Here is a 133,551-nt window from a genome sequence, read left to right as displayed (position 1 = left end):
GGGATTATATAGTTTCAACTCAGGGTGGCAAAAAAATCCGTGCCCGCGGGTATCCGTGGATAAAAATTGTCATGGGCACGGGTTGGATAGCTAACCGGTACCCGCTGGTATAATAAATGGGTATTTAACTACCCGTTATTTTATGGACACAGACATGAATTTGATGATACATGTGCCCGCGGGTATCCATATCCGTTAAAAAATTAAGTAAATTACTAAAATATTCGTGTGTGTGTGTGTCTCTGTGTGTGTGTGTGTGTGTGTGTGTGTGTGTGTGTGTGTGTGTGTGTGTGTAAGAGTTTGAGAACATTGAATTTAACTCAATCTTGGAAGATATGGATGGTGACATTGACATAAGCAGTGAATGACATTATTAGTGAATGTTATGAGATTTTATTTCAAATATCATTGTTATGTCGATTTATTTGGATTTTTATTTGGAGGTTTCTATGATTTTATTTCAGGAAGTGGGAAGTGAAAGTGAAGTTATTGAAGCTTGGAATGAATATGAAATTTTGGATGTTTATTTTGGATGTTTATTCGGATTTTAGTCTTTTCTAGCTTTTATTTGGAGGTTTTTTTGCTTTTTGGATGTTTATTTGGATTTTGGATATTTGGATTTTATTTCAACTGTTACTTTTTGAATTATGGTATGAATTATGAAATTTGAATGGAATTTGTTATGTATTGATGTTTAAAAATCGAAGTTTGTAGATAATTTAAAAAGTCTTTTCGTTGTGCAAAAAAAATCAAAAATCCACAGGTACCCGCGAATATCCGTGGGTGTCTAGATACCCGTGAATTACCTGTATAGGAAGAAAAATATGCAAGAATTCTTGTGGAAAAAGATTAGATAGTTAGTAAACTCTTACCTATTAATTACACATCAGATGATGAGAATCTGCATGATACAAATGGTAGGATCTAGAGAAAAATAAATTACAAAATATTAAGAGAAAATTTCTTTGACCTCTCCTAAGGTCTCTTTAAATAACACAAACACCCCCTCTAGTTTTAAAATGAACACCAACATCCCTTAAGTTTTGATCAAATAAATAGAAACCTCCCCTATATCTTAACGGTATTTGTTTTGCCGTTAATTACAAACAAGAACACAGATTGGTTGGTTGAAGTTTACATTAGCAATTAGTTATAGTTTCATTATTTGTCATGGTCATCCCAACCAATAGCAAGCTGTACATGACAGCATCTTCTTATTAATTCACAATGCCTACCTGTACAATGACATTGATTCCTTCCCTAGTGATTCACGTTATCTCCATTTCTGATCCCTCCGTTACAAACATATCCACCCAATAAAATTGGAATGAAAAACATGACTTAAGTAAACTTGCGATTGGACAAATCATAAAGGATTTGAACATAACGAAATACAGATGTGCAAAGAACGAAAAAGGGTAGGATTCCAATCCAACATGGGAGAATGATGTTGGAGATATAACTAATTGCTCCAAGATAGTGTAAAGTTCAACCAATTTGTGGTTTTTATTGGATTTAACGGTTAAACAAACAGTGTTAAGTGATAAATGATGTTTTTATTTATTTTATGAGAACTTGAGGGAGGTTAGTGTCTATTTTTAAACTTGAGGGGATATTTGTGTTATTTAAAGAGACCATATAGGGGAGGTCAATGTAATTTCCCCAAATATTAAAGGTCTAGTTAGTAGGAATTATGAAACCATATCAAAGGAACCCACATATGGGTTTTTATGGTGGTGTTAGCTTATGAATTTGGAGTGTGGTCATTATTTAGGTTTTCAGTTCGATTCTCTCTGGTTTCAATTTGGATTGGATAGTTTAACTGCTTCAACCAAAAAAAAAAAACAGATCAACGGTTATCCACAAAACATTCAAATGAAGTGTCAATATTGAAATATAAGGGGAATTTCCAACTCCCCTTCATGATTGGCGGTAAAAAAGACATTTGAAGAGGGTGAGGCCTACGTTGCCCTCTCTTGTTTAGGGGGTAATTGGCCTCTCATGATGTCAACCAATCAAAATGTAATATATATATAGACAATATTAAATGTCAAATAAATGAGTCAATTTTTTCTAAAAGTAAAAGAGTTAATCTTAATCATAAGGTAACTTTTAATACTTTTAATTTTTATTTAATTATATTAAGGTGTTCAATCTTAATTAATTTACACTACAAGACTTATAACAAATTAAATTTTTCATCAAATTTTTTTCATCTAGATGTCCTTAAATTCATCACTTACATTCATAAAATTTCTTCCATTCCAGAACCCCGAACGTGAGAACAAAAACATCTCCTTCATTCAAATTTCTTCTTCTTTATTCTTCCCCATTGATCAATTCTTGTTTCTTTTTCATTCTTCTTCCCATTTTGATTGTTCAATTTTGTCGTTCCAAACTACCACAGTTTCCAATTATAGTGAGAATTGTCGTTGTTTCTAGAACCGCGTCAGGTATCAAGATTTGATTTTTTATTTATTTAAGCAGCAAACCTAATAAAATCTTCTAACACGCATAGATCTGCCTCACTATTAACCAAAGCCTTTAAGTTCAAACAAAAGAACAAAAGCCTCATGACATAACCATTTCAGCAGCAACCGAAAAAAATGCTAGCAAACTCCCACAACATCACATCGGCAACACCTGCTAGCAGTCTTCAAAGTACAACGAATGACTTCCTCAATTGTTATAATTAACTACCTCACAACCAAGAAAAATCAAATCAAAAAGAAAAATAAAGTCACCATACCTGACGTGGTTCTGGAAATAACGACAATTCTCACGATATTTGGAATCAAATGAATGACGATGATTCTCACGAAAATTGAAAATTGCGGCAGTTTGGAACGACAAAATTGAACAATCAAAATGGGAAGAAGAATTTTTTTGAATGTAATTGATAAATTTAAGGAAATTGAGATGAAAGAAATTTGATGTGAAATTTTAATTGTTCTAAGTCAGTCCTGTAGTGTAAATTAATTAAGATTGAACACCTAAATATAATTAAGGCAAGATTACATTAGGGGTCCTTTATCTTATTTATTTGTAACACTTTGGTCCTTTATCTTTATTTTTTCCCATTTACGTCCTTTATCTCTCTTTTTTTTTTGTGAAGAAAAGGGCCTTTATCTCTCTTAAAAGCACATATACATCTTTTTTCTCATTTTTTATTAAAAAATACATAATTTTATTTTTTAAAATATATTTTTATTAAAAATGAAAAAAATCCAGAAATACGATGAAAATATTCATCATCTTCATCATCTTCGTTTGGATCTTCATCATCTTCTTTAAATCAACAAAAATTCTACTAAAATATATCTCCAAATATCGTGAGTTAATGTTATATTCACGTCAAATCTTCTTTTAAACACAAAAATCAAAACCTTAATTTCAAAAATGTTGCAAGGCGGATGGTGGAGGCTTAGTCACTGGCGGAAGGGTTAGGCTTTACGAAAGTTAAGATTGTTCTGGAAACAAATGCTCTCAATTTTGGGGTTATTTTTATGCCGGGTTTGAATATTGAGTTAGAAAATAATAATATTAATAATAATATACGGTGTGACAATTTATATAACTAAATATATTTTTTTGTGACGAAACTAAATCTATTTCTCTATAGGGTTTTGATTTTTGTGTTTAAAAGAAGATTTGAGGTGAACATAACATTAATTCATGATATTTGGAGATATATTTGTGTAGAATTTTTTTTGATTCAATGAAGATGATGAAGATTCAAAGCATCTTCATCATATTTCTGAATTTTTTTCATTTTTAATAAAAATATATTTAAAAAAATAAAATTATGTATTTTTTTTTAAAAAAAATGAGAAAAAGGATGTATATGTGCTTTTATGAGAGATAAAAGACCTAAACAGAAAAATAAAATAAAGATAAAGGGCCAAAATGTTACAAATAAATAAGATAAATGACCTCTAATGTAATCTTGTCTTAATTAAATAAAAATTAAAAGTATTAAAAGTTACCTTATGATTAAAATTGATTTTTTAAAAAAAAAAAAAAATTTGACTCATTTATTTGACATTTAATGTTGTCAATGTACATTACATTTTGATTGGATGTTGTCAATGTACATTACATTTTGATTGGTTGATATCATGAAGGGGTAAATACCCCCTAAACAAGAGAGGATGATCTAGAAAAAACCATTTGAAGAGTCACAAACTTCATGTTGGTATGAAAGTTGAATCTTGGATGAATTAATAGGCTTTCCTATCAGGGAAATGATAAGTTATTTTCGGTGAATAATTGAGATAATCTCCTCCCCAACATATGGTGCACTTACTTGCCTTTTTTATGAGCGACAAGTTTATTTCTGTTATGAAATAATGACTTAGTGGATGTCCATCCTTCTTCACCTTCCTATAACCCCCATGTCCATCCTTCTTCACCTTCCTATAACCCCCATTAGTAAGTGAATAGTTAGTGGACCTTAATTGCCTTGATCACTCACTTACTCACCTTGTGTCCTATAAATAGGGCTCATATTGTATTGTAAAGACACACTTGTAAAGAGAATAATACAAAGTGCTTTTATCTTCTTCCTCCTCTTCTTTGATCTTATGTTTTAGTTTATTTCTTAACACGTTATCAGCACGAAGCTCTATCAATAGAGGCAGGAGCATCTGGTGCTTTGCAGGTAATTTACTTCGCTTTATGCATAAGAACTTCTTATGTGATGTCCATATAAAATGTTTCTCCACTCATAATTTTTCTTCAATGTTAAGCCGTGTAGATCTCTATAACTTGTGAATGTTTCAGATCATTTCTATAGATGTTGATATTTAATAAGGTCAATGTTGCATGATGTTATGATATGATTATAACAAGCACTTAAGCACACCAATAGCTAGTTATTGTCCTTGGGTTTGGGTTCAATTTCTTTGGTACCTGCTTGATGCCGCAACTGAATTTCAACCGGTATTCTTTACCATAACATGAGCCGGCAATTTATTTGGTAATACTGAGTTTTCGAATTCGTAATCTCTACAAAATTTTGCCAAACTCGATATATTGATTAATACTTATTGTGTGCATCTCTACAAAATTTAAGCATTGGCCAAGTTTGTTTTATTTTGATTATTGTGTGCATCTCTATCACAATTATATATTTTATCACAATTTCTTATTTAGTCTTGAATCATATGTGAAATTATTTTTCAAGTTTAACTTGATTGTATTTGTTTAACCAGTTTTTTTGTATAGTTAACTTGATTGATCTATATGAAGATCATGTGAAATATAATTCCTGAAGAACTAAATATATATGAAGAACAAATGATTTGTTTCTGAAGGATTGCAAGCAAACAAATTTTTATCATTGTTTATAAAAGTTTGAGATATATATAGTTCTTGAAGAACTAAATATTTAATATCAAGCATCCTCAAAGGATAGCAAAAAAAAAAAAAAAATATCATCTTCCTAGGTGTAGATAGATTTATCGTTCAAAATAAGATCTATTTATCTGTGTATAGTTCTTGAAGAATTAAGTTTTTTTTAAGGATCCCTGAAGGATCGTTCAAATAAAGAATTTTCTTGATTATTGTTTATGAAGACTTGAGATATAGTTCTTGAAGAACTAAAATTTAATATTAAAGCATCCCTAAAGGATTGCTCAAAGAATGATTTTTTTTCCCCATTGTTTATGAAGATTTAAGATTAGTTCTAGAAGAACTAATAACTTAATATCAAGCATTCGTGAAGGATTGCATAATAAAAGTATTGTGATCTCCTTTGTCATTGTTGATAGAGGTTTGTGTTTGAGTTCCTGAAGAAAAACACATTTAAAACTTGATATTTATAAGATCTATTTGATCTATAAAAATAAAAGAGAGAAAATATGAGACAATATGTATATTTCTATGTCATTTGAAATGCTCTTGAAGTAGCAAAATAAGTGAGTATCTTCAAGAATATTTTTGAAAGATTAGTCGCATTTGTATTTGAACAAAGAGTGGCTCTTGATCAAAATGGTGAAAGGTCACATTGAACGTCATTCCCAGAAGTGAAAGGTTCATACTATGAGTTTCATATAACCAATGTTGTGGTTATGGAAATTAGTGTTTGATCAATGATTTTCTTGATATGATCATATTTCTATTATATGGATTGAAACGTGCAATATTGTTTCCTTATTCTACGATCAAAATTTGGTTATGATTTTCTTCTTTCTTATTGCATAAGACTTCTAGAAGGCCTGCATTACAAGGTAAGCAAACACAAACTTTTTTCTACATAACTCTTGAAAACATCTTCTATGAATTGAAGTTCTCTTATTTACTTCTAAATCCTTCAAGATTATTATATGTTAGATATGTATATTTTCTTACGAAATAAATTTATTCTATCTTGATCTTACATATAATATAAAATTTGGTGATGTCAAACTTGGAAATATGTCTTACTGACAATATGTGATGTCTAAATTACTCGCTTGATAAATGCGTATAATTTACAAAGTTTTATTTGTTGGAAAGATTGTGTTTAGGTTCTTTTTATATTTTATATATCTATGATAATGCAAAAGATGATTCAAGGCTTTAGAATATTTATTATATACTTCCATTTGAACATAATTATTTTGTTGTTCGTTATTGTTGAAGGTGAGAAAAACACAAGAAGGGGGGGTTGAATTGTGTTTTGAAAAATTCTTCGTTTCTCTAAACAACTGAACACACTGATCAGAAGCTAGGTGAGACAGCTTCTGAAGTGATAATCAGAATCTAAATGCAGCGGAATAAAACAGAGAGAGAGAAGAAGAACGACACAAAGCAATTATACTGGTTCCTTCCACAATCCGGAAGTAGTCCAGTCCCCCTTGCACTTCCAAGGAGATTTCACTATGAGTAATATCTGATTACAAATGCTCAAGCACACAAGCAAGAGACTTCCTTTGCTCAAGCACACAAGCAAGAGACTTCCTTTGCTCAAGAACACAATCAAGAGACTTCCTGCTCAAGCACAATTGCAAGAGACTTCCTAACTAAACAAAATTACACAGAAAATTGTTTAAGGTTGAACACTTGATATACAATCAGAGGTGCTCACAATACAAATCAGATACAGACTCAATGAACTTAAGAATTTCTAAGATATGACTTTGAGACACAGAAATTCTAAGTGAATGCAGAACAATTTCAGCAGAGGTTTGGTACTAGTGAAAATCTTGTGAGTCTTTCGTTCAGCGTTCTTGCATTACCAAAACTCTAGGTCTTCACTCCTTTATATAGAGGTGTGAAAGAGACGTTGTGAAATTGCCAGCACACCAAAGAGTCGTTAGTTGAAGCTTGATCTTTTGCCTGATTTGGTTGTTGTCCTATGAAGAACCAATTTGAAATCCATTCCTTATCCAAAGGAACATATATGCAGGCGAGACCGTATTCTGGAGCTGTTTTCTTGTCTTGAAGCGTGGACACAAAACAGAGTAGTGGAGAACATGGTTGTACAATTCGTACAAAGTACAATGTCAACGCTTTCGTCCAAATTGCAAGCACAAACCTTCAAACACCTTTGAAATGACCGTTGCAAAACTCCACTAATCCTTTGTTTGTGTTTTCGAATCCAATAGACCGCTTTTGCATTGATAATTCTTCAATTCTTGAATCTTTTGCAAATCCAGTTGAGATTCAGCTTCTGGTGAAATAGCTTCTGATGAGGCGGCTTCTGATGATGCAGCTTCTGATGATATGACTTCTGCAGCTTCTGATGACGCAGCTTCTGATGATGTGGCTTCTGGACCTCTTGTCTTCAGAAGCACTATTCTTCAGGAGCAGCTTACTTCAGGAGCGCTATTTCTTCACGAGCAGCTTGACTTCAGGAGCGCTTTGCCTTCAGAATCATCTAAGCTTCATTTTCTTTTGCTCTTTATTTGCTCATTCAGAACCAATGATGATGTAACTTTATAATTATGGTCCTGTACACTTGAACAAATATTAGCTAGTCCAATTTACAATTTTTAATACCTTGTTATCATCAAAACTCTTTAAGGTTCATTGTTAAACACATTTTGTTCCAACAATCTCCCCCTTTTTGATGATGACAAACAAAAGTATTTAAAATTGATCAATTGTTGTTAATCTAATTAACAAGTTGACTTTGGGGTTCTGAGGTTTGTAAGCTCAGAATCTGAGGTTTGTAAGCTCAAACTCCCCCTGAGTCTGATAGTCTTTAAGGTGAGGTTTGTAAGCTCCCCCTAAGTTCTATCCAGGTTAATTAAATTTATTTTTCGCGTAATAATATTATCAGAGCTTAAAAACAAAATTGAATCATTGAAAGAATTAACTTATAGATAAGAAGAATGGTTCAATTAATTTTACTTGAATTTTGATACTCCTTCGTTCGTTCATAGCTTATACCAATAAGGTAAAAATGATAGAAGTTTTTCAAAAATTTCAAATGCCATTAATGGGGCTCAGAACCTTTAAATACGTGTCACATATACTCCCCCTTTTGTCATTATCAAAAAAAACATTGAAATATATATAAGCATAAAAGACAAAAAGATATGAGAAAAACTCAAACATGAGAGAGTATACTAAGCAATGAACTAAATAAATCAGAGCAAAAAAAAAATATATGAACATGTATATTCAATTGTCAGAAGCAGCTAAACAGTCAGAATCAGTAAGCATTCAGAAGCAAGAGAAATAAGACAAGATGGTTTCAGAAGCAAGGACTAAGAAAATAAAACAAACAACAAACAAAAAGTAAAACACAAGGGTGTGCAACTAAGGGTTGGTTTGTTGTTGTTTCTTCATCTCCTCCATTTCTTCAATCTTCTTCTGCAACAGTTCTTCAAGTTGTTGTTGCCTCTGGAGAAGAGCTTGTTCCCTTTCCTTAGCTTCTTGCTGCTGCTCTGCCATCTGTTTCTTCAGAAGCTTACACAACCTGGCTTCTCTGGTCAAGTAATCCGTTTCAAAGAAGAAAGGCTGGTTTGCCAGGAACAGTGTAGAACTTCTTACTCTAAGACTCTGATTCACATGCTCCATTATCCTTCTGACTGATGCTTGCTTGACTCTGATGCATTTAGCCTTGATTTCTTCGATAAGCTCAGTTGCCCGGTTCTGGAGAGATGCCCAGGAGTCTTCATATGCACTTGTGAGATCAATTGTCCTTCGTTGATCCACAAGATTATGCATCTGACTCGGGATTGTCAGAAGCTCAGAATTAATATATCCAGATTCCAGGATGTTTGTGGGTGGTTGTTCAAGGGTTTCAAGATCAGAATCACTGATTTCCAAGTCTTGAAATGGGTTAGGAACTGGAATGGTAAGGTGTGTCTGTGTGTTTGAAGATGAAGGCTGGTCAGAAACAATGTGTGTGGTAGAGGTTGAGGCTTGAACATTGACTAGAGAGATGTCAACATCCATGGGAGTTGGTTCTGGGGATTGTTCAGATAAAGGTTGAACTTCAGTTTCAGTTGGTGGTTGTTGTGGTGAATTTGTTGTTTGATTGTTGAGTTGGGGGTCAATGGTAGCTAATGGTGATTGTGGGGGTGTTGTGGGTTTATGTGGTTCAGGTGTTTGTTGATGGGGGTTTTCTGAAGCAACATTTTCAGAAGCAGTTGCTTCTGGAGTTGTTTCAGAGGCCTTTTCTGAGGTAGATTTGTCTAAGGGTAACTCACCTGAGTAGTGAAGAGCAAGATTGTCTAAGACAGAAGTGTCTTCTATTGGTTCAGGTACTGAGGGTGAAGAGGGTGAAATGGGGATAGAGGTGACTGGAATCTGAATTACCTGATCTGCAGGGCCAGCTTCAGAAGTGATCTTCTGTGGACTAGCAGCTTGAGGAACTACTTCTGAAGTTCCCTCTTCTGGAGCATTTTCAAAAATGAGCATCATATCGTCTTCCTCATTGTCTTCAGTAGGCTTACCAGCAATGGCTCTTACTTCAGCCAATTTATCTTTGTAGAACCTATCACAGTCTTCCAATCCCAAAGCCTTGAGCTTTTCATCTCTTTGATGAATGTATTGTGCTTTTTGTTCCTTTCTGTCTGATATAAGATCAGAAGCACGTTCATCTGCCATCCTTTTCATTCTTGGAGTCATTTCAACCATAGGACTCACAAGTTGAAGGGGAGCCTTCTTCTTCTTCAGCTTGGGATCAGCCTCTTCTTTCTCCATTTCTTCAAGAGCTTCCTCCAGCTGCTCTTGAGTGATTACCAAGTCTGCCTTACCTTTTCTTTTCTTCTGTGGAATAGAAGCAGCACCAATCTTCTGCATCTTTCCTTTATCCTTGATAGAAATAAGTTTAGATTCAGACTTAGCAACTTTAGCAATGGCAGCTTCTGACTCAGTACTGGTTCTGGCCTTCTTTCCTTTAGTAGGAGCAGCATCAGATTCAGAACTAGTTCTGGTCCTCTTCCCTTTAGGTGCATCAGAAACAGCAGCTTCTGACACAACAACTGCCTTGGTCTTCTTGCCTTTCCCTTTAGCACAAGCAGCTTCCTCCAAGATGTACTCAGCTACTAATCTAGCTAAGTGTTCAGGATCACTTTCCTTAATAATGGAAGGAAAGTCCCTGATAATCTCAAATTCTTCTGTGGTCATCTCCAACCACTTTTCATCTTTAGGAACTTCCTTGATGAACTTCATAGAGCATAAGCTCCTGCTACTGATAGTCCTTTCAGCAGTAGAGACTTCGAAACATTTATCAGAAGCACTCCTTGTCCTTTTTAAGAACTCCAGCACCCTTCCTTGATGAAAGATTTCAGACAGCAATCTTCCATAGGGTACTTGTTTTCTTCCTCTTGTAGTGCTTTCGTTTATGGCCCAGCAGAGATGATCCATTACATATCTGGGGAAGTTTATCTTTTCCAGATTGGTCATGAAATAAATTGCTAGCTTCTGTTGGTTGTTGGGTTGGTCAGACCCTCCTGCTCTTTGAAAGAAGCAATCATTACTGAATTTCACCAACATTCTGTTGTGAATCTCCATTTCTGAAGGCTTGGCATCTTTCTTCCCACCCAGAAGAGAGTTGTAGTAACCTTTTAGCAGGACATCTTCCTTCCTGACTATTTCTTGGAATCTTCCCTCTGCATGCCTTTTACAAGCTTTAGCTATAACTTCCTCAGTGATGGTTATAGGAATGCCCATCACTTCAGACCTTATTTCTAAGCTGTCAAATGATGTAGGATTCATATCCATGGCCATTTTCCCTTTCTTTGACCCAGCTTGTTTGCTTACAACTTTTGCAGGCTTTTCATTGTACACTTCAGCTTTTAACCAAAAGTCCTTGACCAAGTTCACATATGTTGGCCCATTTAGCATCCTGAAATACTCAGACAGCTCCTGTGTCTCTATCAATCCTTCCATGTTTACTTCGTACTTCTTGAGTGAAGTAAAATCCACCGGTGACTCTATTTGAACTATTAAGGATTCCCATGGAATATCCATAGTCTTTTCTTTGTAGACGGACCCGGATTCTGGTACGCTTTGCATGTTTGATGTAGATTCTGAAACTTTTGAGCTTGATGATGCCATTTGATGATTGAGAAGATTTGAAGAAGATGAAGATTTTAGGGTTCTAAGGTTGAGAGAATGCGCTTACTTCGCAAGAGGTTTGAGAGCAAATGTGTTTGTTGTGAGTGAGTAGTGTGTGAATTGTCAAAGTGTTAAAAGTAAAACGATTGCAATTCAAAAGAGACAAACAAACATAACATTAATGACAAAATTGGGGGCGCGTGAAAAGTACTTTCAAAGCTTATTAAATCATCATTGCCCTTTTTGTTATACACCAACACATACAGGCCACGTAAGAAGTTCACAGAGTAACTACCAAGTTAGTGGGCCAGAAGTTACTTTTTAAAAGGTAACTTCCAACGTTTCCACTAATTCAACTATTCAGAAGCAACAAATCCAGCTTCTGGACTTCAGATGCTGACGTCATCATCAGAAGCGAGTTTTCCTCAGAACCTCAATAAAGAGCTTCTGATGGACTACCGCTTCTGAACTAACTTCAGAACCTAAAATCCTATTCAGGAGCAAGCAAGCATTTAATCAGATACAAAGTGCATGTTCAAATTTTTCTTTATAAAATCAAATCTTTCAACAGTTAAAGGCTTAGTAAATATATCAGCCCATTGATTTTCAGTATCAATGAATTGTATATCTAAAATTCCTTTTTGAACATAATCTCTGATAAAATGGTGTTTGATTTCAATGTGCTTAGCTCTTGAATGCAAAATTGGATTTTTAGACAAACAAATAGCAGCAGTATTATCACAATATATGGGAATACTGTTAGCAGTTATCTGATAATCTTCCAACTGATGTTTCATCCAAAGTAGTTGTGTACAACAACTTGCAGCTGAAATGTATTCTGCTTCTGCTGTAGACATAGCAATAGTTGTTTGTCTTTTGCTAGCCCAGGATATAAGATTATCACCCAGAAATTGACAATTGCCACTGGTTGACTTTCTTTCAATCCTATCACCAGCATAATCAGCATCACAGAATCCAATTAGCTTATAATCTAAGGATTTCCTATAAAGGAGTCCAAGATTAGTTGTTCCTTTCAAATACCTGAAGATTCTCTTGACAGCAGTCATATGAGATTCTCTAGGATCTGATTGGAATCTTGCACACAAGCATACACTGAATAAAATATCTGGCCTAGATGCAGTGAGGTATAACAAAGAACCAATCATACCTCTATACAGCTTCTGATCTACTTTAGCTCCTTCATCTTCTTTGCTCAGGTTGCACGTAGGATGCATTGGAGTGTTCATCACTTTACAATCTTCAAGTTTGAACTTCTTCAGAAGCTCCTTTGTGTACTTTGATTGATGAACATAGACTCCATCTTTGCATTGATTGATTTGAATGCCAAGGAAGAACTTCAGCTCTCCCATCATGCTCATTTCAAATTCATCCTGCATTAACTTAGAAAATTCCTTGCAAAGAGATGCATTAGTAGAACCAAATATTATATCATCAACATATATTTGCACAACAAGAATATCTTTCTCAAGGGTCCTTCTGAAGAGTGTAGTATCAACCTGTCCTCTTTTAAAATCATTTTTGATTAAGAAATTACTTAGTCTATCATACCAAGCTCTGGGAGCTTGTTTCAAGCCATATAGTGATTTCTTCAGTTTAAAAACATGGTCAGGATATTTAATATCCTCAAATCCAGGAGGTTGCTTAACATACACTTCTTCTTCTATGACACCATTGAGAAATGCACTCTTGACATCCATCTGATATAATATTATGCCATGATTAACTGCATAGGAAAGAAGTAACCTGATTGCTTCCAATCTTGCAACTGGAGCAAACGTTTCAGTGTAATCAATGCCTTCTTGTTGACTATACCCTTGTGCAACAAGCCTGGCTTTGTTTCTTGTTACTTCACCTTGCTCATTCAGCTTGTTTCTGAATACCCATTTTGTTCCAATAATGTTCTTGTGCAGAGGTTTGGGTACCAGATCCCACACATCATTTCTTTGAAATTGATTCAACTCTTCTTGCATAGCTAGGATCCATCCATCATCTGAAAGTGCTTCATCAACTGTTGTAGGTTCAATCATTGAGATTAGTCCAATCATTGACTCTTCTTGTCTGAAATGTGATCTTGTTCTTCTTGGACTATCTTTGTTTCCAATGATTAGCTCCTCAGGATGTGAAGACTTGTGTTTGAATGTGTTTCTGGGAGGATCTGCTTGATGTGAGCCATCTTGTGCTTCATCAGAAGCAGTTTCATCTTGCGCTTCTGATGTGGGTTCAGCTTCTGGACTATCTTCAGACTCAGCTATCTGATCAGGTTCTGGAGTAGCTTCAGGAACCTGTATCTCTGCAAAACTTTCCCCTTGCTTTGAAGTTTTATCTTCAAGCTCCTTGTCATCAAATTTAACGTGCATAGATTCTTCAACACAGAGTGTTTCTGAATTATACACTCTGTATGCCTTTGACCTTTCAGAGTAACCTAAAAAGATTCCTCTTTGGGCCTTGGCATCAAATTTCTTTAGGTAGAGCTTGTTGTTCAGAATGTAACAAGTACATCTAAATTGATGAAAGTAAGAGATATTGGGTTTTCTTCCTTTAAAGAGTTCATATGCTGTTTTCTCCAAAATAGGTCTAATATAGATCCTGTTTTGAACATAGCATGCTGTATTCACTGCTTCTGCCCAAAAATGTTTTGGTAAATTGTTTTCATGAATCATGGTTCTGGCCATTTCTTGTAAAGTTCTATTCTTTCTCTCTACAACCCCATTTTGTTGTGGTGTTCTAGGAGAAGAGAATTCATGGAAAATTCCATGTTTTTCACAAAAAACTTCAAATGGCTCATTTTCAAATTCTCCACCATGATCACTTCTGACTTTCAAAATTTTTGATTCTTTTTCAGATTGAATTTGAGTGCAGAAGCTACTGAATACATCACACGCAACATCTTTACTCTTTATGAATTTCACCCAAGTCCATCTACTGTAATCATCAACAATAACTAATCCATATCTACTTCCATATAAGGATGCAGTACTCACTGGTCCAAATAAATCAATATGGAGTAATTCTAAAGGTCTTGAGGTTGAAACAATGTCTTTGGTTTTAAAAGATGATTTCACAATTTTCCCTCTCTGACATGCACCACAGAGTGCATCTGAATGATAGTCAATGTCTGGTAGCCCTTTTACAAGTTGTAACTTACTAAGCTTAGAGATTAACCTCCAGTTAGCATGTCCCAACCTTCTGTGCCACATCCATTTCTTATCATTCACTGATAGTAGGCAAATCACCTTCTGATCAGCCAGTTCAGAAAAATTGATTTTATAGACATTGTCAACTCTCTTTCCCTTGAACACAATGGATTTGTCTTCCTTGTTGATTACTGTACAGTTGGGTTTTTCAAAAAGCACATCATAACCATTATCACAAAATTGACTAATGCTCAAAAGGTTATGTTCAAGACCATCTACCAACCATACATTATTAATTGAGGTAGAGGAATTACCAATAGTTCCTGTACCTATGATCTTGCCTGACTGGTTGCCTCCAAATTTCACATTTCCTCCCTCTTTCATTGTTAGGCTGAGGAACATGGACTTGTCTCCTGTCATGTGTCTTGAGCAACCGCTGTCTAGGTACCATGATCTTTGCTTTGGCACTGCTCTTAGACATACCTGCATCATTGACATTTTTAGATTTAGGTACCCATTGTTCTATGGGTCCTAGAAGGTTAGTACTTAAGGCTTTACTCTTCACTTCTTGTACCTTGTGCTGTGAGTTGGGTTGCTTCTGATTAACCATCACCTTAGGTTTTGGTACTTCAGAAGCAGTAACTGTCTTCTTCTGAAACTTAGACTTCAGAACCCCAGATTTTGGTTTCACCAGACTCTGAGGAATAGGTTCTGATCTTTTCAGGATCCTAACCTTTGAAGTCTTGGAATTAGATTTGATCATAGCCTTTGACTTAGAATTCTTTGGCTTTGAAGTAATCTTAGCTTTAGAACTAGAAGCTTCAGGTTCTGATTGAACAACAGTTTCCAACTCAGCCCCTTCTGGTACAAAGAATGTTTTCAGACCTTCCTTGATGCATTCACAACAAGACTTTAGATTGGTTTTATCAAGTTTCACTTCTGGAAAACCAATTCCTCTGCCATTGTTCTTGTAAATGCTATAAATCATAGAAGCTACTCTGCTTCTGTCAATGCCAGATATAATGAAATTTTCAAGAGCAATTTCATGATTACTTAAAGGTTTTTCATTACACTTTTCTTGTAGCTTCTGACATAAGAACCTGAGCTGATCTTCATATGTTTTACACATGAAGTCAAAGCCCCTAAGTCCTTGTTCAGAAGCTTTCAGATCCAATAGAGTTGATTTTTGCTGTTGTACCAAATCAGCATATTTTTCTTTTAAATCCTTCAACTCATTGGTTCTTACTTCAAAATGTGTAAGAAGTTCTTTAAGTGACTCAACAAGTTCATCTCTGGGAATTTTGGAATATACCTCGTTTTCATCTTCTGAGTCTGAATCTGATCCAGCTTCTGAAGTTGCTGTTGCTACCAACCCAACAGCTACCTTTGCATCTTCATCAGCTTCCTCTTTATCAGATCCAGATTCACTACCCAAGTCATCCCAGGTTGCCATTAAACTCTGCTTAATCTGCTTCTTGAATTTGCTTGGTTTGAATGTAGACCTCTTTGATTTGTCCTTTGACTTTTCTCTTTGAAGATCAGGGCATTCAGCAATGAAGTGTCCAGGCTTCTTACAGTTGAAGCATCCCTTCTGATCTTCTTTCCTTGAGCTTCTGGAGTTACCCCTTTTTGCGAGAAACTTTCTGTTCTTCTTGGCCAGATATTGAAGTCTGTTTGAGAGCATGGCCATTTCAGCAGCATCTGGTTCAGAATCTGAACTTGACTGTTCTTCCTCTTCAGATTCAACCACTTTGAGAGCTTTTGATGACTTGCCTTTGGATGGAAGAGCTATTGATTTACTCTTCTTAGTAGACTCATGTTCATTAAGACTTAACTCATGAACTTTGAGAGAACTAACAAGATCTTCGACACTTAAAGTGTTTAAATCTTTAGCTTCCTCAATGGCAGTCACCTTGGGTCTCCATCTGGCAGGTAAGCTTCTGAGAATCTTGCTTACATGATCAGAAGCAACATAGCTCTTCTTTAGAATCTGTAGCCCAGAAACTAAGGTTTGAAACCTTGAGTACATCTCCTCAATAGTTTCATCATCCTTCATCTTGAATAGCTCATACTGATGTACAAGCAGAAGAGCCTTTGCTTCTTTGACCTTCTTGCTCCCTTCATAATTTGAACAGAGAGAAGCAAACATAGCTTTAGCAGTGGATTTGTCACTCATCTTCATGTACTCTGCTTTGGGTATGGCAGTGACAAGAGCTCCTCTGATAATATGATGCTTCTTGTAGAGTTTCCTCAGTTCTGGAGTATGTTTCTTTCTATCCACAGCAGCTCCTTCTTCATCAAGGACAAGATCACCAACACTATCTTCCAGAATATCCCATAATTCTTCATCTAGGCTCATGATGTAACTGTAAAAATTGGTCTTCCACCAAGAGAACTCTTCAGCATCTCCATTGAACTTTGGAACTTTTCCAACACTGGTTTTCTTACTATCACTATAATCATGTGAGACATTTTTATAGCTAGTATCACTAGAACCAGAACCATTAGGAGGAGGAGTAGTCATGTTTTTCTCAGATCTTTGACTGTTGCACGGTTAAGTGTTACACAACAAACCAGGCTCTGATACCAATTGAAGGTGAGAAAAACACAAGAAGGGGGGGTTGAATTGTGTTTTGAAAAATTCTTCGTTTCTCTAAACAACTGAACACACTGATCAGAAGCTAGGTGAGACAGCTTCTGAAGTGATAATCAGAATCTAAATGCAGCGGAATAAAACAGAGAGAGAGAAGAAGAACGACACAAAGCAATTATACTGGTTCCTTCCACAATCCGGAAGTAGTCCAGTCCCCCTTGCACTTCCAAGGAGATTTCACTATGAGTAATATCTGATTACAAATGCTCAAGCACACAAGCAAGAGACTTCCTTTGCTCAAGCACACAAGCAAGAGACTTCCTTTGCTCAAGAACACAATCAAGAGACTTCCTGCTCAAGCACAATTGCAAGAGACTTCCTAACTAAACAAAATTACACAGAAAATTGTTTAAGGTTGAACACTTGATATACAATCAGAGGTGCTCACAATACAAATCAGATACAGACTCAATGAACTTAAGAATTTCTAAGATATGACTTTAAGACACAGAAATTCTAAGTGAATGCAGAACAATTTCAGCAGAGGTTTGGTACTAGTGAAAATCTTGTGAGTCTTTCGTTCAGCGTTCTTGCATTACCAAAACTCTAGGTCTTCACTCCTTTATATAGAGGTGTGAAAGAGACGTTGTGAAATTGCCAGCACACCAAAGAGTCGTTAGTTGAAGCTTGATCTTTCACCAATGATCTTTTGCCTGATTTGGTTGTTGTCCTATGAAGAACCAATTTGAAATCCATTCCTTATCCAAAGGAACATATATGCAGGCGAGACCGTATTCTGGAGCTGTTTTCTTGTCTTGAAGCGTGGACACAAAACAGAGTAGTGGAGAACGTGGTTGTACAATTCGTACAAAGTACAATGTCAACGCTTTCGTCCAAATTGCAAGCACAAGCCTTCAAACACCTTTGAAATGACCGTTGCAAAACTCCACTAATCCTTTGTTTGTGTTTTCGAATCCAATAGACCGCTTTTGCATTGATAATTCTTCAATTCTTGAATCTTTTGCAAATCCAGTTGAGATTCAGCTTCTGGTGAAATAGCTTCTGATGAGGCGGCTTCTGATGATGCAGCTTCTGATGATATGACTTCTGCAGCTTCTGATGACGCAGCTTCTGATGATGTGGCTTCTGGACCTCTTGTCTTCAGAAGCACTATTCTTCAGGAGCAGCTTACTTCAGGAGCGCTATTTCTTCAGGAGCAGCTTGACTTCAGGAGCGCTTTGCCTTCAGAATCATCTAAGCTTCATTTTCTTTTGCTCTTTATTTGCTCATTCAGAACCAATGATGATGTAACTTTATAATTATGGTCCTGTACACTTGAACAAATATTAGCTAGTCCAATTTACAATTTTTAATACCTTGTTATCATCAAAACTCTTTAAGGTTCATTGTTAAACACATTTTGTTCCAACAATTGTTTCAAATGGATTAAAATAAGTGAATCATGTTTCAAAATGTCCACTCTAAGTGTATTAAACAATCCCTGAAGGATTGCTTAACTAATGATTCATTTTGATCATTTGTGATATATTTCTCGAAGAACTACAAGATCAATGAAGGCTCCAGAAGAGCAAATATATTGTTATATGGAATAATAGAATTACGTACTGAGATGCATTATATGATATCCAGTAGAGCATTATATAAAACTAATTTCATATAAATTTATTACGTTTCAAGGATATCATATTGAAGAAAGAAAAAAAAAAGTTAAATATCTCTATATTACGAGATTACTCTGGAGAAAATAAGAGTAGTGAAAGAAAAAAAAAGGTTGATTTATACTGCACTTATATTAGTGCAATGGAAGCAAATATTATTGTAAACCAGAAATTTACATATTATATTTTTAGTGCAATGGAAGCACGTATTATTTTAAACCAGAAGTTTACAAATTGTATTAAATTTATCATTGGCAAGACCGGTTGGGTTATCCCGGATCTATTATGATGCATAAATTAGTTGAAAAAAAAATTGAATATATGTTGAAGAGCCAGAAGATTCTTCAATATAGTAACTATTGTGTTACTAGTTCCCATAGAAAGTTGACAATAAGAATGAGTCTCTCACTTATATAAGGTGATATTTAAATTAATACAATGATCATGTGAATCACTTAGATATTATAACTAAATGATCACATGTATATCCACAACCAGAAGTTTGTGAGATTCTTATGTCAACAAATTTGACTAAGAGTTTATTTTAAGAACTTTTTAGAAATCATTTGATAAGTATCATTTGTCAATTGATATTGAATAACCTGTAGCATATGCTCATAAAAATGGACTTGAAGATCCATTCTTTAGACGTCTAAAGTTAATTGTATAATTGATACATATCAGACCATGCCTTATAAACTCTATTTTGGTTATGAGACCATAAACTAAATATTGGGAATCAACAAGTTGTTGAGATATTGATTCGCATCAAGCCAACACAATACTATATATAAGTTCTCCCCTTAATTTATCATTGGTTTTAGGTTAACAACCTAATATTTCTCATCTAAGTGGATGTTTGGATGGGTTGTGTATATCACAATTGCTCCAATATAATACACTACGATAAATCTCGAAACAATATTGGGAAAAAAATATTTGACATGAATCTCCATCTATCATTAATTATGCTGAGCCTACTTATTTGCAGCCCAGTAGGCTGATTATCAATTGATGGATTAATTTTCCCAATATTAGGGGGAGATAATAAGCAGCTGAAAAATGTGAACCTGAATTTCAAATAAATTATTAGAAAGGAAATATTATTATCTCATCTTGATCCTCAAGATATAGCTCATTTGCAAAGTTAAACAAATCAAATATCAGCTGCTAATGCTCCAAATGAAATAGATTTCCTTGTCGGATAATCTAATATGCAAATGAGTCTCAATCGTGCCTGAAGCATGATAGATCAATCGGTTCCAAATATAAAAATCCTTGAATAAGAAAAGGAGCTTAAAGGAAAGATAACCCAAACAAGGATACAGAAACTCTAAAAGAGTTTTATGACATAATTGATTTTTTTCAGTTCCAGAAGAACTGATCAGGTACCTGAAACTTATGAAATATTAATAAATTATGTCATGAATGAAAGATCTCAATGGAATGAGATAGAACCGAAATGAAGTCAATGTCGACGTGTTTTTGAGTATAATATAGCGCTATATTTGATAAGTAATAATGAGGATCGTGAATTCAAGTCTATTAAAGATTATAGAAAAGGAAAATATCTGTAGATGTAAAAGAGACAATTCCAGTGAAATCAAACTCTTTGGACCTGTAGTCCGCACACTCGAAGATGTGAAGTTAAATGGATGTATATGATTTTTCCCGTGAAAAGGGAATTAGAATGGTAAAATACATATATATAGAGTTTGATATGTTCACCTAAAGTGAATAGGTAAATGTCTACTATTTATTTTTAAGAGACATATATTCTTTAAAGACATATTCACCTGAAGTGAATTCAAGAACTTTTTTGATTAAGTTCAGTAGCACATGAAATGCTCAAATTATATGAAACATGTGTTACCATTTATTTATATGACTCACTTGGTAGTGATATATGAAACTCCCTGAAGTATTTCATTTGTGTAATACATACTATCAAAATTATTGAAAAGATGATATCATTTTTCGATTTTAAGAATATGGAAATGAATTTCTTATAATTGATTTTATGACAATCATATAAAAATTATTAGAACTCCTGAAGAGATTCTAAATTTTGTTATATAAAGGTCAATATAAACAAATCTAGTTGATTATGTAATATAATGATTGTGATGTCACTTGATGTGAGTAAAGATCACGTCCTCAAGAAAATTATGAACAATTTGAATTGGTCAGAAACAACAATATCATCCGATCATTTGAAAATGTTAGCACTACATCAAGGAAGTAGAGAATGCTCTTTATTAAGGATTATGATTTCACATATACGAGAAACTTGTGGTTTTCTAGTTTTATAATTAGAATCTTTCTACAACTCAATATGAAGACAATATCTCAAGTACTGCTAATTTGGAGAAGAACATGGAGATATACCATATCTTTCTACATAGTCACCGTCAAGTAAAGATTTTGGATAACCAAGATAAAAGATTATTTGACTTTCATCATCTCATATATAATTATCTTTATGAGGGGGAGACACAAATGTGTTCTGCACTCTTTTTCCCTTAACCATTGTTTTATCGCATTGGGTTTTCCTGGTAAGGTTTTTAACGAGGCAGATTATGACACAAAAGAATGTTGTACTCTTTTTCCTTCACTAAATTTTTTTCCCTTTGGGTTTTTTTTTAGTAAGGTTTTAATGAGGCATATCCTGATGGACATCCAAGGGGGAGTGTTATGAAATAATGACTTAGTGGATGTCCATCCTTCTTCACCTTCCTATAACCCCCATGTCCATCCTTCTTCACCTTCCTATAACCCCCATTAGTAAGTGAATAGTTAGTGGACCTTAATTGCCTTGATCACTCACTTACTCACCTTGTGTCCTATAAATAGGGCTCATATTGTATTGTAAAGACACACTTGTAAAGAGAATAATACAAAGTGCTTTTATCTTCTTCCTCCTCTTCTTTGATCTTATGTTTTAGTTTATTTCTTAACAATTTCACATTTATAGATAATGGTTATTAGACCAAAATTGGTTAAATATCAATAATCATTAAGTTTTATTGATAAAAAGCATGTGAGAACAATTAGGATACACTACTGTGCGCTTAGGATACACTACTGTGCGCTTAATTGTGCAGGAAATTGTAAGTAAATGAGGATCTGTTTGGACATGATCAACACTCTAGACTAACTTCAACGCTCTGGACCTTAAAGAGAAGCTATATGTAATAGACAAAGACAAGCTATGTATCAATTTCAAGGCCAAGCTCTGTGGAATGCAAGTCAACGCTATGTGTCAAAGCCTCTACATCTTGAGATCTTTTGTACTAGTCGTTAGCTCTGAGATACGAGATACGTCACTGATGCAACAACACTTGTTGATGGAAATAAATGATTGATTCGTTGAGTGGATTTAGTTGAGAAGATTACATCAATCAACCAAGAATTCAATGACAAAGATTTCTTCAGCAACGGTCTACTCAACATAACTTCATATAAAAGACCCGCTTTGGCTGAAGAACGTTACACAACATGCATGTACAATACTGTATTTTGGTTATATTCATTTCATTCAAGTACAAAACATCTCATCCATAAGATCAAATCATTTATAACAAAGGTGATCGATCCTCTGATCAGATCATCATTCAAAAACAAATTTATGCTACTTGAGAAATTATAGTATTGCATTTTTATATATAAAAAATACATAACTTGTTGAGATATTTGTACTAAATGAAAATACAATACTTGCATAATAAACAAAATAAAAAGTTAAATAATTTTTTAAAAAGTATATTTGACTTATTGAAGAAAAAATGTTAAAATTAATGTATGCATTAATTAGTACTACGTGAAATAATTAGAATTTAATTAAATTAAACAAAATATTTTTCATCTAGTCATATGTTTTTAATTTTTTTATAAAACAATTTTTCAAGTCAAAATATCAATGGGACTAATATGTGCAAAAGTGGATAAAATTGTGGGCTAACAAGTTATAGTTACCTCAAAGATGAACTTGAGTTTACTAGCGCCCCTTTCTCTATAAATGTAAGGTTAACACACACAAAAAAATCAAACAATTGACACTTGAGAGGCAAAATTCAACAATTGAAATTTGGGGACCAAAATTGAGCAATTGAAATTAGGCGTCCAAAATCAAACACTAACTGTGATACTTGAAACATCATAATTTATCCTAGTATCGTATATTTTATTAACCCTTAAAAAATCATATATTTTGTTAAAGGTTCGTGTTAATCGGGGCACTGGTTAAGTATTAAAAAAAAAGGAAGTTATTACTAAAAAAGTAAAGTTTTTTGTTTTTATAGATTAATTACACAATTATCAATGCAATAACTAATACTCCATTCGTTTCACAATGAATGTCGTTTAAGGTTTTGTCACACAGATTAAGAAATGGAACGAAATAATCATTAGATGTAACACTTTTACTAAACTACCTTTACTTTATAAGAAAAAGACAAACTTAGAGTTGTATAGAAAATTGTGTGAGAAAAGTTGGAGTATTTATTGAGGGTAAAGTTGGAAGAAAAAAATTAAAGTTGTATTGAAAATGTAAAGTGACATTCATTTTAAAACAATTTTTTTTTGTTAAACTGATACTCATTTTAAAACGGAAGGAGTATATAATTTCCTTCATTAGTATCATTAACCAGGAGAATATATTTTTTTCACCTTTCTATCTTTCGATTATGGAACAAATATTCTCAACTGAAGTTGCAAGTAAAAAATAGAATCGAAGCCCAAAAAAAAAAAGCATATCACATACACTGTTTTCAACACGTCTGTTTATTACCGCGATTTGAATCCATTTGTCCCTCTTTAGTGAACATCGAAGATTTAATCAAAGGCAAAGTTGATTAACGAATAGTTTTATAAACTACTCCCTCCGGTCACATTTATAAGCAAAAAACACATTTTTAGGTTCATTGAATAATTAATGTATCTGGTCACATTTATATGTTAGATACATTAGTTATTCAATGTACCTAAAAAGTTGTTTTTTGCTTATAAATGTGACCGGAGGAAGTATATTTTATGGTAGCTTCCCAATTATTAAAGGTTGATGATAGCTTATAAACAAACACCCATAATGTACTAGTACTAGCCACTCTTTTAATTAGGGTACGCAGAGACTCAAAGCAGACAATACTTCATAAAAGCGTGCAATAAACTTGAGATTGAACATTGAGAATGTCTATGGGAATTGAGGGTGTACGACACGCATGAGGGTTGGCAAACATTTTAGCTCATTAACTAACCTAAACAAAGGGTTTCTATTTGATTTTTGCTCTCCACCCAGCATATTTTGCTCGCACCCTGCACTGCTTCCAAATATACCCTTGCGTTAGTTAAGTCACGCAGCGTGACTTAACTATCACACGTTGTAAGCCATGCGTGACTTAACTAACGCAAGTTGTAAGCCATGCGTGACTTAAGTCACGCACCACCGGCCTATGCGCGAGTTAACTCACGCACGTTGGCCGGTGGTCTGTGCTCAAGAACACACGTTTTTGTGGACGGTGGTCACATTTTCAACCTTCAATCTACACGTTTTTTACAACCTTTACACGTTTTTTTTTACCACATTTATGGTAGTTACAACCTAGGCTCCCATCTCTCCATACTTCCCTAATTCCTCACACCATCTCACTTTCTTCCCCTCCTCACTCTCTCCCTCTATTTCTCTTATTTCCTTTTTTTTCAATATTCTCTTTGGGGTAAAAAGTGATCAATTTTCGTGGGGTAAAATAGTGAGTAGCCGACTTGGGGAAGTGATCGACCCTTGGGATAATTTTAAACCTGTTTTTTTAACCGCAGAAACTTTTTACCGTGGGTAAAAAGAACTTCTTGTGGTAAAAAAAACAGATTTAAATTTAGCCTAATGGTTGATGATGTATTTTCCCCAAGAAGGCTGCTCACTATTTTACCCCACGAAGATTGTTCACTTTTTACCCCAAGGAGAAAATAAGTAGATTTAGTGAATAAGTTCAAACTTATTGTATGAATTATTGTAATGTAATGTATGAATTATTAATAAAATGGGATATTATTTATGCCTCAATTTTGTTCCTTTGTTTTATATTTGCTTTTAGTTTCTAATGTTGTATTTACCTTTATTTATATTTGTATTAATTTAAAGAATAATATCGAATCAATAATTTAGAATAAAATTAAGAAAATAATTTAGATTAATGTAAACAAAATAATTTCAAAATAAAGTTAATAAAATAAATTAGAATAAAGTTAATAAAGTTAAGAAAATAACATAATTTGAATAAAGTTAATATAAACAAAATAATTTTGAATAATGTAAATAACATAATTTGAAAATAGTAAATAAATTTAAAAAAAAGTAGCTTTGCGCCACTTAACTTGCGCAGCGTTACTTAACATGTGCATTAATTTACACTTGCGCAAGTTAACTAGTGCAGGGGCATTTTGAGCATGGATGCAGGGTGCGAGCAAAATGTGCTGGGTGGAGAGCAAAATTCTTTCTATTTCTGTATATCGAAAAATCTAATATTGTTTCGAAATCAAAGTTAAAGCATATGGTAGTTTATAAACACACACCCTCTTCATTGAGGTGCTTTTTAACCAAAGACAGCCATGAGGGCCCACTTAAAACCCCAGACAAACAATACCTCATAAAAGTAGTACAACATGCTTGAAGTCGGAACAATTTTAAATTGAACCTTAGTATTGCAGAGAGTTGAAAAAAATGTGGTTGATGCAATCACAAATAATCAAAAACTTTGATAACACCACCGTGGATAGGGGTGTGCAAAATTAAAACTAAATCAAAACCAAAACCAATATTTGGTTTTGGTTTGGTTCCTGAAACCACTTCTCTAAAAACCGGTTTTTAAATACAACCAGTTTGGATATGGTTTATAACCGGTTCGAAACCAGTTTGAACCCAGTTTGAAGTAAAAACAATTTTCTCTTTCGCTTCTTTTCTCGCACTTCCCGGAACCTTCTCTTCTATTCTATTCACTCCTCACATCACCATGAGATGAGGCCGATTCAGCTTTCCACCACCAACCGCCACCGGTTCAGCCACCGCTTCCGGTTCACCAAACAACAACAACAACAACAGCCACCCTCAACGCCACCGCTTCCGCTAAAAAGATTGAACCGGATCGGAAGTGGAAGTGGAGGAACGGTGATATACGGACATCACGAGGAACCAGTTCGTCGTCAGATCCATCGTGAAATCCAGATCTTGCGTGATGTTGATGATGTTAACGTGGTCAAGTGTCATGAGATGTACGATCACAACGCTGAGATTCAGGTTTTGCTTGAATACATGGACGGTGGATCTCTCGAACGGAAACATATTCCTCCGGCGGAGTCAATCTCTCGGAGTTTCTGGAGAAGGCCATCGGAACCACCTGGATGCGGTGGTCGGAGTTCAGATTTAAAAACAGCTTGGTTATCGGTTATGTAGGAATCGACGGAAAACACAGTGGTTGAAGAATCAATGGACAGATAAGAAAATATGGTTAAAATCCGGATCCGAATTTTAATTGGTTTGGATATCCAACCCGTTTAAAATGGGTTGGTTGGTAACCATTTAAAAAAAATCCAGATATTTTAAAATGGATCTGGATATAGTTATGGTTTGGGCCTCAAACTGGTTATTATGCACACCCCTAACCGTGGATGCGTTTGCGGAAAGTTTTATAAAAGAAAAAAGACAGGTGCATTTTATTAGATCTTTTTCATATTGTTTTTAGGGTTAAATAAGCAAAATGATCCCCAAAATATGATAATATTTTATTTTAGTCCTCCTAAAATATTTCTTAGGTCTTTGGTCCCTTCAAAAAATTTCATCCATGAAATTAGTCCCGACTTTTTATTCGACTCATGTCTAAGCTTCATTTTTTTTAATGAAATTTTCCAGAAATGGATAGAAAATTCTTACAATATTTTTCCAAGAAAAAATAATAGAATTTTTTAACAAAACATGAATTTAATATGAATTTTTTAGCACCAAAAACAGAAAAATTCATATTTAATCACTGTTTCGTTAAAAACTTCTATTTTTTTGGAGAGGCTGTCATTATATTCTACCTATTTCTGGAAAATTTCATTAAAAAAAAATTGAAGGTTAGACATGAATGGACTAAAAAGTAGGGACTAATTTTATGAATGGAAAATTTTGAAGAGACCAAAAGCCTAGCCTAAGGAATATTTTAGGGAGACTAAAATCAAATGTTGATATATTTAAGGAGACCGTTTACTTATTTAACCTTTGTTTTTAACTAAATTATCCATGATTTCTTGAAATTCATAATTTTCTCAAAGTTTGTTATAATAAAAAAAAAAATAGTATTTTTAGTTAAAAAGCATTCAAAGCATATGTATTTTTAGTTAAAGAACCATTCAAAAAGCACCCAAGGAAATCCTTAAGTTTTGTCTTTTTATAAAACCATCGAAGTAGATGCTAAAGGATTTGTTTGATAATCTATTAATCATCGAAGTAGCTTTATCTTGTTTTGTCACAACAAGAGTTTATCTGATTTGGCACATACTAAAGTGAAGAAGTAGGAAGTAGGGAAAGAGAGAATATAAGCTAAGAATAATCTTTCACTTAATATTCCAAAAACTTAATTATGGTGAAAGAAAGGAAGTTGATTCATCTGGACTTTATTCCTTTCTACTTATTATAATTAGGACTGTCACACTCCATTTGAAAATAGAACTTCACCAATCACCATCTCTTCTCTGATTCAATACTAGAGTTCTTCATTTACACTTTTGTTTCTTCTTTTGTTTTTTGTTGGTTACAATGACTAGCATTGGCAAGTTAGGTGCTATGCAACAACTGATGAAAGGTGGAAAAGTGATGCCTGCGAATGTAATATCTGATGATACCATTTTGGTGAAGAAAATAGTTGCAGATCATAATCCTGAGGGACTTGATTATGATGTCAAACCACTTCTACATATCGTTGAAGATATTCTTCGACGTTCTACCCTCAGCAGTTCTGAACATGATTCAACGGTATGATTCTAACGGCGAAAATATATTGTTACTTCAATTTCCAAGTAAATATTGTTCGTTATATATCGAGTAAATGAGCATTTCGATTCTCAAAATTGTAACGGTAGAACCGTCTAGTCCTCGAATTTCTGATATACTCTTATTTAATACATATGCTGATTTGGCTGAGATTTTCATATATCATGTTATAATGTATTGTTTCTTTCAGGGTGAACTATCCAGTGTTGATCAACTTGAAGACAGAAATCACCTTCCTGCCTACACAAGCATGTTGGAGGCCTTGTCTGTTAAGATTGATCGGATTTCTTGTGAGGTGATAAAAAAATTACCTAAACAATATTCTCGGTTTGATGTTTTCTCATCAATATAACAAATAAACTGTAAATTTCAGATTTCCTACAAGATTCTTTCTGGTATAGATGCACACTCCACAACAGTCGCAATATTTGAGATGCTTACAATCTACAAGTGGGATGTTAAGTTGGTCCTAGCCTTAGCAGCATTTGCTTTAAACTATGGCGAATTCTGGCTTCTTGCTCATATTCACGATACAAACCAACTGGCAAAATCGATGGCGATTCTTAAGCAGTTACCTGGTATCATGGAGCATTCCAGCTCACTAAAGCCACGGTTTGATACGCTTAATGATCTAGTAAATGTCATATTGGAAGTGACCAAATGTGTCATTGAGTTCAACGATCTTCCAACTCAATACATTTCACGAGAGGTATCAGCCTACAACACTGTCTCAAATCATATCCCAGTTGCTGCATACTGGTCTATTAGAAGTATTGTGGCTTGTGCAGCTCAGATTACAAGCCTCACTACTCTTGGTTATGAGTACGTTTTTCCTGTCATTTATCGAGAAGTTTGTTAACTCATCTTTAGACTAAAGCACTGTTTGGCAAGGCTGAACTGCTAGCTCATAGCAGATATCTTATAGCGTATAAGCTCGTATAATCAAAGTAGAACTATTTGATAACAATTTTCTCTTAAGAGCTTATAGCGTTTTTACACAAACTTATACCGTTTTTGAGCTACTACTTCAAGTAGCATTGGAGATTATATGTTAAATAAAAATAATCTTTTGTCATTTAATATTTACGAGTTAGTTCAACACTGAATTTAGTAAACACTTCAAATTCAATATGTTTGCTTATCTGCTGTCAGTTATAAGTTCGTCGGCTATCTGCTACAGTCTACCAAACAGAGACTAAAAGAAGGGAATTTAAATATTCATTACACCTAGCTGCTAAATAGCATAGTTTAGTATGACAGACATATTATATATATTATCAAATTGTTTCAGAATCTTCACCTCTAATGATGCTTGGGAGCTTTCAACATTGGCTTTCAAGCTTAGAAGTATAGTGGATCATCTCAGAAAGCAACTGGATATCTGCAAAATACACATTGGTAGACCACTTAAATATTATATTTAGATGGAATCATACATACATCTTCACACAAAAATATTTTTTGTAGGCATAAGATGTGAAAAAATTATAAATAAGTGTTGTTATATTAACTATAGCAGCGCTGTTTAGTACAAAATACTCTCAAACAACGACAATGTCAGGTCTATCGATCTGATGCATAGCAGAATATGAACAAACCGCTATACATCGATGGTCAACATAATATTAGCTAATAGTCAATCTTGGTTATTGTCTATCCATATCCATCCATGCATATATCAATCTATCTGGTTTGATTCTTTTGGATATGATGTGCATCTAAGCATTGGCCTAATTTAAGATGGTCATTGAATGCAGAGAAAGAAATGGATACCGAAGCTTATGGATTGCTACGGGAATTATTTTTGACACCACACACTGACAACATGAAGATCATCAAGGCTTTGATTTATTCACATGAGGACATTTTACCTCTATACGATGGTGTTTCAAAGAAAAGGGTTTGATTTTCTAACTCCAATAACATTTCTAAATACTTAGACGAGAAGCCGATTATACTAATTATTATTGTTATGATTAATGCAAACAAACAGGTGAGCCTTGAGGCACTGAGAAGGAAGAATGTGTTACTTCTATTTTCAGGCCTAGAGTTCTCAACCGACGAGCTTCTAATACTCGAACAGATCTATAACGAATCAAAGGCACATGCACCGAGACAAGACAATAGATATGAACTAGTTTGGATCCCAATTGTAGACCAAACCTCTGAATGGACAGACCAAAAGCAAATGCAATTTGAGAATCTGAGAGAGAGTATGCCATGGTTTTCGGTGTATCATCCTTCATTGATAAGCAAGGCAGTTGTTTGGTTCATACAGAGTGAATGGAAATACAAGAATAAGCCGATTCTTGTTGTTTTGGATCCTCAAGGGAGGGTTGCTTGCCCTAATGCTATTCACATGATGTGGATTTGGGGAAGTGCTGCTTTTCCTTTTACAAGTTTTAAAGAAGAAACTCTTTGGAAGGATGAGACTTGGAGACTTGAATTGCTTGTCGATGGCATTGACTCGGAAATATTGAACTGGGTAAGTTTATATTCTAGCTATAGAAAAATCTCTTTTTATCCCTTTTTTGTACATTCATGCTACTAATAATATAACTTTAACCCAAAACCACATTGCTGCATTCATTGGAGGAATGAATGCTATGGAATAGTTCGCTAAATAGTACACAACGAGTCAATCTATATTCTGACTTTGCAAAACAGTACTAAACACAAATTCGGAACATGGATGATTAGATCTGCAACTGTGTGATTGTCAGTCAATCTATTTCCCTATTACGTATTTATTTTTCTGATTCGACAGATTAAGGAAGGAAAGTACATTTTCTTGTACGGAGGAGACGACCCTGAATGGATAAAGAGATTTGTGAAAGAAGCCCGAAAAGTAGCACAGGCGACACGTACACCGCTAGAGATGGTATACGTAGGAAAAAGCAACAAGCGAGATCAAGTGCAAAAAGTATGCGACACTATTCTCCGCGAAAATCTGTTTACTCACAGCTGGTCAGAACAAAGCATGATATGGTTCTTCTGGACACGTCTCCAAAGCATGCTCTTCTCCAAAATCCAACTGAAACAAGTCGATGACAACGACCTTGTGATGCAAGAAATCAAAAAACTTCTTAGCTACGACAAACAAGGCGGTTGGATTGTTCTAGCAAAAGGGTCACAAATTGTGGTCAATGGACATGCTTCAACTGGTTTACAATCATTGGTTGAGTATGATCTCATGTGGAAAGATCATGCTGAACGAGTTGGTTTCGAAACAGCTTTCAAGGAACATTATGGGAAGCTTCATGCAGTTGATAACCCTTGTTGTAGATTTGAGTTCTCACATTCAATGGGAAGGATACCTGATCGACTCACGTGCCCCGAGTGTCGTCGGAATATGCATGTTCTTACCACTTTTCAGTGCTGCCATGATGATAATGTTGAAGAGGATTTTTTCGTTAGTAGTGTTGCTCCTCCTAACACTAATTAATTGATCTTTTGTTGTTTTTTTTTTGAAGGAAGATCTTTTGTTGTTTGTTTTCATTATTTTGGTTTTGTTGATTATGGCTCCATGCAGTTTATTGCATAGCCCTAAATGTTTGTTTGTTTGTTTTTTTTAATCATGAATCAATGTAATAAACTGTCCAAGGGTCTTGTTGTATAAACTGGAGTACATTGGATGATCAATAAAATTATATATGTCTCTCTTTCTAAATGTGCACACTTCTTAAAAAATAAAAATAAGATTTGCTTAAAATGAACTTTTAGTTCCTCAATTTCTAAAATCGATTTTTTGGTCCCCATTAAGCAACTCATGGGATTTTTTAGGTCCTCCACCATTTTTGATAACGTGCCTCTTAGGTGGCATTAGTGACTTGGATAAAATGTCTTCCATTTCAGCAATTTATTTAATGCATTTATGCTTAAATAGTTAAATAATATTATTTATTATGTTTAATATTTAAGAAAAAACTAATAATCTTTTATAAAAGGTTAAAATGCACTTTTGTCCCACCAACGTTCACAATCAAACGATTTTTGTCACTTTATTTTAAAATCTCACTTTTGGTCCTCCAACTTTCAACCCATTTGTAAAATTATGGCACAATTATTTTGACTTTATCAAATCTGATGTAACTCGTTTTACTCAAAAAATAATTGCCATATGGGTCACTGACGTGGAATTTGTTTAATAAAAAAAGGGAATCATGTGATGGTTGTATAACGAGAGGATTCCAATAATGTTGAGAGATATTATGCATCTTCTTCCATCGTCAATCCAAATATCGTCTTTTTCTTCTTCAGTATTTATCATTTATCATACTTTCGTCATTATTTTCCTTCATTCCTCTTTCTTCTCCATTAGCTGCATCCACTATCTAAATACCAATTTCTACTCAATTCATCGTTGGAATCTTAGGTATCACAAAAAAGATGTTGCTCATAGTCATGTTGGTCCTTCTTACAGTCATGCTCTTCAATGAACTTTGCTTGATGCTTATTTTTGTTGCAGTAGCTCTTCTCCACATGTCCAAATTTCTTATAGTGTCAACATTGTGGTTTTTCATGCCATCTACAATCTTTCTCGGCGTGATTTGTCTTCTTGTATATGCCACATGGAGGATGCTCGTCTTGATTTTTCTATGAGAAATTTCTAGAAATTTATTTGCTTCAAGAATTTTCTCCGCTTTTTTTGTTTCCTCCAAATCCTTTATTTTGATGTCGTAATTTGAGCTTTGATTGGAAGGCATTTTCAACTATGTATTCATCATGCCTACTTAGTCGACAAATCTTTGGTTTGCACAATCGTAGTAACAGTTGCATCATGCTTACGAGGAATAGAAATTAGATTTTTCTTCTTTTGTCGAGAATATTATCCAACAGTAAGCTCTCATTTGACTTACTAATTCTTTTATCTTGGTATAATAGTCTTTTATGGTCCTAGACTCTTTCATTTTTATTAACTCGAACTCACGTCCTAGAAGTTGAAGATTAATGGCATGTACCTTAGCTTGTCACTTCCTTAAAACTCCTGCTTTAATGTACCTCACACATCTTTGGCGTTTAGCTCCATTATTCTCACAAAGATAATGTATGATACCACTTGTTGCAAAAAGAACAATGTCTTTGAATCTTTCTCTTTATTTTCATTCAACTGCTTTTTTTTTAGCTGCAATGAGAGTTGAAGTGTGCAAAAAAAAAAAATAGTAAATCCTTCATTTGCAATCTCCCATAAATCTTGATAGCAAAAAAAAAGTCTTTATTTTAATGCTCCAAAATGCATAGGTTTCACCATTGAAAATAGAAATAGTCATAGATGATGGTTGAATGATATTAGTCATGTCTTGGTAAAAATTTAGAAATTATATATGATATAAGGAGGATTTGGTTGGAAATAGATGGATAAATTTTCTACGCCCAATGTATGATCGAACTTAGCTCTGATACCCAAGGTTCTAAAAAACGGTCGCGGTCGCGATCGCGGTCGCGTTAAGGTTGTCGCGATTTCGGCTGTAACGGACGCTGCGATACAAATAACGGTCTTCGCGGTGTGAATTAGTCAAAATGTTTCACAAAACGTATTAAAACTATTTATGTTATTATATAATGTATAATAACTTAGATTAATACTTTTTTTCCATAATTATAACATGTTTAAAGTGAATATAATAATAAAAATAGACTACATTTAGTAAAGATAGAATGTTTGACAGATTGAAAAGAAATTAACTAATAAATTACTACTCATAGCATATCTTTAAACATAGTTCATGATCAATTAACTACATTTAGTTCACATCATAAATTTTTATGAATAAAAAAGAGGCATTAAAGTGCCAAAAATGATGTAAAAAATAATAAAAATGGTGAAGAAATAAATAAAAACAAAATTGGCTCAGCTGGAATAAATCTGGACCACTTGATGCATCAAGGGGTCCAAATTTAATTCCTACATATAGTTAAAAAACCAAGGGTGCAGATATGAAAAAGGGGGTGCATAAGCAACAGCATATAGGACAAAACTGCAGGTGGGGCCCGCGGTCAACAAGGAAGGAAGGAGGTCAACTCCTTCTTCTTCCTTTCTTCACGTGAAGAACAACAACAAGAACATCACCACTGTTGAATTTTCTAAAACCTCAAATGTTCACCAAATCTCACAAACTAAAATACCATTTTGATTGGATTTTCACGCTGATCATGAATCTAAGCTTATATTTCACAGTGAATGTTTGTATAGAGAGAAAAGTGAGAAAAAAGTTTTGACTGAATTTTCAAGTTGGAGTCCGTAACGGCGTTTCGCGGCCGTAACGGCGTTTCACGGTCGTAACGGCGTTCCGTAACGCTGTAACGGCGATATTGCTGTGAATTTCTTTCTCAGCGTTAAAAGGGGCAAAAACGGTAACGGCCGCTGCCGATACCGATTTGTAACGGCCGTTTTTGCGGTAACGTCCCGTTTTTTAAAACCTTGCTGATACCATTGTTAGAAAATATAGCATGTGAGAGCTAGTGGTGGAGTATTTAGTAATATAGGACAAGAGGCAACACATTGGTAATTGTCATATTTCCAGAAAATGATGAATGTTCTTGATATTGTTATACAGAATATGAATATAATCGTCGAATCCAACGAAGGTTGAACCCGTCGAAGTTATTTGCAGAGGAGTAAAGTAAATTTCTTGAAAGAACAAGTAAATTGCAATGAAATCTAAAGAAACAAACGTAAATTGCATTGATTAAATGTAAATTCGTAGACATATTCATACATTCTGACTTGTTACTCGTTTCTCTCTTAATGCGGATAATTTGAGTGTAAGTTTTCTGTATGATTGAATTGTGACCCGTTTTTCCTATGAAAAACTACTATTTATACTAGGTATACATACGCATAAATGCTCGAACATAACTACTAACAACAGTTACAGACACTTCTTTGATTTGAATTTCAAATAACATCCTTCGACAGTAACCGTTGCATGGCTCCTTTATCAGGCACCAACTTCTCTTCGATTCTTGCTTACTTGTCGAACCACTTCTCTTCGACTCCTGCTTGTTTGTCGAACCATCACCATAAAAACAACAAATCTCTTTAAGTTCCTAAATCCGGTCAAACTTGTGAATCGAACTCATTTAATTCTCTTCAAAACCTAAGCCAAACTTGATTGACTGCATTTATTATAGCCTGTCGAAAATACAGGCTAACACCAAGACATAGCCTAACCAATTGTATACGGCTAACCAAATTTGACAGAAAACGTTGCAATGAAGAAATAGATGAAAGGTGTTCTCTAAGTTACCACATCCCCCCACACATCGTTGGCACCCCTCTCATTACCAAATTCTAGAATCCCATCCTCATAAATTAATTTATAAGTTATAGACAAATTTTATCCCATAATGTTGCAGCTACTTTAGCTCTGGGTTAAGAAGGTTGAAAAGGAACATTTTTTTTTTTTGAAACAATGATGAAGAGAAACGTCAAATATATTTTTGGTCTATCTTATGTTTCAAAATGTTCCCAAATTTGTAAAATTTATACTAAAAGGAACATTTTGAAACAAATGATGAAAGTAGGACCATTAAAATAAAAACGAAACTGGAGAAATTAAAATAAGAGATCCAATTAATTTCTTTTTAGAATTAAAGAATTGAACTAAAACTAAAAACTAAGAAATGAAAAGAAAAGAACATTTTAGGAAGATAAAATTAACTTTTTTTTGACAAAGAGAAAACTGAAATTACTAGTATAGCTTCCCTTGGCAAAAACCAAAGTGATGCTAGCTAAAGAATATATGATATCTTACCATACGCTAATAGACTAAACATCGGAGAGGAGGACCATCAATATACTGATTTAATTAAAATCAAAGTGATACCAAAATGATGTTAGCTAAGGATATGATATCTTACTGAAATGTTACTGAAATTAATACATTGATTTGATTAAAATAATTTGAGGCCTAAAAAATGTGGATCAAAGGAGGATGCCTAACTTACCTCCCCCTTGAGCTGGTCCTAAGGGTCAGAGGGTGCGTGGTTGCGAAGGTCAAAGATGGGATCGAAAGTAATCAAAGTGGTGGTCGACTATGTTTGATAATGGTCCATGATTATCGTAGTGACTGTTAGCAACCATTGGTGGTGACATGTTAAAACTAAAACAAAAATTATAAAACACATTTTTATGGTTTTAAGATTAAAGAATACTGTTTTGAAATTAAGTAAAAGAATAAACTCAATGATATTTTATACTACCACATTTTATTTTCAAATTTAATTTTTAAAACAAAAATTTAGAAACTCATAACCCCTAAAATTTAATAAATGATGTAAAAATTATTATGATGGGATTGAGATTAGTTTTAATGTTAAATACAAAATTATAAATATTGAGAAATAGTATCATTTGCCCCTATAGCTCAGTGGTAGAGCGCCAGTCTTGTAAACTGGAGGTCTGTAGTTCCGATCCCTCTGCATGGGGGCAGATTTCTATATTATTTTTATTGTTCGATTCTGCATGGGGGCAGATTTCAATTGAATTATATTTTATTTCTTTTTCGATCCTGATCCGGCATGAGGGCAGATTTCTATTGAATTATTTTTATTTCTTTTTCGATCCTGCATGGGGGCAGATTGCTATTGAATTTTTTTTTTTTTTTTAAAGCTCTGGTGAATAGTTCGTGGTAAAGACAACTTTCGCACTTCAAATTAGATAGCGAAGGTCTGTAGTTCGATCCTGCATGGGGCGATCCTGCATGGGGTAAGATTTCTATTGAATTATTTTCTATTGAATTATTTTTATTTTTATGGGGTAGATTTCTATTGAATTATTTTTATTTTTATTTTTATTTCTTTTTAAAGCTCTGGTGAGTAATTCGTGGTGAAGACAACTTTCGCACTTCAAATTAGATAGCGAACATAAAAGCTAGTTCCTCTTCCAATATATCGTAACACATCCGGTTTAGAATTTTTTTTTTTTTAACAATGCTCTTTTGGCCCTTATTTGCTCGGATCAGGATTGTCTCTTGTGAGTATGTCCAGCACCAACTTCATCCGTTAGATTTAGATTGTGTTTCCCTCTCTTCTAGATTACATCTTTCTTTATGGTTTGTCAACCATTGGATTTGAGGCAGGACAAACAGCAGAAGGTGTGCGCCGGAGATGATCCATCTCCTATTTGCTCTTCATTCTTAAAACAATCTTTGAGGAGTTTCTCTCAAAGCATTCAAAACCCAAAAAATATCGTTTGGAAGATACTTCTGAATGGTTTGCATATTTGTGGGCGGCCAAACCATATCAATTTAGACATTTGTGGAGGGTCTAAAGAACAACCATCTTTTTTTTTTTTAGTAATTGGATCCAATTAGTCTATCACTGTTTTTTTTTTTTTTCGTTTTTGCAAAATTGTTTTTTTGTTGTATTAACATTGTTTATGTAAAATTGTTGTGGTGAATCCACGGTCATAGAGTAAGAGTTAGGGTCACTTGACAAATTCAATTACTTGAAATCAAGTTGTTTAGAAATGCAGGATGGCTCTAAGCTAGTACTTTAATTTGTTTTAGAACCAAAAAGAAGATTTTATTATATTAAATTAGTGTGTAGATCTGTGCATATCGCTCGGGGGATTTTGATAAATAATGGTATTAATTAAACATATACGACGTAAATCAAAAATTACTATCTTGAAATAATTGCTACTTTAATTTTCAATGCAATTTTACTTGCTTATTTTTCAATTGTATCCTTACGTGCATCATTTTTAAGTTATTATTCTCCACTTAATATTGATGATGATGAAAATATACCAACCGGTAATAGAAATTAATTATTGGATAAAATAATAATTTATTTATTTCATTTAGCTAGAGAAATATATAATTTCAACTTGCTTACTATTTACAAAACTTTAGCCACAAATTCAAACTCAATTTTGATACTTTGCAATTTCATAGTGAAAATATTTCAGTTTTCTTGACATTATAAGTCAATCAATTTGTCCATTCATATTATTGAGACAACTTGTATCTTGTAAATCGCTAGCATAATGTTAAACGCTAGCATAATGTTAAAGAGTCTCACATTTGATAAACTATGGTCTGATCGAACAAGTGTATATAAGATGATACCAGAGCTCCCTAGAGCTCCCTATAAGATATATAGGTCATATGCTATTAGTTCTGTATGAAAGTCAATTATGAAGTTTGTTTTATGATATGTACACTAATGCAGTTAAAGGAAGGTAGATGTAAAGAGGACAACATAAGAAACTAAAATTTATTTTTCTTCTTGGTGACTACTAGTACTAACTTTGCTGTTGAGTCTCAAACTGTTTTTTTGCATTTAATGTAAAGAGGAGTGTTATTTGAACAACCAATTTGGTGACAACTTATTTGACAACCATAACTTACAAAGAAAAAAGTAGTATTGACACGGAAACCTAGCAATAGAGAGATAAAGTTAAAAATAATGTGAGTATGAGAGAGAAAGTTGTCACAAAAGTTGTACCAAATGGATGTTCAAATATCATTTCTCTAATGTAAAATAAATTTTATCTTTCTTTCTCCAACAAAGGTAACATATTTGTCTTCTAGTTTAAGCCAAGGCAAAAGCATGTGACTTTGCTATAACTTGCCTTCAAGTTCTTGAACTTTCCTCAACAACACAAGTACGAGGTCTTTTATATCAGAACTGCCGACTCTATAATATGGAAGATTTAATTTAACAAGACTTTGAAATATGTATTATGTATGTAAATTCTATTGGTTATAAATAAATATAAATTATTAAAGTGTTAAATTAACTTGTGCTCAAACATAACAGAATAAAGTGCTAAAATTTTAAGACTATTTATTATGTATGTTTCTTTCTATATGTTTAATTCTAGGTAAAAATAAAAAAAGAACCATTAAGATGTTATTACCTATTACTGGACAAACAAACTTAATCATTTGTGTTAATTATTTAGTGCATTCTTACTTTCTCTCTCAATCGTTTTCAAGTGTCTCCATAAGATGCTTCTGGAGTATTATTTATTTCATTTTTATTAGATCCATAAGATCTATCTTATTTTTTACATGTCATTAATTAATTTCAAGAGGTGATAATCTGAATGATGTATTTAATAATTTGATCCAATTCATGATTTGTCTGATTATAACAGCTGGGGCATCCTAGTTCTTGATAAAGGGGACACCATCTCTTATGATTGACAAACAAGTCAATAGAATTTTCTTGGACCTTATCTTCATCATTCTAAAATTTTGGTTAAGGCATTGAAGTCTTTCCCTAATGTTATGGCAATTGAATATTTGTTTATCGAGATACCCTGTATTTGGGGATAGAATGATGTCATATAATATAATGAGGGGTCTTAGTTGTTAGATGGTGATTGGACGACTCATGATTAACTTCACGAAATTAACTTTAAAATATAATTTGAAATATGAGTTATTCAATCTTCGTCCAATGTTTGAGATCTGTGACCGCTCATATAATTTGTAACCACAAACTTAAACTTCATTGCTTAACTTATTACATTTGTTTACGGTTCCACCTACATTTTTCCATATTGATGTTCTCGTTGAAGGCATGTATGCATGTCCATCACTAACATGACACTGACACATCAACCACTTTTATTTTCTTAAGTTATTATCGATGTATACTTGTCACCGTCAATGTCGTGTCTGATGTTCATATACATGTGTGTAAGAAATTCATAGTTTTACTTGCTACTAACAAGGACTTTGATAAATGTTGTTACTGAAAGAAAACCTACTGCAGGTCTTATATAATATTCATATCCTTTCTTGTTATTAAATCTCAAAGTTTGGTTCATTTCTTTCTGTGGTGATTAATGCTTTAAAAGGCCTAACTTTGCCAAATTGATTTAATAGTGATAGAAAGTATTGTAGAACAGAAAGTGGTGAAGACATGAGACATGTCTCATAATTCCATCAAGCCAACTATAAGGTAAGGCTGGCTAAATTGAGTGCATCCCAACCCATCAATTCATTTGTGGGACCCACAACAAACCAAACATCCCTTAACCCTGTCCCAGACTTCAATCTTAGTTATTCTCTACTTAAAGTTGGTTGTTGTATGGTCCTTTTCTATTAGCAAGATTAGTGTTTGTCTTCTAAACTTGATTCCAAGCTTTGTTCATGCATTTAGGTCCACTATGTTATTGACATGATCATTTACCAAATTCATACAGTTTTGAGGTGGGGAGGGTCCATATTAAATGACATTTGATAACTGATATGAGTCATTTTGACTAAACTAAAAAAATCTGGAAAACTATTTTCTCAACCTCTAATATCATTCAATATATTCATTCAAAAAGACTAAAATGGTGCAGTTTAAATGCTTATCTTTTGTTAATTTGTGCAGTCTAAATGCACACTTCCATAAACATGGATGAATTTTAATAAAGATGGAAAATTGTGCAGCCAAAAATATCTTGTGATGGGTCTGATCCGAAGGGTAATGGATCCTCTACAATGGAGATCCTTCCAGTTTTCTACCACTTTTAATAACACTCTCTCTCCCTTTTTGATATTACAAACACATTATCTCACCTATTTAACGAGGGCCTGAATTATACATGAGAGAACAAATAAACTGGAGACAATCTCCTTCCAATCTGAAGCCCCTATTCAGGATTTGAATTGTGTGCGGTGTGACTATGTGTCCACAGTCCTTTTGAATCGTCAAACCATAATTGGACAATCAAAATTACAATGCAGATTTTGATATTTCTTTTAAATCTAAATTCCGAGTTTGGAATATGGATTGTCTGATCTTTAATGATCGATCTAGATGTGTCTGATTATGTGCAGTCGTTGAACTGTGATTACATGTCACTCAAGCCTTATTTTGTGGCTGTATGGGGATCCCAAATATGTATCATTGGGACTTTCCTTTTCTTTTTCTTGCTTTATTGGTTTGCAAATTTTGCTTTTTGAATTTTGATGTTCACATGTTCATGTTGCTTGCTAGTACGATTTAGACTAAAATATTTTTTTCCAGGGTTGATGAGAATGGCAACTCCACGTGAAATTAAGCTTAGGATGTGGATATTGCCGAGGATATTCACAAAACTGATTTGTTATATTTCTTTTCTAAATCATGATTATGATTCTTGTACTCCTTTAACCAAACAAGCCTTGGAATTGCATTTGCTTAGTTGATATTTTTTTATTTTTTTTACAAACATTATTTTAGAGAAAATATTAACTAAAAGTGATAAAAAATAATTTTGCTTTAGATTTTTTTTTTGACGTTAAAGACAATTTCATTAATGAAAGTCTGGAAATAAATCAAATGTCGAGACTGCAGAAATACAAGGCGGAGTTTCTTCGACCCAAATGCAATCTAAATTCTTAAGAGCATATTTAATTTTGCTTTAGATTAAGTAAGTGGATACATTGTCAGCTTAAAGTTATTTTACACAGACATATAATCATGTTTAATTCGTCACATTATGTTTGATATTTTTAGATAAAAGCAAATATATAATTTTTTTGTCAAACAAAAGAAGCAAGTATGTAATTTTTTATTTTTGCTAGCGAGTTGTGATTGGTGATCATTATAAAAAAAAAAAAGCAAATATGCAAACTTTGCCTTATGATGCTGGATTTTATTTATCAGGTTTTTCTGGATATATTCCTGACTCATCTGACATCTTATATGCTAAGCTTTATGCTATCTACCAAGGTCTAATTTTGGCAAGAAACCTTAATATTGAGGATCTCGTCTTCTACAACGATTCTTTGATTTGTATCAACCTCCTTAAGGGTCCTAATTTGAGTTTTCATGTCTATACGGTTTTAATTCAAGATGTGAAAGATTTGATGGAGCAAAATAATGTCATTGTTTACCACACTCTGAGCTAGGGAAGGTAACCAATGTGCAGATTTCATGGTCAAGCTTAGAGCTTCTTCGAATAATGAGCTGCTCTACTATTCCTCCCCTCAGGATGACCTCTTGAATCTCCTTAGGATGGATGCGGTTGAGACTTTCTTTTCTAGTGAATAGTCCTTTTTGGGTTTGCTTTCTGTTTTTCCTTTTTTTTTTCTTCCCTTTTGCATTGTAAATAAAAAAATAGTAATCCTATTCAATACGGGTTGAAAAGTCCATAATGCCAAATAAGATGAACTAATTTACCTTTTTCTGACGAAAAAAAATATACGGATTAAAAAGTGACGAAAATCTACTACACAAAGAAACTAGCAGTGGCAATTTTTCATTTTTAAAATTAATATATATATAATTTTGGCTTTTAATGGAAATCATGGATGGTGGTAGTGAATTTACATGTTTGAATCTCACTCTCAAACATGTTAATTTGTTTGTTAATTCAAGTTTGTTCGTGATATAATCATGTTTAGTTGGTTAATCACATTAGATTTTAGTTTATTATTGATTAGTTACAAGTTTACTAGAATTTAGCTTATGGTTGTTAGAGTTTGTTACTTTGATTGTACTTCAAGAAACTTAACAAAAACATGTATATGAGCATATTCACTTGTACATTCATATTAGAATCAATAACAATTTCCCTTTCTCAATTCTATTATATTTTCTCTCTTCTCATTCTCTCTAAATCACAAAATTACATAAAACTATAAAACCCTAGAAACCCTAAAACTGCTTCTGTTTTTGTTGCTTGTGTGACAAGCATTCATAGCTGCGCTAACAAATTGGCATCAAGAGCCTGTGGTTTCGTTCTAAGGGGTACTCAAGATCTTCAATCATGCAAATTCAAGAAGAAATGCTGAAGGAAGAACCATGAATGATAGCAACAGTTTCAACACTCATCTTCCCATTCTTGAAGCACACAATTGGGAAAGATGGAGTGCAGTGATGAAGAATTTGTTTGGAGCACAAGATTTGCTTGAAATTGTGCAGAATGGAGTTGGTGATTTAGCTGCAAATGCTACAGAAGTGAAAAGGAACACAAACAAGGATCTGAAGAAGAAAGATTGCAAAGTTTTGTTCTTGATTCAACAAAGTCTTGATGAAACAAATTTTGAAAGAATCTCAAAAACAGTTAGTTCAAAGGAAGCATGGGATATTCTTTCAAAGCACCATGAAGGTGATGATAAAGTGAAGTTGATTATGCTTCAATCACTGAGAAGGAATTTTGAGCTTATGCATATGGAGGATGATCAGAAGATTAGTGAATGCATCTCCAAACTCATCAATCTTGTGAATCAGATGAAAGCTTGTGGTGAAGCTATGACTGATCAACAAATTGTTGAGAAGATAATGAGGACATTATCATCAAGGTTTGATTTCATTGTGGTGGTAATTCAGAAATCAAAAGATTTAAAAACCTTAAAGATTGAGGAGCTGCAAAGTTCATTAGAAGCTCATGAATTGATGGTTTCAAAAAGAAGCAGTGAAAGATCAATTCAACAAGCCTTGCTAGTTCAAAATATCAAGAAGGATGATTATCATAGGAAGAACTTCAAGAAAGGGAAGAATAACACTAAGGGAGGAAACTGGTCTAAAGGCAAGAACAACGGATCTGATAAAGGTGAATCTTCAAAGGAAGAAAACTCTAATCAAAAGAAGAAAAATTTTGATAAGAAGAAGATTCGGTGTTTCAAATGTGAGAAATTTGGACACTTTGCCTCTGAATGTTGGTCTGGTACAAGGAAGCAAGCAAAGAATGATGAAGAGGAAGCCAAGATTGCACAAGATGGTTTAGACTCTGAGTCATTATTCATGATGGCTACAACAACTAGTAATGAGAACTGCAATTCAAAAAGTTGGTTCTTATATATTGGTTGTTCTAATCACATGACTGGAAATAAGGTTTGGTTAAGAGAAGTGGATCCTGGAAGAAATACAAAGGTGAAACATGCAGATCATAGAACTTTAACTGCAGAAGGAATGGGAACCCACTTGGGTTGGCCTGATGGTATTGGCTTGGGACCTGGGAGTTTGCTCCTCCTCGAGGTCTCAGGTTCGATTCTCTCCAGTGCCAATTTAGGTGGGCTAATTTAATTTAGATTTTTAAAAAAAAGGCTTAATAGCAGTTTTTGCCCCCTAACTTTCACGAAGTTGCGATTTTGGCCCCCTAATAAAAAAACTACAAAACCGTCCCCTAAGTTTTGCAACTGTAGCAGTTTTGGCCCCCCAAGACCAAAAAAAATAACACGTGGCACCTCACTTAGGGTGCTACGTCAGCGTAGACTGAGTCAAAATTGACCTTGGGGCCCAAAACTACCACAGGTGCAAAACTTAGGGGGCAGTTTTGTACTTTTTTTTAGGGGGCCAAAATCACAACTTTTGGAAAGTTAGGGGCAAAAACTTCTATTAAGTAAAAAAAACGGCAGAAGGAATGGGGAAGATTGCTATTGAAGGAAAGAATGGAAAAATGGCAATAATTGAAGAAGTTCTATATGTCCCTGGAATGCAGTGCAATTTACTTAGTGTTGTTCAATTCATTCAAAAAGGATATTCAGTGATTATGAAGGATAACACTTTAAAGTTGTTTGGTAAACATCAAAGGTTAGTATTGGAAACTCCTCTTGCAAAGAATAGAACTTTTTAGACCAATATGAAAGCTGCATAATTGAAATGTTTGTCTGCTATGGTAAAAGATGAAGATAGTTGGTTATGGCACTATAGATTTGGTAATCTCAGTTTTAATGGTCTTAATCAATTAGATGATAAAGAAATGATTCTGGGAGTAGCTAAAATTGAGATAACTAGCACAGTTTGTGACACTTGCTTGTTGGGCAAGCAACCTAGACATGCATTCAATTCAAGCACTGCTGGTAGATCAAAGGAGCTACTCAATGTTGTGTATTCAGATGTATGTGGCCCTTTAGAGGTTCCTTCATTAAGAGGCAACAAATACTTCATCAGTTTTGTTGATGAGCTTAGTAGAAAACTCTGGTTATATCCGATTAAGGCCAAAACTGAAGCATTTGATATGTTTCATAAGTTTAAAATCTTAGTAGAAAAGCAAAGTGGAAAATCTATTAAGGTTTTAAAGACTGATGGTGGTGGTGAGCACACCTCAAAGGTGTTTAAGAAGTTTTGTGAAGACAATGGCATTGTACATGAAGTCACTGCTCCTTATACTCCACAACATAATGGTTTGGCTGAAAGAAGAAACAGAAGCCTGCTTGACATGACCAGAAGTATGATCAAATTAAAGAAGATGCCTAATACATTTTAGGGAGAAGCAGTAAGAACTGCAGCTTACATCTTGAACAGATGCCCCACTAAGAAACTTGATCAAATCCCTGAAGAAATCTGGACAGGATGCAAGCAGTCAGCTAAACACTTAAGAGTTTTTGGTTCATTATGCTATATGCATATCCCTGATGCAAAGAGAAGAAAGCTAGGGGACAAGAGTGAACCTATGATACTGATTGGTTATCATGAAACTGGTGCATACAGATTATATCATCCTCTAACTCATTCAATGGTAGTTAGTAGAGATGTTAAAATCTGTGAGAATGAAGCATGGGATTGGAATAAGAAAGAGAAGAGTTCCAGTCACACAGTTTCCACAATAATTGAAGAAGATGATCAAGTTGAACAAGTTCAACTTGATACTGAAGTTCAAGCTGAAGTACCTGTTGATGAGATTCAAGCCACTAGAACTTCAGTCAGACAAAGATTTGTCTCCACAAGACTGGGTGGACATGAAATTACTCCTGATAATCAAGTTAATGAAGTAGGGGAATTTTTCCTGATGAGCTGCATCAAAGGAACACTGCAGTATGTCATCCTATTTCCTAAGTGTTTGAATGAAAGTTCTATGGAGCTAATAGCTTATTATGACGCTGATTGGTGTGGAGATAAGCAGGATAGAAAAAGCAATCCAGGGTACCTATTCAAGTTTCTGAATGCTCCAATTTTATGGTGTGGTAAGAAGCAACTGGTTGTGGCATTGTCAACCTATGAATCTGAGTATATTGCAGGATGTATGGCAGCATGTCAGGCAGTATGGCTTGAAAATATACACAAGGAGATGGAGATAGAAGTTAGCAGACTCATTGCATTGTTTATAGATAACAAATATGTTATAAGCTTAGCAAGAAATCCACTTCTTCATGGAAGAAGCAAGCATAGAGAAGCTAAGTTCCATTTTCTGAGGGAGCAAGTAAACAAGGGAGCACTGCAGATTGTCCATTGCTCCACTGAGCTGCAACTTGCAAACGTATTCACTAAGGCATTGAAGGTTGACAGGTTCATCAAACTAAGGAGTTTGATTGGCATGAAAGAAGTGGAAACTTGAATTAAGGGAGGATGTTAGTTTGTTTGTTAATTCAAGTTTGTTAGTGATATAATCATATTTAGTTGGTTAATCACATTAGATTTTAGTTTGTTATTGATTAGTTACAAGTTTACTAGAATTTAGTTTATGGTTGTTAGAGTTTGTTACTTAGCTTGTACGTCAAGCAACTTATCATAGACTTGTATATAAGCCTATTCACTTGTACATTGATATTAGAATCAATAACAATTTTACTTTCTCAATTCTATTATCTTTTCTCTCTTCTCATTCTCTCTAAATCACAAAATTACACAAAATTGTAAAACCCCAGAAACCCTAAAACTACTTCTGTTTCTGTTGCTTGTGTGACAAGCATTCATAGCTGCGCTAACAAAACAAACACATACACACATACATACACACTCATACATACACACACACACACACACACACACACACATATATAATCATGTACAATTGACATTGTGTCACACCAATACAACTTCAATAATTTACACGTAAAATTGTTTATGCGGGAAAATTTTCAGCAAATCTATTTTTCAAACTCAACCATAAACTAAGCAATATAATAATTTAGTTCAACAGGTTAATAGTTAATGAGCTCCACTAAGAACGAATTGGTTAAGAGAAAATAAGTCCGATTTCTGAGTTGAACAATTTTTTATCATATTTTACTTACCTCCTAGACGAATTCTAGATTACCAGACATTTGGATAACCTCTTTTTAATTGTGTGTAATAAAACGAGATATTTCCTAAATAATAATTTTCAAGGTTTAACTTGCAATTTTGAACTACCACCATTTGGGTATATAGCATATTCAGCTCATCTATGTTCTTTTTAAGAAAAGTTAGTGGACAATGGATAAACTAATTAATAAGTGTCTAACTTGGGTTCAGAGTTCAATTTCTAGTTTGTGGTCCTTAATTCGATTCTAATACTATGCTAAATGAACTTAGTTTTATTTTAAAAGTTAACTCATAAGACGAGGGTGCTCAAACACGTGTATACACTCAACAACCCTAGAGCCTCATCAATGTGAGACTATAATGAATATTGAAATTGTATTAAAATACCACATAAGTTCTCAAGTTGTTAGATGTTTAAATTTGCTTGGACATTCTAAATCATTTGAGCTAACTTTTGGGTGAAAATGTTTGAGTAGTGATATTTTAACAACCATTTTGGTACAACCTTTGAGACAACTTTGTTGTTCTCTCTTTTCATTGGTCAAAAACAATGGAGAGAGAAAAAGGAAGAGAGAGAATAAAAATATAATGTGAGTATGAAAGAGAAAGTTGTACAAAAGTTGTAGCAAAATGGTTGTACAAATATCATTTCTCAAAATGTTTAGTTGTCCTCGGTTCCATAATTCAAATGCTTTTATAGATTTGGATGAAAATGTTTAGTTGTAATGTTTGTAATGAAAATGAAAGTATCTTCAAAATTAGAACAATAGTAAAATACCCACCATTTCACACAGTTCAAAGTGCCCACTCCTTGCGGCATCAAAATTGCCTGATTTTGGAGGGTGATTGGAAAATATTTTGGAAGTCGTATGACCTACATCCCATTCAAACATTTATTTGGTTGGGTGAGCATGGAGGTATTTACTAATTTTTTCCGAAGGAGTAGATGGGGTGTTAAGATCTCTTATACAGTTATACTTGCACGTGATGTGAAAATGAAGATGAAACAATTATTCATGTGCTAACGTAGCCCATCTATGGCTTCAAATCGTTTCTTCTGATTTTATAACTAGATAGTTTCTTTTCTTTTCATTGCAGATAGCCTAAACAGAAAAGGGGTTGGGACACGTAGCTCCAAATGACATACATTCATTACGACATGGTGGTATTTGTAAAAGTAGATGACAAAACTATCTTTAATTAAGAGTTTCATTAGAGATATTGAAGATTGCAACTTCGAGCATCTTCATAGTGGTTCTAAGTTGAAGAACGCAATCTACATAGGATGGAAGCGGCTGCATGAAGGCCAGATCATGCTCAACGGTGATGATGAATGCAAAGATAAGGGAGAGATTGTTTGATGCGGTGGTCTTTTTCATGATTTAGATGGTAAACAGATTAAATACTACATTAAGAAGATTTGTGCATTCAATGCCTTACATGCTAAGATGTGGGGCTGTATTCGAGATTGAACATGGGTTGAAGAGAATAATAATAATAATAATAATAATAATAATAATAATAATAAAATTGTTTTTTTCTAGATTGCATTTGAAGAATTGCGACTCAATAAAATTACCAGGGGTTTAGTCTGCGCAACCTCGAGATCAATTTATATGCATACATCCAATAAAATTATTGTATTTCCTTTCAAAAAAAAAAAAATTATTGTATTTGTGGACATTGAATGTATAAATCTATATTATTTATGCATATAAAATTTTCAAAAATATAAGAGATTTTTTAGTAGTGAATGCACAAAAAAAATCCAATCAATATGGATTGATTTAAATTGATAAAGAGTTGATTCATACATAACATGATGTGAGTTCAACTCTTACTATCAATTCCTTCAAAAGAAAAACTCTCACTATCAATATCAACATGAATACTTTATATATATGTTGTCCTTTTGATGTGATAATTTTAAGTGAATCTGGTATCACCTACGTATAAATGCAAAGATTAATATCTCGAATCATCTAGATCAACTATAATGAGTGACAAAGTAATCTTTAAAAAATTTAACACTGCTAAATTTTCCGTGCTGAACTCCAATTCGTATCTAGAGCATTTAGTTTTTTTAACAAAGATTTAGAACATTTATTTAAATTGAATGAGATTTCTTCTCATCTCATACAATGCTTTTGAATTAATCATAATGATATTTACGTATCTATTTTTTATTTTTTAACAAAATTTTAATTATAATATTTAAGTGTGTGTGTGTGTGTGTATATATATATATATATATATATATATATTCGAAAAAATTTTAATTATGATATTTATGTATCATATGATAATAAATATATTAGGGGTGGACATGGTTTGGTTCGGGATGAAAACTGAACCGAACTGAACTGTTTGTTAAATTTCAAGTAACTGAACCGAACCGAACTGTTTGCATTTTGAACCAAACAAAACTGTTTCAATCTGAACCGGACTATTATTATTTGTATCGTTGAAAAAAATAAAAACCAATGAAATCTAATTTAGAAGTTTTTATAACTGACTCGAGCTGTTCCGAACCAAACCGAACTATTTTGAATCGAACCAAACTGTTTTGAATCGAACCGAACTGTTTTGAACCAAACTATTTTAAGTCGAACCGAACTGTTTTGAATTGTTAGTAATGGTTAAATTCAATTTAGTTCCAGAATTGTTAGTAATGGTTCAATTTTTTTGGTTTAGTTCGGTTCAATACAACAATTCGGTTTGGTTTTTTGATTTTTTTCCCTCCCTTAAATTAGAAAACTATAACTTGGAATTCTAGCTCTCTTAATCTAAAAAAGGGTTAACACCCATGAAAGAAAAAGGGAAAAAGTAGTGTAAATTATGAAAGACAATAGCATGCGAGATCCAAGGGTTGAAAGTGGTCTAATCAAACCAATAAAGCACTCCTTCACTCACTCCCTCACTCTCAAAGCAATAAACAACCATAACATAATCCATTCCATAGAAACAAAGAGCCTCTTCTTTCACTATCACCTTCTTTCCCTTTCCATTTCCATCATAAAAAGTAGTTTAGTTAGTTTCCTCATCTTCTTCTCTTCTTCAAAAAACACACCACAAGATCTAACTCAATTCACCATCTTCACACTTCACAAAACACACATAAACTTAAAACATAAAAACAACATAAAACATAAAAAGAAAGAAAGAAAGAAAGAAAGAAACATTGTTTATGTTTATGTGATGGGTGGGGTAACATCATCAATGGCATCAAAATTTGCATTCTTTCCACCAAACCCACCATCATACAAACTAATAAAAGATGATTTAACAGGTCTACTTCTACTAACACCATTTCCTCACCGTGAAAACGTTGAGATTATGAAACTTTCGACGCGTCGAGGAACGGAGATTGTGGCTGTTTATGTTCGTCATCCAATGGCTACTTCAACTCTTCTTTACTCTCATGGTAACGCTGCTGATCTGGGTCAGATGTATGAGCTTTTCATTGAGCTTAGTATTCACTTGCGTGTTAATCTCATGGGGTAGTTTTCTTTAACTTTATCTCTTTCAAGTAGTTTTTGGAGCTTTTTTTGTTGCTGTGCTTTTCGTTTTGGAATTTGAAATTTATAGGATTTGTTTGTGTTATGTAAAATTTTCTTTTTTTGGTTTTTGGTTTCTGGATAAACAACTTAATTAAGAGCTTATATATAATATTCTTTTTTTTGGTCCAAGAATATTCTTTTTATAACAAAAGATAAAACAGTCAAAAAGTTGTTTCTATATTAGCTATAGTTTTTTTTTTTTTTTTTCATAAGCTATCATGGTGAGTACAGAGTTTATGGACATGTAATAATTTGTTTGTAGAAATTATCCCAAGCAGTTTCACTCGTTTTGTTCGGTATATAAGCTCAAATAAGTCAATCCAAACGACTTATTTATTTTATGTTCTGTTATTGATTATTTATCTGTCTGATTTTTGAAAATTTTGCTTCATTTTGGTTTTTGGTTTTTGGTTTTTGGTTTCGGGTTTTTGTTTGCTTAGAGTGCGAAATGAGGATTTGTGGGTGATTTGGAATTTTGAGAAATGGTTAGTGTGTTTTGTAAGTGATTGGATGAACAACTTAATTAAGCGCCTATGTATAAGTTATTTTTATAATAAAAGATAAAATAAAGTCAAATTGTTTTCTTATAAGCTATAAATTGTTCTTGTAAGCTATCGTGGAGGCTGAAGAGCTTATCATAATAAGTTGAAATAAGCTTATGCTTGTAGATACACTTAAAGAAGACAACCTGAACAAAACTAGAAAATGGGGTTGATCTGTTCATTCTAATTGTTGATTGACAATTTCTATTTTTTGCGTCAGATGTATGAGCTTCTTGTATTCTTATAAACTATAAAATTGTTCTCATAAGCTATTGTGGAGACTGAAGAGCTTATGGAAATAAGCTGAAATCAGCTTATCAACTTGTAATAAATTGTTTCTAGAAGCTTTCCCAAACAGTCTTAGACCTGTTTATGTCAATATATAAGCTCAAATAAGTCAATGCAAACAAAACTAAAACATTTTTTTTTGGGTGTTCTGTTATTGATTATTTATCCACGTCCGATTTTTGTAATGAAGTATTGAATTTGAAGGTATGGAGTATGTTGCAGTTTTCATTGTTTGAATTGTGTTGTTGGATTTCATGGAATTGGTATTGATGCTATTTTCAAGGCTTGTAATACTAACAAAAACTTGTTCTTAATCTTTCAAGTGCATGATCATTTTATATTGTTCTGAATATTACGCGTCCACAATTTTGTCGTCTGTCCAAGTTTATGTTCACGACACATTAATAACCAGACAAGAGGAGTAACTTGCTTTCTGAAATCGATCTAATTTTTTGATACTTGATTACCCTTCGTGATGAAAATTTCTGGAAGCATGCATACTTTATCTGTAGTAATTTTGTTTAAAGTGCATATGCATTGAGCTCAACTTCAAAGGAGTGTGAAATGATAGTTTTTCTTATGCTAAGTTATAATTTGTTGCAGGTATGATTATTCTGGGTACGGACAGTCGTCAGGAAAGGTTAGTGTTTTAATAACAATAACATGAAATTCTTGTTCTTGTTGCGTCGCGCATACATAAATTTGATGGATGAATGTTGTTTTGTGTGAACTGTAGCCAAGTGAGCAGAATACATATTCAGATATCGAGGCTGTGTATAAGTGTCTCGAAGAAAGTTTTGGTGCTAAGCAAGAAGATATAATCCTTTACGGACAATCTGTTGGAAGTGGCCCAACTTTGGATCTTGCAGCTAGGTTACCTCAATTACGAGCTGTTGTTTTGCACAGTCCAATACTTTCTGGCTTAAGGGTGATGTATCCAGTAAAGCGTTCATACTGGTTTGACATATATAAGGTATTATATTGTTTATTACACAGAATATCTATAAAATTCCTAATTCCTTAACCTAATGAGATGCTCCTGTGTTCGTATATGCAGAATATCGACAAAATTCCACTAGTTAATTGTCCAGTTCTCATAGTTCATGTAAGTGTGCTTCAAACATGTTTATTATGCTATGGTATTTAATCTGCAACTGTAATTTTTTTGCATAGACATAACTTCTGGATTAGTTGCAGTCTTTTCTGACATATTTGTTTTGTCTAGAATACAAGATTGAGATTTTCTTCTGTTTTTTTTTCTTTTGACACCCTTGGTCCAGTTTCCTTTCTATTGATTTTCTTTGGCTTGAAACGTTCAATTTTTCATTTCATTTTGAATATTTGGGACAAGAAGTTCGACACAGAGATTTCTATGCCAAGATTCGTATTTTTTTGACTAAATTTAGAAATGAGAAAGAAAGATAGATTACGATAAGAGCATGATTTGACTATTTCAATATTACTACTGTGAATGAAATACCTACAATATTTTAGACTCTTCTTCACCTGTCCTTTGTTACACTTTTTGTTTGCTATGTTGTTTAACCAAAATCGATACAAGTGAAATGAACATAACCATTTGAAGTTCAAGCTATCACTGACATAATTAGTCAATATTTTTGTTGTAACGGCAGTTACCAACTATATCTTTTATGTCATTTGTAGGGTACTTCAGATGAAGTTGTAGATTGTTCCCACGGTAAGCAACTCTGGGAACTTTGTAAAGAGAAATACGAACCACTGTGGCTCAAAGGAGGTAACCACTGCGATTTAGAGCTCTTTCCCGAGTACATAAGGCATCTGAAGAAGTTCATAACAACAGTTGAGAAGTCTCCGTCGCAAAGATACAGTTTCCGAAGGAGTACAGACCAGTTTGAGCAGCCTCGAAAGAGTACGGATGTTTTTGAAGTGAGTAGAAAGAGCACTGATCGTAGAGAAAAGCCAAGGAAGAGCACAGACAAACCAGAGAAGGTAAAAAACTCGTCTTCTAGTAATGGTGGTGATATGTTGGAGAAATTGAGAATGACGTTTGATCATAAAGAGAGATCTCGGAGAAGTGTCGACTGTCATGAAAAGTCTCGAAAAAGCGTTGATCATCAATTAGAAAAAGGAAGGAAGAGCGTTGACCGACTCGACAGAATAAGGACTGGTTAATTCCTCTTGTATTGAAGTTATATTCGTGCACACGGGATTGGTCTTTTTGTTAATTTTTTATATTGGTCTAATTGTTGTGTAGTTTGATACACTATTGGCATTGAAGAAAAGGTTTGATGTTACAATGGGATTCACTTTTCATTCAGATGAGATGATATAGCTTCTGTGTTTTGCTGAAAACATAATGCTGGTAAAAATCATATTTTCACTTTAAATTTTCTTTCCTTTATTTTTCTCTTTTAAAAAAAGTTAAGAATGTTCAGAACTTCAATTGTTTAATCACTATGGGTAGTGACAGATAGTTATATTTAAAGGTACTAAATATGCAACTACCTATTGTTCAGTGCATTCTAATATAACCAACTACAAACCAGTTGACAGGTTGTGTCAGAACATCTGATTTAGTAACATAAATATAAACATAAACAAAATTTAGTTTTATGCACCACCCTTATTTAACAAAGGTTGTAGAATTAAATTAATGTGAACATTATCCCTTTTTTTTTATTGAAAGAATGTGAACATTATCCTTAGAAAGCGAGGGGAATTGCATTTTAATTTGCACAAAAACTGTCAACCCCAAATTTTTTAGAAAGGGTCTTGCCGGGACACTTGTTAGCATTTCTCTTTATAAATCATACATGACTTTGGTAATCCACATCTAGACGAAGAAAAAATTGTATTGTTGTCGAAAACATGTACAATCATGACCGGGGAAAAACTCTATTTTTTTGGATGTGTACTTTCAAGCTTTTGAGGGTGAATAAAGTTCCAGCCTTACTCTATCAACAACTTTAGTTGTATCGAGTTTCAGTCACTGCATTACTCTATCGAAAATGGTTATTAAAGTAATTTTTTTGTAACTTGTTTGTGTCAAAGATCATAGTATCCCTGCTAGGATTGTCGATTAACCTTTTTCTGTATTCTCTAATTCAGAAAAAAGATGGATAAATAAGGGAAAGAAGTATAATATTGAACAGTAATGTAAACTAATTTATGAAGGAAGTTTGGTACCATACACAAACTCAAAACAGCTGCTCAACATTTTGGGGATCAAAGCAAACAGCTGTGCTATTTCTAGCGAAGGTGAATTTTTCACGAAGCGTGTTTACAAAGCTGCTGAGCTGACGTCATTAAACCCCGTTTTTTGTGTGTGGAAACAGCCTGCTAGTGGTTCTTGATAGCCAATGACATTCATTCATAATGGCCGCGATGATTTAATTCGCTGTCTGTAGCATTCCAAAACAAATAATGTGTTTAACATATTCTCAAAATGACTGTTTCCTGCATGTTGCAGTGGAAAATGTGTGACTTGGCATGAACTTCAAACAAGAAGAGTTGATTTCCTCTGAGCTTCAATTATATAATGAAGCCGAGTCGCCACGATCTCTGAGGCTTCCACGGATGATCATTAATGTACATCTACGACTTACTTTTATTGTTGAATTCAACTATAGCTGATGGTGGAAGGAGACCTGAACTGATTTCGTACACTGTTGTGAAGAGTGGAAACCTCTCTACCCATCCGCGAGCGGTTAGAACCTCATAAACCTCTTTTGCAGTTAACACACCCTTCACGCAAGAAATTTAGATGAATGAGGACACATTAATCAGTCAAATAAGTGCTGTTTTGTTAATTTCTTTTGCATGAATCATTGTGGTATAATACTTCCTATGTTTTACTTTGAGCATATAATCTGGACTTTGATTAATGCAAATTGAACATATTAATTTGTGATTCCTTATTTGCCACTTTTTGTATTTATCATAATTATTTAGAAGTATACACATTTGAATTTATGTCAGGGCATATCTAATAACTCATTTAATGTTTCATACAGTAGGTTTAATGTATGTACCTGCAATTTCTGGCCTTCAAGCAACTCTGCTTCAAGTTCATCGAAAGACCTACAAAAAAAAGAAACACAGAAATCAAATGGAGTTACATAAATTGTGTCTCCTTTTATCATCCCAATCAATGTTTTAAAACTGTACTTGAAATTGAACCTGTGAAACCTCCGGATCATGGTTGAAGTAGTTAAATTGGTTCAACCACGGTTGAAACAAATGACATATAAATAAAAATGTAAAATAGTATTTAAAAAATACAACCACTAGAAACCGGTTGTACCAACTTCGGTTCAATCGATCCAATCACAGGTCATTTGGTTCAACCTCATCCAATCATGGTCCAATTGTGGTTCACCAGACTGGTTTCGGTCTGGTTTTAAAACGTTCCACCCAAGTAATGTGTACAAGATAGAGAAAAGCAAACCTCTTTCCGCCATTTCTTGCATAAGCTGCAGCAACTTTCGTATTTCTTCCACCCACTGCCACAAATAATATTGTTATAGTCAAACCAAGATAACCAATAAGAAAAAAATGAAGGATTAAAACAACAATTTTGGAAATCATTGTCCTTACTGCATGTTGTGATAAGGTCAGCTACACCACAGCTCTCGAAAAAGGTACTGTTCTTGACCGATGGAAACAACAGCTTTGAAAATGCCATCATCTCTTTCAGACCAATTCTCATTATTGCAGACTAAACATAATAAAGATCCAACAATAAGAAACAAAAATGAAGGGTGAGAAAATAAATGGTATATGGTTGGAAATGATTTTCTATAAACTTACTTTTGTGTTATTTCCCATCTCCAAGCCATCAATCAAACCTGTGTGCGAAAAATATGAGAATAATATAAAACAATATAACACTATGATCGACTCTCCTAAACCGGATCACTTCTAGACTCAAAACTCGTAGTTTGATTTGGACCGACCTGCTTTGATACCAATTGTAACATCTAAGTTAATGTCTTATCAAATTTATTTTCATCTCTAGTATCAGACATCTTCTTAGATGTTACAATTGATTCATAAAGACTACAAAAGAGAGGAGTGGAGAACAAAGTGAAGAAAATGTACTACAAACCTGCAGCTACAGCCACTATATTTTTCAGGGTTCCACACATTTCAACCCCTTCAACATCCTGAACCTATATCAAATAATAAATGCAAAAATCATAAGCATAAAGTGCATCTGAACGTTTTACCAATATATAAGTACACTCAAGGTTTGACACCAAAACCAAAATATCTAATTCATGGTTTTTGATATCGCTGATTACACTAAGCAAAAAACATTCAACTTAATTAATTATTTAAATTTTGTCACGGTTTTGTGATTGTGTCAAAAATCAAAATTATAAAAAACATTCCTAAATGAGTCTTTTGCTAGTAAGTTTGGTCCTCAAATGTGTTTTATGTTAGTTTAGTCATCAAATGTGTCTTCTGTTCGGGGGTATTTTTACTAATAGAAGACATGTTCGGGGGTATTTTTAAAGTTTCGATACATTTAAGGACTATACTGACACCACTTCACACATTCTCAAACCAAAATGATTGACTACTCACAGATGTCACATTGAAGTAAGGAGTGTTGAACAACTGAACCCATCTCTCTGCAGCTTCTTTGTTTTGTCTATATCCAATTGTTGCCTCACTAAATTTCTGCATGGCAATCTGTCAAAAAAAAAAGGTACAATAAATAATCAATGAAATACAAGGTCTAGAAAATTACATTAAAACAAGTGTGTATAGTTTCCTCTAGCTACCTCATTTGCTATATTGGCCCCCATTAAAACAGAACAATTGATTCTCAATTGATTGGAGATTAAAGTAGAGATCATGGATGCACCTTCCTTCTTGACCTCCATCCCTTTTACAAGAGAAATCCCTTCTGAATCTGTCCTTATTTTCCCATCAAGCCTTTTGCATATTCCTTCCATGAATTGATGTGGTGTTACAAATACCAGCATGTTTGCATCCTTAACTATATATTTCACCATTCAATGAAGAACACAAGTTGATAAGAAATGTGGATAACAACAAATTCTTGTTGTGTAGTTTTGTGTCTAGTTCTCTATTTAAAATTTTGATTGTTTGACTTAATGCTCTTAGACCATGATCGTGCACTTCGTTAGTCAAAATAGTTCCTGTCGTTAATATAGTGCCAAACGTCAGAGACTATTTTAGCTAACAGAGTACATAATCAGAGACTATTTAGGAATTTTGCTACATTGAGGGACTATTGTGGTTATTTATTACACATTCAGGGACGAAATTGACTATTTTGCCCAAAAAACGAAAGGTTAAAATTAAGAAAATGAAGCCTACTTGTTTGGCATAAGTTTGTAATTTTAGAATACAAGTAACAGTTTGAAAAACTTAATTGATATACATGTACCTGCATTTTCAAGGTCCGGATCTGCAACTACATTTTGACCTAGCTTGACTCCGGGGAGATACTTAACATTTTCCTGCCATGAAGAACAGTTATTATTAAATAATATTCATGGAAAAAAGAAGAAAGAATATATTGCATATGCAATTGGAATCAAATGTATGACTAGTCCTTACATTGGTTTGTTTGATGACATCTGTGAGCTTATCCCCATTTGGTAAAGTTTCCTCAAATACCCACATCCTCACTTCATCTGTTCATATATCCAAACATATCATTAAAATGGGAAATGAAAATTTAACATTCAAATTGAAATTTTATTTAGTTACTGTTTGAGGGTTAAAAACAAACATGCATATGATTCCATTGGGTAGTGAAATTCACTCCATGCAATTAATCATCTTTGTTTGCGAATGGTCTAGAGCCTCAACATTCAGATATCACATTGGATCTCAACTAATTAGATCTCTAACAGTTCAAGTGGAGTTGGTACCCAAAACAACTATTTTTTCTCATTTACAAGACTCAAAACTTAAACAAACAAAAAAAAGACTCAAAACTTAATCATTGCCCGAAGAAAATCAAACTCCTCGCCACTTGAACCTACATACATTGACTATCAATGTATGTAAGAAGAAATTTCGTAATTTGTGTTTTATAAACTTTAACATTGAATGATATCCATGTTTTTGAAATGTAAGAAGCAATTTGTAATTTGTGTTTTATAAACTTTATTTATGTATAAAATGCTATCTATATAGTTAATATCTCTATTGGTTAATTACCCTATAATCACTTGATTGAAAATCTGCTTTTCATTCTTGCTGACCTAGGTTCGATGCACACCGTGCACATCTCTTCACATATGTCACATATATCATATATTTTTCAAGAATATGAGCAATGCTAAATAGTACAAACATTTTCTAACAAGAATACAAAGTTGTATGAATGTCTATTTGCATTCCTTTTACGGTCTTGTCTAACATGTACAAGTAAAAGGTTCTTGCTTGACCATGCCGGTGTGACTTTTTCGACATTAGATCAAAAAGTCACATCACTTCTCATTTAATTTAATGGTGGAATTTATTGATCAAATGTTCAAAACTAGCTTGTACATGATGCAAGATACTTGTCTCACTTTTGCACCATAGAATTGACATTCTTTTAGAGTCGACACTGCCGCACGGGCATCACTTAAATTGGACGATAGTAGAATTGTAGAAACAAACTAACCATACACAATGAGAATAAAAGTAGTGAGTTAAGAACCAAATACATTTATTAACTACATAGCATTTTCCTAACAAACGCAAACTACTTTTTTTTTCTTCATAATAACACAAAGCTAACAATTAGTAAGCAATACTCATTCACAAAAAAGGTATCTCTATATGCCTTCAGGTTGCTCAACCCTTAAGAAAGACCAATCATAAGATAGCTTCCGATGGAAAAGAAGCCGATTAAAACGTATCTCCCGATAGATTGTTCCATCGAAATATACGTTTTGATAAATTGAAGGGTTTGAGAAAATTATGAGGGAGAAAAAGTACCGTGGAAATTGCTGAGCTTGATGGTGTTGGAGGCAATAAGCTTTGCCGCAACACTACCCCAATTGCCACTACCAACAATGGTGACCTTATTCATGACGATGTTAATCTTCTTGATTTCAAGCTCAAGCTATAAAGAGAAGAACAAGTGAAGCAGTGAGAGAGAAGGAACAATAATGCGGCACAAACGAGAAACAACAGACGGAAAAATATGCCATTTAGTAATTAATAATAATTAACGTAAGGGAATAAATTATATGTTTTTGACAAAGGAATAAATTATATGTTGTGAGTGATTTACCATACAAGTCTATCTACCAAATGCACTTCTGGTACAGCAGCTGCAAATGCACACAACACAGCTCAACCTCGGTGGCAGCCACCCTCTCGAGGTAGAGTAAAATGCAACATGGATGCAGCATTCTCCGAACAGCTCAACAGAACAGGAATTGGTGTTTGTATCCGAGACGAGTTTGGCACCTTTATCTTAGCAAAAATCATTCCAATTTCTCCGAAGCTCTCAGTTGATACGGGTGAAGCTTTGGCACTATATCACGCATTGGAATGGCTAAGCGACATGGCTTTTGATTCCGTTGATTTCTGCTCCGATTCCAAAAGCATCATTGATGCCTTTAATCAAAGCCGGATGGATGTGACTGAGACGGGCCATATTCTTTCGGCTTGTCGACATTTGTTTCAAGCTCATTTTACAAACTCCAAGGTTGAGTTCAACAGGCGACAAGCAAATGAGGTGGCTCACACGTTGGCGGGGGTTGCCACATTATCAGCTAGTCCCAAAGTTTATTATCATATACCTCGATGTATTGAACACATTATTATAAATGAAATGCTATAAGCACCTTTTCTTCAAAAAAAAAAAAAAAAAGTCTATCTACCAAAAAAAATAAGTAAAAAGAAAAAAAAAAAAAAACTTACACGTTTCGTGAGAAACAATCTCCATGGAGTTGAATGCGGTGGTTCCATCCATGTTTGCTGCTGTAGAGCGTGGACAGGATTTACGTGGCTTGTAATAAACCCACCTCGTTTATGGAGTATATTATATTATTTTTTTTCAAAAAAAAAATATATTTTTTTTCGGTTACGGCAGTGGTTAAGGAATATATTTGCACGGTAAGTTTTTTTTTTTTAAGTAGTCTAGTGGCTAGAGCTCACACAATTTAATTGGGGAATAGTAGAGTGTCTGGGGTTCGAATCCCGACCCCTATATATAATATGCAATATCCATATCAACTGAGCTAAATTCACGGGAATTTTTTTGTTTTAAGGAATATTTGCATGTGCAATTAACTCTTCAATAATCTAAAAAAGTATATTTTTAATTATATTTTTAATTTAATATTTTTTTTTTTGACTTTCTAACCGGTGTTTTAAGGATAATTTTTTTTGTCTGAAAAGGTTAAAGAAATTTATTAAATCAAATATAAGCCCCTCTGACACAAAGAAATTTATTAAATCAAATATAAGCCCCATCAGAAAGCTTGAATTATTTTAACACCACCCCCCAAAGATTTAGCCTCTTTGAATCATTAATTCTTTTGGTCAATTTTGACTTATTCAACGCCTATCTGGCAGGCCACGTGTGTAATTAATTAATTAAAAAATATAAAAACCAACAAATCAATTTTTAAATTAAGTAGATTAAAAAAAGAATTAAAAATTCAGAAGTAAAAAAATCCATTCATTTCACTTCCAATGGCTTCTTCCAATCTATGTGTTTGGTTGGTTCAATCTCCGTTCTTTCTTTCTACTAACCACAGCCACCAACACCACCTTCCATTCCAATGGCTTCTTCTTCTTCCTCTTGAACCCATCACCTTCCCAACAAAACCCCCAAGCTAACAACTACCACCATCGTAGACCAAGAAGAATCCAACCACATCGATTCCGAACCTCCACCGTCAAATGCTCTTCCGACACCGTTCCCAACAACGAACCCGAAAACGACACTGACGATGATGACTGTTACACCATATTTCTATTAAAGCGATAAAACACGCGAATATAACAATTATTCAAGAAATAGACGCTACGTCTCAACAAAATCCAACAGAGATGCATATAAAATTCTCAACAGTCGTTGCTGATACAATTCATACATCACCAGAATTTACATGTCATAAAAACAACATCAAATCATAAATGAAATCTCTGAAATCCGACAATGGATAAAACTCCTCGACATAATCAATACATAAATTCAAAGACAACTGACACCTAATCAGAGCCTAAAACTAAGACTCTACAACCGACAAAGTGTAACACCCCGTTTTCCCAACATAAAAATTTCAAAAATAAATCAGAGTTTCTCAACGTAAACGGAATATCACATTTCTTAAAAATCATAAATGGAATAAATTAATATTTATCCTTCAAAATTTAATCAACAATTAATTAATACTTTGCAGCGGAATTATTCATCATCTAAAATTGTCTTTGGCACGAAGGTCTCATCATAAAAGTCTCATAAATAGTCTAAAACATCTTATTAGTTCAAATCTAGTAACTTTAATCATAAATCTCGTAAAACAATATGTAAGGAATAGAAAACAATAGCAAAGTCCCCATCCCGTTACGTATCAGAGCACCTAAGACACACTTGTGAGGAGTCCACTCACGACCACGCTTAATCTTGGTTACCTGCAAGTTACCCATACGAAGAGCAACATTTTCAAGCAGAAGGGGTGAGATTTCTCAAACAATAATATTAAGTATATAAATCATAAATTACATTTAACAACATAAACATCTTATAATTTAACAACTATAATTAAATACATAAACATCATCATTTATCTTAGCAAAATATCATCATATAACAGTCACAGTCATCGTCACATATCATCATACTGAAAGACATCACAAGTAATTCGTTAAAACATCACAACTTAACAACTTGACTTGACAATGCATCTAAACTCGACTATGCAACTCTTAACGTCTTAAACCATCTTGACTCGACTATGCAACTCTTAACGTCTTAAACCATCTTTGATCATCATGAAAATGCAAATGCATGTGGTACCATTTTAGGGCATAAGCCCTCATCGTCGTGGTTGAGCATAAATATACTCATAGGGCATAAGCTCCATCGTCGTGGTTGAGCAAAAGCTCCATCGTCGTGGTTGAGCAAAAACTCCAGGGCATGAGCCCTTATCTATGAATGAGTATGCATGGACTCAACATCTCGCGTCTTAGAAACTTCATGAACATCCTATAACTTCTTGACTTAGACCGACATTTTCATCTTAAATAGGACTCAGCAGTATATGCAGCATATAAATAATTCATCTCATATCAGCATCATAATACAACAGCATCAAATGATAATCAACATCTTAAACATCGCATCAACATAAGCATCATAATTAACACATATAGTGCATAAATAACAAGATCACATCCTTATATAACCCATTTTTAAATCACACATCTTCAAATAACACATCTTTATATAACACATCTCTAAATCACACATCAATCTCACGTCATCAAATAATTCTTCAATGCACATCTAAAACTAGTATGAATAATTTTTGTTATAACAATTATTTCTATAAAAAAACTCACTTTAAAAAAAGGTAGAATATATTAATTTGAGCCAAACTAGTAACAATCCTTTTTCCAATAATGTCATTGATTCAGAGACCCACATAACGATTTAAGTCATTTTCTAATACAAACTAAATCACGGCCACTATGCTAGCATAAACGGATAACAAATCAATCAATTAGAATAAGCAATGATGCATAAAGTTTATTCATTTAGAATTATATATATTCGGTCTGATTCCAATTTAAAAATAGGAAAAATAAAAGCTATATTTGGGACCAGAATTGGTGTCAATGTGCGTGTGTGTATTTGTAACCTTCTATGTTGATTTCCTTAGTTTTAGAATCAATTGGAACAAACTCATACCCTTTACAATACAAAGCTATGATAGTTATAATTATCATTAGAATAATAGTATTAGCAATACACCATGAGTCATCAAGTTCAACAAAAACAGTTACGACACAAAAATCATAGCATACTATATTAAGAACTCTAATTTGTTTACCACCAGGTATATAGTTTCTATGAGAAAATATGAAAACACTGTCCTAAACAAGTCACGGTAGGATTGGATTCATCAATTTACAAGTAGGCATCGATTAAAAAAAATAGAAATATATGTAGGCATTCGATAAACATATATGTATATCAAGCAAAACTATAGATGAAAATATCAACCGAGCATAAATTATATTAATCGATTGATAGATAAAATAAAGCCACTGATATATAATATGAACTTAAATCTCAATAAATCAAACGTATAATCATTGGAGCAAATTAGAACACGGATTCAACATGGATTTATTCAAAGATAGTCGAAAATAACGAAAAACAAAATCTTTCACTACCCATATGATCATACAACCCTTATGGTGAATAGAGACTCCCCCCTTACATCAATTCAACGGTTTTTCATCACCTCATCATCAATTCTCACTCAAACCCTAATTCTCGTAATCTTACAAAACTCATCCTAAAACACGTTAGATGCAATCTAATGATCTACAGACTTAATATTAGTGAAAGATAGTCTCACCCTTACCTTAGATTGTTTTTCTGGAATCAAAAGCAGCGTTCTTCGTTCCTAGGGTTCTCTCTCTCTGAGTTCTCCTCTTTCTTCTCTTCTCTCTTGTTCTCCTTTTTTCCAAAAAACGGTTTAACGTAAAAACTCTTTCTAACCTAAACTTTCTTATTTATAATACTAAATACTCTTCCTAAATCTATTTAGGCCCAATAACTTATTCTTCTTTCTATTCTAACCACCAATTCTACTTACACTAATAATTCTCATATTCTAATAAATAATAGAATAAAGCCACCTAATATAATACCAACACATCGCATATTTAAAATAAATCACATAAATAAACCCTAACTTAATAAAAATAATTAAATAAAAAGGAGGGCGTTACACAAAGGAGATTAGCTTCTGCTATCCAAGCAACGCATCTAGCAACTCACCGAAAGCCAACTAATCATGCACAACGTCTACCCATCCATACAGACAGGTAGGCGGTCAAACCACTGGGGGTAAGCTTCACATTAATCATAATCAATAAATAATAAATTGACATAAATAAATCAATTTAATTCTCAAGTTGTTTGTATGAATAATTAACTTTCATATATACATTCATACCATCAATCCAAGTATCACAAGCAAGCACTCATCAAACACTTATCACCAACAAACATCATCCACATATTACAACAAGATTTCATTTCAATATGCAATGCGCCTATACTCGACACATATATGCATGTGGTACCATAACAACAACCATTAGATGCCAACCGCACATCTATGTAAGAGTACACCTCCTCTTACAACCAACTATCTAAAAGTACACCTCCTTTTACATTTCAACATATGACTCAATATGATTATGATGCATGGACATACAACAACGACCCGATAATGCACAACTTCAACATAATAACTACCAACGCCAATGTAAAAGTACATCTCCAATTACATTGACTATCTCAACAACAATTGCATTATCAAGTATTCATGTCCACACATTCAACAATTCACAATTCAAATAAGAGTCATCATCGTGGATCAACATACATCAACATCAACTACGCACTATATCTCAACAATTCCATATACTTCTCATAAACCAAGTAAGTGGAACAATACAACACTTTTATGATAAACAACATATTCAACCATCAACAATCATCCACATATCCTCAATTAATCATATAAAACCATTCACGAAGGATTTATAAAGTAATCGGCTCAAAGGAACCATTTTCAACTAAGTTCGTCCATCATTATCCCATTTCAAAATAATTGAAGCCATTGAACCAAAACCAAGTAAACAAGATCCAATGCCTCAACTAAGTATACCTCTAGGCTACATATAAGTGCAATAGAGTATACAATTATGTTTCATCGGCTAAACACGACGAATTCATGAGAATCACAAAGTTCGTCTCCCTTTTTCACTTTTCAAGAAAATCTCATTTTCAAAGCAAAACAAGTTAAGACTTGATGAATCCAATCACAACCATTTTTAGAAACCATATAAACATAATACAACCTTAACCCCACTCCATTTCACGGGGAAAACGAGTTTCGGAAAAATCGACATTCTTGGACCATTTTTCAAAAGTTAAGTTCAATTCACAATTTCAAGTCCAATTCGATTCACCTAATGTTCCAGTAGGTTTAAGTGTATAAACAGAGGTTAAACAAGTCAAAAGAATCATTTTAGAAAGCCTAGATTGGTCCCCAAGTGCCCGAAATGAAAAATCAAAAATGGCTGAACTAGGTGCTGCTAGCTTAGGCGAGGGCTTGCTCGCTTAAGCGACCAAGTTCCAGTAAGTTCTGGACTTGCTCGCTTGGAGCTCGCTTGCAGCAAGCTCAAGCGACCTTCGTCAAGAAAGTTCTGGGCACGCTTGCTTAGAGCTCGCTTGCAGCTCGCTCAAGCGAGCCTTCATAGTTCCTGTCAAAATGTTTCGGGTTCCAACCCCTTTTCACCCAAAAATCCCAATTTTGATCATTCCAAACCCCAAAACTTAACCCAAGAGATGTTTATAGGTCATATACAATTCAAAACACTCAAACATGCATAAGTTTTGAGATTACAACTTCAATTCATCAATAATTCACCAATTCACCAAACTCCCACAACTTTCAACAACAACAACAAACTCATCAACAATTCATCATTTCAATGATACCCATTGCATCAATTCAACAACAACATACGTCAAGATAACAACAACAACATTTGAACACAAATTCATCCACAATTCAACAACCCCAACTTCATTCATCATCAATTTCACACAAAAACATATCATGTTCATATATACCCATTTTGACATACAAATTCAACAACAACACAATTATCATTCAATTTATGTACATAATCATATCATCACAATTAAGCACGAATTTCTACAACCAAAATCAAATTAACCACAATAAGCAATTATGCAAAGAATTAGGGTAGAAATTAAACTACAAGATTATGATTAAAGTCTAACCCCCTTACCTTAATTTTACACAATCTCAAACTAGGGCCTCACTTTAGCTCCAATCCTTGAAGCTCTACCTTCCTCTAGCTCTCTCTAGCTTTCCTTCTTCAAACCCTTTTCTTCTCTCTTGCTCTTTCTCTCGCTACCTCTTCTCTCAAAATTGTGAAATGATTATGTAAACCGTATTTTCTCTAAACACTAGAGTTTATATAGGCTCTACATAATTGAGCTCAACTCACAATGCCTTAATGGGCCTAACCCATTCACTAGAATGCTGCTCTTTACCCAAACAGTTCCGCTCATTCCCAAAGTAAAAGTCCAAAATGCCCCTACGCAACTTAAGTTGCGCTACGCAACTTAAGTTGCACTAGTGTATTATGAGCTTATGTTAAGTTGTGGTCAGAATACACTAGCGCAACTTAACATGAGCTCAGAATACACTAGCGCAACTTAACTTGAGCTCAGAATACACTAGCGCAACTTAACATGCGCTAGTGTATTTCTGTTTTTTCCTCATAATACACTAGCGCAACTTAAGTTGCGTAGGGGCATTTTGGAATTTTACTTTGGGAATGAGCAGAACTGTTTGGGTAAAGAGCAGCATTCCATTCACTAAACCAATTCAAAATGTTTCTATCCACTTAACGGTAAAATGTAATAATAACGATCACTTACCGGTTTAAAATAAATTACTACACCTTCCAGTAACTTGGTAAAATAACAACTCTCACTAAGCACTAAAAATAATCCTCATCAAGATTACTAAATTACCCATACTCACAAAATGACCAAAATACCCCTGAGTCCAAATGACTAAAATACCATTCTAACACCGAATTCTACAATTCCCGACCAAAAATACACACAGAGGCAATTAATCACATATGAGCACGTATAAACATATAAATAAACAATTAAAAATAAATCTAGCGAAAAATCGGGCTGTTACAATGACGAAGACGACGAGGACGGGGAGAATTCAGATGAAGAGCCTATTGTGGACCGAAAGGGAAAAGGGATTATGCGCGATGACAAGGGAAAAGGGAAAATGATTGAAGAAGAAGATGAAGATGACGATGACAGTGACGATAGAGATGACAGTGATGATGATTCTGACGGCAATGTTTCTGGTAGTGACGTTGATATTATTGATGATCCGCTTGCGGAGGTTAATTTGGATAACATTCTTCTGTCTATGACTCAGCGACGAACTGCTCAGTCTGGAGTCCACATTTCTGGTGACCATAATTTTTTTTTGTTTGAATGAAAGAAGGAATAATTCCTACGTTGAGGAAGGTTTTGGGGAAATTGGTTGTGTTGGTGTTTTTGATGGCGGAGAGGTTGGTGGATAGTAATACTGAGACAATGAGAGTTTGCTTGTTAGGATATAATAGTGGTTCTACTATTTTGATTTGGGTTGTTAATTTTTTGGATTTTGAATTGAATGAGTTGGTAATTTTTGTTTGTTTGTGTTGGATTGGAAGAGATGAAGATAGACATGGACATGAAGAAGTGTTTTGGGTTTTATTTTTATTTATTTTTCTGATTTTTTAATTCTTTTTTTCATTTATTTAATTTAAAAATTGATTTTTTGGTTTTTAAATTTTTTTTAATTAATTAATTACACACGTGGCCTGTCCGTAAGCGTTGAATAAGTCAAAATTGATCAAAAGGACCAAAGATGCAAAGGGGCTAAATCTTAGGGGGCCAAAATTGTAGTTTTTGTACTTAGAGGGACAAAATTGCAAGTTTTTGAAAGTTAGGGGTGGAAAAGTGCACTTTAGCCTAATATTATTGAACATCTGCCTCTCCTCCACCATGTGTTCCGGGGATAATAATTAGCATTTTTCAATTTTTTAATGGAATTGTAATTTTTTTAGGGTGAAATTGTAATTTACTTATTATTAGTAATGGCAACTTTCTGATTCTTTTCCTATTCTTTTTTATAATTGATTATTTTTTCTAATTGTATCCGTGTATAAGACTGCTATAATATAAAAATATAAAATCGCTTAAATTTTAGTAAATGTGTTTTTTGAAGGGTTTATGGTGTGTTTTTTTTCAAAGTAGGAAATTAAATTCTTTGGAATGATATACTCATAAATAATATTTTAATGAGTAACATTTCTACTTATATGTTTGGTAAAAATTTAAATTTTCTAAAAATGTTTTAGATGTTATGTAATTAAAAAAATAAAAATGGAAGTAAATGTGATTGGTGGTGGGAAGTTATAGCAAGTTGAGTTCTATTCTAATGAGAATTGTTAGATTCCCATTACAATTGAAGAAATCATGTGTAAATAACATTCATGGAGACAAATTTCAAAACTTGAAACAAAGATGAGAATCTCACATTTCCAATCTCACATTTCCGTAGCAAGTTGGGACATTTCCAATCTCTTGTCTTGATTAGGTTGGGGCATTCATTCTTTAGATGACCGACTTTACCACATACATAGAAACTTGGACCTTTCTCCTTTTTACTGACCTATCCTTTTATTTGAGTCTTCCTAGAGTTCACCATATTGTTGTCACTACGTCTTAACTTATTCTTTTGAATGTAATGATTAAATCGTCTTAAAAAGAGCCCCATTTATTCTTCACTAGGGGATTCTTCTCCGGAATTACTATCCTCATTGTCTGAAAGATTTTCCTTGGACGAGGAGACTTTCATCGCAATGGATTTCTTTTCCCTCTTCTTGAGATCTTCCTCACTAGCTTTCAGCTGTAGGATCTCGTGTTTATGCTCATTGAGTTTGCCAAAGAGTGGTCATTCCAATAGTGTTAAGGTTTTGAGATTCCTTTATTGCGGTGACCTTGGGCTGCCAATCTCTAGTCATGCATCTCAACACCTTGTTAGTAAAATCTTGGATTGAGATGTCTTTTCCTAACTTTTGCAATTTATGACTTATCCGATTCTTTCACAACAATGAAAACAATTCTAAGACAATGAGTAATAATTAAGATTCAAAGTTGAATTGAGAGGTTCATATATCAAATCTTATTATGCATATCAAATATCAATAATCAAGCCTACAAATTTCAAAACTAGACAAACTCAAACTAAACCTAAGTGAAATAAACCACACTAACGTTAAGGAACACAAGGTATATGGTTTAATAAATAAACAACACTAGCATTAAGGAACACAAGGTATATGACTTAATAGTTGGAAACTTAATTGAAGCTAGATTGTGATAAAATTGAATTTGAAAAGAATGTTGATTCAAGTAATTAAGATTAGGTTAAGTGTAATAAAAGTAATCACAATCAAATCAACTGGTTTCAAACACAAAATTCATATACAATTAGCAATGCAAAAATCTAAAAAGATAGGGAAGAGAATAAAACCGGTATTTATAGTGATTCCCCCTTTTGTCATCGCTTCGGGGTACCTCCACTCTTCTTGATAGAAAACACATCTATCAAGGACTTCCACTATATTGAAAAATTGCATACAAATTATTATGATTACAGAAGACTCCCTCGATAACCCTAATCTTTAATCCTACGCAACCAAAACACCACCTATCTTCAAGTTGGAAATTCTCCAAGTCTTTGAAACTCAAGCTCCCATGCAATCGTTGGAACTTCTTCACCTTGAATTCTTATTTGCTATGTTTGAAGCTTGGATCCCCTTGAACTTGAGAAGTTAGAAAGACCCCGACAATTTCCCTTGGTGGTGGAAACAAATTCCTCTTTTTCTTTAGACCATTGATTCTCAATCAAGTTCCTTGAAAGAAACCAATGTACAATTCCAATAGCACTCTAGCAATCCATGACTCAAAATTCACAAAGAATCTTAGAAAAAGTGTTTAATCTAAAGAACAAGTGGAGATAGAGATTTTGGAGACTCTAGAATGTTATTTGCAATTGATTCAATGAGTTGAAAGGTGTATGAGTATAGATATATATATATAGGCAGGAGTGATAAGTGCAATATTTTTGTTAAAAACAACAACATGATTCGAATCAGAGTAAGTATGATTTGATTCAAACATGTGTAAATGGATAAATTTGGAGCTATGAAGGTTGATACCAATTAAAGAACAATGATACGATTCAACAAGGCAAAACACAAGACCAGAGAACAAAATTGATACGATTCAACAACTTGTGATTCGATTTAGGCATGATATGAATCAAAAAGTCATGAATCGATTCAAATTGACATGATTATTAGAAGCCAATACCAGAGAAGAAAAATGATACGATTCAAGGCAAGACGATTTGATTCAAAGGGATGGAAATTTTTTTTGCTATAAAATGAAACTTGACACACAAGACTCTTTGAAGAACCCTAGGAGCATGGATTGCTAGGTGCTATAACATATGCTAAACATTATAAAAGGAACAATAAACATCTTCAAATTATCTAGCATCCTAATCAAACATCATCAAAACAAAAACAGGGAACTTCATTTGTCATCCTTAAACCCTTACCTCTCAATTTTTTTATTTTTTTATAAAAAACATTGCCTTCAAATGAAATACTTCTAAAAAAAATATATCATAAGTTGAGATGGTTTGTGTGTTGAATCAAATTGCATGATTAATGGTAATTTTTTTTAAAAAAATTCTTTAAGTTGGAATCAAGAATGAATGCCTCGAATGATAGCACAAATTTGAATTTGGTGTTTTAGGAAATTCTTATGGGGTGTATTGGATTAGAATTTTAAAGGACAATTTTTAGGATTTTAAAAGACTTTGTAGGATTTTAATGACTTTCATAATTTTAAAAGTCTACCAGGATTTATAATTTGGATTTCAATGAATTTACATCAAAAGATTTTAAAGGATTTCAAATGATTTTATGGATTTATAAGATTTCAAAAGATTTTATGAATTTTAAGTACTCATTGAAAAGAAATGATTACAACACACTCTCTATCATAATATTCTCAATACAAACTCTTTTTTTTTATGAGAGAGGGGAAGACAGGGGAGAAAGAGAGAGAGAGGAAGAGATGAGAGAGAGAAGGGAGAAGGGAGAGGGGAGAGAGAGAGAGAGAGAGAGAGAGAGAGGGGAGAGAGTAATTTTTTTTTAAAAAACTATCCTAAGAAATCTCATGTTTTTATGAAAGACTTTTTCATGTTAAAATTTCTCTAGAACACAAAATCCATCAAAATCCAATTTATTAAACAATCCTTTAAAATTTGAATGATTTTGAATACCACGGGATTTTTTTTAAGTGATTGAAAGTCTTGATTGAATACCTCAAGACTTTTTTAAAATGACAAAGAGTCTTGATTGAATACCACAATACTTTTTTTAAGTTACAAAGAGTCTTGATTGAATACCACATAACTTTTTCATGATTAAAAAGTCCTTTAAAATCATAATCCAATACATCCCTTTTATTTTCACTTATTCACTAAAGCATGCTAATTAATTACGGAGTCACACTATGGCCTAGCTAGTAAGTTGTGTGCACCCTCACTTGTATCATATAATGAGTGTTGACAATTCTATTATACACTTTTGGTTTGCATGAATCCTACCGTTTTGAAAGTTGTATATAACCATGAAAATGATGAAAACCATTTTTCTCAATTGATTGGAACCTACATGAAATAACGTTGAGATCATAGTCCATTTAACACATATGATTATATTTAACATGTTTATTAGTTTTTTATATGAGAATTGGCCTTGCTTTATAATTATCCCATCTTTATATAATACAAAAGCATACATCTATAAGCAATAGTACACGTGGCGTCTTCATATTCTCCATCTCATTTAATGTTTTTTCATCAACCAATCAAAATGGAACTTTAGTCATTCATTTTCTATTAGCCAATCAAAATGAATCATATGACTCATTTATTTTTCATCAACCAATCAAAGTTGATTATGGCATATTCTTTGCTATATATAGACAATTATTTTTCATTATTTTCATCTACCTCTTTCTTCCATAAAAAAATCATTGCTTTCAACCCCATTCTCTTTTATTTTATTTATTTATTTATTTCTTATTTTTTTTATTGTTTTATTGTTTAATTTATTTAACATTTCTTATTCTTATGTTACTTTATATTGTGATTTATTATGTTGTTGTTTTCTTATTCATATTCTCTCTTTTCAATTTTTTTTTTTTTGTGTTTATAAGTTTTTTGTTTTTGACCGGATCTTTAGTTTGGACATGGAAGTCAATCAAGAGAAAAGAAGAAATGCATGACATATCAATCAAAAAATATATCGAGGATTTCTATAACCCTCTTGGTTTTATTTTAATCTCTCGATACTCGCAACCTTTACTATATATTTATTTTTCTTTGTTTAACTTTTCTTATATTTCTTATGTTTTTAATTTGCTCTTTTATATTTTACTTTGGTGATTATATTTGATTTTTCTCTATTTTTCCTACTTTATACTTGAGATGGAAACCAGATAGACAAGAAAAAATGCATCTCATTTTTACAAAACAGGTTGAATTGATAACTTTGGAGTGACATCTTCCAAATGATCTTTTTTTGAGAGGAAAATGATACTTTTCTATATATGTCAAAAAAGAAAATCGTTTTTATGGCATCTTTAGTTTATTTTTTTCGGTAAAAAGCTCATTTTTCTTTAACTAAAAAGGAGCAAGGTGCTATCCTAAAATTTTAAGTGCATTTTAAAAAATAATAAACTCAGTAATCATTTATGTTTTATTTCTTTATCCAAATCTCTATCTCTATTATAAACATTTACCTTATTTTTTTGTGATAGTCTCTATTATAAACATTTACCTTATTTTTTTGTGATAGTACACGTGTCATCTTAGAATTCTAAGGTGCATTTAATGTTGTTCTGATTTAGTGCATTTCATATTTTTTTATTCAATTTTATTCAAATTATTTTTGCTATTTAATGTCATACTAATTTCATTATTAAATTAAGGGCATAATTGATGCAATTTACTTGCTTCTTTTTTCTATAAATATTGTTGGTGAGTCTCAACATTTTCACGTCATTCGGAATTCAATTTTGAAATTCTTCTCGAAATCTCTCTTTCATTTTATTGAAATACTTTTCTTCAAAGCATATTTTTTTCCATCACTCTAACTTCAAAAATTGATTCAATTTATGATATCAATCCACTAAATGTTGTGGATATCCATGTATTTTGTCCAAATACACATATTCGCCCTATGATAATTTCAAGTTCTAACGGTTTATGGCATGGACATCATAGATCTACCCATGCAACTTTTTGAATGTTTATGTGCCAAGAGAAAATTAGATAATGTAATTTTTTTTTTATTGTAGAGAATGTCCATTTGTTGGGTTCTTTTTCATCTATAATATATCTTATGTTCGGTTTCATATTTTATTGAAATTTTGCCTTTAGATTGTTGGTTAGTCCTATTTGAATATTTTTGTAAGATTTACTTAGTGTTTGTGTCTGCCTCCCATTTGTACTTATTCCATGAAAGATTTTGATTTTTTTTTTGTGGATATCAATTATTTTTCTATCTATGACTATTGTTTAGTTTATTCATGTTTTGATGTGTATATACGTTTGTAATCTTTATTTTTTTGATGTGTATATACGTTTGTAATCTTTATGTAAATAGAAAAAAAATTTGACATAATACGAAAATGATTATTTCTTTTTCAATAAAATTTAATATCCTACGAAAATTAAAAAATATACTTTTTCAAATATTAGTTTTAATTTTCGGAAAAATATATCAGAGTAGGAAATTTTCTAATCAAACTTATTAGGCCATATTTTGATTTGTATCAAAGACAAATATTCCAATCAAACTTAGGCCATATTTTGATTTGTATCAAATTGATTTTAATTTTCATTAGACAGCCATTAAATGAATAATGAATTGCAACATTCATACATATTAGTCAAAGCAAGACGTTTATATATATAAGGATTTTTTTTTTTGGGTGTTGGTATTTGGAATAACTTATTGGTGCATAAAAGGTACTAATTAATTTCATATTATTTAATGCTTAAATTGGTCAAAAAAACATAGTTAATGCTTTAAAAAAGTTCGTATAATTCATCGGAAGAAAAAGCAAAACAATTATGATAAGAATGAATTTATTTACCAAGGAGGTGACGAGAATTAACTTTTTTTAAGGATATAAAAAACTTATTTAGTGCTTTAAAAAAGTTCGTATAATTCATCGGAAGAAAAGGCAAAACAATTGTGATAAGGATGAATTTATTTACCAAGGAGGTGACAAGAATTAACATTTTTTAAGGATATAAGAATGAACTTAATTACTCATCCATATTTATTTATATCTTTTTGATTGATCAATATACATAAATTTTCAAACATTGAGTTTGATTTTAGTAATTTAATATTATCAGTTTGATTTAATAATTTGTTACTTGATCGTGATGGTTAGTTAAAATTAAAAAAAGAACTTATATAAATGTCTTATAGCATGTATTTCAAAAAAATTTCTTTAATAATCATCCTCATCTCTCTGATAGTTCATTCTGCTAGAGATTACATAGTATTCTTTCTACTTATATTTCACATACCACATAATACAATCTTGATAGACCAGCTACACATCAACATACATCACACTTTGTGGTGGCAAAAGGGATGAGAAGAGTGCTCTATGAACCTCTTAACTGGTCACTTCTTAGAACTAGAGAAATATCATCAAGAATTTTTATAAGAAAGATCATCAAAAGTACATGCGGCATCTTCACATTTCTCATCTCATTTAATGTTTTTTATCAGCCAATAAAAGTTGATCATTATTTTCATTAGGGTCATGCCTTTTCATTATGTTTCATTGTTCCCCCATAAAAAAAAAAAATCAAAAGAGGAGACAGCATAATCTTTTACATTAATTTTAATGATTGTCTTTGTCTCAATTATCTTTATTGTCATCTTAAATTTCATTTGAAAATATTATAGCATTTAACCAAATTAACTTTACCCACAACAATATTAGGATAATGAACATGGAATAAAATTAATTTACGATGACAAATTTATATGTATGCAACACGGTTTCAAATCTAATTCAAATATATACATATATTGATTATTATTTATACGTTATTAACACAGTTCAAATATAATTTGATTTTTCAAATCTCCATTTATTATTATTGATTATTATTTATTTGCTTTCATAAGAATTTCAAATCTCCCTCATCCATTTTCTCCATTTTTTTTTCTTTTGGTAGACATAAGAATTTCAATTCACATGGTTTATCCATCATCAAAATGTTAAAAGAAAATAATTAATGAAAACAATATAATGTAATCAACATTTGCATGAATCATGTGATATTGATTTCTTATACTAAAAAATGTTTATTACTTCGGTCAATCTAATTGTAGCATACGTCGCCTTTTAATTTGTAAACTAATAAGATCATAACACATATCAATTGATATTTTTAAGTCATCTTGATTCTAACATTGTCATTTTATCTTTTTTATATTTTGTATTAGTATTAGGGTTTCAAACATAATTTGTTAGTTTTTCCCTCTTTACACTAGGACCCTATCCTCTAGAAACTAGAGGGTTGGCACAAAAAAAATTCACAAAAGGTTAAGAACAACCACACAAATGTATTTGATACAACATCTTCACTTAAAATGTCTAATAAGTAATAAGCATGAATTTTGTTAACTCGTCATAACACATCTATAGTTTGTCATTGTCAGATCCGACTAAAGAACAAATGTGAAATAATTTGAATGATAGAGGTTGAATAAAAAATAACATCTAAGACAAATGACATCCAAATGAAAAAAAATATTTACATAATGTTGGGACTTCCCGAGGGTTAAAATGGGTTGGATAATCACGTTATGTTAAAAGCAGCCACACAAATAAGTTTGACGTCACATTTTCATCCAGATCTTAAAGAAATTAGGTATATGATCTAATATGGAACTCTAACTCACACACGACATGTTAACATATTTCTCTTAAGTGTGAGACTCTCTACATATGTGATTTGATAATATAGCCAAATTACCAAATTAGAGCTGAGAAGGCATAACATGGTAAAAAGGTGGGATAATGGTGATTTAATAGAGGGAGGTTTTTGTTCATTTCTTTCAAGAGAAAGAACATAAATTCGATAAGGAAAGAAGGTAAAAATTGAATTTTAACATGAGAGGAATGATAAGGAAAAAAAACGGAGTGTGTGCAATTTGTCTATGAGATTATAAGGAATATAGTGAATTGTTAATAATCTTTCCAATTTGTTGAAGGAGTTGCGGATTTTTGTGTAAATATTTGTTTAATATGCATGTATTTTATCAACTCAACATAATACATATGTAGTTTTCCATTGTCTAATACCACCAAAGGTCAAAACTGTAGGAAATTTGAAACAATAGAGGTTGAATAAAAAACATAGCATCAATGTGAATGACATCCAATAGCTAAAATTTAAGATAAAAAAAATTAACAAACGACATCCAAAAACTAACAAAACAATACGAGAAATGTTAGGAACACACATTTTAACACATACTCTCTTTGATTGGTTAAAATTCACATCGGACCCACAAAATTTATATGGGACCCACATGATTTGGTGGGATTCATGTGAATTTTGTCAAATCAAAGAGAGTGTGTTGAAAAATGTATGTTAAAATGTGTTTCTAGCAATCCTCAAACAGTTTATCACAACGTTGTAATAATATTGTGACTTTCAGATGAGTCTACACTAAATTAGAGCATCATATTATGTCAATAGCAACTATACAGGTGAAAATGACATCATTTCTTCACACAAAATCTTAAGACATTAGGTATATGATCCATCTCACTTTTATGTTGTTTAAAATCTATTTTTCCATCCAATGTAGAATGTTAACTCACACTTGACACATTAACATCTCTTAATCAAGTGTGTGACTATTCACATCAGTAATCATGTGACATAGTCAAATAATGTCAGACATAGTAACGACATGTTCAAAAGGTGGGTTGAAAGTAGTTTCAAGAGGGAAATTTATGTACCTTTGTTTCATAAGAAGAGAGAAAGGAAATTAGAAAGAAAAAAGAAATATGAAAAATGAATTTGAATATGAAAGAAACGATAAGGAAAAAAAACATGCAGTGTATGTTTTTTTTTATGCGAGTATACATAATAGATTCAGTTGCCGCTAATTTCATGGGTTTGTTGAAGGATATGAAGATTTTTGGTATTTTTACAACAAAAATAGACTTAATCAAAAAAGCGTCAAATCATTTTAAAATATGTAACAAACATGTAATTTGTCAACTCGACGTGTATTTTTTCTATCACATTCTATCAAAGTCCAAATGTGAAAGAGTTTAAAATAAGAGAGGTTGAATAAAAAAACATGAAAGCGAATGATATCAAAAATTAAATTTTAAGATAAAAAAAATAAACAAATAACATCCTAACAATAACAAAGTAGTTTATCGTAATTTACTAAAAAAAAAAAGTTCATCATAATGTTGTGATTATGGGGGAACCTACACTTAGTTTGATCGTCATATTAGGCTAAGAGCAATCATAAAGGTGAGATTGACACAACATCTTCTCTTATACTCACATTGTGTTTTTACTCTTTTTTTTCTCTCTCTATTATTTTGGTTTTAATGTCAATGTCTATATTTCTTTGTATTTTTTGTTGTAACGTAAGTTGTCCCAAAAAATGGTTGTTCAAATATCTTTCCTCTATAAAAAGTTGAGCAAATGACATCCAAAAACTAACAAAATAATTTATCATAATGTTCGGAGTTCCGAGGAAGCTTACAATGACTTGGATCATCATATTTGACTAAAAAAAACTTCATAAATGAGATTTACACCACATTCTCATCAAATACTTTAAGACAATAGGTATATTAGTCATCTCACTTATATGTTGCTCAATATATACTCTTGCATCCAAAGTAGAAATTTAATTCATACATGACACATTAGCCTCTCTCCTCTAAGTGTGAGACTCTCTGTATCTATGATATAGTGAGATAGCCAAAAAAGATCAGAGATACTACATGGTAAAATATGCAGGTTGGTGGTTGTTTAACAGGGAGATGTCTTTGTTCCTTTCTTTCATTAGAATATAGAAAGTAAAATAGAAAAAGAAAAAAGCTGAAAAAATGAATTTGAACATGAGAGAATGATAAGAGGAAAAAATGTGTTTTATCCGTGAGAGTATATCAAATAGATTGAGTTGTTGGAAATTTTATGAATTTGTTGAAAGAGTTAGAAATTAACGGATAATTATGTTACCAAAAAAACAGGCTAAATCAAAAATATCACATCAATTTAAAATGTATAACATGTATATATTTTTTCAACTCAGCATAACATGTGTGTATTTTTCCATTGTCAAATCCCACCAAAGACTAAAAGCGAAAGAATTTGAAATAATAGAGGTTGAATAAAAAAAAAAGAAAGTGAATGACAATTAATAACTAAAATTTAAGATAAAAAATTAAATAAATGACACCCAAAAACTAACAAAACGAATCATTATAATGTTGCAACTTCCGTGAGAACCTACATTGGGTTGTATCATCATATTATGCTAAGAGCAACCACAAAAGTGAGATTGACATCACATCTTTACTCAAAGTCCTTAGGCATCAAGTATATGGATAATCTCCTTTATATGTTCCTCAACAACTACCCTTGCATCTAATGTCGAATTTTAACTCATACTTGACACATTAACATCTCTCTATTAAATATAAGATTCTCTGTGACCGTGATTCACCGCCAAGAACCACTCCCTCTCCCCCACAATTATGAATCGGGATACGATATCACTGTTGGGTCTTCCAGGGGAGTCAACACTAATGTGAATCAACACATTGCATAAAGAGCAACCACAAAAGTGGTAATGATACCACACCTTAATCCAAAATCTGAATTAGGTTTTTTCACTTATTTGTTGTTCAACCTCTACATTTTAATTCAACGTTGGCTTTAACCGACACTTAATATATCGCGTTATTTTATCCCTCAAATATGACGAAATTCTAGCCCGTGCTTGGCACGGGTGTCCATCTACAATATAAACAATTGAGACCCTTTTCATTCACAAGTACACGTGGCAATTTCTAGGATCATTTACATTAATGTTAGGCTAATTAATCAATTTACAATCAAATATATCTCATTTGACTTTGAAGAGCCTATAAATATGTCATGATTACAATCAAATATTTTTTTAAAAGACGTATTATTTCAAATCTCCGTTAAAATGATTGTAATTACCCATTATTATTTTGAATAAAACACATTTACTCCATAATATAGGTACTATACCACCTCTAACGCAAAAAAAAAAAAAAAAAAAGTATATATATCTGTAAAAGGGGCACTAGCCAACATACATTATACACCAACAATCGATCTGAGTAATATTTTTTTCTCCTCTGCGTAATACCTATGTTGTTCCATGATTGAGTTTATTGGTTCTTCCGTTTGTTGACTTATAGATTTGTATATTCTTCTTAATTCATTTTAATTTAAAATTCAACCTTTCACTTGATAGAACTTGAAAATTAAGAAGTGGCAGATCTATGATTTTTTAGAATATAGCTTTAGCATAAAACTGATGAATGAATACAGTCATTTTGTTTACAGGTTTAGGGTTCTATATGGGGTGAAGAAGTTTTGAGTGGTGGGTGCAAATGCTTGATTACGATTGAAGAAATCATAATTAGTGTAGCTCCATATTATTATTTTTATTATTCAATTTCTTTCTTTGATTGTATTTTTTATTTTTTTTGTTTCTGAGCAGTGACTTAGAAACCTGTTATCAATGAACTATTATTTGATTTTTTTTAATAAAAATCAGTAGCATCATGGTGAAAAGAGATGATTGATTTGTGTATATAATATGAATGGTAATCATATTTTTCCGTACGCACCAATCAAGAATCATACCCTACCAAATGGTTAATGAGTCAAATAACTACACTTGTGTCACACTATATATGTTGGTTGAATATCTCATTTTATAAGAAGTCAAAGATCAATTAAATAAATGAAAATATCTTAAATTGATCTCAGTATCTTTAAATGATTAATCTCATAAGTTCTATGTGAAAAATATCTTTGATTTACCCAATAAAAAAAGAGGTATTCAGGTTTAACAAAGGTTGCTAAGAGTATTAATCTTTTATTTAAATATTTATTTACATTCGATTTGAAAGATAAATACTCATGCTCTAGAATAAATAAAATATAAATACTCTTAGCACACTTTCTCTTAATTCTTTTATCTTTTAGCTCACTTTGTTAAAAATACTCTTCTTTAGAATAAATATAATCGAATGGAAGTAAACATTTTGAGAAATATATATTATTTTTATAAAGATAAACATCTTTTATAATAACCAATACTTTTCCCCTAAAAAACCAATACTTTTGAAAATAAATAAATATTTCAACAAGTTATTAAAAATATAATTGAATAAAAATTTATTAAACAACTATATATTTTAAGGGATTCTAGGGTGAGGGGTCAATGAAGTCTTCACTGATGAACCACAAAAATAACAACATTAGATTTTATCAATGGTTCGGATCTAACGTAAACTGAAATGAGAATCTGTACATTTTACCACACACAATCAGAAACTTTTCAATCATCTTCAACCTTTAATTTATGATCAAATATGTAGCAAGCATAAAAGGAGCAGATGGATAAAAAATCTTCAATCTCCAATTCTTTCTTAGTTCTTAAATTGAATAAAAATATTTTACATTTGCAAGTGTAATTTGTGTTATTTTCTATCAGGCATGATACGAGGACTTGATGTGAAGGTTGATCCCAGAACTTTGTTTTGATCCAGATTAGGAGCAGTGTCTAGCGCAGGAGAGGGGACAAGGATGGCACACAACACTAGAATCGAGAAAAGATTGGACAACACGTCGGTGACCAACCAGTGCATGGAACACTGCCACCAGTCGTACGAGCGCATGAGGGGCTCACTGAACCAGCACGGTGGCAGCGGATGTCGACCCACAACGACTATGGACAATGCCGAAATTGCGATATGCATATGACTTTGTGATGGAGTTATTTGAATGCTTGCTTAACCCAGACTGTGCAATTTCTACAACAGAGGAGACGAAGAAGAAGAAAGGATTATTTGATTTTTGTTTCAGATCCAAATTATGAGGAAACAAAAAAAAAATTCATTTACGAAAAAAAACCTCTAAGCTTTACGAAAATAAAAGTTTATGGATTCAACTACAATGTTACAAGGTTATATGTGAGCATATGTAAATTAGAGATTTTACAAATTAGGGTTCATGTTTTCAAACCTAATTCATTTTCTCATTATAATTTAATTCAATTTTTGTTTTTGAATTATTAATCAATTAGTTTTTACATTTTGTATGTAATTAATTATTTATGTTAATGACATGTAAACTCAATAAGCCAACACACAAGGCCACGTTACCACCACGTCATTAATGACAATGACAAATCACTAAAATTGACGGGGTTAAAAAAAACCAAAAAAAATGTAAAATAGGGGGACTAAAATAGAGTTTTTGAAAATAGGGGGATTAAAATTCCGATTAAGTTATAATAGGGGATCAAAACTGCATTTCAGCTAAAATATTATTTTTGTTCTTCATTTTTTATTATTTTAAAATTATTTTTATTTAAAATTTAAAATGGTAAAGGTCGACCATTAGACCATATTTGAGAGATCCATATTAGACACACTGTTATCATTAAACTACTTTTGTGGTACACTTTATTTTTTGATGAAGATTTGTGGTACATTGCATTAGACGGTGTATCAGTTTTAAATCAACACATCTATCAACTTGCTAGGGATGCCAAGAAATATTCACGGGCACATATGCTCATATTTTATCCGTGGATACAAATAGGGTTATCTTTGATATTTTGGGTGTCCTGTGCTAACAATTTCAATTTAGCAAAGTTTCTATAAGCAAATGCAACAATAGTAGTATAAATATTATATAAGTGAGATATGCATTAGGAAATACTTAAATATCAAATTACAAACGAGAAATGCTAGCAACACACATTCTAACACACACTTTTCAACACACTCTTTTTGATTGGTTAAAACTCATATGAGATCCACCAAATTTATATGGGACCCACATGATTTGGTGGGATCCATGTAAATTTTAACCAATCAAAGAGAGTGTGTTGAAGAATGTGTCTTAGAATGTGTGTTGCTAGCATTCCTCATTACAAAAACATAGATGGCTCAATGTTTTAACAAAATCATATCAGAGCATTAGAAGAAAGTGAACAAACTATAATTAAATATCAAATTAACTAAACATGAGAGGGTTCAATGTTTTAACAAAATCATATTAGAGTATTAGAGGAAAGTGAGACAAACTTATTGAAAAAGGAAAATCAAGTATGACTTTAAGCTCAAGGGTTAGATAAGATGGTTCCTTAAAACTTCTTATACATATAAAATAAATTAATGACAAAAAATAAATTGTTGTCTCTAACCAAATGGGGTCATGTGCAATCACAAACGCTAAACGTCATCAAAGCCTCCATTATGCACGACTATCCGTCAATCGAGTATTTGTTGGATTTTATGATATCAACGAATATTTACGAATATTCACAAGTACATTTTTTAACATAAAAAATGAGCTTTGTCGAAAAAATCTATAATTATATATAATTTATCCAACATCTTCTGACAACACAAAATAATATTAAAATCACTTATATTAATATTTTTAAATTTGATATATTATTATTTTATTATTTCTAATGGACACCGAACAAAGAAAGTTTGTGAATTTGAACCTAATGAACTCCACTAAAATATGGAAAATCAAAATGCCACACCAAAACGAAGAGCAACATAATACGGTCACACTTAGATGATGACATCACAAACAAAACAAAAGAAAAACCAAATCTATGTAAAAAAAATTCACTTATTTAAATATAATGAAAAAATAAAACGATTAAGAGGAATAATTTGAGACCAAAAATTGACCATAAATCAACCTTCTCCTAATTGATGAAGGGGAAAAGATACAACGATAAACAAACTTATTTTTCTTTTTTAGACAAAATTTATTTTAATAAAAAATTATTTACCCGTGCTTGGCACGGGCTCCATACTAGTACTAGTTAATATTAATAATCCATTTTATAAATGTATCTACCGATCAAAGCGGTCAACTAAATCCCTTATTGATTTGCAATTTTTGACAAAATTAAAAGCTACAATTAGAAAACACAAGTCAAAATGTCTACAAATAAACTCCTCTCGTTGGCTCCAATTCAAGCCCTATGCATCACCATTAATTTACCGCAAATTCCAAAACCTTAATTTATTTCTCTAATCTTGCACCACAATTTCCCTAACTTCTCTCACACTCGTAACCTTATAAAACGGTATTCCCCACTCAAACCAATTCACCACATTCATTCTTGTTAGTATTTTCTCTAATATTGTTTCATTAGAGAAATACTAACAACACAAACACACAACAACAACACAACACAATAACAACAATGGCTTCTAAGATATTCGTTCTCGCGCTCATCTTTGTTGCCATTGTTGGCGTGGCTATGGCCGCTGATGCCCCAGCTTCATCACCAAAGTCATCAGCAAAGGACTCACCAGCTCCATCTTCAGAAAAGAAATCACCAAAGTCATCAGGAAAGGAATCACCAGCTCCATCTTCAGAAAAGAAATCACCAAAGGCATCAGCACCAGTTGCAGAAGCAGAATCCCCAAAATCCCCAAGCCTCGCAGATTCTCCTCCCCTCTTTTTTGATCCACCTCCTGCCCAATCCCCAGTGGCTGAGGAGCCTGTTGTGGCTGTCCCTCCTGTTTCCGGCCCTGCTGCCGGCCCTACTCCCGCAGCTGATGAAGCTAGTGGTGCTTCTTCTCTAAAAGTATCCGCTGTTGTTGCTGTCGCCGTAGTTGGTTTCTTCGCCTTTTAAATTATTTGTAATGAGCTTTTGAGGAAATAAATTTGTTGTTGTAACATTGGTGCACCTTGTGCTATGTTGTGTTTGTGAAATGTGCATGATCGTATAATATGATTATAATATCAAGAGATTCAGATTATTTATTGTTCCATTCATTGAAAAGGTAAAAAAATTCAAAGAGAATAGAGGTGATGATTGTCCTTAAATCAAAACCAAATGCTCATTTTTTAATTAAAAATAATAATACACGCAATTGGTCTGAAATTGGATTAAAAAAAGCCGTATCTGTAGAAATTGATTGAAAAAAATTCAATAGAATATTCAAACCGACAAAATCTACATGGTTCAATTCGATTCAATTTTGATCAATTTTTTGAAGTAGAAACAAACCAAACTAAACTGATGATATAGGTTTTGGTTTGGTTCGGGTGATTGGATAATCTAAAAATATAAAAATTCAATCAGATTCAGAATTTTTATTTTTTTTAGAAGAAAATAAGATTCAGATTCTCTACTCTTTTTGTTTGTGTTTGTTGCAATTTCTTATGCAGTTTTCAATAATATTTGTTGCTGCAATTTTCAATCTTACCAGATTCAATCTAATGATTACAATCCACAATTTTCACAACAATCGTCATATTACCGCATATGTGTGTCTATATATAAATTGGGTAAATAGTGTAGTCCATAAATTTTTTTTCCTATTAAAGCGAGCAAGTGGGGGGATTCAAGATTTGAATTTCGGCCCTTGCATGTGGCAATGTCAGGTTATGTGAGAGTGAGAGTGAGAGTTGTTAGTGATATGGAACTTGACTCTCAGACTACAGAACAAACTAAGATCATACTAACTCCATTTCTCATTGAAAGCACGCTCACTGCTTCAGTCCATAATAAACATGTTACCAAGGTTTTCAACATCAAAGTTGAAAGGGCGTAGCAAGATCGCAATATTGAAGATCACAATCAAAATCAATGAATTCTACTAACATTATATTAAATATATACTATAAAGTGCATAAACTATTTAAAGTTTGAAATCTTTAATGCGAACATAAAAAAATCAAGTCTCGAATCTTAAGCATAATCGACTCAAAGTCTCAAATTTTAAATATAAAACAACCAAGTCCACAACATACTAAAAACCTAGATGCTACAAGCCAACAACACATCACGAACACGACAATTATAAGTCAGAGCAAAATTGAAGAATCACTTAAACCTAAACGAGTTCGAACGGATTTTGCATATTTTAAGATTCAACTCAGAATTCATATTGGTAAAGCATAGCAAAATCGTAGGATTTTAGGATTCTAACAACAATGCATGTTACCGTACAGTGTGTCAAGTGCAAAACTAAATACTGTAAAAAAAGATGTACTTAAATAACATTAGCATAAAGCCACAGAACTACATGTTTACTCTTTGATCATTGCTTTTCCGACTTGATTAAGTCTCTAATAACACATGGAAAGTACAAAATTGCCCCCAGCGGTAGTTAACTACCACTGGCCACAGCGGTAGTTAACTACTGCTGCGATCTGGGAATAAACAAGAACAGAAACTGCATTTTCTGTTTACAGAAACCTAAACCAAACACAGTCAACTTTAATCCAAAATCATCTAATCTTAAATTGCACGAAAATCATCCTAACTTCTTCAAGTAAATCACAAGTATGTTCTTTTCTTCCTATTTATATGCATTGTAGGTTGTTTATGACTTTATTTTACTTAATTTTGAGCAAAATGTTCATTTTAGGTTAGGTTAAAAAAATTGCAAATTAAGTATGATTTTGATGTTATAATGTATTGTTGTTGCTGGCATTGTTGTTTAGTGTAGGTTTAGGTACAATGTAGTTGTTTTGATGGTGAATTAACACTAATTGTGTTAGTAATTTGGAATGCACTTAAGATGTTTGATGAAATTCCTAAGAGAACAATTCTTGCTTTTTTTGTGTAATTTTTTTTTCAAATATGTTAAATTTTATAAAGTATATATGTTATAATGATTCTAAGCTTCAATTTTTACTTTTTTTGGCAAGTTTGATGAATTACATAATGGTATACGTTACATAAAGTATGATGAATGTATATATGTTATATTAAGTTTGATGAATGCATAAGTATGTTTTGGTGATATGTTACTTGCATTTTGGTATTGTATATAATGTGTGGGTTTATATCCATTGTTCCATGCCTTAGGTTGTGTTACCGTAAAAGTATATAGTTTTGAGGAAATGCCTAAATACATTTTGTCCATTTATTTATGTTTTTTTTTGGTACAGATATTGTTGGGTATTTGTGTTGGCTGCATTATTGCTAAAATAAATATCCTTGTTCTGTAAGTTGGAACCAATGTTCCAACATGTGGATAGGCAACTCTGTAAGATGTTGGATACAATGTTCCAACATCTTAACACGGTTCAGTGTGTCTGGGTTCATGCCTAAATGTACGCGCGCCCTTTATTGTTTAAGGAAACAATATTTCCTTTACTTATTGATCAAGCAACGCGCATATCATCTAAGAATCAGCTGTGGAATATTTCTAAATTAGATATAATATTTTAGGAAATATTTATTATTAATTTGGAATGCTCCTATAAATGTTCTGAAAATATTTTAGGACTTTCCAGATTTGTTTCTGATTCTTGTTATGCAGATTAGCTGAACTGATCTGCAAGTTACTGAAGCCCAATAATTTATTTAGCCCAAGCTGATTCAGTATAAAAGGAAGACTTCAAGACCTAATTGCTCATTCAAGCCGTCATTCTAAAAGTTAGATTTTTAAGGTTTGAGTCTTCATGTATTCTGCTCTTGTATCGTTTGTGATGCAAGTTTAGAATCTCTTATTGTGTGCCTTTCTTGTGTCGTCTGTGATACTTGTTTAGGACTGAGTGTGTGAGTTTGATACTCTTGTGCACTAGACCGAAGTTATTAAACAAGGTTCTAGTTGATTGTGTTGGAAGGTAACTTCTACTTTTGTTTTGGTTGAGGTTTGATAGGTCACTGGGGCGGTGACTGACCATTAGGATAGTGAGATGCGATCTCAGATCTAAGAGTTCCTAGGTTAAAGTCTAGACGGGTAGGTCTTAGGTCATATAGTGTAAACGAGGAGTTTGCTGAGAGCTATTGAATAAGGACTATACTAGTGGATTTCCTTCCTGGCTTGGTAGCCCCCAGACGTAGGCGTGTTGTGCCGAACTGGGTCAACAAACTCACTGTGTTCTTTACTTTCTTGTAATTTATTTTCTTGTTTTTATTTCTGTTTATCACGCGATGTTGGAACATTAAATGGAACACTGCAAACGTTAAAACATCTGACAGAACATTTAAAACAAGTACGCTAGAATTTCATTTGGTATCAGAGCAGGCACCCTGCCTGTTTTAGGGTGAGCTCCAGGGAGTTCTATTCTAGCATTATGGACAAGGAAGGTGGATTTGTAAACAGGCCCCCTCTGTTGGATGACTCGAACTATGACTACTGGAAATAATGCATGAGTGCTTTTCTCAAATCCATTGACAGCAAAACCTGGAAGGCAGTTCTGAAAGGTTGGGAACACCCTGTGACAATTGATGCTGATGGTAACAGGACTGATGTATTGAAACCAGAAGAAGAATGGAGTGCTGCTGAAGATGAATTGGCTCTTGGAAACTCAAAGGCATTGAATGCTCTGTTCAATGGTGTAGACAAAAACATGTTCAGACTGATCAAGCAATGTATTGTGGCTAAGGATGCTTGGGAGATTCTCAAAACTGCTCATGAAGGTACTACTAAGGTAAAGAGTGCTAAATTTCAACTCCTTACTACTAAGTTTGAGAATTTGAGAATGCTGGAGGATGAAAGTATTCAAGATTATCATCTGAATATCCTTGATATTGAAAACTCTTTTGAGTCCCTTGGAGAGAAATTTTTTGATGAGAAACTAGTCAGAAAAATTCTCAGATCCCTACCCAAGAGGTTTGACATGTTACAACTATTGAAGAGGCTCAGGACATTTCAAGCTTGAAGGTTGATGAGTTGATAGGGTCCTTGCAAAATTTTGAAATAACTGTCAACAACAAAACTGATAAGAAAGGCAAGGGGATATCTTTTGCTTCTTGTGTAGAACCTAATGAGTCACAAGCAAATCAAGCAGATGATGAAGACATGGCAGAGTCTCTGGCACTTCTTGGGAGACAATTTAAGAAGTTCTTCAAAAGGTTTGACAGAAGGTCCAGGCCAAATAGTCAGAACATCCGATCCAACATTAACAATCAACCTAGTAAAGAGAAGGTAACAAGACCTGATGAAATGGACTCTCGCTAAAGGAGTACAATGTCATGAATGTGAAGGGTATGGTCACATCAGAACAGAATGTGCCACTTTTCTAAAGAAACAGAAGAAAAGTTTGGTTGTGTCTTGGTCAGATGAAGATGACTCAGATGATGAGGTAAAAGCTGAATCTGCTAATCATGTCTCTGCCCTAGCTGGTAGAATTATGTCAGATACTGAGTCTTATGAGGAAGAAATGTCGTATGATGAGCTTGCTATATCCTACTATGACCTGATGGCTAAAAATACTGAATTAACTCAAAAGGTTGAGGAACAAGCAAGGGAGATTGAACATCTGCAAAATGAAAGGTTTGATAATCTGGCTCACATCTCAGAACTTAATGATGAACTGTCAAGGTTGAATCTTCAACTGGAACAGATGAAAGAACAGACTTGAATGAAATCAGCAGAGTCAATGTTCAAACATCTAGAGGAACATCAGACTAAGAAGAAATCAAAGACTTGGGTATGTGATCACTGTAAAGAGAAGGGACACATCACACCCTACTGCTTCAAGCTGCAAGGAGAGTTCTTGCACTTTCATCAGAAACTATCCAAGAAAGGATGGAACCACAGAAACACCAATACTGGGTTAATAGCTCACACATCCCCCAGAGCATCATCTAAAGAGGACTGGTATTTTGATAGTGGTTGTTCAAGACATATGACTGGTGTAGAAACCTATCTGGAAGATGTAAGACCTTATATTACCAGCTACGTTACTTTTGGTGATGGAGCTAAAGGGAAGATTGTAGGAATTGGAAACCTGATTAAACATGGGTTTCCAAGACTTGATGATGTGCTGCTAGTTAGAGGATTAACTGCAAATCTAATTAGCATTAGTCAACTGTGTGACTTAGGACTGAAATTAAACTTCACCAAACCAGAATGTCAGATCTCAGATGAGAAAGGAGAAGTTCTTATGAGAGGCACAAGGTCCAAAGACAATTGCTATATGTGGGTGTCTCAGGAGGAGGCATTCATCTCAACATGTCTTTTAAGCAAAGAGGAAGAGATCAAGCTGTGGCATCAAAGGTTGGGACATTTGCATCTGAAAGGGATGAAGAAGGCCTTGTCATCAGAAGCAATTAGAGGTCTACCAGATCTGAAGATTATTAAAGGAAACATATGTGGTGAATGTCAGATTGGCAAACAAACAAGGATGTCTCTTCCAAGGTTGGAACATCAAGCAACCTCTAAAGTTCTTGAACTTTTGCACATGGATCTGATGGGACCTATGCAAGTTTAAAGCATTGGTGGAAAAAGGTATGTTCTTTTGGTTGTTGATGATTTCTCTAGATTCACTTGGGTAAACTTTATTAGAGAAAAATCAGATACTTTTGATGTGTTTAAAGAATTGTGTACACAATTGCAAAGAGAAAATGGTAGTGGCATTGTTAGAATCAGAAATAATCATGGAACTGAATTTGAAAACTCTAAATTTGATGAATATTGTACAGAAGAGGGAATCAAACATGAATTATCATCACCCATAACTCCTCAGCAAAATGGTGTGGTTGAGAGAAAGAATAGGACTCTTCAAGAATCTGCAAGAGTTATGCTTCACGCTAAACATTTACCTTATCGTTTCTAAGCTGAAGCCATGAACACAGTTTGCCACATTCACAACAAGGTGACACTAAGAACTGGTACCACAGCAACTCTCTACGAACTTTGGAAGGGAAGGAAACCTACTGTTAAATATTTCCATGTGTTTGGTAGCAAGTGCTATATCTTGTCTGATAGAGATTACAGAAAAAGATGGATCCTAAGAGTGATGAGGGAATTTTTCTGGGGTACTCTACTAACAGTAGAGCCTACAGGGTTTTCAATTCCAAAACTGAAACTGTGATGGAATCGATTAATGTTGTGATAGATGATGTGCCTAAAGAAAGGGTTCCTGATGTTGATGCTGATGTTGAAACACCTACTCAAGAAACAAATGCACCTACCCAGGTGATTGAATCTGAACCAGAGAAAGATGAAAATGAAGATACTAGGCCGGAACAGATGTCCACTACTAAAGGTCCTTCTACAAGAATACAGAAGAATCATCCTCAAGACCTTATCATTGGGAATCCTGATGAAGGAGTCACAACCAGAAGGTCACTTAGAGTCATTGCCAACTCTTGCTTTGTGTCCAAGATTGAGCCTAAGAATGTCAAAGAAGCACTGATAGATGATTTATGGATTGAAGCAATGCAAGAAGAACTTAATCAATTCAAAAGGAGTGAAGTGTGGGATTTAGTTCAAAGACCTGAAGGTGTAAATGTTATAGGCACCAAGTGGATCTTGAAAAACAAGTCTGATGAACATGAGACTGTGACCAGAAACAAAGCAAGACTAGTAGCTCAAAGCTACATCCAGATAGAAGGTCTGGATTTTGATGAGACTTTTACTCCTGTTGCCAGGCTGAAATCTATAAGATTACTGCTAGGTGTATCATATATCTTCAAGTTTAAGCTATTTCAAATGGATGTAAAAAGTGCCTTTCTGAATGGGTACTTGAATGAGGAAGTCTATGTTGAGCAACCTAAAGGGTTTATTGATCCCAGCTTTCCCAATCATGTGTACAGATTGAAGAAAGCTATGTATGGCTTAAAGCATGCACCTAGGGCTTGGTATGAGAGACTCACTCAATTTCTTGTTGGTCAAGGGTATAGGAAAGAAGGTACATACAAGACTTTGTTTGTAAAAGATGACAATGGGAGATTGATGATTGCCCATATATATGTTGATGACATTGTTTTTGGTGGAATGTCAAGCAAGATGGTTCAACATTTCATTCATCAGATGCAGTCTGAGTTTGAAATGAGTCTAGTTGGTAAATTGACTTATTTTCTTGGACTTCAGGTTAAACAAATGGAGGATAAAATCTTCATTTCACAGAGTAAGTACGCCAAGAACATTGTGAAGAAATTTGGCATGGATAATGGTGGTTACAAGAGAACTCCAACTGCCACTCACTTGAAGCTTACAAAGGATGAAAGTGGTATATCTGTTGATCAAAGGGTGTACATAAGCATGATTGGGAGTTTACTTTATCTCACTGCAAGCAGGCTAGATATCACCTTTGTTGTAGGTGTGTGTGCAAGGTATCAAGCTGAACTAAAGATGAGTCATCCGACTCAAGTGAAGAGGATACTAAAGTATATCAATAGCACCAGTGACTATGGAATTTTATACTCATCCTGTGAAAACACTAAGATGATAAGCTACTGTGATGCAGACTGGGCAGGAAGTGCTGATGACAGAAAAAGTACCTCTGGAGGATGTTCCTTTCTAGGAAATAATCTGATCTCCTGGTTTAGTAAGAAACAGAATTGTGTGTCTCTATCTATTGCTGAAGCTGAGTGCATAGCAGTTGGGAGTAGCTGTTCTCAACCTGTTTGGATGAAGCAGATGCTGAAGGAGTATAATGTGGAACAAGATGTTCTGACCTTATACTGTGACAATCTAAGTGCTATCAACATTTCCAAAAATCCTATTCAACATAGCAGAACAAAGCACATTGACATTCGACATCATTTCATCAGAGATCTTGTTGAAGAAAAGGTTGTGACACTTGCGCATGTAGACACAGAGGAGCAACTGCAGATATTTTTACCAAGGCTTTACATGCAAAACAATTTGAAAATCTACGAGGCAAGTTGGGAATTTGCCTGCATGAGGAGGCCTGATTGTCTGTGGTGTGAGGCGTGCTGACAAATCTCTATTTTTTGCACGTCTTTGTATTGTGGAGTATACAAGCAATGATGTACTCCTGATGTTCTTAACAATTTCTATTTGGCACATTTTGTGGCTAAAAAGGGGGAGAAAAATTTGGTATATCTTTATCTATACTCCCTTTCTGTATATGTGTTCTTCTGCATGTATCTTGTCTGCATTAATCCACTAATGTGTATGCCTGACTATTATAACTATCATTCGTGTGGTTGCATTTATTTTGCAACTATTTCAGGTTATGTGTAGATGTGGGTACTCATGTTGCAACATCTTGATGATCTTAATGATAATCTGAGAATATGTTCTCAGTATTTTTGAATGTACATGTTCCTTGCTGATATTCTCTGGAATGTTGGGACATGTCTAAGAAGACTAGTGTAGATATTAGCACTTGTGCTAGAACATCTCTATGATACTTCTGAGAGTCTATTTTTCTCAGATGATGTATATGTTCCCTGCAACTGCTCAATAAAAAGTTGGAACATGTCTGTGAGACCTTGTGCAGATGTTGGCACTGAAGCTGCAACATCTTGCTGTAATTCTGAGAATTTATTTTTCTTGGAAATCTAAGTGTACATGTTCCTTGCTACTGCCTTATATTCTGGAACATGTCTGGAAGACTTCTTAAAGTCTCAGTGTGTGTGTGACCTTTGATAGGTCTGCTAGCATATATCTGCTGATAGGTTTGCTAGTTAGTGAATATTCCTCGAAAGATCTTATGCCCAAAACCTGAAGTTTCTTTGTCTATGCATTAGGAGTGTTTGTCTGTTCAAAATATCTGTATGCATGTATTCAGGGGGAGTAATGGAATATTCCTGTAAGTAGTCACTCATAAATTCATATATTCTGGGGGAGTGATACTTCTATGTTCCAAGCTGAGTGAAGGATGTTGAGTCAGAAGTTTAAACATCTGTGTCTGTCACTTGTAAGTATGTGAATTTATTTTTCCTTGCTTCTATATGCTGTTAGTGACAGTTATATGAAGGCATCCAAGTCTGTCACATGTAAGTGTAGGAATTAATTTTTCTGTGCTTCTATGGTTGGTTGGTGACATCACTCTGTAGGTATCGGAAATTATTTTTTCCCTTGCCTCTATGTGTGGCAGGTGCTCCTGTCTGACGTTCTGAAGGATGTTGGAACATCCTATGTCTGTAGCATTGGAACTTAGCTTTCCTCTGCTCTTGAGAGAACTCGCTTCTCTCTACATCTGTGTGGGAATTTGTTTTCCCTGAATGTAGCACATGAATTTATTTTTCCTCTGCTCTAGTGGTAAAGGATGTTGGCACATCCTCTGTACAAGAACTTATGTTCCCTAGTTGTAGCTTAGGAATTTATTTTTCCTTAGCTCTTGAGACTATGCTATTGATCTGATCCGCTGCTGCATGTCTCTGATCTAGTGTAATACCTCTGCCAGCTGAAGCTGTGATTGAAGACTCGTGAGGCATTCTATGTATGCACACTCTTGCTATCTCTAGAGTGATACTACCTACTACTCCTCCTTCTTGAATATGCGTTCGTGATGACTTGAGGAAGTGTATCGATGGCATCTCTTTGGATTTTCTGTACTAGTTGTTTCTTCATTGGTGTGTGCTCATGCTCTTGGAGAAATGGTCTTATGTATCCCTCTGTTTCATAAGTATTGGCCTTAATTTTATTTAGCCAAAAGTTTGACAAAGGGGGAGATGGTTGGGTATTTGTGTTGGCTTCATTATTGCTAAAACAAATATCCTTGTTCTGTAAGTTGGAACCAAAGTTTCAACATGTGGATAGGCAACTCTGTAAGATGTTGGATACAATGTTCCAACACCCTGACATGGTTCAGTGTGTTTGGGTTCATGCCTAAATGTACGCGTGCCCTTTATTGTTTAAGGAAACAATATTTCCTTTACTTATTGATCAAGCAACGCGCATATCATCTAAGAAACAACTGTGGAATATTTCAAAAGTAGATATAATATTTAGGAAATATTTATTATTAATTTGGAACGCTCCTATAAATGTTCCGACATTTTAGGACTTTCCAGATTTGTTTCTGATTCTTGTTTTGCAGATTAGCTGAACCGATCTGCAAGTTACTGAAGCCCAACGATTTATTTAGCCCAAGCTGCTTCAGTATAAAAGGAAGACTTCAAGACCTAATTGATCATTCAAGCCATCATTCGAAAAGTTAGATTTTTAGGGATTAAGTCTTCATGTATTCTGCTCTTGTATCGTTTGTGATGCAAGTTTAGAATCTCTTATTGTGTGCCTTTCTTGTGTCGTCTGTGATACTTGTTTAGGACTGAGTGTGTGAGTTTGATACTCTTGTGCACTAGACTGAAGTTGTGAAACAAGGTTCTTGTTGATTGTGTTGGATGTAACTTCTACTTTTGTTTTGGTTGAGGTCTGATAGGTCACTGGGGCAATGATTGTCCATTAGGATAGTGAGATGGGATCTCAGATCTAGGAGTTCCTAGGTTGAACTCTAGACGGGTAGGTCCTAGGTAATATAGTGTAAACGAGGAGTTTGCTGAGAGGTATTGAATGTGGACTACACTAGTGGATTTCCTTCCTGGCTTGGTAGCCCCCAGACGTAGGCGTGTTGTGCCGAACTGGGTCAACAAACTCACTGTGTTCTTTACTTTCTTGTCATTTATTTTCTTGTTTTTATTTCTATTTATCACGCGATGTTTGAACATTAAACAGAACACTGCAAACGTTAAAACTTCTGACAGAACATTTAAAACAAGTACGCTAGAATTTCAGATATGGATGGGTAGGAGGACGAGCGGTAGCGGTGTATTAGAGAGGGTAGGATGCGCAAAGGTAAAGTAGCTATGACAAATAGTCATCGAAAGGAGCTGCAGACTAAAAACCTGTATGTTCCAAAGATCCGGAAGCGTAGGTACGCGAGGCTAGGTGGAGAGGGCTCACAGTCACAGATGGATTACTCCCAGGTGGTTGATCCGACACAAGCGCATGAGTATGCCGGGTATGCAGAGGGTTTTGCTGGATATGATCAGATGGAGGAGGATGCTATGTTTTATCAGCCGAAGGAGGAGGCATCTCAATATTATGAGACAGCGGAGGTGGCACAAGGTGAGGATGATGAGGCCGAGGATGTTGAGGTAGAGGATAACGACGGTCATGTGCATGCGACTGCGCCTGAGCCCGAGCTTAGGCAATGTCGTCTTGCTGAGGTGGCACTTGTCGTGCCTATTAAAGGGCCTTCCTTTCCTGGAGGTCCTGAGACCACACTATTGTTGTCCGACTTCGCAGAGCACGTGGTGATACCTCTTTGGGTGAACGATAACAATGTAAGTGTTTAAATTCTTTAAATTTTTAACCGTTAAAATGTAAGTGTTTAAAATTTTTATATTTTTTTTATTAAATGTAAAAATGTTTTATTAAATGTTAAATGTTTTAGGTGATTTAGTTATTTAGTTATTAAGTATTAAATGTAAGTGATTTAGTTTTAGTTGATTTAAAGTGATTAATTAAAATTTATAGTGATAATGTCTTAATTGATTTGATTTTCAGATGTGGTATGATAAGGAGTATCACAATGTAAATTCAGGGAGAAAGGTGAGAGAGCTTTCTAAGTTGGAGGAGGGTTTGAGGTGGTTTTGGGATCCTGTGGAGGCGTCTCGCTTACATGATCTGATATACACCGGGTTTCGAGTGTGAGCCATGCCATGATACAAACTCTCTATGAGAGGTGGCACACAGAGACCAGAAGTTTTCATCTACTTGTGAGGGATATGACGACCACTTTGGACGATGTGTATAATCTCCTCCACCTTCATATCGAGAGTCGCATGGTGGACCTTGACGCGGTAGTGTATCGAGCACATGTGATTACACAGATGACTAAGTTGTTGGGCATGACAGATGATGCTGCTCGTGCTGAGTCAAAGAGTGAGTTTGGTGCTCATATTAGTTATCCCACACTGAAACGACTTTATGAGGAGCACCTGGCGGTAGATAGAAAGCTGCATGACCCACAGACGAGGGAGGAGCGGCTGGATAGCGATTTGAGGAGGAGTTGGTGTGTGAGGAGTTTTCTTCTTTATCTTGTCGAGAGTGTGTAACAATCCGATTTTTCGCTAGATTTATTTTATTATTTATTTATGTATGTTTATATGTACTCATATGTGATTAATTGCCTCTGTGTATTTTTGGCTGGGAATTGTAGAATTCGGTGTTAGAAGGGTATTTTAGTCATTTTGGACTTAGGGGTATTTTGGTCATTTTGTGAATAGCTGTAATTTATTAATTTTGAGGAAGATTATTTTACTAAGTGCTAGGGAGTTGTAGTGAATTGTTTTATTACCGGTAGGCGACCGTTATTATTACATTTTATCGTTAAGTGAGTAGTAACATTTTGAATTAGATTAGTAATGGGTTAGGCCCATGAAGGCATTGTGAGTTGAGCCCAATTAAGTAGAACCTATATAAACACTATTCTATGAGGAAAATAGGGTTTTACCAACATTTTTCACAATTGAGAAGAGGTAGAGAGAGAAAGAGCAAGAGGAGATAAGGGTTTGAAGAGAAAGATCTAGAGAGCGCTAGAGGAGGCTAGAGATTCAAGCTTTGGGAGCTAAAGTGAAGCCTTAGTTGGTGATTTTGAAGAATTAAGGTAAGGGGGTTAGAATTCAATCATAATTAATAGTAGTTGTTCTTCCCTAATTCTTTGTTTAAGTGGTTAAATTGATTTTAGATGTAGTAATTCGTGCTTAATTTTGATGACATGATTATGTACATGAATTGAATGATAATTGTGTTGTTGTTGTTGAATTTGTATGTCGAAATGGGTTTATATGCATATGACATGCTCTTGAGTGAAAATGATGAAGAAACATGTTGTTGTTGAATTTTTTGTTGTTGATGATTTCATGATTATATGTTGTTGTTGTGATTAGATGTGTTGTTGTTAAATTGATGCATTGGGTATCATGAATTGGTGGATTGGTGATGAGTTTGTTGTTGTTGTTGAAAGTTGTGGAAGTTTGGTGAATTGGTGAATTATTGATGAATTGATGTTGTAATCTCAAAACTTGTATATGTTTGAGTGTTCTATAGTGTATATGACCTATAAACACGTTTTGGGTTAAGTTTTGGGGTTTGGAATGATCAAAATGGGGATTTTGGGTGGAAATGGGTTGGAACCCGTAACTGATTTTGAACTGTTATGGTGTAGGACGCTTAAGCGTGCAGAGGACGCTTAAGCGACCTACCAGCGTACCAGAAGCGTGCTCCAAGCGAGCTGTTCCAGAAGCTACTGGAACTAGGACGCTTAACCGTGCAGAGGACGCTTAAGCGTGCTAAGCCCAGTTTAGCCAATTTTGAATTTTTGCTTCGTGCACTTGTGGGCCAATCTGAGCTTTCTAAAATGTTTTTTTGACTTGTTTAACCTCTATTTGTATACTTAATCCTACTGGAACATCATTTGAATCAAATTGGACTTGAATTTGTGAATTTAACTTAACTTTTGAAAAATGGTCCAAAACGTCAACTTACCGGAAACTCGTTTTTCTCCGGAAAATGAGGTAGGGTTAAGGTTGTACAATGTTTATATGATTTCTAAAAATGGTTGTGATTGGTTTCATCAAGTCTTAGCTTGTTTTGCTTTGAAAATGGGATTTTTCTTGAAAAGTGATAAAGTGAGACGAACTTTGTGAATTTCATGATTTTGTCGAGTTTAGCCGGTGAAACGCCAAGGTATACTCTACTTCACTTATATGTAGCCTAAATGTATACTTAGTTGAGGCATTAGAACTTGTTTACTGGGTTTTGGTTCAATTGCCCAATTATTCTAATGTTGTGATTTTGAAAGACGAACTTGATTGAAAATGACTTTAAGAGCTGATTGCCTTATGAATCCTTTGTGGATAGTTTGTTATAATTATGTGAAGTTGATTGATGTATATATGTGACGACTATATGTTGATTGAACTATGAATGTTGTTGGTGATTTTATATATGACGAGTGGTGGTGAATTGTTGCAATTGCATATATACTAATTGTTGGTGATGGTGTGGTTATTTGTTTGTGTGAACATATGCATTTGTAGTCGAGTCATATGTTCATGCATTCATGACTGATGGTGGCGGATTTTATATCCCATTGAGGTGATTATGATGTTTTTGTTGCATCATGGGTGACGACCTTGAGGAGACTTGGTACCACGTGCATATATGTGTTGAGTTAGGCGCATATCATTGTAGCATGAGTCTTAAATGGTGCATTGAATGATGGATGGGATGAAAGTGTGGTTGATGAATACATACTTGTGATAATTAGAATTGTTATGTGAATGAGTATATGGAGGTTAATTGTTCATGTTATGTGGTGAAGAATTGAATTGATCTATGTGTGTCAATTTGTTTATTATTGATTATGACTGATGTAAAGCTAACCTCCAGTGGTTTTGACCACCTACATGTCTGTATGGATGGGGAGACGCTGTGCAGGTGTAGTTCGCTTTTGGTGAGTGCTTGGATAGCGGGAGCTATCTCCGTTATCGGTTGGAGTCGTAGGTTTAGGCTCTGATTAGGTTGTCGATGTCTTGTTGTTTTGTTGGATTTATTTTATGTTATGTTGAGTTTGACCCACTTGTCGGGATTTGGAGAATTTATGTGATGATGTGTATTGACCATGGCATGTATATGTTGGAGATATTTGAATTGTATCAGCTGCAACTGTTGAGATGTTTTATATATATGCATGTTGACTATATTGTATTCGCGTGTTTTATCGTTTTAATATAAATAGGGCGTTACATAGTGCGATGTTCACTAACAAAACGAACAGACGCATCGACTCTATATATCTTGATTGTATGACGGACTTGAATGTTATTGGGAAGTGGTCACGGGGAGGGATGACCTTAGCTTACCTATATGATTATCTTGATGATTATGTTCATCTGTGTAATAAGACGATGGCTGATTGTGTGACCCTTCGTATGGTAATAATTTAATATTTATCTTCATTTATTTATGAATTTATTTTATAATTTTTATCATCATGTTAGATTATTTTTTTTCCTAAGCTCGTCTACATATATTTTGGATTTTATTTTAATATTTTTGTGAAGTTTTTATAATTTATTTATCATTTTGTTAGATTTAAGATTTAATTCGAATATTTATTTTTGTGTATTATTTCTTTTGCAGGGATGGATTTTGGAGCATTTGCTAGGTCCGTACCCAAGGAAATAAAACAAGAGCTGGAATCTAGAGAAACCATGTACGGGGAGATGGCTTACTACTAGAGGGCATATAGTTGTGCACCGTTATCGCTCACGGCTGGATCACTTAGAGGTGGATGATGTGAGGTGGTCCACATATGATGATTACAGATAGATGCGCCCTTTTCAGCTTATTGTCACTTACTTGGGATGGCTGATGTGCGGGAAGGAGATTGAAATTCCGGTAGGCTAGCTTCCTAATGGTTTATATGATGTTTCAACACAAGACATAAATAGTATGTTGAGATTAATGTTTAATCATCAAGCTAACGATAAACAAACAGATCAAGGAAAATATAAAAGACATAAACGTAAATGGCACAGGTTATTTGTTAACCCAGTTCGATGACAAACACACATACTCTGGGGGCAACCAAGCCAGGAAGGAAGTCCACTAGTGTAGTCCTGGTTCTAAGTTCTCAATAAACTCCAAGTTTACAACTTATCACCTAGACACTACTCGTATTGACTTCAACCTAGGAACTCCTAGATCTAAGATCCCATCTCACATCAACTCAATCACACAACCTGTGATTACATTGATTACAATCAAGAAGGAGACACACTCCAATAAATAAAACCTGCTCTTTGCTTAAAAGCTTCAGAGCGATTGACAAATACAACTCAACTAAACACAGTCCTAAATTTGCATCAAGGAGACACAAGAAAGTCTCACAATCAACAGAGACTCAAAACCCTAAAAATGATCTTTTATCAATCGATGGTTTTGATACAACTCAACTACAGGTCCATCTCAGTGCATCAAGATGATACAAAGAGAGGCTCACAAATAAAGCACAAAGCTTAACAACGAAACCCTAAACGACTCATTTCAATAATATTGAATTGGTGAATAAAACTAGGGTCTGAGTCTTCCTTATATAGTCATTCAACAACATTGGCTGTATCGTCACAGGCTAAAAAATCAGCAAACCAAATAACAAGTTTCCTAAAAAGTTGAAGCATCTTTAGGAAATAAACAAAGTCTCTAGAATGTTGACACATTTTTAGGAAATAAACACAAAGCTGATTCTGGTCAAACAAAATGCGTCTTAGCCCACAAGTAAAGGTGTGGATTCCTCAAATAATTAAAACACATTAATTATGGCACAAAATCCGGGCACACCGTTAATTATGGCACAAAATCAGGGCACACTGAAAACGTACCCACATGTTGAAACATTGGGTCCAACATCTTGCTTGTAAATTTGTTTTACCAATAATGAGGCCAACATACAAATATCCAAAAGAGAGGGTGTACCATCATTTACCTGAGCAGGTTAAGAGGCAGTTTGGCTTTATATAGGACATCCCCAGACATCCGTCAGTTTTCCCTGAGATGCCTAAGGAGATGCTGGCTATATGATTATCTTGATGATTCTGTTCGTCTGCGTAACATCACGACGGCTGGTTGTGTGACCCTTCTTATGGTAATAATTTAATATTTATCTTCATTTATTTATGAATTTATTTTATAATTTTTATCATCATGTTAGATTATTTGTTCCTAAGTTCGTCTACATTTATTTAGGATTTTATTTTAATATTTTTGTGAAGTTTATATAATTTATTTATTATTTTGTTAGATTTATTTAAGATTTAATTCGAATATTTATTTTTGTGCATTATTTTTTTTGAAGGGATGGATTTTGGAGCATTTGCCAAGTCCGTACCCAAGGAAGAAAAACAAGAGCTGGAAGCCGGAGAGACTATGTGTCGGGAGATGGCTTACTACCAGAGGGCATACAACTGTGCACACTGCTCACGGCTGGATCGCTTAGAGGTGGATGATGTGAGGTGGTCTACATATGATGATCACAGAGAGATGCGCCCTTTTCAGCTTATTGTCACTTACTCGGGATGGCTGATGTGCGGGAAGGAGAGGGTGGGCCGTCATTTACCTGAGCATGTTAAGAGGCAGTTTGACTTTATATAGGACATCCCCAGACATCCGTCAGATGTCCCTGAGATGCCTAAGAAGATGTTGGCTACTATGTTGATAGACTTGAGTCTGTGGTTATACACTGTTTGGGGACAGAGGTGTCAGAGAGCATGGGAGCATCAACCTGGCTACATGGCATGGTATGCCAAAGTCTCTCACCCTTGGATTATCGCACCTGGTGAAGGATCTCCTCCTAGGTCGGCGAACCATGAGTAGCTTATGGAGGAGGAGAATGCCAGAGAGATGTCGGACACATTGACGATCATCAGGGAGATTGTTCAGATGTCTAATGGAGCATTGGCCATTAGCGACCAGCTGAGTAGAGAGGAGTTACTGCAGGTTTTGACCCATATTAGCAGTACTGGTCGCCCTGCCCTTATGTATCAGATTTCCATGCAGCGTAGGGAGCATATACATCGTAGACAGCAGGGTTGATCATTAGGCTTTTTTATGTACATTTTGACTTTGATGATGGTGATGTATTATTATGACATTATTCGTACCTTGTGATATTTCTATGACATTTTCGTACGTACCTTTATATTATTTCTTGAGTTTTATTTTTATTATGTTAAAATTATTTTCTACCTTTTATATTGATGAATTTGAAATTGGATGAAAATGAGTGAAAAAATGTGTTCAAAATAATATGTATAAACATGTTCAAATGTGGGGAAAAAGGGAAGGAGAAAGTTGCTAGAATTTGAGCCAGGAATGCAACAGCAGTTAACTACTGCTACGGCTGGCCTCAGCGGTAGTTAACTACCTTCGAGGATAAATTGGTATTTTCCATGTGTTAATAGGAAGTTCTTAATGTCAGAAAAGAAATTTTCTTACTCTTTAGTCATGCACGCAGTGCGGGACCTATGTTGGAGCAGGGACAGATCTATGTAGTCCCCTTTGTAGGCATCTGCCTGCACTATGTTTTGAAGATTTTTGTTTTTAAGTGGTATACTATATTATATGTTAACATTCTGATTAATATGGCTACACTCATCACACAATATAATCTCTTCAAATTGCTTATCCAACATAAAATGTATGTTCAAAGAAAGAAAAAAAGTTTAAATAATTGGTTAATTGTTTAATAATATGTGATTGTATTATTATTATTATTATACATCACAAACATTTTTTTTTGCCATGTTGCAAGAGTCTAATTCCTTCCGCTATACTCCACTACTGTTGCTATAGAGAGTGGTATTGTAACACCCATACTAAACGTACCTAGGAAGTTTAGCATGCGCGTTATCTTTAGTACTGGATACATTAAAATTTACAACATAAATTTGCATACGAATTATTATTTATACAACAATTCGTGTTCGTACAATCAAATTACAAACATCTCATCCATACATAGAAAATGCATCCTTGAAAATCCATAACATCATGCGGAGGGACGAACACGCACTTAATGAAATATCCATCCGGCTTCAAGCTTGCATGACATCCTGCTTATCTGAAACAAATAAGGATTGGGATGAGACATAATGTCTCAGTGAGTTCCACCTAATCCTAGGCTATAGGTAACCTCAGGGGAAACCTATGGTCACCACGTGTCTACAATACAACCTGCCGCTTGATTATACGTGTGTGGGGACTTGCTTTCCTAGATGGTCGTCAATACTAGACCCGTCATAGGTACTTCTTAACTTGTTATAGGCTTCTCTTCTCATACGTGTCAAGGCGGTCAAGGGGAAACTAATACCGGAATGCCAAGATACGCTCTACGTATCGAGGCCTAAGCATAACATATTCATGACACGACTCTAAACCAGACGAAAAGGGGAAACCTAAGATCGTCACCGACATATCTTTCTTACTTGCTTCTATTTACCTGAATACGTTGTATTTAACAACATATCATAACTTATCACACAATGTGATTCTTGCTATCTTACTAATTCTTGACGATCTACGCCAAGGCTCTATGAAATAACATATACATGCTCAATAAATATGCATAGTCTGATTCATTGATATGTTAGCGTTTAACAAACATACATTATCTAAGTTCATTTTACGGATTAATCCCGAGATGAGTAACCCCAGAAGTTAATCCCTTACTACCGGCGAAAAACCTAGCTAAGGCACACCGGACTCCTTCAGTGACGTGCGGCTCCCTTACGGCTTAATCGTTCCCTTGAATCCATCCTTGGAAGGATTACAAGAGACACGACACTTACTCTTACTTGATGGTCTTGACCATATATGATTATTGTCTTAAAACTTACTTAAACTTTCTTGTGATTATGATATCTAATCGTATCACAACTTTAACAAAGTCTTGGTCTTATGCATACACGAAAATTAAACTTAAACATGCTATCTCTTTTACCTCGGATCTTTAAACGATCCCACAAGAGGTAAACTATATGCTTGCTTAACTTACTTTGTGAATAGATATCTAATCATTCACGTCTTAGCATAACTTGATTCTATGCTTAACTATCTAGTTCTCGACAAACTATGCCGAGGCTCTATAATCTTTCCCTTGCTTAATGAATAACTTGCTACCCCATTTCGTATCGTATCATGTCATTCTCTCGTGTACCAAGCATTACTAAACATGTTAAATACTTGCTTCATTCTTGAGAAAGCCTCTTTAAAATGATCATCATCATATGGGACCTTGGTTTGAGGGGTTTACTTTCATAAAAGACTGCACGAGAAAATCCGGCACCAAAACATCAAATCTGCCTGAAACGAGTAAACAGGGCAGATTGCACTGTTTACTCGCGAGGCGAGTAAAACATTGATTCTGTGCTGTTTACTTGCCATGGCGAGTACTAGCTCGCTGTGGCGAGTTGTGACAGTCCAGAACTTGTAAAAATGGTATTTTAAGCCCAAAAACCTCAAACCAAGTGTCTCTAAGTATATTGGAACATATTTGATCATAGGATACTTGTAAAACACTCATATAGCAAGTTTTAGCATGTTTAGAAAGCATGGCAAGAAAAGGGGCAACTAATCTTATGCATAAAACCCTAGAATTATCATATTATCCTCACAAGATATAAATATAATCCCAAAGGGTGGGTAACTATCTAGGAACTCACCTTAAATAATCATCAAGTTAACACTATTTCAAGCCTTGATTCCAAGCATGCCAAAACCCTAGCTTTTGATCACTTGCTTTCTTTGATCATAACATTCAATCTTGTTATTCTTTCTTGCAAACTAAGACACCTTGATCCTTGACCATGAAGAAACCATAACTTGGATCATCTTTCAACTTACCAAGAACCAAACCCTAACTCTTGCTTTCAAGTTGACCTCAAAGCTTCCACTCAATCCATAGTTGTTTCTTGCTTACTAAGTTGCTAGCATCCACGCTTGAATCATCTCATAAACAAACTTAGAAGAATTGATGTTATGGAGAGGAAGAGATGGAATGAGTTTCAAGAGAAGTGAAGGAGAGATTCAACAAAGCCAATCTTACACATACATAGGATAACATGAGAGGACATGGGATAAAATCTTATCATGGAAGAAGAAGGAATTTTAGAAGGATTGGTGGAGAGGAGAAGAGAGAATGGCATGGGAGAAGAGAAGAGCGATGGAGGAGAAATCTTGCCAACCTAGAGAGAGAAAGGATAAGGAAGAATGAGATATTTTGGGCCAAATCCAAATAAATATCTCTTTCACATGCAATTACCAAATTGCCCTTGTCTTAAGCGTGTTAAATCCGACACTGATACTTTATCCGTATTAAGCCGACATCTCATGATAAATATTTCCGTCAAACTTTCTTTCCAAAAATATTAATCCTCTAGCACGATCGACTGGTAATATTCTGATACTGACAGGCGGAATATTACAGGTATAAATGAGAAAACCATTTAATATTCCAAAATACGATTAATCATAGAAAACAATTATGATGTATTATGCTTTTAAAAATATAATGGTGTATATATAGTGCCCCCACTATTCAAAATTTCAGGATCCGTCCGTGTTGGAGAGATAAAAAACATGACTGGTAGGGCTTAGGCCCCGTTTAACCACACAAAAAAAGAGAGCATGATTGAAAAAGCTAAGTTATAGAATAATAATTTGAACAAATTAACTATATTCAACAATTTCCCTAACTTCTCTCACAATCGTAACCTTATAAAACGGCATTCCCCACTCAAACCAATTCACCACATTCATTGTTGTTAGTATTTTCTCTAATATTGTTTCATTAGAGAAATACTAACAACACAAACACACAACAACAACACAATAACAACAATAACAACAATGGCTTCTAAGGTATTCGCTCTCGCGCTCATCTTTGTTGCCGTTGTTGGCGTGGCTATGGCCGCTGAAGCCCCAGCTTCATCACCAAAGTCATCAGCAAATGAATCAACAAAGGCATCAGCACCAGTTGCAGAAGCAGAATCCCCAAAAACCTCAGAGGCTCCTCCCACCTTTTCTGATTCACCTCCTGCCCAATCCCCAGTGGCTGTTGAGGTTGTCCCTCCTGTTTCCGGCCCTGCTTCCGGCGGTATGTCCGTGCTTGATAAAACTAAACCTAGCGGTGCTTCTTCTTTGAAAGTCTCCGCTGTTGCTGTTGTCGCCGCAGCTGGCTTCTTTGCCTTTTAAATTGTTTGTAATGAGCTTTTGAGGAAATAAATGTGTTGTTGTAAAATTGGTGCACCTTGTGCTATGTTGTGTTTGTGAAATGTGCATGATCATAATCATATGATACACATCAAGAAATTTATAATATTCAATATGATTATAATATCAAAAGTTGTAGATTATTTACTGTTCCATTCATTGAAAAGTTAAAAATAATTCAAAGAGACTAAAGGTGATGATCGTCCTTAAATCAAAACCAAATGCTCTTTTTTTAATTAAAAAAATAATAATACACGTATAAAAGTGAATCAATTGGTCTGAAATGGATTAAAAAAAGCAATATGTATCCAGTTTTGAATAACTTCATTTGGTTGAGGTTGACATACATATTTGCTTGTAACAGATATTTCAAACTCTTTCATAGAACTTCACTTTCTGTTCCTTGCCGATATCTCTAGAAATTGATGAAAAAAAATTCAATAGAATATTCAAACCGACAAAATCTACATAGTTCTATTCGATTCAATTTTAATCAATTTTTTTAAAAAACAAACCAAACTAAATTGATGATATACGTTTTGGTTTGGTTTAGGTGATTGGATCATCTAAAAATATAATTAAAAAAATTAATCAGATTCAGAATTTCTTTTAGAGGAAAATCAGATTCGGATTCTCTAGTGTTTGTTTGTGTTTGTTGCAATTTCTTACATAGTTTTCAATTCTTTGTTGCTGCAATTGTCAATCTTACAAGATTCAATCTAATGGGAACACATTTGCATTGTACCAGTAAAAGCTCGTTACACACAGAAGTATTTTTAAAAAGTTAACAAAACAAGAAAGGTCTAATATCAAAATAATGAAACAAATGCAGAGTGAAAAACATTTCACAAAGGTTTGGAAGGAGATAGAGTCAAAATATCTAACATAAAGGACGTAATGATACATAGTTCATGTATTTCAAAACATCCAATGCTATTATGGTAGGAAGTAGAAACTAAAATAAATTAAACATGCCCTAACCTTAATCAATCAAATGAAATTTTACATGTAGTTGAGCCCCTTGGACACAAAGATAACTTGATTATCATTTGGTGCTTTATATTTATATCCACAGGAGAGGCATTGATCGTCATGATCTGCAATACTTTTGCATTCTTCAAAATATACTTTGCAAACTGAAAGTCACAGTTCCTGCCTTTATAACCTATAAGGGAGCATGTTTTAAGTTGAGATGAAAGACATTCTGGAACAATCGGTGTATCCATCCAATCGACATCTTCAGTTCCATTTCCATCGCTAGAACCCTGTCAACATCAAACAATTTTCTTAGAACAAGAAATCAAAATTATTAAGGTAGAATTAAATAAATTATCATCATTTAGCATCGACAAACAAGACCTCGTGAATGGTAAGATTCTGAAGCTTAGGACAATGTTGGAGCACTTTTGTTAACCACTTCCACTTCTCAGGCCAATTATGTATCAATTCAAATACAATCTTCATGTGGGTCAAATTAAGCAATGTGGGAATTCGGTACTTTTGTCGGAAGTACTGCATAAGTTACAAAAACAAACATTAGAAATCAGCAAAATTTGTTTTAAAACTTTGTTAGAAAGCCATTGATAGAAACTTCGCATTATGAACATTAGTTCATAATATTTGCACTGACCACTTTGAATAACATCGAATACATTCCCGTGTTAGAATAATCAAGCAATAAATCTTTTGTTTCCAAATCCTCTAAAATTGGACACCCTTTGAGAAGCCTAAGAAAACAATCACAATCTATACCAAAAGAGATTGTATCCAGATGAAGAGTTCTGAGTAAGGGAAAATTGAAATCGGATTCGGAAGTATAATTTATGTCTAACTCCTTCAACTTAAGAGAAGTGAGCTTACTGCAACTGAACACACAAAGCGGTAAATTAAAGCTATGTTCGAGAGGGGGCATTTCAAGGTCAAGATTCTGAATTCCACGTTGGGCAACAGCATGAATAAATCTCTTGACATCATGCGGGTTAAAGCCAGAAGAGTTACCACATTTGAGGCGGAACGACTGGATGGTCTGCAGCGTGATGTTTCTCAAGGCAATGACTGAGTAGACAAAATGTCTAAAAGTGGCGAATTCTGTAAAGTTTTGGTCATTGAAGTCAAGAGTGAGGACGGAGAGCCACAATGGGTTCCATCTCTTGGAAAGGATGCTAGTGGCAGCAGATTCTTTGGTAGGGAGAAAAGAGAGGATGTGGCAGATAACTGAGTCCGGGAAATTGCTGATTCTGTCGACAGTAGGAATCGACCGCTGCGAAGACATTTTAACTGAGAATCAGAATGACAGTCAAAGCTAGGGCACAATCAATATACCCCTACAACATGAAAGACTGGGCAGATTCTAGAGAGAGTTTGAGAGATGAATCAGATCGTTGGAAGAAAGAGGGTTTGAGCGTGAGGAAGATGAGAGGAAGGGTTTGTGGGGTGGAACATGTGAGCGTGACAGATATATGAGGGGATTAGGGTTTGTGTATTTGATAGGGAACCGGATCCCTTCCAACTCTTAATCCAACGAGTGAGAATTACAAAGAGAAAATTAATTAAAAAACGCACTATTGAAGAGAGAAAAAGCAAAACGTGGGTAACATCATCGATGCAAAATATTAGTAGGAATTTATTTGTTGTTACAACTTACGGTGACTGTTTCAACTTCCAACTAGCTTTTCAATTGCACAATCTCCATTATCCAGCATAGTTTTAAAAACCGACTCGGTCATCAACTCGGTAAGGGTACTGGGTTAGTGAGTCATTGGTCGAACCACTTAATCATTGAACCATATTACTGAATCGGATGACTCGATTATATAACTTGGTCTTTATAAAAAAAAAAAATTATGTTAAATAGGATTAAATCGGGTGGCTCAACATTTTTTTAAAAGATTACACTTATAAAATGTCAAAAATAATTGAACTCCAAGTTTCTAAATAAATAAAACATTTTTTAGTGAATATAAAACACCTATATTTGATGAAAATGACATTATTTACCAATAAATTTTGTTTAATATATATTAATAAAATATGTATATTACTAATTATATATCCTTTCAAAAAAATATATAATCCTTTCAAAATAAAAACAAAAATATACAATAACAATAATAATAATAATAATAATAATAATAATAATAATAATAATAATAATAATAATAATAATAATAATAATAATAATAATAATAATAATAATAATAACAACAACAACAATAATACTTATATGATGGGTGCGTTTAGCAAATAACGCTAATTAGTTAGCAAAAGACTAAACTAGTTATTGGGCTTACGGAAGCCCAATAATGCCTTCTGACTTGCAGAGCACACTAGGAGTTCTATAAATAGAACCCTCGTGCTGAAGTCTTGGTTACAGGTTTAGAAACACTAATTCTCCCAAACCTCTTCTGGCTAGTGAATCGATTCAGACAGTAAGAGGACAAGCCAGATGAACTATGATGATTGATATGATTCAGACACAATTTGAATCGATTCAAAATAAGTCCAGGATGAAGATTGAAACGATTCATATTTCATTGAATCGATTCAATATAAGTCAGAAAGTTTTCATGATACTATTCAGGAAAATATGACTCGATTCAAAAGTGAATCGATTCATAATATAATAAAACGATTATCCCCAAGTCAGAGACTTTGAGTGATACGATTCAAGTATAAAAGAATTGATTCAAACATCAGAAACTTCAATTTTGACACCAGAAATGAGATTTACTTGGGCCATAAGCTAACTAGAACACAAGGAATCAAACATTGCTAAGATACATAGATTACTTGGGTGCTTTAACAAAATCTAAGCTAAACTAATAAAGGAACAACATGCTAAATAACAAACCACTAATTATTAAAGACATCATCAAAATAACCTAAGACTGCATCATCAAAACAACCTATGTCGAGGCAGGCTTCATCCATTAGTTTGTCTTGGAATGACCACTTAGCGATTTTTCATTTTGTTTAGCCGGTTTGACTTTGTGGTACATATGTGCGACTTTTCTTGATTTCGACTCTATGCACATCTTGTGCTGGGATGGTAACTATTTACGTTAGTTCATTTCGCTTCAAGAGAATAAATATTTAGTATAATAGTGAATGTTAGGCTTTATTAAAAGAAACAATGAGTGAGAGGATCAGTGAGCGAGTGGTGAATTTGACTGTGTTTGAAAGAAAAGAAGGTTTATTTGTTTGTTAAAAAAGAAAAAGAAAGAAAGAGTTAATTTGATTGCGTTTTAGAATGAATGCGTGAGTGGTGAATGAGAGTAGTCACTTTATACTTTGATTATTATCTCATGTCACTCTTTAGTTTAGTTTTGGTTTTCTATCTTTTTCCTGTTCCTTCTTTTTCCTGGGCACATTGACTTCGGTTATTTTTCCTTTTTTATCTACTTGTAGCTTATTAAAAAAAAACATAAATAGGTTCCCGAATATAGTGTGATATTTGAAGCTGTCATGTGTTGATTTAGAAAAACTTTACCATACACTAGGTATTTAACCCGTGCGTTGCACGAGTTTCATTAAAATGTGCTTAAATGGGTTTTTTTTTCCATGCGTGTGAAAGCTTTTGGAAAAACTTGATCTGGGAGGTACAAAATACTCCTTCCGTTTCAAAATGAGTGTCGCTTTAGCCAACTGCACACAAATTAAGGAATGGAATAAAGTACTCAAATGTCATAGCAATTTTACCAAATTATCCTAATCAACTATTGGTTTGTTTTTCATTAAAGAAAAAAATAATCCTTTGGAAGTTTGTGTAACATAGTATTAATTGAAGGGTACAATTGAAAAAAAAAAAGTTATTATTGCATTGGAAACTGAAAGCGACATTCATTTTGAAACAATTTTTTTTGGCTGAAACGACACTCATTTTGAAACGGAGGGAGTATGTGTTAAACTTTCTTGTCTTGTAACCCCAAAAAAAACTGTTCTTTTTTATGGAAAGACACTTAAATGGATCAAAACACAATTTCCCGAATTCTCCATACAATCGAATGCTTAAAATAAAATTTTGTTGTCTCACAAATGAGCGTAAAATAAGCAAAACATAAATGCAAATATATGATATCAACATCTCCTGTTATATAACTGTTCACGTATGTAAACATAAGTTAAATTACAACAGGCGAGCTGCTTAGTGAAATGTCCTAGGTGGAATTCCAAGAGCACTCTGAATAAGACTTAGATGTAAAATACAGTGTTTGAGATCATCGATTCCTCTCCCTCCTGCTCTCTAGTTGACTCCTTTTATAGGTCTCACTTTACTGACCTAGTGGGCCTTTCTTTGGATGTCCAGGCCCATTAATCTTGAGGTCCATATGGCTCATCTGTACTAGGCACGTGGAGTTGATTAAGATTCCTCGCAGTGCTCGTCCGAACAAAGCACGTGGAGTCAAGGGTACACAACTCACGTCATTTGTCCGTGCAGGACGTGTGGCACGTTATGAGATGCTCTTAAGAGGAGGACCACAATGTTACTCAGACAACGACGTGAGAGAGAGCTAGTGATGTTGACGGTGGTGATCACATGACTTAGACAATCAAACTGAGCTAAGCATGTGGAGCTCATGTGACCTGAACGATCAAGCTGAGCTAAGCAGGTGGAGCTCACGTTACCTGAACGATCAAGCTGAGCTAAGAAGGTGGAGCTCACGTGACCTGAACGATCAAGCTGAGCAGTACATGTTGAACAATCAATGTATATAAGAGTCCACGTGGTATGGTCCTCCATACCAGTCCACAATCCACCAATCGTCAAGCATGTTAAGACGTAGACATTTGTTCCATAAGAATCCATGCGGTATGGTCCTCCATACCAGTCCACAGTCTTTCAAGCGTCAAGCCTGTTAAGGCGTAGACGTTTATTCTATAAGAATCCATGTGGTATGGTCCTCCATACCAGTCCAATAACAATGAAGGAAAGAAAAATGTCATGTGTAAGGAGTATTTGATGAAATTAATCAAAAGAATAAATAGTTCTTCAATCAAATAAAATTCATAAATAAGAATTATCCAATCATAAGTTAGGTACATGCTATATGCTAAAAGTATGAAAACAATTTACTTGAATAACCCTTTCTCAAAAATTAAAAAATTGAATAACCTCTAAGCCTAGTTTCATCAATATCCTTCTTATATTACCATTACAACAATCACATCTTTTTTTTTTGGTTACAATTACAACAATCACATCTCATGAGTAACAACTTCAATAATTTATTTCTCATTTTGTTTCTTGTTTCCTTTGATTAATTGCCTCGAACATAAATTATTTAGCAATTCACAATGAAACTTTAAGGTCCTACATGTCATTTAAAATAAGGAAAATGTTAGCCAGTGCCCCCGGAGCACTGGTTAAGGAAACAAATATAGTAGCTTTTGTATTGGAAATTGTGTAATCAATTTCTTAAAAGTAAAAAAAGTGTTACTTTTAAATCAAATTTTCCTTTTTTGGATTCCTTAACCAGTGCCCCGGAGGCACCGGTTAACAAGACCCTTAAAATAAATAAGAGCTGGTATGTGTATATGACAAATTAGAGATGAATATGTTGTTATTTTGACACACACATGAAAACATGGCTCCAAATGCTTGCATTTTTTTTACATTTAAGTGAATATTTCTTTATAATTATGGTAAATTTCTATACGTTTTTAAAGATCCAAATATTTCAAAAACTCGAATATATTAATCATAAAAAAACTTGAATATATTAGTACTATTACAAATTAGTCACAAATATGTAAAAACTTTCACAAATCATAGACAAAAGGTTCAAACAATCATATTCCAATTTTCTTTCGAAGAGGAGATATCAAGAATGGAATCGCATTTGGGTTTCATTTGATTGTAAAGAGCAATAATGAAAAATTATATAAAAATAAACAAACAACTATATCATATCAAGGCGAATGAAAATCAGTCCAATATTCTAACAACTCTCACTAATCATAGGCGAATGATTCAAGAATGATACTCCAATTTTCCTTCGAAGGTGAGATATCGGTAACGAAATCACATTTGGGTGTCATTTGACTGTATAGAGAAACAAATATCAAAAGATATAAAAATATAAATTAAAATTAATTAAACAACTACGTAGATGTTATACAGCTACAAAATACTCAAAACCTAGATGCTACAAACCTACAACACAGCACGAACGAGGCAATTATAAGGCGAGCAAAATTGCAGAATCACTTAAACATAAACGAGTTCGAATGGATTTTGCATATTTTAAGATTCTACTCAGAATTCAGATTGGTAAAGCAGAGCAAAATCATAGGATTTTAGGATTCTGACCAAGATTTTGACAACAATGAATGTTATGGTACAGTGTGTCAAGTGCAAAACTAAATTCTTACATGTTTACTCTATAGTCATGCATGCATTGCAGACCTATGTTGGAGAGATAAAAAAACATGATTGGCAGGGCATGATTGACAAAGCTCAATTATAGTATGAAATATAAGCCTGCTCCAATAATTTGAACAAATTAACTATAGGAAATTCTACGGTGCAGTCGCCTAAATGACTTTTTCAAAAAAGTCAAACCTTTTAAATCAGTTTGTATAAAAACCGGCTTAGAAAGTCTAAAAAAAAAAATATATGAATGGACTTGTAAATCCATTTGGAAAAATAATACCTCAACCATTTATATTACGGCCAAATCACCAAAATATTTATTTATCAAAAAATCATATAAAATGGTGTAGAGATACAACCTTTTATTTCTCAATAATTGACTATGATTATTTGTTAGTCATAAACTTTGAAAGTTTAGCAAATGAAATCGAAGAAAGAATAAAAAAACCTAGTCAATGGCTAATAAAGAACACAACATTCTTTCAACTAGAGTTGAAGCTCTGCTTGACGAAACCAAAAAATTAAATGAGAAATTTGAAAGATAAATTTCTTATCTTGAAACTTTACCTCAAATTTTTAAGCAAAATAATTTATTCATAAAAGATTATGAACAAGGATTAGAAAGACCCCATGAAACTTGGGTAAACATGGAAAAGGATTTTCCATGTTATAACAAAAATGAGAATAAAAAATATCCTCATATGTATCATTCCTTTAATCCTCAGTTAAACAATATAACTGATATGATTAATTACCTGATAAAAAATTGTTGTTGTAAACAACATCATTCTCATCAACTTAGAGAGGGGGAGAAGAATAAAGAAAAAATCGAATTTTCCCAAACATCCTTATTTACTCACTATAAAAAATGAGTATAGAAGAAAATATAGAATATCAACTCGAAAAATTAGACCAACTTATGGCTACTTTTGACATAAGTGAAAAAGATTCCATTAAGGAAGAACCTAAACTTAAAGAATTAGATAATTATGTCTATGATTTTAGTTATGATGATGAATTTAAAGATGATGGAAATTTAGTCAAAATAGAAGATTTAGAAATAGGCGAAAGCTCAGGAACAAAAAGAGGACCCTCTTATAATTGGAATACAGATTTTCATAGAGAATTTACTAAAGTTAAATATCAAAAGGTTCCAATGAGCTATGTTCCTAAGCATAGTATAAATGATGGAAGTGGATATCTAAATATTGATTGTGTTGATAATATGGTTCAAACCATAAGAAATTGGTATAATAGAAATACCATTTTAATACATACAATTAGACAATGATATAAGAAATCTGACTCCAAAGCAAATTTTTCATTATCTTTTGTGTAGAACAGAAGGTAATGCATATAAATTTCTGGCTGAAAAAACTGATGCAGAAATAAATGCAGAAAATAATATGGAAATGATTAACAAAGTTTTTGAATGGCTTTTAGAAGAATTTAAGGGATGGCAAGATACAGTTGATTCTAATACCGCCTTTAATTCTGAAAAAATATGGAGAATTATGAATTTATCCATATGTAATCCTTGTTACATAGAAAATTATATTTGTGAATTTTCACAATTATATTATGATATAAATAAAGATATTAGAGAAGGACAACAGGTTGTTGAACTATTTTACCAAAAATTACCTATGGTAATGTCTCAAACAATTCAGACAGAATTTAAAAATGCAGTTTCTTCAGGAAAAATTAAAGATACTTTAGGAGCTAGGATTTCTATTCTTAGAAATTGGATGCAAGAACAGTGCCTAAAGAAACAATCAAAACGAGAAGCACGAATAGGTTTGTGCTGTGATAGACTTCAAGAAAGAGCGTATGGATGTGAAAAAACTAGGAGAAAAAGAAAATATCCTAGAAGAAAGAAATTTAAAAAAAATTTCTATGATAAAAAGAAGCATAGGAAGAAAAAATTCTATAGAAGAAGAAGAGATTACCCTAGAAAGAATAAAACATGTCCTAAAGGGAAAAAATCTTGTACATGTTGGCTATGTCATGAAACAGGACATTATGCTAGTGAATGTCCAAAGAAGGTTCCTAAAGAAAAGAAACAAGTTCTAAACATGATCTACAAATAGGTTATGAACCAGTAGAATCAGATTCGGATTCTGATTGGGAACAACAAAGTTTCTATGAACTCTGCACAGACTCAGAAGATGAGAAAGACCAAGATCTTGAGTAAAGGTAACCCAAGTGCTACCTTTATCAAAGTAAAACTTCGTAAGAAAGAAATTTTAGCCTATTTAGATACAGGCGCAACATTATGTTTCGGAAAACGAAGCATAGCAAGAAATTGGGAAGAATTAGAAAAACCCAAAGAAATAATTGTTGCAGATAAATCAAAACACCAAATATGGTTTGTTTTGAAAAACATCTCAATTATTATAGAAGGTTATGAATTTTTCATACCTACAATTTATCTCCATGATTCAGGTTTAGATTTAATCATTGGAAATAATTTTTTAAAATTATATGCACCATTTGTGCAAAATGTTAAAACTATTTCTTTACTTTTGAAGGATTTATCAAACCCCAAAGGTAAGAAAAAAGTAGTAACAACAAAAATTATTACCAGAAATGAGATTATTCAATTAATTTCTGAAAATCTCATAGATTTAAAAAGTATTTGGGAAGAAGGAAAATTCTTTTTAAATCTTGAAGAGATAGAACAAAAACTTGATACTGTATGTTTAGAAGATCATTTGGATAAACTGAAAAATACAAATCATGAACTTGTTACAATCAAATTACGTGACCCCGACAAGGAAGTCAATGTAAAAAATCGAATGCCTTATTCTGTAAAAGATAAAACAGAATTTCAAAAAGATTTAAAAGATCTTTTAGAAAAGAAGTTAATTGCTCCTTCTGCAAGTCCACATTCAGCACCCGCTTTTTATGTGACAAATCACAATGAAATAAAAAGAGGAAAAGCTAGAATGGTGATAAATTATAAGAAACTTAACGATGCTACAATCGGAGATTCTTATAAATTACCTCAAAAAGATTATATTTTACAAAAAATAAAAGGAAGCGATTGGTTTTCATCCTTTGATGCAAAATCAGGATACTATCAAATTAGGCTTTCTGAAGAAACTAAGCCTTTAACAGCTTTTTCATGTCCACAAGGTCACTACCAATGGAAATGGAATGTCCTTCCATTTGGATTAAAACAAGCACCATCTATATACCAAAGATTTATGGATAATGCTCTCAGAGGATTAGAACATATATGTTTGGCATATATTGATGATATTTTAGTTTTTACAAAAGGAACTAAAGAACAACATCTTAAAGATGTAGAAACCGTTTTGAACATAATTTTAGAAAAAGGAATTGTTATTTCTAAAAAGAAATCACAACTTGCTAAAAAATAAATCGAGTATTTAGGCCTCATTTTAAGAGAAAATGGTACTCTCAATTTATCTCCGCATGTTCGAGAAAAATTTCAAGCATTTCCTGATAAATTGCAAGATCGAAAACAAATCCAAAGATTTTTAGGATGTTTGAATTATATTGCCAATGAAGGATTTTTCAAAAATTTGGCAAATGAAAGAAAGGTTTTACAGAAAAAGATATCTGAAAAGGTTCCATGGTCATGGGCTGAAAATGATACTTTAACTGTAAAAGATATCAAAAAGAAAATTGAAGTTTTACCCAGCTTATACAATCCAATAGAAAATGATTTTTTAATTGTTGAGATTGATGCTGATAAAACAACCTGGGGAGGTTGTATGAGAGCTCTACCTAATGGTAAAGCGATACTGAATTTAAATGATTCAGGAGACTATGTTGGTGATGAAACCCATCAACAAGGAATGAAAGATGCTGGAGCAACCCAGTACGCTAAGTCTGATAGCTCGAAAGAAAAATTGGACAAACTATCTAATCTATCAGAAAAATTGGCATCGAAAGATACCAAGATTGACTACTCTTGTCAAAAAATCAAAAATAAGATAAAAGACAAAGATCTTTTACTTTGTAAATATATTTCAGGATCATTTACAGATACTGAATTAAGATACCCAATTCATGAGTTAGAAACATTAACTTGTGTTAAAGTTTTAACAAAATGGCAACTGGAATTAATTCCAACTAGATTTTTATTAAGAACAGATTCCACATATGTAACAGGATTCTTGAGATATGATCTTCGTGCTAATTATAAATCAGGCAGACTTGTCAGATGGCAGACGAAAGTTCAACCATTTCACCCATATATTGAATATATAAAATCTGAAAAGAATTGTTTTGCAGATGCATTGACAAGAGAATGGAAGCAGCTATAAAGACATTGCAAAATTCTCTTACGCAAAAGCAGGAGAAAATCGCCTCTGCAAAAAATCATTTAGAAACTCTTCTTTCTGAAGAGGGGGAGATGATAGAAACAATACAAAACCTTGAAAAACTTTGTAAAAATGAAACATCAACAGTTTCAGAACATAAAAATACAGAAAACTGGGATCTACTAGGACAAGATTCTGGAAAATACAACTACTATGTAAAATACACAATCCCAAAAGAATCAAAAACCCCAATTGAGTCAATAGCACCAAGTGGATGGAATTCAACAAAAGAATCTTCAACAAACCCAACGACTGTCCTTGCTACATTACCAAAGACATCTTGGGCTGACAAAGTCGAAGAAGATGAAAGAAAAAATGGAAAAGAAAAAGAATCCATTGATCAACAGATAAGCCAAAAAATTGACAGTCAACTTGGAGGCAAAAAGAAAGCTTATGTGATTTTTGATGGACCCATGAAAGGTATCTACCATAATTGGGAAACCACAAAGTTACATGTAAATGGAAAAAATGTCAGATACAAAGGTTATATGACTCTTGAAGAAGCAAAAGCAGCCTACAACGCTGTTTACAAAGAAGTTGCAATAGCCAGCAACATAGTCCAACCATCAAAAATGGAGACTAAAAAGAAAATATATGTAGATAGAATTATCTATGGAGAAAGCAAATTGGTTAAAGAAGTCACCATTGGAGACTACTACAAAAACTAGAGATTGTTAACTAACTACTCAGAAGAATTAAAAACAGAATGTTTTTATCCTAGCAACAACGGGATAGAAGTAAAGGTTGTAACAATGTTTTTATCCCAGGCGTAAGCAAAGAATTAGTCAGATCATTCTATGATTGTGGAATGATTAAAACAATGTATCTTCAAGAAGATACAGGGAAAAAGATCTATGAATTAGAACTTCTTCCAAAAGATATAGGCGACATCGCTTATAAATTCAACAATAACTTTGCAAAAGGTAAAGAGTTCTTTTTATCTTTTACTTCAACTTATCCATGGTTTGAAGACGATGAAGTTATTAAAGCCAGACACTTAATCAAGATTGGCATTTCAAATCATTCATATCCAACCAATGACGGAAGAGATGTGGATCCTAAACCAGAATGTTTTCTGTATCAAATGGAAAAATTCTATGATACTCTCATTAGATTTGGAGTAAAATTACCAAACTTCAGGGTAATTATTGCAAAGGAAAGTTTTCTGGTCTATAGTGACTCAAGAAAACAAGCAAGAGAAGAGCATCTTCAGCAAATTCAAAAGTTTGAAGAAAACTTTAGTGGGCTTGAAGCAGATTTGGGCCGTTTACCCGACCCAATCCAACAGGAGTGCTGCCAACACTTTCAAAAATACAAAGGACACCAATGCAAGTGATGCGCAAAGGACATGAATAACGTGGCCGACAAAGAATCATTGTATGACAGTGACGCATCACCAAACAACGAAGAAAATGTAGAAAGTTAGTGGGCATGGGACCCATTTAGAGATAAGCCTTATCTCTAAGGCAATAATGTAACATATTTTTCTACTTTTCTTTTTCTTTCTATCTTGTCATTTCTTTTCATGTGTTGTATAGGAAAGAGACATTGTGCCAACTATGAGTGCCAACTTATGAGTCTCTATGCCTATAAATAAGAGCCTCGAAGCTCATTTGTAATCACCATGTTTTGAGAAATATGAGTAATATCAGTTCGATATAAGCATTGCCTCTTAGTTTTTCTTTAAAACTAGTGGTCCTATAGTGGTAAAACACTATAGCTGTGAATTCTTGAGGTAATACTCTGGAGGAATTCGCCCTGAGTTGGGAAAAACTCAAACACAAGCAGAAAAAACTGCTGAAGAAATTAAAATTGCTGAAGCATATTTCTGAGAAAATAATCAGGTATGAATTTATTGCATATTATTACAAAACATGACTGAAATTTCATATTTTGAAGGAACATCTAGCTATCATGCTGATAGTATAATAGATAATAAAATAGAAGAAGCAGATTTATCTCTAACTCCTGAAGAAAACTTTAAAAGAAAATTTAGTAAATTCAAAGAATTTCTCTCAAGAAAAAATATTTTGAAATTCGGAATAATGGTAGGAGAAGAAGCAATCCCTATTGAAACAACTAAAGGAAATATAGTTATATCAACTATAGATAAAAAACAAATTGATAAAAGGCTTGAAAAATTTTCTGAAAACGAAAGAAGAAAAATTGGTTATATTCATATATCAACCATTCAAATATTAATTAAAAGTACCTTCATGAAAGGTATTGATTCACCTTTAGAAATAGCCTTAGAAGACTCTAGAATTCTAGATAAAAAACAAGCAATAATTGCGAAAGGAAAATGTAATTTAAAATATGGAAAAATAAAATTTGGTATAAATTTACAAATAGGATTATCCCTAAAAGATGAAGATCTAAATAGATCTATAGTTTTTCATTATAAATTAAAAAACTCAGAATTCATGAAAAAAGCTAATCATCCTTTTACAATCTACTATAGAATTAATTATGCTTTGAGTAATTCACATCATAGCATAGAATTCTTAGGAAAAGAAACAATTCATATTGATGAATTGTTTACACCATTAATCACTTTAGAATCACCTATATTTAAAAATTTAGGTAGAAATAGCTTTTCTTTAATAGAAGCAGAAAAGAATCTGTTTAAAGAAACAGAAAAACCGTTAATTAGAAGCCAAAGTCTTAGAATGACAACACCCAACAGAGAACGAGAAGATTTTAGCAAATCATTAAGTCCTCTAACTATATTTGAAGATGATGCTTCATCCTCAAACAATATTTCATTCGAACCTCGTAGAAAGGATTTCGAAATTAAAAAAGAAAATGAGCTTAAAGAGCTACATGATTCTATAAAAACTTTATCTATAAAGATTAATCAAATAAACCAAAAATTATAAACATGCCTGGTTTAACCATTAAATCAGAACTAATACTTTTTAAAACTAGGTTACAACACTTAGTAAGTGATATAGAATGGTATTATGATCTAATAATATTCAAACAAATAATGTATAAAGCCCAAACTTTAATGAAATCTCATATAGATTTAATTGAAGACTTCGAAGAAGAAATGCAAGAAAATCTCACAGAGATTCAAAAGAAAAGAGCAAAAATTCTTTTACAACCTTTTCAAGGTTTAGAAAAAATTGAACAACTTCTAAAAGAAGCTCGATAAAATTCCGCTGGTGATTCTGCCCAAAATCTGGTATCAGAGCCAGGTACACAATCCTAGGAAATGAAAATAAGAAAAATTAATAAAATTAATAAAAATCTTATGACATCAGTTAAGCTATTAACCGACTTAAAAGGTTATACACGTGGCACTCTCTTATTGGGCCACATAGATGACTTTACCAAAAAAAGTCATAACACCAACTTCACCATAGCAGTCCCCATTAACTATTTGCAATAATAATAGTATAAAGGGAACACATTTGCATTGTACAAGCAAAAGCTCAGTTACACCCATAAATTTGAACTTTCTTTAATTATGCTCGATAATAATGTTAATAATTGAGTTAATTATTCTACATGATTTCCATTTTTTTTTTTGACAGCCAAAATTTATTACCGCTACATCTGCACAAGACGCACAGAGAAGGCACACAGAAACAAAACACAACACGGACGCCATGTATAGATTAGATAGAACATCCGAACCGAAAGCTGCCAAAAAAACGCAGCAAAAACAAGCCAAAACCCAGCCAAAGAATCACGCAGGACATACAAACAAAACACATGAGCAACAAATTGAAATGAAAAAACAGATTCCAGGCGGCCCCAGACAAGCACCAAAACAGTAAAAGCAAAAGAATTCCAACCCAATTGGCTACATTCTCCGGGATCCAAGCACTACTCGTAAAACAAACAAGACGGTACTATAAATCTACTTAAGCTCCATCGCTATCCAAGATTCAAAAATAGTCAAAACAAAACCAAGCAAGTAATATACACCCTCCGTGACTTCGCAAAGAGCCTTAGAACTAGTTATTTACTTATTTAATCTTAAAGTCATGCATTCGAAGCACAACCTATGCCCTTGTGTTGGATAGAGAAAAAACATATTTGACAAAAATCAGAATTTACAACCTTTTTGCATCACAGTTATGCATCATATCAATATTTAGTGAACAACTTCCAAACACTGATAAACATCAATATAATTCAAAACAGAAACAGTTGTCACTTGTTAGAAAGGAAAGAAATTTCACAAAGGTTTGAAAGGAGATAGAGTCATAGTGGATGTAATGATATGCTAATATGGTAGGAAGTAGAAACTAAAATAAACTTGCCCAAACCTTAATCAATCAGTCAAATGAAATTTTACATGTAGTTGAGCCCCTTGGACACAAAGATAATTTGATAAGCATTTGGTGCTTTAAATTTATATCCACAGGAGAGGCATTGATTGTCATGGTCTGCAATACTTTTGCATTCTTCAAAATATACTTTGCAAACTGAAAGTCGCAATTCCTGCCTTTGTAACCTATAAGGGAGCATGTTTTAAGTTGTGATGAAAGACATTCTGGAACAATCGGTGTATCCATCCAATCGACATCTTGAGTTCCATTTCCATCGCTAGAACCCTGTCAACATCAAACAATTTTCTTAGAAAAAGAAATCAAAATTATTAAGGAAGTTGACTTAAATAAATTATCATCATTTAGTATCGACAAACAAGACCTCGTGAATGATAAGATTCTGAAGCTTAGGACAATGTTGAAGCACTTCTGGTAACCACTTCCACTTCTTAGGCCAATTATGTGTCAATTCAAATACAATCTTCATGTGGGTCAAATTAAGAAAGGTGGGAAGTTCGTACTTATGTATGAAGTACTGCATAAGTTACAAAAACAAACATTAGAAATCAGCAAAATTTGTTTTAAAACTTTGTTAGAAAGCCATTGATAGAAACTTTGCATTATGAACATTAATTCAGAATATTTGCACTGACCACGCTGAATAAGACTGTAATTCCAATTGTAGGATAATCAAGCAATAAATCTTTGGCTTAATTAATGATTTGGTCCCTTAAGTTATTTGTTGGTTACATTTTGGTCCCATAAGTTATTAACGTTACAATTTGGTCCCATAAGTTATTAACGTTACAATTTGGTCCCTTAAGTTATTTGTTGGTTTCGTTTTGGTCCCATAAGTTATTAGAGTTAAGGGAGTAGTTTGGGACCAAAACGAAACCAACAAATAACTTAAGGGACCAAATTGTAACGTTAATAACTTATGGGACCAAATTGTAACGTTAATAACTTATGGGACCAAAATGTAACCAACAAATAACTTAAGGGACCAAATCATTAATTAAGCCTAAATCTTTTGTTTCCAAATCCTCTAAAATTGGACAACCTTTGAGAAGCCTAAGAAAGCATTTACGATGTCTACCAAAAGAGATTGTATCTAGATGAAGAGTTTTGAGTAAGGGAAAATTGATATCGGAAGAATAATTTATGTCTAACTCCTTCAACTTAAGAGAAGTGAGCTTACTGCAACTGAACACACAAAGAGGTAAATTAAAGATAGGATCGAGAGGGGACATTTCAAGGTCGAGATTCTGAATTCCACGTTGGGCAACAGCATGAATAAATCTCTTGACATCATGTGGGTTAAAGCCAGAAGAGTTACCACATTTGAGGCGGAACGCCTGGATGGTCTGCGTGATGTTTCTCAAGGCAAGGACTGAGTAGACAAAATGTCTAAAAGTGGCGAATTCTGTAAAGTTTTGGTCATCGAAGTAAAGAGTGAGGACAGAGAGCCACAATGGGTTCCATCTCTTGGAGAGGATGCTAGTGGCAGCAGATTGTTTGGTAGGGAGAAAAGAGAGGATGTGACAGATAACTGAGTCCGGCAAAACGCTGATTCTGTCGACAGTTTGAATTGAACGCTGCGAAGACATTTTCAGTGAGAATCAGAAGGACAATCAAAGCTAGGGTTCTAGAGAGAGTTTGAGAGATGAATCAGATCGTTGGAAAGAGGGTTTGAGCGTGAGGAAGATGAGAGGAAGGGTTTGTTGGGTGGAAGATGTGAGCGTGACAGATATGAGAGGATTAGGGTTTGTGTGTTTGATATTTGGATGGGAATATATAGTGCAAAGGTTTGAGCCGTGTGAATTGTGATACTTATATGCTAGTAACTAACCTTAGAAACTAGAAACTACTCCTAATCCTTATAAATTTCTACCAAAAACAAATCTAATCTAAAAATAAAAATAGAGCATAATCTAAAAAAAATTAAAAATAAAACAAATAAACTAAATATTTACTAAATAAATTTTATCGATTACCTTGTTGAAATAAATTTTCCCTCTTTTTTTTTTTTTTTCCGGTTAGTGTAGAGATACAGTAGAAACTCTTTAATTTAATACTCGGTAAATTAATAAACTCTCTAAAATAATAAATTTGTCCGGTCCCGACTTGGGCCAATGTAAAAAATTGAAAAACTCGATAAAATAATAAGATAATAATTTTTCGGGAGATCCCTTTATAATTTTCGGTCCCGAGAAAATCATAAATTAATAATTCATAGAAACTGAAAAAAATATATTAAGAATACATTGAACACATTTGTTCCTCTTGTTTACATTTACTGTACTTCAAAAGTCATTATTGATTTCCAATGCATATGAACACAGTAGTTACTAATTTACGTTGAGTGTCCCAAGGTTCGCTGCAACGTAATTCTAAGAGACATAGACTAATTTACCTTTTAGTTACTAATTTACGTTGAGTGTCCCAAGGTTCGCTGCAACGTAATTCTAAGAGACATAGACTAATTTACCTTTTTGTTTGGTATGTACAGTATAATTACTTAAAAACTCTTTAAATTAATAATTATTAATTTATCGATAAATTAATAACTCTTTAAATTAATAAATTTCTCCGGTCCTGACATTATTAATTTATAGAGTTTTAACTGTAAAAAGAAAACAATCCTACTTCATTGTCCTCATTTTGGTCTGGTGTGACATCGCATCTATCAGTGGTTAGGCATTTCGTTTATCACTCCGGCGTCCATAAGTGATCATCTATTTCAGTTTTGTCATTTGGCGGGGCTCTTGCGTGCTATTCACTCTTTTCTGACGGTAATCTGGATGACTATTGTTTGGGTTATTTGGAAGGAAAGAAACAACAGGATTTTTAATCAGAAGATTGACACCTTGGATCATTTAGTAGATAATGTTGAATTTATGTCTTTTTCTTGGCTAAATGCATATAAGCCTACTTACGCCTTCAGTTATCATGACTGGTGGCGGCACCCTTTACCGTGTAAGGGTGTTTTGCTGTAGCTTGGTTTTGGTTGTCTTTCTTCCGGAGTGCTCATTTTTGGCACCAAACTTTTAGCTGTATCTTTTGGTGGGTGGTTCTCTTTTGCACACCTTGTGCGAGATGAATCACCTTTGGTGATCTAATATATTCCATTTTGGGTTGTTCAAAAAAAAAAACAAATACTTGACCAAAAAATATAAAAAAATAAATAAAAATAAAACTAAACTAGATCTAATTACTCCTATAAAATAGAAACGAAATTTTGAAACTAAATCTTTTTATGATTTTTGGAAATAAAAAAAAAAACTAACTTTATCTAATTAAAAACAAAACAAATCTAACCCAAAATATTGGAAAAGGGAACTACCCTAATTAAAAGGAAAATAAAAACTAAACATAATCTAAAAGGGAAATGTTAACTTATGCGCACAAGTTAATAAATCAAAAATAGAAATAGTTTATTGGAATGTGTGTATTTTATTTAATCTTTAACTTTTTAATGAATTAAATGCACACAATTTTAGATGCCCTAAGGGCACAAGTTAACACTACTCAATCTAAAAATATTGGAAAAGGGAACTACCCTAGTGTCTGATGCTGATAGTTGTTGTCGCTGGTTCGTGTCGCTGGTTCAATAATGAATTAAATGCACACAATTTTAGATGCCCTAAGGGCACAAGTTAACACTACTCAATCTAAAAATATTGGAAAAGGGAACTACCCTAGTGTCTGATGCTGATAGTTGTTGTCGCTGGTTCGTGTCGCTGGTTCAATACCTGATCTATGCTTTTTCTAAAAAAATTTCTTTTTTTTTATTGCTGCATCTTCAACCTCCAGACGGGTCAAAACAACCCGGTCGAAAACCCTTGCGACCCGAACGAGAAAAATCATAACTTTATGCCATTTTAACATTGAAAACTCAAATCATAACCCTTGCGACCCTTGCCAAAAAAAATTTGAGTTGTTGTTGTTGTTGTTTAATGAATATTGATGATGGTGGTAGTAACTAGTAAGGATGGTGGTGCTGGTCATGGTAGTAATATAGATGAATATCAGAAAAATAGTTTCCACGTATTGGGGTTGATTGTCAAGTTTTGAAAAAAATTGGTTTCAATGAACACGAACAATGCATTTGCACCTGTTGAACTGTCTCTTCAACCTTAAAAAATTGGTTTCATTTGGCATAGAAAATGCATTAAATTTTCAAACTATGCTTCATTTTTCTTAAAACTTCAACAGCTAGTAATGTATAATCTACAAACTCCATTCACATATACAGTTTATAGAATATCCAAATATAACATCCAGAAAACTTTGATACGCATATTCTATAAAAGAGTATGTACGATGTATCCATACCTCATAGATTTGTCTATTTACATAATAAATAAAATCTGAATCTAACAAGACTTTGCCTTGCATGTCCCCAACAAGCATCCGAACGATCGTATTAGGAAATAACAGATGACAATGCAGCAATGATATACCAAATGACAGTACATAAATACCTAGCTCCTATGGATCAGCTTGTGACACTGAGGATAACTTGCGGGGTTGAATAATCAAATGTAGATTTTGCTAAATTACTAATGAAATTCTGCATCAGAGAAGTTCCCTTGGTAACTCACTGAATTCATATCTTCATCTCATTGCTTAATCTATGTAAGACGGATACGAGCTCTTTCATGGGAATTTCACCAACCGAAAATTCTTGAACCACTCCATTGATTTCAATCATGCTACAGCCTGGAACTTTTGTTTCAATTCCTCTTTCTTTCATTAAATTCCTAATACTTTTGGCAGCATTGTACTTACCAGCTTTGGCATACATATCACATAAATTCATATAGAAAGCATGATTATGAGGCTCCAAATCTATCAAATGACGAGCTACCTTTTCTCCTAATTCTATATTTCCATGCATCTGACAACCTCCAAGTAATGCACCCCATACATAAACGTCTGGCTTCATTGGCATGCTTCTTATGAGAAACAGTGCTTCATCAAAGAGCCTCGCTCGACTAAGAATATCAACCATGCAAGCATAGTGATAAATTTGTGGTTCAATCGAGTAAACACGTTTCATTACATCAAAGCACCAGCGACCTTGCTCTACCAAACCAGAATGAGAACAAGCCGACAGTAGTCCAACAAATGTCACATGATTAGGCTTTACTCCAGCTTTTTCCATCTCTAAAAAGCAATTAAAAGCCTTCTTACCAAATCCATGAAGAGCAAACACTGAAATCATTGCCGTCCACGCCGAAGCATCCTTCTCAGGCATATCGTTGAAGATCTCAATTGCTTGCTGCACATCTCCACATTTGCCATACATATTGACAAGTGCTGTTCCAATTACCACATCACAATCAATGTTGTTTTTTCTTAAATATACATGCACCCATTTCCCATGGTCTATAGAACCTAGCAGAGCACAAGCTGAAAGAACACTCGCTATCGTAATTTTATCTGGTTTAACCACATCATCGCCACTCAAAAACTGCATTTCATGGAAAATTTCCAGCGACTCCTTCGCATGGCCGGCTTGAACCAACCCTGTAATAATCGAATTCCAAGTTATAATATTTCTCCCATTCATCTTCCTAAACAAATTCAACGCCATCTCAACTTCACCATTTCTCAAATACCCAACAACCATCGAGTTCCAACTAACAACATCTCTAACAAACATTTCATCAAACACCTTCCTTGCATTCTTCGACAACCCAAAATTCATAAACAAACTAATCAAAGAATTCCCAACAAAAACATCATTCAAAAATCCAAACTTTAACACATGAGCATGAATAACTTCACCAATACTACCACCACATTGCAACCTACCACAACCCTTTACAAGAAAAGGAAAAGTAAGATTATTCGGTACAATGCCATTGTTAAGCATTTGCTTATACAACATCAAAGCCTTATAACAATTGCTATCATCACCTCCTTCTATACATCCATATGATCTAATCATGATATTGTAGACACGAAGTTCCGGGTATTTGATCATGTGAAAGACATTGTTGGCATAGTTGAAAGAAGCATAATTAGAGAAAGAGCAAAAGTAAAGTAAACGAGTAAAGAGGTAATATTGGTCTCTAGTGTGTAAAATTGGAGATTTTAGAATCTGGGTATGAATTATTTTGATTTCTTTAAGGTTTTTGCAATGTTCAATTAATGTAGAGAGTGTGTTTTTGAGAGTGAGGTTTTTAGGTTCTCCAAAAACTTTAATATCAAAGATGGTAACCATAATGACAAAAATGCACCAAACATGTAAAATTCTACCCAAAAATATTTGATCAAATAAAAGTAAGGTTAGTTTAGCGCTCACTTGCAATCTCAGGAAGAAAAAAAAAAAATAGAGCCAGGGATGGATGAAAGAGAACTGTGATGCTAACCTGAAGGAGCAGGGCGTATGGGGAATTGGGGCAATCTTGAGAGACTCGGAGGGTTCAAACTTCTTAAATTGAATAAATGGAATGTCCTATATTCAAACCTCGACTGCAAAATACTCTCTCTGTGGAATGTCCTATGTTCAAACCTCGACTGCAAAATACTCTCTCCGTGTAAATAAAAATGGGTCAACAACATAAGTTGATGTATTTGATTTAAAATTTGTATTAAATACATCAATCTATGTTGATTCATTTTTACTTATATTTTAGGACGGATGAAGTATGTTTTACAATATTTCTATCAAGTAAGCTACGCTCACAAGGATTGTATATGTTCACTTTATTTGCGTGTTTGTTTTTGCTCACGAGGATTGTATATGTTCACTTTATTTGAGTGTTTGTTTTTAGGCTTAATTACACTTTTGGTCCTTGTGTTTTGGCCTACTCACGAAACTCGTCATGCCCTTTTAAAACAGAACAAAATTGTCCTTCAATTATCATTTTTGTTGCATTTTTCGTCTTACCCCCCATTTTATTTTCCAAAAACGCAGAGAAATAACAATTTTAGACCTACCTCTTATGCTCAACCATGAAATAAACAAGGAATAAAGCATGTGGTACAAAGAATCCACTTTATTCAAAACACTAACCAAAAAAAAAAAATCCTAATTTCTAAGATATGTTTCAACTTAGGTTTTTTTTTTAGTGTGCTGAATAGAGTAGATTCCTTGAACCCACATGCTTTATTCCTTGTTGATTTCATGGTTGAGCATAGGGGTAGGTCTAAAACTGCCTAAAACTGTCTTTTCTCTGCGTTTCTGGAGTTTGAAAATAGGAGGTAGGACTAAAACTGCAAAAACATGATAGTTAAGGGACGATTTTGTTCGATTTAAAAGAGGCAAGACCATTTTCTTGAGTTGGTCAAAATGCGAGGATCAAAAGTGTAATTAAGCCTTATTTTTACTCACAAGGGATGTGTACGTTCACTTTATTTGTGATTCTAAAATAATGATTTTAACGAGTCAAAAGAAAGAGATTTAGACTACCAATAATTTGGTTCAAGCAGTAAGCTATTTGATGCCTTTAAGCAGTAGCCGTTAGAGGTTCGACTAATATCTGTTGCGTATGGGAAAAAATTCTGGTTGGAAGGAGAGAAACCACCTCATGTGCCCCATATATTTTCTAACAGATATTAATCATTTCTATGCAGTGGTGGAAACTTCGTTTTAATATATTGGTAATCCAAAAAACAAAATAGATTTCGATGGAATGTTTGTTGAGGAAAATCACAAAATCTTTTTTGATGTTTTAATAATAACAAACTTCATCGAACATAGTGATCAAATTGATTTTTACATGTGATGTTTCCTAACAAGTTTTTTTTAGTGTTATTTGTAACAGGATATTTAAAATGCATATATATCTAAAGAAACATGAATCATAACAAGACCAAATGTTAAGAAGGACTTCAAAATGATCAAAAGAACTTCAATAACGTCTCATCGGCACGACATATATAATTGAAAAACAATATTGATCAAGGAAATTTGAGATCATAATTCATCTCAATATCATGAACAAAGTTCTTCAATAATGAGGAACTTCAAATCAGACTTCAGAAACATTTATTTGCGAAGATGAGTACAACTATATATAACATTATTGATCAAAAATTAGATAAAAAATAAAAAGTATACACTTATAGTTCAAACCAAGAGATCTCTGGTGAACATGTGCAAATATTTAACGCATTTATATGCATATAAAAGAAAAAATATTTAATAAAATTATTACATTAATGTACCTATAAAAAATATTATATTAATGCTGATAATTTTTATTTAACATCTTTAGATGAAGGCGAAGGCAAAAGGGAAGAATGGAGATGTTGCACTTAAGTTGGACATTAGTAAAGCATATGATAGATTAGATTGGGATTACCTACGAGAGATCATGATACAAATGGGTTTCTCATCTCGATGGGTTAGTTGGATTATGCTCTGTGTTGAAACGGTTGATTACTCGGTCTTGGTTAATGGAGCTTCAGTGGGTCCTATTGTGCCAGGACGCGGTCTCCGTCAGGGGGATCCCCTCTCACCATATTTATTCATCATTTGTGCTGAAGGACTCTCTTCTCTCATCCGTGAAGCTGAACGTTGCAATAATATTAGAGGTACTTCGATATGCACAAATGCACCAGTTATTTCTCACCTTCTCTTTGCAGACGATTGTTTTCTTTTCTTTAGAGCTTGTGAAAGTGAGGCTGTTTGTATGAAAAATATTTTGACTACTTATGAAGAAGCCTCGGGGCAAGCCATTAATCTCCAGAAGTCAGAATTATTTTGTAGTCGCAATACTCCAGATGATTTAAAGAATCTCATTGCTGCTACTCTTAGTGTTCGTCAAGTGTTAGGTACAGGTAAATATCTTGGACTACCATCTATGATTGGTCGCAGCAAGCATGCAACTTTTAAATTTATTAAGGATCGTATCTGGAATAAAATAAATTCTTGGAGTAGCAGATGTCTCTCGCAGGCTGGTAGGGAGGTTCTTATTAAGTCTGTTTTGCAATCTATTCCTTCCTATGTGATGAGTATTTTCCTTCTTCCGGGATCCCTCATAAATGAGATAGAAAAAATGTTAAATTCCTTCTGGTGGGGTCATAATTCAGCAAATTCTCGAGGATTACACTGGCTATCTTGGGAGCGTCTTTCAGTTCCAAAGGTGTTTGGAGGAATGGGAGTTAAGAGCCTAAAGGCATTTAACATGGCTATGGTTGGTAAGCAGGCTTGGAAGTTGATTTCTTCTCCAGAGTCACTAATCACTCGTTTACTCAAAGCTAAATATTTTCCTCGAAGTGACTATTTTGGAGCTAGTATAGGCCATAATCCTAGTTATGTTTGGCGTAGTATTTGGAGTGCTAAAGATGTGATTCGACGTGGTTTTCAATGGAGTATAGGGACAGGCGAACACATACCAGTTTGGGATCACCCTTGGATTAGTAATGTTGCTCGAATTTTACCATCAACTCATCATCATTTGGCGTGGCCATCTATCACTGTTTCTGACTTGTTGATTATAACCCATAAACAGTGGAATATGGAGCTCATTAATACTTTTTTTGACAATGTTACTGCTAGAAATAGTTTTAACACTCCGTTGCTTCCTTCGGTAACTCATGATGTGCCTGTTTGGAAGTTCGAGAGGGATGGTACTTATTCAGTTAAAAGTGCTTATAAGGATATTCTGAATCATGATGTGGCAGTTGTTCAACACCGTGTGCCGGGTAACTGGAATTGTATCTGGAGCTTAAAATTGCCCCCGAAAATTAAGAATTTCCTTTGGCGAGCTTGCCGTAATTGCTTGCCCACGAGAATCCGTTTGCAATCTAAAGGAGTTCAATGTACTGATAGGTGTGCAGTGTGTGATGATTTCGGCGAGGATAGTACTCATTTGTTCTTTATGTGTAGTAAAAGTATGCTTTGCTGGCAACATATTGGTTTATGGAGCCCTTTGATGGATGTTTTTGATATTAATGACAATTTTCCAACCAATGTGTTTGCTATCCTACAACACCTGGATCAGCAGCAAAAGCAAATGTTCAGTGTGACTCTTTGGAGTATTTGGAAGCATCGAAACAACAAGGTATGGAACAACATTACTGAAACAACTCAAGATATTTGTGCTCGTGCAAGTTCTCTTCTTACTAGTTGGAGGAACGCTCAGATTATTCGACATCCTATCCCTCAGAATCCTGACACCCTGAATGATTTGAAGTGGATCAAACCAAGTCCCGGCAGGTTTACTTGTAATGTTGATGCGTCTTTCTCTCAAGCTCGGAATCGGGTCGGTATTGGTGTTTGCATTCGAGATGATGAAGGTCGCTTTGTGTTAGCCAAGACTGAATGGATGACTCCGCTCCTTGATGTGGACTTGGGTGAGGCTTTGGGCTTATTATCAGCAATGTACTGGGTTCGTGATCTACAACTAGGTATTGTGGACTTTGAGCTTGATTCCAAAACCGTGGTAGACAATCTTTATGGTAGTAAAAGTGGCGTCTCTAACTTTAGCGCAGTAATTAATGATTGTAGACGTCTGTTAGCTTCTGATTTAGTAACCTCTGATGTTAGGTTCATTCGGAGACAAGCCAACGAAGTTGCTCATAGCTTTGCTAGAGTTGCTTTGCGTCATGCTAGTTTCCATATTCATATTAGGATTCCATCTTGTATCTCTGCTATTATTATGAATGAAATGCAATAAGTTTCTTCTTGTCAAAAAAAAAACATCTTTAGATATTTCACAATATTACCAATATAATTGTTTTTTTATATAATTATACATGACTCGTGCGAATCCACCTTTTTTTTATTAGTATTAAATTAGTAAATATATATTTAAAATAAAAAAAGTTTGATTTGATCGAATAAAAAAAATCGGCATTATTAAAAAACCGCTTAAATAATTGTAGCAATTGGAAACTTGACTAGAAAGTCGCACAATTGTCCTCGTGAGCTTAGCTCAGTTGCTATGGACAAAAAGTTTGATTTGATCGAATAAAAAAATCGGCATTATTAAAAAATCGCTTAAATAATTATTTTATTTTGTAGCAATTGGAAACTTGACTAAAAAGTCGCACAATTGTCCTCGTGAGCTTAGATCAGTTGGTATGGACAATGCATAAAATATGCAAGGTACGGAGTTCGATCCCCGATCGCCACAAAAAAAAGAAAGTCGCACAATTCTCTTTGGATACAAAACAATTTTCAAACCGAATATTTTCTTTCAACAGAAAAACAGCAAGAATTTATTACAAAAGATTTTTTACACTAATTTATAGGTGCACGTGCGTCTAATATGTAATCATTAACACATTTTCTATGTATATATCTCAACCGCAATCATCACAATTACCCATCAATTAGGGTTTAGATCGACAAGAGAATGACTATGGGCTTCCATCGACGTCGAGAAGTAGGAAAAAGAAGAAAGATTCACGTTTGTGCGGGAATGGAAGGTACACAATTTTGGTATTAGCCGCTATTATACTTCTGGGTATTTGGTTCATTTTCATCGGAACCGTTGTTCTTCGTCGGTCCGATGATCTCAACTCTTTATCGAGTGACATCGATATTCATCTGATTCAAAACGATAATATCGATGGCCTCG

General features: G+C 33.7%; 11 protein-coding genes, 1 non-coding gene and 1 pseudogene across 13 annotated transcripts; 9 read left to right on the top strand and 4 right to left on the bottom strand.

Moving 5' to 3' along the window:
- The first annotated feature begins 27,623 nt into the window (after positions 1–27,623).
- Positions 27,624–31,618, top strand: SEOR1 (sieve element occlusion amino-terminus protein). The gene is made up of 7 exons (XM_085723948.1): positions 27,624–27,930; positions 28,139–28,243; positions 28,322–28,770; positions 29,240–29,346; positions 29,706–29,848; positions 29,942–30,433; positions 30,716–31,618. Exons 1-7 carry the CDS (start codon positions 27,715–27,717, stop codon positions 31,391–31,393), a joined length of 2,190 nt encoding a protein of 729 aa, XP_085580074.1. The 5' UTR covers positions 27,624–27,714; the 3' UTR covers positions 31,394–31,618.
- Positions 31,619–36,306: 4,688 nt separating this feature from the next.
- Positions 36,307–36,382, top strand: TRNAT-UGU (transfer RNA threonine (anticodon UGU)). Its single transcript has one exon. It is a non-coding gene; the product is annotated as a tRNA-Thr (tRNA).
- A 6,308-nt stretch (positions 36,383–42,690) lies between these two features.
- LOC146905600 (uncharacterized) lies at positions 42,691–46,165 on the top strand. Its single transcript, XM_085728584.1, has 3 exons — positions 42,691–43,828; positions 44,580–45,059; positions 45,183–46,165. Exons 1-3 carry the CDS (start codon positions 42,691–42,693, stop codon positions 46,163–46,165), a joined length of 2,601 nt encoding a protein of 866 aa, XP_085584710.1.
- A 3,614-nt stretch (positions 46,166–49,779) lies between these two features.
- LOC146905599 (uncharacterized) lies at positions 49,780–53,613 on the top strand. Its single transcript, XM_085723414.1, has 5 exons — positions 49,780–50,354; positions 51,848–51,884; positions 51,981–52,217; positions 52,302–52,349; positions 52,910–53,613. Exons 1-5 carry the CDS (start codon positions 50,053–50,055, stop codon positions 53,396–53,398), a joined length of 1,113 nt encoding a protein of 370 aa, XP_085579540.1. The 5' UTR covers positions 49,780–50,052; the 3' UTR covers positions 53,399–53,613.
- A 737-nt stretch (positions 53,614–54,350) lies between these two features.
- Positions 54,351–60,210, bottom strand: LOC146905598 (glycerol-3-phosphate dehydrogenase [NAD(+)]-like). Its single transcript, XM_085723415.1, has 12 exons — positions 60,131–60,210; positions 59,198–59,324; positions 57,821–57,897; positions 57,648–57,720; positions 57,016–57,233; positions 56,816–56,923; positions 56,334–56,397; positions 56,036–56,073; positions 55,823–55,943; positions 55,674–55,728; positions 55,258–55,306; positions 54,351–54,970 (listed from the first exon to the last, which is right to left on the bottom strand). Exons 1-12 carry the CDS (start codon positions 60,176–60,178, stop codon positions 54,821–54,823), a joined length of 1,128 nt encoding a protein of 375 aa, XP_085579541.1. The 5' UTR covers positions 60,179–60,210; the 3' UTR covers positions 54,351–54,820.
- Positions 60,181–67,711, top strand: LOC146905597 (uncharacterized). The gene is made up of 3 exons (XM_085728583.1): positions 60,181–60,217; positions 60,973–61,176; positions 67,226–67,711. Exons 1-3 carry the CDS (start codon positions 60,181–60,183, stop codon positions 67,531–67,533), a joined length of 549 nt encoding a protein of 182 aa, XP_085584709.1. The 3' UTR covers positions 67,534–67,711.
- Positions 67,712–83,654: 15,943 nt separating this feature from the next.
- Positions 83,655–84,314, top strand: LOC146905596 (uncharacterized). The gene has a single exon (XM_085722379.1). The coding sequence runs from the start codon at positions 83,753–83,755 to the stop codon at positions 84,185–84,187; it is 435 nt and encodes a 144-aa protein (XP_085578505.1). The 5' UTR covers positions 83,655–83,752; the 3' UTR covers positions 84,188–84,314.
- Positions 84,315–95,026: 10,712 nt separating this feature from the next.
- Positions 95,027–95,876, top strand: LOC146905595 (uncharacterized). Its single transcript, XM_085728582.1, has 2 exons — positions 95,027–95,506; positions 95,730–95,876. Exons 1-2 carry the CDS (start codon positions 95,027–95,029, stop codon positions 95,874–95,876), a joined length of 627 nt encoding a protein of 208 aa, XP_085584708.1.
- Positions 95,877–101,087: 5,211 nt separating this feature from the next.
- On the top strand, positions 101,088–101,603 carry LOC146905594 (uncharacterized). The gene is made up of 2 exons (XM_085728580.1): positions 101,088–101,330; positions 101,382–101,603. The coding sequence occupies exons 1-2, from the start codon at positions 101,088–101,090 to the stop codon at positions 101,601–101,603; spliced, it is 465 nt and encodes a 154-aa protein (XP_085584706.1).
- Positions 101,604–105,526: 3,923 nt separating this feature from the next.
- On the top strand, positions 105,527–106,026 carry LOC146905593 (uncharacterized). The gene has a single exon (XM_085722378.1). It carries the CDS (start codon positions 105,636–105,638, stop codon positions 105,978–105,980), a length of 345 nt encoding a protein of 114 aa, XP_085578504.1. The 5' UTR covers positions 105,527–105,635; the 3' UTR covers positions 105,981–106,026.
- An 826-nt stretch (positions 106,027–106,852) lies between these two features.
- Positions 106,853–108,490, bottom strand: LOC146905592 (F-box/FBD/LRR-repeat protein At4g26340-like). Its single transcript, XM_085722377.1, has 3 exons — positions 107,629–108,490; positions 107,358–107,510; positions 106,853–107,263 (listed from the first exon to the last, which is right to left on the bottom strand). The coding sequence occupies exons 1-3, from the start codon at positions 108,268–108,270 to the stop codon at positions 106,985–106,987; spliced, it is 1,074 nt and encodes a 357-aa protein (XP_085578503.1). The 5' UTR covers positions 108,271–108,490; the 3' UTR covers positions 106,853–106,984.
- A 13,377-nt stretch (positions 108,491–121,867) lies between these two features.
- Positions 121,868–123,848, bottom strand: LOC146905591 (F-box/FBD/LRR-repeat protein At4g26340-like). The gene is made up of 4 exons (XM_085722376.1): positions 123,030–123,848; positions 122,662–122,711; positions 122,391–122,543; positions 121,868–122,293 (listed from the first exon to the last, which is right to left on the bottom strand). The coding sequence occupies exons 1-4, from the start codon at positions 123,613–123,615 to the stop codon at positions 122,015–122,017; spliced, it is 1,068 nt and encodes a 355-aa protein (XP_085578502.1). The 5' UTR covers positions 123,616–123,848; the 3' UTR covers positions 121,868–122,014.
- Positions 123,849–126,263: 2,415 nt separating this feature from the next.
- LOC146905590 (pentatricopeptide repeat-containing protein At5g66520 pseudogene) lies at positions 126,264–128,453 on the bottom strand (annotated as a pseudogene). Its single transcript, XR_015019844.1, has one exon. The product of XR_015019844.1 is annotated as a pentatricopeptide repeat-containing protein At5g66520 pseudogene (transcript).
- Positions 128,454–133,551: the final 5,098 nt, after the last annotated feature.

This window comes from Medicago sativa, chromosome 7 (assembly GCF_051527215.1).
Source record: "Medicago sativa cultivar Bolivia chromosome 7, Bolivia_mono, whole genome shotgun sequence".
Classification (NCBI taxonomy): domain Eukaryota; kingdom Viridiplantae; phylum Streptophyta; class Magnoliopsida; order Fabales; family Fabaceae; genus Medicago; species Medicago sativa.
Note: the sequence above shows the minus strand (reverse complement) of the source record. Positions and strands in the feature narration are given on the sequence as shown.

Excerpts from the sequence above, each read along its gene's own strand:
- SEOR1 (XM_085723948.1), top strand. The coding sequence starts at position 27,715 with ATGACTAGCATTGGCAAGTTAGGTGCTATGCAACAACTGATGAAAGGT. Across the intron at positions 28,244-28,321 it reads TTGATCGGATTTCTTGTGAG|ATTTCCTACAAGATTCTTTC; the intron begins GTGATAAAAAAA and ends TGTAAATTTCAG. Across the intron at positions 29,849-29,941 it reads ATGGTGTTTCAAAGAAAAGG|GTGAGCCTTGAGGCACTGAG; the intron begins GTTTGATTTTCT and ends GCAAACAAACAG.
- LOC146905600 (XM_085728584.1), top strand. The coding sequence starts at position 42,691 with ATGAATGATAGCAACAGTTTCAACACTCATCTTCCCATTCTTGAAGCA. Across the intron at positions 43,829-44,579 it reads CCACTTGGGTTGGCCTGATG|ATGATAAAGAAATGATTCTG; the intron begins GTATTGGCTTGG and ends TTAATCAATTAG. Across the intron at positions 45,060-45,182 it reads CCTGCTTGACATGACCAGAA|GATGCAAGCAGTCAGCTAAA; the intron begins GTATGATCAAAT and ends AAATCTGGACAG.
- LOC146905599 (XM_085723414.1), top strand. The coding sequence starts at position 50,053 with ATGGGTGGGGTAACATCATCAATGGCATCAAAATTTGCATTCTTTCCA. Across the intron at positions 52,218-52,301 it reads ACTGGTTTGACATATATAAG|AATATCGACAAAATTCCACT; the intron begins GTATTATATTGT and ends TCGTATATGCAG. Across the intron at positions 52,350-52,909 it reads GTCCAGTTCTCATAGTTCAT|GGTACTTCAGATGAAGTTGT; the intron begins GTAAGTGTGCTT and ends TGTCATTTGTAG.
- LOC146905598 (XM_085723415.1), bottom strand. The coding sequence starts at position 60,178 with ATGGAACCACCGCATTCAACTCCATGGAGATTGTTTCTCACGAAACGT. Across the intron at positions 56,924-57,015 it reads GGGCCAATATAGCAAATGAG|ATTGCCATGCAGAAATTTAG; the intron begins GTAGCTAGAGGA and ends TTTTTTTGACAG. Across the intron at positions 54,971-55,257 it reads TTGAAGGCCAGAAATTGCAG|GGTGTGTTAACTGCAAAAGA; the intron begins GTACATACATTA and ends TCTTGCGTGAAG.
- LOC146905597 (XM_085728583.1), top strand. The coding sequence starts at position 60,181 with ATGTTTGCTGCTGTAGAGCGTGGACAGGATTTACGTG. Across the intron at positions 60,218-60,972 it reads GCGTGGACAGGATTTACGTG|CCACCAACACCACCTTCCAT; the intron begins GCTTGTAATAAA and ends TACTAACCACAG. Across the intron at positions 61,177-67,225 it reads CGACACTGACGATGATGACT|ACGACGAGGACGGGGAGAAT; the intron begins GTTACACCATAT and ends ACAATGACGAAG.
- LOC146905596 (XM_085722379.1), top strand. The coding sequence starts at position 83,753 with ATGGCTTCTAAGATATTCGTTCTCGCGCTCATCTTTGTTGCCATTGTT.
- LOC146905595 (XM_085728582.1), top strand. The coding sequence starts at position 95,027 with ATGACAAATAGTCATCGAAAGGAGCTGCAGACTAAAAACCTGTATGTT. Across the intron at positions 95,507-95,729 it reads TTTGGGTGAACGATAACAAT|ATGTGGTATGATAAGGAGTA; the intron begins GTAAGTGTTTAA and ends TTTGATTTTCAG.
- LOC146905594 (XM_085728580.1), top strand. The coding sequence starts at position 101,088 with ATGGATTTTGGAGCATTTGCCAAGTCCGTACCCAAGGAAGAAAAACAA. Across the intron at positions 101,331-101,381 it reads TGATGTGCGGGAAGGAGAGG|GACATCCCCAGACATCCGTC; the intron begins GTGGGCCGTCAT and ends GACTTTATATAG.
- LOC146905593 (XM_085722378.1), top strand. The coding sequence starts at position 105,636 with ATGGCTTCTAAGGTATTCGCTCTCGCGCTCATCTTTGTTGCCGTTGTT.
- LOC146905592 (XM_085722377.1), bottom strand. The coding sequence starts at position 108,270 with ATGTCTTCGCAGCGGTCGATTCCTACTGTCGACAGAATCAGCAATTTC. Across the intron at positions 107,511-107,628 it reads ATTCGATGTTATTCAAAGTG|TACTTCCGACAAAAGTACCG; the intron begins GTCAGTGCAAAT and ends TAACTTATGCAG. Across the intron at positions 107,264-107,357 it reads AGAATCTTACCATTCACGAG|GGTTCTAGCGATGGAAATGG; the intron begins GTCTTGTTTGTC and ends TGATGTTGACAG.
- LOC146905591 (XM_085722376.1), bottom strand. The coding sequence starts at position 123,615 with ATGTCTTCGCAGCGTTCAATTCAAACTGTCGACAGAATCAGCGTTTTG. Across the intron at positions 122,544-122,661 it reads TTACAGTCTTATTCAGCGTG|TACTTCATACATAAGTACGA; the intron begins GTCAGTGCAAAT and ends TAACTTATGCAG. Across the intron at positions 122,294-122,390 it reads AGAATCTTATCATTCACGAG|GGTTCTAGCGATGGAAATGG; the intron begins GTCTTGTTTGTC and ends TGATGTTGACAG.